At 44.3% G+C, this 122,852-nt stretch overlaps 3 protein-coding genes across 3 annotated transcripts; 1 reads left to right on the forward strand and 2 right to left on the reverse strand.

Annotated features, from left to right (window-relative positions):
• Positions 1–18,034: 18,034 nt before the first annotated feature.
• On the forward strand, positions 18,035–26,537 carry LOC146062751 (galactose-3-O-sulfotransferase 2-like). The gene is made up of 3 exons (XM_083174786.1): positions 18,035–18,729; positions 21,639–22,080; positions 25,010–26,537. Exons 1-3 carry the CDS (start codon positions 18,656–18,658, stop codon positions 25,820–25,822), a joined length of 1,329 nt encoding a protein of 442 aa, XP_083030912.1. The 5' UTR covers positions 18,035–18,655; the 3' UTR covers positions 25,823–26,537.
• A 6,980-nt stretch (positions 26,538–33,517) lies between these two features.
• AQP12B (aquaporin 12B) lies at positions 33,518–54,470 on the reverse strand. Its single transcript, XM_083178376.1, has 3 exons — positions 53,810–54,470; positions 45,745–45,861; positions 33,518–33,951 (listed from the first exon to the last, which is right to left on the reverse strand). The coding sequence occupies exons 1-3, from the start codon at positions 54,414–54,416 to the stop codon at positions 33,731–33,733; spliced, it is 945 nt and encodes a 314-aa protein (XP_083034502.1). The 5' UTR covers positions 54,417–54,470; the 3' UTR covers positions 33,518–33,730.
• A 13,485-nt stretch (positions 54,471–67,955) lies between these two features.
• Positions 67,956–120,288, reverse strand: PAK2 (p21 (RAC1) activated kinase 2). Its single transcript, XM_083178377.1, has 15 exons — positions 120,110–120,288; positions 91,233–91,444; positions 87,305–87,399; positions 85,067–85,217; positions 84,280–84,314; positions 84,085–84,186; positions 83,249–83,375; positions 82,450–82,513; positions 80,907–80,955; positions 77,110–77,222; positions 74,590–74,707; positions 73,781–73,880; positions 72,634–72,830; positions 72,219–72,356; positions 67,956–71,616 (listed from the first exon to the last, which is right to left on the reverse strand). The coding sequence occupies exons 2-15, from the start codon at positions 91,420–91,422 to the stop codon at positions 71,530–71,532; spliced, it is 1,566 nt and encodes a 521-aa protein (XP_083034503.1). The 5' UTR covers positions 91,423–91,444; positions 120,110–120,288; the 3' UTR covers positions 67,956–71,529.
• Positions 120,289–122,852: the final 2,564 nt, after the last annotated feature.

Genomic DNA, 122,852 nt, shown 5'->3' on the forward strand with positions numbered 1-122,852 from the left:
GCTGCAGGAGGAGGGAGATGTAGTTTCCCCCATGAAGAGACAGGCAGGGCTTGTCCAGACTCCAGCCCCAGCGCGTATCGCTGGGCGCGCACTGTGTTTATCACAGACACTAGAGGTCAAGCGCACCTCTAGTGTCTGTCTGTTGTTTCATGGCGGCGGCCATCTTTGATGTGGCAGCGGCGCCGCAGACATACATCTATGTCTGCGGCGCTAGCTCCCCGCTGCTGCCGCTGCTCACACCAGCGACACCCTGCCTCCAGCGCCCCCCAGCCTCCAGCGCCCGGTGCGCGTGCCCCCCCCAGCCCCCCCCTAGTTACGGCCCTGCTATACACAGTGAAAGCAGCTAGCTTATGGGACCAGTCTGACAACAATTCAATCATCAGGAAACTGTTATATCACCAAGGCCGGATTAAGGGCCATACGGGGCAGAAAATCACTGGAGCCCTGTTAGGCTTCAAAAGTAAGTAGTGCTTCAGCGTGTGTCCCCGCTGTCACTCTCCCCATGTCTCCCGTTGTCACTGTCCCTGCATTGCCTGCTGTCACTGTTCCTACGTCCCCTGCTGTCACTCTCCCTGCGTCCCCCTCTATCACTCTCCCCATGTCCGTCACTGTCCTCTCATCGCTCACTGTCACTGTCCCGCGTTGTCCGCTGTCACTGCTCCTATGTCCCGCACTGTCACTGTTCCTGCATCCCCCACTGTTTCTCTCCCTGTGTCCCCCTCTGTCATTGTTCCCAAATGTGCCTGACTAACCTCACCGCATGTGTCTCTGTGGGACCATCAGTTGGGATTGGGAAGTACTACACACTGTCCCGGCTTTGCAATACAATGCCTGGCCTATGTATGAGCATGTGTTTCTCTCTCATGTGCATTACAAGTGTAGGATAAAATCTGATCTCCACCAGATAAGAACATTTTGCAAAGTGGAAACTGGTCGCAGGGCAAAGCACTTACATATAGGGGATATATCACCTCTGCAGATATAGCTCAAACTGGAGCATTGGTGCTCACGTTTACACAGAACACTGAGGCAGGGTGACATTTACTAGGATACGATTTGTGTTTTTTTTTGCGATTTTTAGGCAACAAAATGGCGTTAACGCATTTTTTGCTGAAATTACTTACTTAAAAGGATGCGCTAAATCCCGTAATTCGCACATTGTCGGTTTTAATACACATTGTTATCGCATCCAGGTGTTTTCCCATACAAAAGTATACAAATCGCTTATTTAATGGAATGCGCAAACGGAATTCACATTTTTAAAGTGTCTAAAAATCGGCAATGATGCAGACCAGGGCCCTTATTCTGGTTGGTGCGGTCAGAGCCGCACACGGGGCTCCGACCGCACAAACCAAGGGCCGCCCACCCGACGGATCGCCACGGCCGTCCGTACACGGACGGCTGGCGATCCGCACAAAAATGGTGGAGGCTACGCCTCCACCATGGTGGGAGCTGCCCCCTGCCTTCGATGGTCGACGACCATCGAAGGCAGGCCCGCACGCCGCGGCAGCTCCCGCAAGCTCAGACCACACGGACAATCGTCCGTGTGGGAGCTTGAAAGGGGGCTGAAAGCTGACATCCGGCGACGTCAGCTTTCCGCCCCCATGTCATGGTAATGAGGGCGTCATGCCCTCATTACCATGCATACGCCCCGCGTTTGCATGGGAACGCCCATGAAACGCGGGGCGTACACATAGGGTAATGAGGGGCTGAAGCCCCTCACGCCCCTATACGCCCCCTTTGCGGCGGACGAAATCCGTCTGCGGCGAAGGGGGCTGCACATGCGCAGAATGACCTCTGCGCATGTGCAGAACAAAAACATCGGCGGTACGGCCGCACGCGGGCCGTACCGAGCCGAGTAGAATAAGGGCCCAGGTCCTGATGGGCGAATTGACCCAGAAGCAACTTTGGTCAAGTGCAGAAATGGTTAATTTTCACACAGGTATCCTCATTTTTACTCATAAACTCCCCTACATATACCCCAACATCATTAAGGACACCTATGAGGGTTTTAGAGATGGAGATTGTGCAGAGTGGTTTGGAGTTGGCGGTGTGTGATTTTGACCCTTTGGAGGAGCTGCACAGGAGGAGGGAGGAAGCTGCGCGGCAGATCCAGGTACCCAGAGTACTGCGTGCTTCAATTAGGCATCATGCTAGGCTGTACCTGGACTCCCTCTCTGATCAACAGGTTGTGGGGATGTTTAGGATGAACCACAATAACCTCTTGAACTTATATGAGCAGGTGAGAGATGATTTGGACCCTTATGGGGGTGCCAACTATGCAGTGTCTAGGCTGCAGAAATTGGTACTTGTTTCCTAGCACGGCGCCCACTACGCAAAGCTTAGTGTGCTATTCTGCGTAGTGTAATCGCATTGCATCGCATACCATCTATAGTGCTGTGCGATGCGATGTCCATGTTAACTGCACAGGAATGCTTATACAATGAAATATAGCATAGGATTGCATGGCACGAAATGCGATGCAATGCAATATTTCATTGCACAAGCACCCATGCCATGAAATGTGATGGGTGCTTACAATGAGATGTCATGTTATGTGATGTGTGCATAGTATGTGATGTGATGGGCACCTACGGCCTTGTTTAGCACCAACCCCAGTATCCAAGCCACCCCGAAGTGTGGCGAGTGGCAGCGGAACGCGTCCTCCGACCTTTTCATACCCCCACTATACACGTCGGCGTGGAGTTGATTTTATATAGTGTGGTGAGCGCAGCGAGCCACCGTGCCTGAAGCGTGGTGAGTGCAGCGAGCCTCGCGAGGATGCGGGATACATGTAAAGTAATCTGCTGCGCTCGCCTCACTTCGGGCTCGGTGGCTCGCCACACTATCTAAAATCAACTCAACGCTGACGTGGATAGTGGGGGTATGAAAATGTTGGAGGACGCGTTACGCCAGGGCCGGCGCTACCCACTCAGCAGCTCCTGCAAAGCAGGGAGGCGCCATGCTGAAAAGGCGCTGTCTCCCTCCCTGCTCTGCTAAAGCCACCTCAGCCCTCACTGTCACTGCCTCCTGCACGCCACCCACAGTGCCTGTTTGACAGTGGGTGGGCGGCAGTATAAAGAGCTGCTCCCTGCACTGCGTACATGCTGTCCTCCTCCTGCGACCTGCCCCCTCTTCCTCACGGACACTTGCGCTGAGGCATGTAGCGCTGTCTGTGAATGCCTGGATGACATGTCATGTCCGGATCCGCCCCCTACCCATTGCTCCCTGCGCCTGTCAGCTGTCAATCAAATGACGAACAGGCAGCAGCGCCGCCTCCCCTTCCTTCCCTCTTCTCAGTGTGCTGTGCCAGTGCCACTGCCAGTCCTCAACACTCCACCCCCTCTATCTCCTCCCTTCTTCTTCCATCTCCTCCTTCTCTCCCCTCCTTTCCCACTCAGTCACGAGAGGGGTGTAATAGCGTCCTCAGCATCCTGCCTACGCAGATCGAAGAGGAGGGACTGCACAAGAGTTAAACAGCAAAAGAACAGTGAGTCTTTTATTATACATGTTTATAATACATTTTTTTATATTAATTTAGACACTTTTTAAATAATGGGCTGGTTTATGTGCCTAAAGGTGGCCATACACGCTGCAATAGCAGCGTACGATGCGATGTGCGCTCCTGCGGGCATCACACAGTACAAAAAGTATGTGCTGCACATACTTTTTGTACTGCTTTCGGATCGCATCGCACACACATTGCATGTATGCCGTGTGATGCGATCTAACCCATAACATGTGAGATTCTCGCAGTGTGTATGGGCACCTTTAGTGCCTGCAACATTTTGCGGACACAGCACTGAGATGGTGTATGCATACATGTACATGCACCCGAGATCCTCCATAGGATCACATGTTGCATACGCTCCCACAATCGGGCTGAAGCTTGTTGCAATAGCAATGTTTTATACAAAGAAGAAGAAAAGAGACTGTTTTATGGGACGCACACTAATACAATTAAAGTAAAACTTAGCTTTTAATAGATTTATTTTCAAATTCACTTTTAATAGTTTGAGGGAAATAGTAGTGAAATAAAGAAATTAAAATCACGGACATACACAAAACCACATAAAACATATACACATATATAGTGCTCGAAAAATAAGAGGGTGTATTTAAAACCACCACGATATGTTTACTGAAAAATATTGTATCTATTATAGCACACCCTTGTAGGGATACAATTTATCACTTATGGCCTTAATTGGCTTAATTATCTAGTGATATTCAGAATGGGGAGATTTCAAAACCTAAACATATAGTAATTGTTAATGTGAATTTATTAGGATCAAGTATGATTCAACAGTGCTCAACTGCCACCTAGTGGTGGTTTAGCTAATTGGAAAAATTCACAACGCTATAATAAATCATGTTCAGGTCACTGTAACAATCACTTGTTTAGCAGGCTGTTATAAACAAATAATCTGACTTTATAGGTGCAGCTTGTTTTCTATAATGCTGCTACCTATCCGTCTCCCCAAATCTGTCTGCACCCTTAATAGGTATGCAGTACTAACATTTTCAGCTGATCACTACAATGGGTTAAAGTAATGCTAATACATATTTCCAGTAAACAATCTTCCTTCCTACACGTGTTTCACTAAACAGCTTTCTCAAGGCCAACCTGAGTGTACCTATTGAGAGACCTTTATTCATTTATGGTCCACCAATGAAAATTGCGTTTTAATGTCATATGGTATTATTGGACCAATCAGTATGCTTCCACGCTGGTCCTGGGGAATCTTATTTAATTACAATCATGACATCAGACGCCTAGGCCACCTGATTATATCACGTGACCGGCGCTTTCTGAATGGCGTTATATTTCCTGCACAAGGAGCCTATTATTGGGCTGTTCCTTCTCCCACCAATGCGCTTAATAGCGCTTGTTTATTATCGTTCTGTTGCCATGTGAACAGCCTTCACCCGGCGTCACTATGGCCGCATTATCTTCAGCGTCATCCGCCCTCGTCATGTGGTCCGTCTGGCCGGCCAATCGTCAGTCAGATCGGACTAATGTCCCGCCTCCTGTCTGTTTTCTTCCCACTCTCTCAATGAGACGTCTCCCGTCCGATCACGTGTTCCGCAATAGCCTATCCTCAGTCTATCTCTGATTCAGGAAGTATTTACTATTATGTTTGTGTCAATGCCCCAGCCCTGCCTCCGGCATAGAGCATAATCAGATATATAATACAGAGTAATAGGTATGTTTTCCATCAATAGAGATGCCGAATTAGGTTATATGGTGTCAGATATCACATGACATATTTTTTTTTTTTTTTTAAATATATTTTTATTGGGTTTTACAATTTCAAATACAACATATAACATTGCATATAACATTGCATGATGTAGTGCATTTTTACAGCATCTTTGTTAATTTGGACAATTTCAGCACTATAAACAATTTGTAGCTGATTTTTTACATATCTTGGGTTGACAGCATTAACTTGGGTATTTCAATGGTAATGGTGTTACGAGCCCTTTTTCCAAACTTTAGAGATGACTCTCATCTTTTGATGTGAATATTAGAGTTCCATGAGTGTTTGGAAATGGCTCTGGTGGTTTTCCACCTTTATCTTGCTGTCACTTGTCATTTTTGCTTTCCTATGTCACTTACATCATTTGAAACTTTGTAATTGAAATTTTTGATAAGAGGGGAGTGAGGGTAGATGAGGGATAGTTGCGGGCGGGTGGGGGGGGGGGGGGGGTATGGGAGGTCTTCTGTTCATTTAGCGTTTATTGCGGGTCTTCCGAATCTTAAATTATAAACACAGAACATACAATATACATTCCAAACATCACATTTCTTTTCATTTCACAAGAATAGGTTTTAAGTTATTATACGTCTTTCAGTAGTGGACCCCATCTTTCGTGTAGCTTTGTCGTTTGTACGGACTGTATTTGTGAGTTATATAATTCATAGTTCATCATTCTGGTTAGAAATTGAATTAATGAGTCAATTGAAGGAGTCGCTTTACTGAGCCAGTGTTTCATTATAAGTTTTTTCCCTGCCGTAACTATCAATGTCATGAGGGGGATATATTTGCTGCTTTGTTGGTTAAGATCCCAAATGTCAAAGTTAGCAAATAGGATGGGGTATGGGTGTAACGTTACATTCGCATCTAATATTGCAGAGATGTAATTTATCACTTTATGCCAGAATTTCTTTATTTTTCCACAGGACCAAATATTATGATAGAAGGTCGCCGGTATCAAGCCACATTTCATGCAGGCTCCAGACTCTTCAGGAACAAAATGTTTCCTTTGGGCTGGGGATATGTATGCTCTCTGCAATATTTTTATGTGTGTTTCTTGCAGTAGGGCAGACCTTAGAATACGCATTGTTGATTCATAATATTTAAAGATTATATCGCATGTATCCAATAAAGGCATATCTCCAAGCCATTGTCTCCTTGTTTGTTCTGTTGCTTTTGGTGCGCTTAGTGCCATTAGTTCTGTGTATAATGTTTTAATTTTATAATTTGATTTTTCGAATCTGGTTATATGTTTTTGTAGTGTGTTTGTTTGTGAGTTTGTCTGCAGTGAATCTGATAATGTTGCTGCGTAGTGTGATAATTGAATGAGAGGAAAAGTGCTATGTATGCTAAGGCTATATTTGGATCTCAGCTGCGTTGAATCAAGTTGTTTGCCCCCAGGGTCAAAGACTTGGGTCATCATTCTCAGACCTTTGTTGAGGATGTGTTTAAAAGCTGGGTTTTCTATCCCTGGGGTGAATCTGGGGTTTCCCCAAATGGGTAGCCACCTGGATACGTGTGTGGGTATTTGTAGAGAATTGCATATGGCATGCCATGCCCTGTAGGTCTCCTTGAATAGTAGATGGTTGATTATGTGTTTCGGTATTTGGGGTCCTGGTGTGTGCAGAAGGGCTCCCGGGGAGAAGGGGTGGAAAAGGGCACAGTCTAGTTGATATACAGTAAATTTATTGGATTCCAGGAGCCAGTCCATAGCGTATCTGGAATGCAGTGCCCTGGAATATTGTAGAAGGTTGAGAATGCCCAATCCTCCTAATGCCTTAGGCATTTGTAGTTTGGTCATGGCTATCCTTGGTTTTCCTGATTTCCATATAAACTTAGTGCACATTTTTAACAGTCGTTGGGTATCTTGGGAAGTTAATTTGAGGGGTAGTAGTTGTAATATGTATTGTATTCTTGGCAGGATGATTGTTTTAACTATCTCTATTCTACCCATCATTGACAGCGGGAGATCATGCCATACCTCTAGGGTTCGCTGTGCTTTTTGAATGGCTGGGGATATGTTAAGTTTATATAGTGTGTCTGGTATATGGGGGATCTGAATTCCCAGATATTTGATTTGGGTTTGTTGCATCTTAATCATATTTAGGTCTGGATTTTGTGAAAAGTTGGGCTTGGTTCCTCTTAGTAACAGAAGCTCTGATTTTGATACATTTATTTTGTATCCCGAGAAACTCCCGAATTGTTTTATTATCTGCATGGCAACTGGTATCGAATGCTCTGGGTGTGATATAAAAAGTAGCATGTCATCTGCGAATAATGCTACTCGCAGATCTATTCCTCTTATATTAATTCCTTGATAGAGAGGTGAATCACGTAGAGTCACTGCAAGCGGTTCCAATGCCAATGCAAATAATAATGGGGACATAGGGCACCCCTGTCTCGTTCCTCTCATAATTGGGAATGGGTCTGATATACTGCCATTACATAATATCCTTGATGAGGAATCCTTGTATAGTGTCCCGAGCCAATCCACAAAGATTTTTGGGAAGCCAAACTCCCCCAGTGTGTGAAATAAGTGGTCCCAGTGCACCATGTCAAATGCCTTTTCGGCGTCTAATGATAATATTGCTTTAGTTGAGTTTGACACGGTGCACTGGGAGTCGCAAACTGCCGCCAGGACACGTCTGATATTAGTCACTGGTTGTCTCTCCATCACAAAGCCTGTTTGATCCTCGTGGACTAGCTCCGGAACCACCATTTTAAGTCTCCCTGCTAGGATCTTAGTGAGTAGTTTATAGTCTATGTTTAGGAGTGATATCGGCCTATATGAGGCTGGGTCTGACAATTCTCTGCCTGGTTTTGGGAGGACTCTGATATTGGCCAGGTTGAAGTATGCTGGTGGTGATGTGGCTTTCAGTATGGAGTTAAATACTCTTGTTAAACAGGGGGTGATTTTGTTTTGTATTAATTTGTAATATTCTGAGGTAAGACCGTCTGGTCCTGGTGCTTTGTTTGGTTTAAGTGAGGCAATTGCCTCCTGTACTTCTTCTTGAGTAATATCTGCTATTAGGGCATTTGCTCGTTCTTCGGATAATTTGGGTAGATGTAAATTATCCCAAAATTGTTTCTTTTGGGGCGCATCTGTGTTGGGGTTAGAGTATAGTGTTTGATAAAATTTGTGCAATTCCTGGGCTATTTCGTTATTTGACTTTGTCAATATTCCGTTTGCTTTCTTTAAGGGGTGAATTACAGCAGGGGCTCTTTGGCCTTGTAGCAGATTAGTAAGTAATTTGCTTGATTTATTACCAAACTGATTAAATCGTGCCTCTCTTTTAAAGGAGTACCAAGATTCTAGTTGTGCTATTAGGTTTTCGTGTTTGGTACGTGCTTTGTTATATTGGGCTTTTATTGTGGGTGTGGGTGTTACTTTAAATTGTTGGTAGGCTTCAGTGAGTTGGCGTTGGGATTCTACATAGTCCCGTGTAAGGCCCCGCTTTTGTGAGGATGAGTAAGAGATGATTTCCCCTCTTATTGTGGCCTTTGATGCCTGCCAAAACAGGACTGGGTCTGTTTCTAATGTCTCTTTATTATCATTATAATAATGCTCCCATGCATTTTTAACTTTTTCTTTTAGTTTTGGGGAGGTGGACAATGAGGATGGGCATCTCCAGGCTATGTATGTGGACTGCTCCTTGGACAATTTTATTGTGGTTCTCACTACTGCGTGATCTGAAATAGTGATGGGTTCTATTTCTGCTTCCTCTACTTGTGGGAGAAAAGTGTGTGAGACTAGTAGGTAGTCTATCCTTGATAGTTGGCCCGTGGAGGCAGATAGACAGGTGTAATCTTTTTCTGTGGGGTGTAATACCCTCCATAGGTCTATTAATTGTAATTGTAGGGCTAGTGCCTGTACTCCAAATTTTGGTAATTTACTCCTGTTTTTATTTTCTATTTGCCTGTCCATGGCTAGAGATGACACTAGATTCAAATCTCCGCCAAGTATCATTGGTGTGTTTAGCTGTGGTGTGAGTAGGGATATTATTTTTTGAAAGAATGGCTTGGAGTACGCATTGGGTGCGTATATCGTCATACATATAAATGATTGGGAACCTTGTTCCATGCGACATTTCAGGTAACGACCCATTGGGTCTGCCACTACCTCGGAAACTGTGATGGCTAAGTTGGATTTAACCAATATTGCTAGGCCTCTTGCTTTAGATGAGTAAGGGGCTGCTGCTGCCAACTTCCAGCCCATCATGGCTAGTTTACGTGTTTCAGGTTCTGTGAGGTGGGTTTCCTGTAACAGGGCTATGTCAAGTTTTAGTTTGTTTAAGTACACCAGAACGTTTTTACGTTTTTTGGGGGAGTTGATTCCCCCAATATTCCAGCTACCTATTCTCAGTGTCATTTTTTATTTGTATGTGTTCTATGGATATCTCTGTGATGTTGGTATCTTGAAGTTTTTAGTTTCTTATTTCCTTTTGGGTGTGCTTTATGTTTCAGTACCCATTTTCTATTTAACCCATGAGTTTTGGGGGGAGAAGGAGTAGGAAAGTCCGAGGGAAAGGTGAGGAGGGGGGGGAGTAGCAAATAACACATAATAAACTTCCGACATATAGTATATCGGCAATCAAACATTGCGTTTAGTTTCCATAGGAGGAGATCAGCTCCTAGAGCCAACCGCCCCACTTTTCTGCATAAATTAACCTTTAAAGACAGTATACTTAAACATAAACACTGAAAACTTATAGGGGTTCAGCCTCTTGTTTACATCACAACAATCCCTGACAAGAGAAATATACTGCATATTAACATAATAACTTATCAACTTTGTATTAGGGTATACGATACTTGTATTCCTTTTGCTCTCGTCTGCTTCTGATGACCGGTCTTTTGTCCTGACGGACGGATGGTCATGTGCTCACTTTTTGTCAGTTCTCCCTTTGGCATCAAAGGGTCTGTCTCTCATAAGCTGGAGTTCTGTGAGTGAGCGTTAAAAGGGCAGAGAAAACACATAGAAAAACAAAAAGAAAACAGAAAGATAAGGAGAAATGTACAACGAGTGTCTGTGTTAATCTCCCTGTATTCCTTGGCTTGTGGTTTGTGAGGCAAGGGGTCCCTCTTGTGGTGGAAATAAAAGACTTTTCTTGGCAAGTTTCTTAAGAGATTTTCTCTCACTCATATTTTCCTTTAATCACAGTCTGACATGCGGTTTGGGTTCTGTTGTGCATAATTGGATTCCTTCAGGTATTCCTCAGCATCCTTGACATTTAAAAAATCTTTGTGTGTGGCTCCTTCAAAAATTCTGAGTCTAGCTGGGTATAATAAAGCGAATTTGCGATTGTCTCGTATTAGTGCAGAGCACACTGGGGAGAAATCCTTTCTCGCCTTGCTTAATTCTGCCGAGTAATCTTGAAACAACAGGATTTTATTCCCCTCCCAATTTATATCTTTTAATTTTCGAGAAGCTGACCAGAACAGTTCTTTATGTAAGTAATTCAGCGTTTTGAATATCACTGCGCGCGGCCGTGTCCCTTCTTGCTGCCTCTGGGGTCCCAATCTGTGCGCCCTTTCAATCACTAAGTCCTCGCACCTGTCACTGATTTTGAGCATGGAGGGTAGTGTTATTTTGATGAAATCATATAACTCCTGACCTTTAACCCCTTCAGGCAGTCCTACTATTCGCAGATTATTCCGTCTGGACCTATTTTCAAGATCCTGGACTTTGTTTTGCAGGTATTGTATGGTTTTAGTATGCTCTGCTGTAATTTGTTTGGTCTCACAAAGATCCCCAAATATCTCCCCCACTTTTTGTTCAGTGTGCAGGATTTTTGTCTGCATTTTTGCCAGCTGCCTATTGATATCTGCAGTCTGGGCTTGTAATAGGGGTTTCACTGCCACTCTCATTGCTTCCACTAGCCCTCCGTATAGTACTGGGGCTTGGGGGTCAGGGGTGTCAGCTATGATGTGTGCTGGTGAGGACTCTGGACTGGGGCGTACCTGTTGTTCGTCAGCTGTATCTTCATCTGAGGCATACGTGCTGTGTGCTGGGGACGCTGGCTGTGATGCGCTGGGAGCGGGCGCCATTTTGGGCGCGCGGTCTCCTCTGCTTCTGTCCCGTCTTGAGCGTGATTTGGAGCCCGGCATCTCCGTTACTCTGCGGCTGGTCAGCGGTGTCGTCTGTTGTGTTTGCGGGGGTATGCTGCTGTCTTTTGGAGGCTCTAAGCCTTGATGTAGGTGAGCTGGGGCGGTTGTTTGAGCGGAGCGAGCTCTCCTAGCTGCTGCTCATTCAGCCGCCGGAACCGGAAGTCGTCATCACATGACATATTTAATCCTTAATCATTTTTCATTTCTGTGTAATATTTGGTTCTAATCTCATATTATTACAAATGACAAGAATAATAAATTCATTCAAATAATTCCAGGGAATGTGGATTGGGTCAAAAAATAAAAAGATTTTTTATATAATAATATAATAATTTTTTTTTTTTATATTATATCAGTTATATACAGTAGCAATCATGCTTAATTGATCCAATCAATAAAACAAGTGATAATATTGTCTTAATAGTAGTTTAATACCCGGATATTCCTATTTTGTTTATTTCATAGTATTAACCCTTATATGGATTTATTTACTCATTTATTAGTATAATTTCCATTGTTTTGTAAGAAGTGTAAGAGAAAAAAACTTATTGAAAAATATATATATAAAAAAAGGAACATAAAAAACAGTGATAACCTAAGTGAAAAAAAGATTTCTAAAAACCAAAAAAATGTGAAAAGTGACAAAAAAAATATTTGATATGTTACCCTCTAGTATTTCTTAATAGTGTTAAAGTTATTGATGTATTATGAGTGATAAATTAATTTATGTGAAACAGAGTGATCTTAGATTACTCCTTTTTGTGAAAGCTAAATAAAATATATAAGCAAAATATACTGTTTATGTGCTTAAAAATAGTGATTTGTTTGTAGCCGAAAAAATCCATGTGATTTATCATAGTAAACAAAAATCCTTAAATTGTATGTGAATTGGTGAAAGAAGAAAAATAAATTCTTAAACATGTATGTGAAAAAAGAAATTTTAATATGTAATTTCAGTTTTTGTGTATAAGTGGAACAAGATATATTGAGTATTCCTATATGTAAGGTGATACATCCCACCATTCCCTGGAAAATAAAGAGAGATGAAAAGAGGAGTATATTGTCATATACTGATGTAATCCAAATGTCCATTTCAAAAGAAAAATATATGAATGGACAATCTTTATAGTTCACAGTTGTCGGAAATTATATATTACAAACAGGTCGAAAACCTTCCTCGAGAAACTCTCCTGAGACCCAAACAGAAGACAGTAAGAGACGAGATGATCCGTTTTGTAGGTACGTTCAACATCTACTGGAAAGAGATCAATTCCATACTCCAGAGACATTGGAAAGTCTTAAAAACAGATCAAGATCTAAAAGAAACCCTGCCGGACAGAGTCCAGACAAGTTGGAGGAGGTCGCGAAGTATTAAAGATACACTAGTCCACAGCCATTTATCGAACAAAGTCGAATTAAGAACAATTAACAAGGGCTCAAAAAGCTGTGGACATTGTAAGGCATGTCAATACATGACTCCGAAAATGACATTTCAGGATAAATACAACAAGGAGTGGAGAATTGAGGGCCTGATAACATGCACCACAATAGGCACCATCTATCATCTCCAGTGCCCCTGTGGTTTAAGCTATGTGGGGAAGACTTCAAGACCCCTGAAGGTTCGAATCTTAGAACATGCAGGGACGATTCGAAACGCACAGAGAGACTCCCTAAAGTTTAAAACACTAACCTCGGTTGCAAGACATTTTTTGCAACATCATGGGGGAGATCCAAAAGGTCTGAAAGTCTATGGCCTCAAACACATTAAATTAGGGATAAGAGGAGGGAACTTGGATAAGTTACTCCTACAGCATGAGACCAGAATGATTTTCCTGCTAGACAGCCTGTCCCCAAAAGGCCTCAATGAAGCCAATAGCTATAGCCCGTTCCTTTGAAATATACCATCAATAATATATAATTTCCGACAACTGTGAACTATAAAGATTGTCCATTCATATATTTTTCTTTTGAAATGGACATTTGGATTACATCAGTATATGACAATATACTCCTCTTTTCATCTCTCTTTATTTTCCAGGGAATGGTGGGATGTATCACCTTACATATAGGAATACTCAATATATCTTGTTCCACTTATACACAAAAACTGAAATTACATATTAAAATTTCTTTTTTCACATACATGTTTAAGAATTTATTTTTCTTCTTTCACCAATTCACATACAATTTAAGGATTTTTGTTTACTATGATAAATCACATGGATTTTTTCGGCTACAAACAAATCACTATTTTTAAGCACATAAACAGTATATTTTGCTTATATATTTTATTTAGCTTTCACAAAAAGGAGTAATCTAAGATCACTCTGTTTCACATAAATTAATTTATCACTCATAATACATCAATAACTTTAACACTATTAAGAAATACTAGAGGGTAACATATCAAATATTTTTTTTGTCACTTTTCACATTTTTTTGGTTTTTAGAAATCTTTTTTTCACTTAGGTTATCACTGTTTTTTTATGTTCCTTTTTATATATATATATATTTTTTTCAATAAGTTTTTTTCTCTTACACTTCTTACAAAACAATGGAAATTATACTAATAAATGAGTAAATAAATCCATATAAGGGTTAATACTATGAAATAAACAAAATAGGAATATCCGGGTATTAAACTACTATTAAGACAATATTATCACTTGTTTTATTGATTGGATCAATTAAGCATGATTGCTACTGTATATAACTGATATAATATCAAAAAAAATTTTTATTATATTATTATATAAAAAATCTTTTTATTTTTTGACCCAATCCACATTCCCTGGAATTATTTGAATGAATTTATTATTCTTGTCATTTGTAATAATATGAGATTAGAACCAATTATTACACAGAAATGAAAAATGATTAAGGATTAAATATGTCATGTGATATCTGACACCATATAACCTAATTCGGCATCTCTATTGATGGAAAACATACCTATTACTCTGTATTATATATCTGATTATGCTCTATGCCGGAGGCAGGGCTGGGGCATTGACACAAACATAATAGTAAATACTTCCTGAATCAGAGATAGACTGAGGATAGGCTATTGCGGAACACGTGATCGGACGGGAGACGTCTCATTGAGAGAGTGGGAAGAAAACAGACAGGAGGCGGGACATTAGTCCGATCTGACTGACGATTGGCCGGCCAGACGGACCACATGACGAGGGCGGATGACGCTGAAGATAATGCGGCCATAGTGACGCCGGGTGAAGGCTGTTCACATGGCAACAGAACGATAATAAACAAGCGCTATTAAGCGCATTGGTGGGAGAAGGAACAGCCCAATAATAGGCTCCTTGTGCAGGAAATGTAACGCCATTCAGAAAGCGCCGGTCACGTGATATAATCAGGTGGCCTAGGCGTCTGATGTCATGATTGTAATTAAATAAGATTCCCCAGGACCAGCGTGGAAGCATACTGATTGGTCCAATAATACCATATGACATTAAAACGCAATTTTCATTGGTGGACCATAAATGAATAAAGGTCTCTCAATAGGTACACTCAGGTTGGCCTTGAGAAAGCTGTTTAGTGAAACACGTGTAGGAAGGAAGATTGTTTACTGGAAATATGTATTAGCATTACTTTAACCCATTGTAGTGATCAGCTGAAAATGTTAGTACTGCATACCTATTAAGGGTGCAGACAGATTTGGGGAGACGGATAGGTAGCAGCATTATAGAAAACAAGCTGCACCTATAAAGTCAGATTATTTGTTTATAACAGCCTGCTAAACAAGTGATTGTTACAGTGACCTGAACATGATTTATTATAGCGTTGTGAATTTTTCCAATTAGCTAAACCACCACTAGGTGGCAGTTGAGCACTGTTGAATCATACTTGATCCTAATAAATTCACATTAACAATTACTATATGTTCAGGTTTTGAAATCTCCCCATTCTGAATATCACTAGATAATTAAGCCAATTAAGGCCATAAGTGATAAATTGTATCCCTACAAGGGTGTGCTATAATAGATACAATATTTTTCAGTAAACATATCGTGGTGGTTTTAAATACACCCTCTTATTTTTCGAGCACTATATATGTGTGTATGTTTTATGTGGTTTTGTGTATGTCCGTGATTTTAATTTCTTTATTTCACTACTATTTCCCTCAAACTATTAAAAGGGAATTTGAAAATAAATCTATTAAAAGCTAAGTTTTACTTTAATTGTATTAGTGTGCGTCCCATAAAACAGTCTCTTTTCTTCTTCTTTGTATAAAATGTTCAACCTATGACTGTTGGGTACAGCACCCCCCAGATCTCAAATGAAATATAGGGGTTCTCTCTAAAAATTATCAATTTTCTCTCAGAAAGCATATGAGAAAATTAATTTAAACAGTGTGCAGGCCTGCTACTAGCCACTTAAATGTGGCAACTTGACATGCAATGGCAATGTGAAAGGGCGCAAAATGCATGGTTTGCAGGAGGGCGCCGGACACCCTAGCACTGGCCCTGTGTTCTGCCGCCGCTCGCCACACTTCGGGGTGGCATGGATAGTGGGGGTCCTGGCTGTCGGTCTTTGCGCCTCTGGAGTTTTTACTGACAGGAGGGCATGAAATTGCATCGCATCCATTGCACGGTAAAAACATACCATGTGATGTGATGCGATTTCACTATGTGTTACTTACTTTCAAGAAGTTGTGGCGCACATATATCAGATTCCCACATTGTGAGTCCCAGTGGCAGGACCTTAAGGTGGCTTTCTATCTGCTCTCAGCATTCCCAAACGTGCTGGTTGCCATAGATTGCATCTACATTGGGCTTCGGGCACCGCACATGAGGGGACACGTCTAGATTTATCAAGTTTCAAAAAGTGATAAAATGGAGAGTGAAAAACAGCCAGCCAATCAGCTCCTACCTGTCATGTTACAGGCTGGGTTTCAAAAATGAAAGGTAGGAACTGATTGGCTGGTTGTTTCTCACTCTCCACTTTATCACTTTTTGAAGCTTGATACATCTGGCCCTAAATATGATGTATCCTGCCTGCTCTTCCCACCTTAAACATGGTGGCAGCACAGAGGAGATCCAGGAGCGGGGAAGACTCTCCTGCTCCACCACGCAGAGACAACATAGCGCAGACGGGAGAGGGTGATTGGCAGTCATCCAATGCGTCCATCAGCGACTGTACAAAAGGCACGCGTGTCAGCTCTTTCGTTCCAGTGCCCCTCGCCTCGCTAACACAACTCTGATATCTACTGATGGGCCGGCTTAGATGGTGGAAGAACTTCACTGACAGCTGTTCTCATCAGAGGAGAAGTGCGGCATGTCAGCACGGCAGGGTACACACACAGGACCAGCTAACAGCCGCTAAGCTGCAGAGGGGATCAGTGGCCACTCCCCTACTTGAGCCAGGGAGATGTTACGGTTTCGGGAGTGAACCCGCAGCCGTGACTGCTGTTTAGGACAGCCACGGCAATGTCCTACACTGACTCTGTTGAACCCCAAGGTGAGGTGACTGACTCCTGCGGATGCTAGTACTCACGAGACCAGGAACCAGCTGAAGAGACAGGGAACCACCACAGGGAAGAATTCCCTGGCGCTGACAGGCACTGGTGCTGAGAAGGAATATGGCAGCTTGCCAGGACTTTATAAATAAACAAGGAACAAAACCAGGCTCCACTGTAGTACTTACAGGAACTAGCCTCAGAGATGTGGGACTCCTGCAGCTCCTCCTCGGACTGTGTGCTGAACAGATCCTGTGTGAGTGGATGTGATGGGGATGCAAGATGGTCTTCCACCTCCTCCTGTTGTGCCTGCTCCTCCGGGGTCCGGGCTGGGCCTGGCCTTGCTGTGGCCATGCTGCCTGGCACACTGCTGCCTCTCCCTCTCATTGTGCTGCCTCTCAGCATGCCTCTGCTGGCTCCTCTGGCGCTGCTGCTGTCTGTCAGTGGGCCACTGCTCCCTTTGCCACCTGCACTTACTGCCACTCCTCTCCTAGACATCGCTCCTCTTCTCTCCATGCTCCTTACTACCTTTCAAAGGTCAAAATGGCGCCTGTGCCCCTTTATATAGGGGGTGTGATGCATAATGTAGGGGACTTAGGTGGGCCAATAGGTTAGGGGGTTATTTGGCATGCAGAGGCAGTGTTGTAATTCGCATTTCGGTTGGTCCTAAACTCGCAAATGACCGGTGGGGAAAATCACACATTTATGTGTCTTAAATTCGCATCACATTGCATCTTCTCACACTTTATCGCACTTTTATGGTGCATTTTCGCATCCCATTAAATAATCGGTTTTAAAGGAAAAAATGCGAATTCGAAAAGTGTGATACGGTGTGATAAGATGCAAATTCAAAATGTTACTAAAAATCGCATCCTATTAATTCCCACAATTCAGATTCCTACCCTCTAAACCTACTGCACAGGGCCATCATGATCAGTGGCAGATGGGATGTGTGGAGCAGAGTTCTCAGACATCATTACCAAACCACACAGTCACATACTTGTCACTAGTTTCAGGGAGATTATAGTTGGTAATATAATTTTGCACAGCTCCCCATTGAAGGAGTGTGTCATGTCCCACCCAAAGGGCGTGTCTAGTTCCATATATGGAGAGACTGTGAAAAGAGATTGTGAACGCGGCACCTAGAAGCGTGGGTGTGTACTGCTACATCTGGGAGGAATCTTGTAAAATGACTTATATCCAAATGTAGATGAGCCCCAGAGCAGTTTGTAAGAGATACTATACTTGGTAAAGTGCTGGGAAACGGCGCTGATGATTCAATGTAACTGTATCTATCTCTCATTGCTTTTTTCCTAAGAAATGTAACAGTGTAATGTAGGCTAGGTGAAATGAGGGAGATTGCTAGACTAATGAGGGAGAGAGGGAGATTGCTGCTATTTCAGGGAGTCTCCTGCAGAATGCAGGAGGTAGGCAAGTATGCACAGTCAGCATAATAGACATGAAGCTGTTGCATAGAGCAGAAGCCGTATTCTCCCTCTCCCCCTGTGGGGGTGCTTCACTGGACAATGAAAGTAAAGATAAGAACAGATAGGCATGTTTGTTCGAGCTTTATAAAGAATTGGAGAGCGAGAAAGTACAAGCCAATCAGCTTCTAGCTGCTATGTTACAAGCTGTGTTAGAAAATGACAATTGGGGGCTGATTGGTTGGTAGATTATCACTCCACTATGTCCCGCTTCAGGCTTTGATGAATCTTAAATAATGTATTAAATAGCTGCATATACCATCCACAGTGACGAGCCTGGAATAACTGTTAATCTGATCTGCAGGCACCTTGGATTCCTGAGGCTGATGTACGCTATGTCAATATTTACTGGGATCATATTCTTCTTGTCCCATTTTCCAAATCTGGGAAAATTCACAAGGTGAGTGGTCTGTAAGCCAATGATTTTTCCCCTGTCCACCAACTCATGGAGACACCTTTCTGTAGCAATGATTCCTGTGTATGTGTATGTCTCAGTCGTCCATCGCCGTGTCGCTTTTCTTTTTTTTTTAAACTCTTTATTTTTACAGTGGCAAACAGTACATTTAAATGAGACTGATATCTGAACAATGCATTTACAGACAATTCGGTGTAAACAAACAACATGGTATAATGCATATAAATAAAATATACCGTTAAGAGTACCACTGTCTTTTTTTTTTTTTTTGTTAATACAGCGAACAAACAGCAAAATAATTGCATTGGGGAAACACAAATAAAAATAAAAATAGAAAAGGGCAATGGGGGGGGGGGGGGGGGACGGAAAAAAATAAAATAAAGAAAGAAATAAAAGAGAGGGGGGTGTCATCTAACCTTGCACATGAGAGTGTATCAACTGTTCAAGAGTTAAATCTTTCAGAGCATCAGGCAAGAGATAATGATCGCATTTACCCGGGGAGTTGCCTCTGGTAATATACATACCAGGGAGACCAAATTGATCTGTATTTCCCCGCTGAGTCATGTAGCAGCGCAGTGATATACTCCATGGAGGCTGCAAACCAGACCTTGTTGATAACGGCCTGAATGGAAGGGGCAGTAGGCTGTTTCCAGTTTGCCGCGATCAGCAATCTGGCGGAGTTGAGTACATGGCCACATAGCTTGCTTTTAGGGTTTGAGGTCCCTGCAACTGGTCTGCAAAGTAGAGCCGACAAGGGATTTTTTGGGGTCGGGGAAACCAATATCTTTCCTAGAAGAGAAAAAATGTCATCCCAGTAGGAGCTAATCTGGGGGCAATCCCACCATATGTGGATGAACGTACCCTGAGATCCACAGTTCCGCCAGCACTGGCTGGAGCCGTGTCGCTTTTCTGATGACACCATCTGGAGAGCCCACTCAAAGAGCCCAAACTCCCATCCGTGTTACCAAGGCTGTAAAGGTCTTTTGGGAAGGCACCAGGTACTTAAAGCTACATTCAGCGGTGAGTGCCGGACACACAGTGCACTATATATAAATATATATATATATTTAATACTAGCTGAACCGCCCGGCGTTGCCCAGGAATGTGTTTGCAATGATACTCAATGACAGCAATGAAATCGGTGTGGTGTTGTTGTTTGAAACACACGACTCCTGACTTGATAGCTTGTGTGTGTTGATGAATTCTGCATCCACTCCTGAGATTTAGCACTTATGACCTACCCTCTAACACCCGAGGGTCAGAAATCGGTACAAAATCAGAAAGGGGAATGGCCACGGGAAAGGGGGTGTGGCCACATCTCTATTTCTATACTTTCAATGGTACAGTTTCTAGGGTGTGGAATTACAGGCACAGAGTGTGAGGAGACCGGGGTGGGCGGTACTTACTGCACCATCATTAATTAAAAATTCACTGCTCACTGCCACAGCCACTCCCCTCACCGCTCCCATCACAGAGTTGCTGTAGCAGTCTCTGACGTCCGGAGATCTGTAAAGCGCATGCACCGGGCATCTCTACCAAACAGTGGGGCAGCCCTTGAGTGTAGTAGTAGGTCCGCGGGCCTGTCCACTTGATGTCATGACTAAGTGAACACTAACCAGACCACAATGCACAACTGGGAATGGATGCCATGGGCATCTACTGAATCCTAGCCATTAGTTCATTAAGACACTGTGGGCAGGATGTTGTAACATCCGCTGCCCATTTTCGCCGGGCATCACATTATTGATAACCACATATGCTCTAACATATGGGGTTATTAACGCAAGGGACAGCTCTTGTGATAAGAGCTGTCCCTTGCAAAACTGGGAGGGATCCATGACGGATCCCTCACACAGCGCTGCGGTAAGAAGCCCATAGGCTTCTGCAGGGAATTGCCAGCTTTTGCTGGCGATTCCCTCCGCAGCGTTGACACTGTGGAGGGGGGGTTAGAGCATACAGAAATGCGGTAAAAACCCTGATAACAGGGTTTTTACTGCATTTCTGTGTTAGAGAATCGCCCCCTGTATCATATATATATATATAGGTCTAGTGTCTGTTTTATGTCTCTGAAACACTGCCATCTGTTGGCAGCGAGTAAAACTACATCTCTTTCTCTCTAACCCATGCATAAGCACAGAGGCAATCAGCATTAGCTTCGAGCGGGCTTATTAAATTGTCATGATGGCCCAACACCTGATTGAGTAACTTTGGGGGAAATTGACTAAAGGAAATTTGTAAACAATAGGTGTATTTGTATCCAGAAATACACTTATTTTTGACATTTACTATCCCGAAAATACGGCAATTCGTAGTCGTATTAATGTGCTATCAATACGAATACGAATTACCGTATTTTCGGGATAGTAAATGTCAAAAATAAGTGTATTTCTGGATACAAATACACCTATTGTTTACAAATTTCCTTTAGTAAATTTCCCCCTTTATGTTGGCGATTTCCTTTTTCCATATTTGTACTGTTACAAAGAAATGTTAAAGTAAACTTCTCTGTCTGCAAATTATACCAACGTTTACACTATACTATCCACCTCACCTGAGAACCAGACTGATTGGGATGCATTAACACAAAAATGCATAAAAAATCCCATTATCTGGGTTTTTACCTCATTATTAATATGCTCTAAGGCCCGCACACTGGGGTACCGCTGCTGCATGGGGGGGGTATTTTATTCTCTGGCATCACGCATCACAGCTTGAGCACTACACAGCTACCAGCATACGTCCAATTTGACACTGATTTTATTATATTATGTATGGTCTTTGGAGTTGGAGGGTGGTTTAAAAATAAGCCTGGCTCTAAGTAACATGAACATAAATGATGCGCTGCAGGCCAACCATGAGTACATGACTGAACGTACTGTAACCTCTCTCTACAGGTGCCCTGTTCCCCTGAATCTTGAACTGCCAAGCAATACAGCTAAAGCCATGGAGGTTACCATTAGTAAGAGAATCAGGAGCCAAACTGATGACTCTGCAAACATTCTACTGCAAAATGATGATTCCTTAGAGGAACCGCTTGAGCTCAGTGTGGGCCGTCAGGAAGATTCTTCTAACACAAAGGTTTCGGAGGAGAGTTCTTGTCAGCCACACACCCACATCTTCTTCCTGAAGACCCACAAGACAGCCAGCAGCACCATCATGAACATTTTATTCCGGTTTGGAGAATCACACGGACTAACGTTTGCCCTACCTGCTTACAACCTCTCACAGTTCCTTTATCCCAGCTATTTCAATGCTTATTATGTAGAAGGATTCTTCAGGAATAACAATCATCATTATGACATCATGTGTCATCACATGCGGTTCCTGCAGCCAGAGGTACCTTTCAATTGAACATTTTGGGGGAAGTACAGTTACTGTATGTGCGGGAGATTTAAATACACACACAGTGGAGCAGGCCTGCAGTCGCTGGCTTTCTGTAGAAACCACTGTGCCTTTTTTAATGCACTCTAAGTCCTAAAATTAACTTTTGTAATTGGATACCATTGGATATTGGGGAGTTTTAATCCAAAACTAGATGTGAGGTCCCCCCCTCTGGCAATTCATTATTTTTTGTCACTGTTTAACTTGTCTAAACCTGGTGGATTTGGAGCCCATCTCATCTATCTTCCTTAGGCCATGGCTCAGCATGGCTAGCCATGGCTATCCTATTGTTCTCAGCTGCAATACAATACATAGAACAATACAGTAGGGGATTAGCAGAGTAATCCAATTACTCACTTAATCCTATTATAGAGATAGATGGCAGTAGCTCCATTTGTAGTACTTATAGTAGGAAAGGTACTATCAGGGAAGGGAGATTGCAATGATCAGGACCTCTTGCATACTGTATGGTAACACACCCCAAGTAGCCAGGCCCATTTATGGCCCTGCATCTGATTCTGACTGATCCAAGAGGCATCTTGTGGCCCAGGGGTCTTAGAAATTGAATAACTTTGCTAGAGAACTGGATATATTTTATTATTCAAATGCGTTCTGTATTTGGGGCTTTTAATTAGGGTTTGTTAATTATGGAGTGCAAATGTCTACGGATCAGTGGCATAGCCAGCTTTTGCTAAGAAGGGGAGCAAACATGAATAAATATGCTCCCGAAGCCCAGGTTTTTCCTATCTGCCTCTTATACAGCAATCGGACCTTCCATATGCCCCTTACATGCCATTAGGCTCATCAGACCCCAACATGCCCCTTTTTGCACAATAAGACTACTCCATATGCACATTTGTATGTTCTGTACCTCCCCTGTTTGCATGTTTTTTATTGTTCCCTCACCCATACCCCAGTCTTTATGTAATGTGTTCTCAACAGATACAAGAGTGGAAGGTCCCAATCAGATATTGGAATAGCTGGGAATAGGCTGCTGGCAATACATAAAGAAGATACAATAGGGTACATACATAATGTACTAAGACAGCAACCTCCCACCTCCCACAAACATACTAACATACCGTATGCATGTCAGAATCATTACCAGAGTCATGCCCTGCCAGCCCTATCTGCCTTACCAGAGTCATGCCCCACCAGTCCTTTCTGCCTTGCCAGAGTCATGCCGCACTAGTCCTATCTGCCTTACCAGAGTCATGCCCCACCAGTCATCTCTGCCTTACCAGAGTCATGCCCTGCCAGCCCTATCTGCCTTGCCAGAGTCATGCCCTACCAGTCCTATCTGCCTTGCCAGAGTCATGCCCGCCCAGTCCTATCTGCCTTGCCAGAGTCATGCCCTACCAGTCCTATCTGCCTTGCCAGAGTCATGCCCTACCAGTCCTATCTGCCTTGCCAGAGTCATGCCCCACCAGTCCTATCTGCCTTGCCAGAGTCATGCCCCACCAGTCCTATCTGCCTTGCCAGAGTCATGCCGCACCAATCCTATCTGCCTTGCCAGAGTCATGCCCCACCAGTCCTCTCTGCCTTGCCAGAGTCTTGCCCCACCAGTCCTCTCTGCCTTGCAAGAGTCATGCCCCACCAGTCCTCTCTGCCTTGCCAGAGTCATGCCCCACCAGTCCTCTCTGCCTTGCCAGATTCATGCCCCACCAGTTCTATCTGCCTCCCTCTCCCCACCTGAGTCTGATGTACAGCGACGTAATATCATTACCTCATGTCCTCAATGCTGCAAGGAACTAGTGATGCCAGTGCAAAGGGCCTGGAACAGCTATTGAACCCCTCAAACCTAGTAGCAAACTTGTGGGGGTTTCAGCTGGGGGTGTCCTCCCTGCTGCTCCTTCTGACACTTAAACTGCTATAGTAGTGCTCCATTACTCCATTGTGATCCAAACTGTGGAGTATATAAGTTGTCTGTTCTTATGTCACATAGAGTAAAGGCCCATACACACTGGGGGATTTTGAGCTGACTGACAGTGTGTACGGGCCAGCCATGAGATTTGATGAGTAATCCCACGTCATCGCTGAAGTCCACCGCTCACCAGCAGATGAGAGATGGGGTGGACAGCCTTCCATAGCACCCTGCTATGGAAAGTTGTCCACCCCCGGGAAAATCGTTAAAACTGGCAAAAATATACACACTGAGCGATTTTCATACCAGCGATTTTCCCCATCATTGCTGTCCAGACTGGCTGGGCAAAATCACCCAGTGTGTATGGACCTTAAGGCACTTTGGCTCGTATTCAATACTGGACTAAATTCTGGCCAGACGGAAAATCGCCTGTTTATCACAAAAATTTCAGCATTACCAAAAAACAGCATGTATCAGCGAAATTGCCGCAAATTCACTTGGTTTTGGAGAATTCACTCCCGTTTTTGCCCCAGCAAGATTTGCCCCCACCCTTCCAAAATAAAGTGAAATGTCATGGGCTAAAATGTACTAAAAAACAGGCAAAAATGCCCATGATTGAATACTGATAGGCGAATCTTTGCCACTTTTTTCTCCTGGTGAAAAACTCAGCCATGATTGTATACACGGATTCAGTACTGAATCCTGGCGGTCGGGATCCCGGCGTTCAGAATCCCGACGCCGGAATCCCGACAGCCGAAATGCTGACAAGGGGGGGACGTGGATCGCCCCCCTTGCGGGCTCGCTACGCTCGGCACACCGTGGACACCCACGGAGGGAGAATGTGTCGGGATTTCGGCGGTCGGGATTCCGGCGTCGGGATTCTGAACGCCGGGATTTTAACTGCATCCCGTATACACCCCTTTGTCGCATTTATAAACGATGTGGAAAAAATAGGTAAAGATAAGTTTGCAAATGAAATGATGAAAATTAAGAGTATAACTTGATATTAAATTTCTACAGGTGAAAAAGGTGATGCCGGATGACACATTTTATTTCACCATACTGCGAAATCCAGTGTCACTGATGGAATCCTCATTCTCATATTATAAGACCGTAGACATCTTTGAAAAGGCCAATAGCTTGGAAGAGTTCTTGAGAAACCCCTACAAATACTACAACAAATCAAGTAAACTCCGAAATTATGGCAGGAATCTCATGACATTTGATCTTGGATTTCACCAAGATGGTGCGGTAACACCAAAGTACTACCACCTGACCCGACAAGCTGTAGAAACTACATTTAACTTGGTCCTGATTACAGAGTACTTTGATGAGTCTTTAGTGCTTTTAAAAGATGCTCTTTGCTGGAGTTTTGATGATGTTCTATCTTTTCCACTAAATAGTAGGAACAGCTCCAGCCGAAAAGTCCTTTCCCTTGAAACTCAAGACATGATCAAATCCTGGAATCAGTTAGACTGGCAGCTGTATACCTACTTTAACAGTTCCTTTTGGGCACGGGTAGACAAATTTGGACAAGATAGGATGCAACGAGAGGTGCAAGAATTACAGAAGAGGCGGGCTGTGCAATCAGAGATCTGTCTTCAAGGTCAAGTGGACCCAAATAGAATAAAAGACAAATCTCTGCAACCGTACCAGGCTGGATTGGCCAGAATTCTTGGTTACAACATAAAACCCGGACTTGGAGAGACTGAGAGGTCATTGTGTCAAAGACTTGTAACCCCAGAACTTCAGTTTACGCAAATGTTATACAAGTCCACAATACAGAACTTTAGTAAATTTGGGCATGGTTTAAAAAACAGAACCGTCAATTAAGCCATATATTTTTTAAAGTGCCCCTATAAACCCCCCTCCCTTTTTTTTTATTAAGTTGGGTTTGCAGTGGAAAAACGGCTGTGCCTCTCCCCCAGCTCCCCCTCTGAAGCTCAGGATGCGCACAGGACCCGGCCGCAGGCGTACATCTCGGCCCACGGCATGTCCTCCAGAGGCGGTGACCCCCCCACCGGTCAGCCCCAGGCCTCACTGACTCTCCCCAGGCCTCACTGACTCACTCTCCCCCTGCCCCCCCCCCCTGGTTCTCCCACAGGAAGATGGCACCGCAAATGGCTGCCAAGGACAATGTGCACTCAGCCTACGTAACCCTATGTCTCCCTTGTGATAACCATACTGTCTCTGCTATACTGTGCTGTCTTGCTCTATTGTTACATACCTGGCTGCTGCAATGACCAGTGGCGCCGCTGATGGCTGCCTAGGTGCTGTGCAGTCGGCAGGTATGTGTTCCCCATGTGATAAATATACTGTCCCTGTTTATATTGCTACCTACCGGGCTGCTGCAACGACCAGTGGCGCCATGGACGGCTGCCTAGGCGTTGTGCAGCTTTGACGAGTATGTGCTCCCTGTGTGATAAACTGTACTGTCCCTGCTTATGTTGTTACCCACCTGGCTGCTGCAACGACCAGTGGCGCCGTTGATGGCTGCCTAGGCGCTGTGCAGCCCGGCGGGCATGTGGTTCCTGCATGTAATGTCTTAATGTAATGTATGCAATGCCCCCCCCCCCCCCCCATCCCTGCCTGATGCTGCACTGTAATCCACAAAAAATTCCTAGTGTGCGCAAGCATACATGGCCAATAAAGTTGATTCTATTCTATTTTATTTAGAAATAAATGAATGACACACAATGTGGTTAATTTACTAAGATGAGGGTTCTAGTGAAGATGGGACTTATTTATTTAGCACTTTCTAGAATATAATGGATATAATCTGATTGGTTGCTATGGGCAACATCCCATCTTAGTAAATTTACCCCAATATGTGCAGAGCAGGAATGTGAAAGTGACCGTTAGCAGGGCCGGTGCAAGGTTAAAACTTGAGCTTACTGTTCCCACCCCCACCCCACATAACGATACAGACTTTTCAGAAGCTCTGGTGAAAGTGTGGTGGTGGCGTCTTTATTCTGCTCAATGGTAGACCGGGCCCTGACTGTTAGGCTATACAAAGGCTCAGTTGTGGATTGGGAACTAGAAGTGGCCTTTGGAAAAATTTCTAGAGTGGCCTATGTGGGCAGCGACAAATCAAATATAGGCGGAGCCAACATCTAAAATAGTAGGGATTAATACATTACTACACCTGTGTGGAAGCCATTGATTTTAATATGCTAGTGGCCCCCAGACCTAAATCTGTTGTGACAACTATGTGTAGCATGGGTACTGTAAATAAGGACTCGCAGACAGGTTTTCCGGCTACAACTACAGTGTTTTTACTGGAGTCAGGAGACTGTAGCACAGCATACATATGCTTGGGCCAGGTCACACATGTACACACAGAAAACTAAACATAAACATAAAAGGTCCTAGCACTTCCCATGCTCAATCGTCTTTCTGCTGCATTGGCTCGAAGTTACACATGCTATGCCCTCCTGACACGGCCAATGTACACAGTCCTTGAGGCTATTAACTGAGTCCTGCTCACTGGCCTCTAACAGACAGTGAGTGCATTGTGGGTAAATAGGATTTTAAACCCCCCCCTCTCCATCACCTGACTTCCTGCTGTCTCTGGGTGAGCTGAACAACCTGGACTTCTGTTTCTCCAGCTACAGCTGTGTAATTTAGAAAGCCTGGAATTATAAACTTCCACTAAAGGTGGAAGGCCTTTTTTTCCTCTTCCTAAAGGCCCCCACATGCAAATCCAATTTGACCTGTTTTCATCCGATTTCATTGGCTTGGGATACAGATGGAGAAGCTCTCAATGGAGCTGCTCCTGATGATGGAATCGCCAATCATGACTCCACGCCATCCCTGCCGTCCCTCTCTGTCGGAGCCCTCCGTCAAGTCCCAGCGGCTCCAACACAGCCCCCCAGTCTGCCCCCAAACCCTGCCCGTCTCCATGAAGCAGAGATGGGCAGGGAAGCCATTTCGCACTTTTAAAGAACTTTGCTTTATAGTGGCCAATATCTGCTGTTTGTATTTTTACATTTTGTTTTTTTTATGTTTTTAATACTGTTGTATATCAATTTCCCATGATCTCTGGAGAACTATAGTATTATGTACCATCTTACTTATGAACTCCCTGATTGGAATATTACCATGTCTCTTAAAATTTTTTTTTACCATTCCACAATATGGTGGCACAAAGCAAAATTATTTGGGGAATATATTTACGATAAAAGACAAGACACCTAAAAGAAACCGCTATAGGGGTGGAACCCCCCTTTTTCTAGTCAGTGTGGTACAGTGTGGGATTTCACCTGGTAATTCATCTATATAAAGAAACCCTTACAGGCACGTCCTTCACTTTATTGGGGGGTGAGTCAGGTACACTGTTCTTTGCTGCGTTCCTTCTGGTATCCAGCCTTAAAAGAAACCTTTATGTACTGAATGCTACATGTCCTTATGTAAGTGACACACTGGGTGTTTTCATCTACATTTACTAAATTAAACATACATTAAGATACACATTGGATTTAAAAAAAAATCCACATTTTGAATATCACATCCCCACAAGCAACCACAGTGGAAGATATTGATAGAACCTCAAAAAGGATCCCAAAATAAACTGCTATATATATATTTGACGTGCTTCCTATTACACCTTATTTGGTGAGTGAGGTTTGCTGTGGATTGCAGTATTCACATACCTACCTCAAAATCACGTTTTACTACACGTTGTCTAATATTGATCGTACTTACACACTTCTTTCTGCATTTCTCCGAGACCAGAACACTGTATCTCCTGGTTGAACCACACACTTGAAGATTGGGCGGCAAAAAGGACTCCAAAAGAAACAATTATATGAATATACCATTCACATAACGTGTGAGCCGGGGTACGCCCACTTCTGCTTCACTTATTATATAAAAATACCTTTGATGTGTTTATATCTATACCTAAATTTGTAAGTGAGGTACGCCGTGGATTGCAGTATTCACTCACCTACCTCAAATCACAACGCTACATTTAGCACTGAATACGGATTATACTTAATTCTATTTTTCACGTCTTCACGTTGAGAGCACCATTTCAGCTTTTGAGGACTGGAGAATCACCCCTGATCAAAGAAACATTTACAAGCTTGAAAATATCCCAACTAACCGTGAGTAGTGGTACACCTATTATCTTCCCCTCTTTATATACCATTTTTATGCCTATACATTTATAAGAATATATTAATACAACTCTACCATTGTTTTCTTATATCTTTATCTTTGAGAAACCTGCGGTCTGGAGGTTGAGCTCCCCCATTGCTGCAAACGGGAGCCGAGTCGGATGACCCGGTGTACCCATTTACACTGCCCTCTACCCAGGTCCTGCCTGTTTTCTACCCTGGCTAGGCAGTACGGATGGTGTAATGGTTAGCATTACTACCTCACAGCGCTGAGGTCATGGGTTCGATTCCCACCTAACTGTGCAGAGTTGTTATATTCTCCCCGTACTTGTGTGGGTTTACTCCGGGTACTCCGGTTTCCTCCCACAATCCAAAAATATACTGATAGGCTAATTGGCTCCTAACAAATTAACCCTAGAATGTCTGTGTGTGCGTGTACGTGTACATGTGGTAGGGAATATAGATTGTAAGCTCCACTGGAGAAGGTTCTGAATGTTCAAATATTCTCTGTAAAGTGCTGTGGAATCTATATAAGAAACTGTTAATAAATAAATAAATAAATACCCCATTTGCATCAAAGTCCCTAGTGTGACTCTGGTCTTTGAACAATTCCCAGGGTTGGACCCAGCTTCATACCCTGTTTATACCCCTTTTACACCCAAACTCGACCTAGTATTTGGAAGACTGTTCAAAGCCAGGTCGGATCCAGGATTTGCACCATTTACACTGCGGTGCTGACCCGCAGTGTAAAAGGGGGCGGTGCTTGGAGATGTTATCATCTCCAAATGCCGGGACCACTGATTGTCGTGCTGGGGGCAAGCCCAGCATCAAGGTAAGCTGCTGTGCTGCCTCCAACCCCCGTCAGCTGCGGTCTGGAGGTTGAGCTTCCCCATTGCTGCAAACGGGAGAAGAGTCGGATGACCCAGTGTACCCATTTACACTGCTCTCTACCCAGGTCCTGCCTGTTTTCTACCCAGGCTAGGACCTTGGTAGAAGTCCTTTGTAAAGGGACACGGGTTAACCCCTTTTATATCGCCTCTGACCCGGGCCATGAGGGAAAAGCCCGTTTTTTTTGCGGCGGTGTAAAATGGGTATTAGTAAACTGTGTTTACAGTTCACCCTTAAGCCCCGTACACACGGGGGAGATATATTGCTCAGCCATATATGGCTGAGCAATATATTGCTCAGTTTATCCTGTTCATCAGCGACCAGAGATGGTCGCTGATGAAAAAGAAACTGCCAGGGGAGCCCGGCAGTGGAAATCAGCTGGTCGCAGGAGCATGTTCCTGCGACCAGCGATCACTACAGGGGTAAAAACGTGAGCGTGCAGCCGGCGATATATCGCCGGTGCACACTCCCATCGCGGGCAATATGGTCGCTCAGCGACCATATTTCCTGCGATATTACACAAAATCGCCCCCGTGTGTACGCACCTTTAAGGTTAGTTATGTGTGTTGGTGTCCAATAGTGCTTCTGATTGTCTATATGTTTTATGATTGGCAGCCACCAGCACTGGTTTTGCCTGTCCTTTTGACCCTGAGGTGCCTTAACACACTTTGGGCACCACTGTACTATACGGTTCCATATGCCATCTTGCATGGAGTGTAAACAGATACACATACACATACTGCCCCTGTAAGCTACTTAAAAAAAAAAAAAAAAAAACAGTTAATGACACTTCGCCTCAGAACCCTCACTCGCGTTTGCCACAGGCGACACTATCAGGCACTCTGGGGAAGAGCTCTCGCTGCTATTTATGACAGACAGGACACCCCAGTAGCTGATTTCTGTCACATACAGCTTTGTGGCCTTTGTGCTATAAGATACAGATAGCACCAGTCAATTTACTGTCAGAGACGACACACGTGTGTATATTAATTTAATTTATGCCATAAGAGTGGAGTTATTAGAGGTCAGGTGACCCAGCTCCCCTGGCAGCCCAAGACCACTGTTCGCTGTGGACACCATAGACCCACGGCTCGAACTGAGGCATCCACACACCGTGAATCACTACACGTTATTCATTACAAATGTACAGCCACACCTGCCTGCCACCTTTGTTTTAATAAAAGTGTGTTATCCCACCCCTGTACGTTATATATGTCTTTTAACTAATTTTCGCAGCCTTTTAGAGGTATAATAATAAAAGTTAAATTTTATTGTATGATTTACTTTCTGTGGTGCACCCACACAAGGACACTCTTCTTTCTTCTTTTTCTATGCTCTTAAACAGTGTCCATTTCAGACTTCAGGGGGACTATTTGGGCTCTGTGGCCCATTTAACATTGTTTCCTATGGAAAAATCGCGGGCATTGAGGCATTGAACAGTAAAATCGCGTCCAATCACACTTTTAACATTGTTCCCTATGGGAAATCGCGGGCATCGCGGCCATCGCGTCGCACCCGTTTTTTAGTGCATTTGATGGCCGCGATGCCCACCGTGCTAGGTAAAGAGTACCGAAACTCCTTCTTTAATGGACAAAACCATGTGCACTGCAGGTGGGGCAGATGCAACATGTGCAGAGAGAGTTATATTTGGGTGGGGTGTGTTTAAAATGAAATCTAAATTGCAGTGTAAGAATAAAGCTGCAAGTATTTAATCTGTACAGAAACACAATAACTCACCCAAATCTAACTCTCTCTGCACATGTTACATCTGCCCCCCCTGCAGTGCACATGGTTTTGTCCATTAAAGGAGTTTATTTTGCAAAAAGTTCCTGATACGCCATTGTGTGACATGCACTACTAGATATATAGGTTATTGACATGTCCCTGCGGCTTGAGCTATGTATGGAAAACCGGCAGAATGCTCCGAGAACCCAAAGCTCTCCACCAATCAGGCATTAAATAGGCAAAAGAAAAGGGATGCAGTGATCAACTGATCAAGGCATTTCCTTGAAGCGGGTTATAATGGTTGCGCTATATCATTATAAATCACATTCCTCCCTCCTTGAGAAGGGGTGACAAATCACTGAAACTGCTCTGCTGTGAAGCCCAGTGGACTTACATTTTGGGCACTTTGGCCCCTAAGGGCTTGAATTAAAAAAATTTGCGGCTCCATTGTTTGTTGTAGCATTTTTATAGAGCATGGTACTGTCATAACCTTATAGACTGACCGATGTTTCTGAGATTACGGTTTGCATATTGCTGATAGGTTGCGGCTAACACATAAGTAAGGAAAAGCATACAATGTATTTGTGTAATATTTGTTTTTAAATTGTATGTTTATCAATTATTCAGCTGCAAGTTTTTGTTTATGGTTGCCACAGTGATGGCGTCTCCTGGCAGGAGCGGCAATGATTGGACCCTGTGATGTGAGCCAGGGTGGGTGGGCATGCTTGGTTCGCAGCAGACAGAGGTCTGGAGCGTTGCCGGCGTCTTCAGTTGCCGGGCTGCCAGTCTCAGCTTCCTGATGTCATTGATGTGAGCCGCTGAGGAGTCTCCTCCCGTTTGGTGCCAATTTTTGGCTATATATATTTATATATATATACACACACATACAGTCTGCATTTACATTATATAAGTGTCAGTAAAGTGGGACTGGAGTGGAGCCACTGTTAGTGCCGCCACGCCCATGCAGTACCCAAGGGAGGCAGGAAGCATGTGGAGTGTAGAGGCGGAGCTGGTGAGAGACCACTTATAGCTCTGCCTCCCTTCTCCCATGGCCCACAGGAGGCTCTGCGGTGCCGGCGCATGTGCAGCAGCGCTGGCGCTGCAATTTTAAGTCCTTGAGATTTCTTCCCACAAGCTGCCATTGCCCACTGCAACTGTAGTCGAGGCGTGCGGGACTAGTAAGCATCAGTGGCTACTGGCATGTGGGGCCCAGGGATGGCCGCCCATATCACCCCAGTGTTAATCCGACCCTGGTGACCTGTGTGGGGTCCTTAGGACAGAGTTTGAGAACCTCTGAACTAGGGAATGGATGTGCTTAGGACCTTGCATTGGCTGGTACCTTGTTATAAAATATAAGAACAGAATGAGCAATGCATATAGCTATAGCCCTCAATGACACTCTACAAATGGAATCCTGGGGCCAAATGAAATAGGGTGAGTTTTAGAAAGTGAGAGATTTTAGGAGAGTTTTCCCATGTTTTTTAAAGCAGCAATCAATTACATGGCAAAATCAACCTGGTTTTGCAGTGTAAGTGATTGCTGCTTTAAAAAACATGGGAAAACTCTCCTAAAATCTCTCACTTTCTGAAAGTCTCACCCTATTACATTTGGCCCCTGCTGTAGAATTTCTGAAAAAGATTTTGTATAAAAAACTTTTGTTGTAAAAATAAATAGTAAATATATGGTTGGATTCATGTTTTCATGAAATCAGAACAGTAGGTCATCAATTGAGACTTCTTTCTAAAGAAATTGCCCACTTACACCACTCATGGTGGAAGCACATTCTAAATATCTATTAGATATATTTATTTATTTACAGTTTCTTATACAACGCAGCAAATTCCGTTGCGGTTTACAATTGGAAACAACAGTGATTAAACAAACTGGGTAGAAACAAACCGACAGAGGTAGGAGGGCCCTGCTCGCAAGCTTACAATCTATAGGAATATGTTCCTATACACCTGTAGGTTAAATACTGTGTATTCAGTGATGCGTTTCTATGTCATGATCAGCTACTCTTGTCTTTGGATGGCACATTTGCTGTTTTCCTCTGTCTAGTTTCAGATTTTTTCTCTGTGCCCTTTGGCGATGATGGAGAATTACTTGGAGCTTTCGGCTGGACAGTCTTTGATTTTGGGGTTTTAAATTTGCTCTTCTGGCTATATAGTAGGTTCCTCTGGAAGAGTAGTGGTATATTTCCCTGATAAATAAAAAGAGCCAGCACCATACCTAGGAGAGAAACAAACAGTGTCAATACAAGACAGTCCTCTTCTGTAGTGTCATGGAGGTTGGTATAGCTTGAAAATAATTAAAATTAATCCATAGCTCAGTTATACATACTTACCTACATTTTCTGTCTCCTCTCTAGGAGATGCCCGGAGTGCAGACAGTCAGCAGCACTTCAGGGGGCGGGGACTAAGCTGACATCATCCATCCCCGCCCCCAGTACACCAAATAAGGCCTCTACGAGGAGGCGGGGCTAAAATGATGTGATTTAGAACATTTTAGCCCACCCCTCCCCAAAGAGCTGCAAATTGTAGTATTTGTCCAGCGGAGCAGGGGGTTACGGGTAGACCAGGTGTATGCAGGAGGCTTGCCCATCTTTCTGGGGTGCAGGGAGGAGGGGGGGGGGGACCTAATTTTCGGAAGCTTTCCGGCCATTCCCAGAGGTAAGGCAAGTAAGCTGTTAAGTGAATTCCCAGAAAAAGGGTCATTTAAATTTCCCTAGAAGTCCCGGTACTTGTGTAATATCTGGACGCCCGATTATTTGATTGTATGCCTTAACTTAAGGCATACAATCAGATGCAATGCAACGCGATTTTGCGGTAAAATCGCGTCGATCGCATCGCGACCAAATCGCATGCGATGCGATCAACGCGATTTTCCATAGGATTCAATGTTAAAATGGTCCTGTTCATTTCCCCACTATCCAAGTGGGCATAGAGTTGATTTTATATAGCGTGGCGAGCGGACGCGGATTACTTAAAATGTATTCCGCGTCTGCTCGCCACGCTTTGGGTTCGGTGGCTCACTGCGCTCGCCACGCTATATGTAATCAACTCTATGCCCACTTGGATAGTGGGGAAATGAACAGGACCATTTTAACATTGAATCCTATGGAAAATCGCGTCGATCGCATTGCATCGCATGCGATTTGGTTGCATGTGATGCGATGCGATTTTTTCCGACCCGATCTCAAAATCGGGCGCCCAGTTATTACACAAGTACCGAAGTCCCTAGTCCAGGCCTAACCAATGTGCGGCTCTCCAGCTGTTATGGAACTACATGTTCCAGCATGCCTACCCCAGCTTTAGCACTCCCTAGTAGCCAAACTGTTGTATTACTGTGACAAACTGTTAAACAATGGGATCTATTTATTATTGTACGCCATTTTCCCCCAGTGTATTTCATCTGTTATCGCTACTATTTGCGCTATAGACCTAGTTTTGCTACAATTTATCTTTATCCTCTTGTCGGAAAAATGATTCAAATAAGAACCTGGCCTGGTGAACAGTCACAAGTGAAAATGGTTTTGCTTTTGCTTTGCTGGCAGATTTGGGTCTAGATTACAAAACTACGCAAGCACATCCATGAGACTGACCATGTGCAAGTGTAGGCTGCAAGGGGGTGTTCCAAGTTCCCTTTCTGGCTAAACATAGCCAACAGCCTTACACTATCTATGTCTACCCTAAATATGTAAAAGTAGAACAATGGTATAATCATAAAAGTAGTGTGATAGGACTAATAATTTAGCAGGGTTTCTCAAACTCCGCCATTACAGTACTGGTTTAAAGGACGTACATGCTTGAGCACAGGTAACTTAATTAGTACCTCAGTCAGTTTGCTATAACCATCTGGACTCAAGCATATGCTTAAAATATGGACTGTAATAGCAGAGTTTGGGGAAACTCTAATAAAGGACACGGCTTCTCATTTTCAGATTTTAATAATGAATATTAACCAAGGATCTACCTTCCCCATTAAAAAGCAATGAAGGCTAGAATGATGGATAAAGAGGAACAAATCACTAGCGTAGGATGGATTCACACTAATGATTCAGTTCCCATGGTATCATAATCATCGTCGCCCTGGTCTGCAGCAGCGCAGAGGATAATGGATTATTCACATGGTTAATTCACATTGTTCTGCTTGGATACATGGATTGCAGACAAGCTCCAGAGAATAGAATGAAAGATGGAGAAATCTAAAGCAAGTATTAAATCTACACCCTGTTTGTGTGCTCTGTGCACATGCTGAGATTACATTATGGGTACATGCAGAGGCGTAGCTCAGAGAGGCAAGGGAGTCATCTGTCCCCGGGCTCCTGCTCCCACAGGGGGCACCTCTCCATCCCTGTGTGAAATCAACCAGGATTTCCCAGGTAAGTAGATAGTTTACTCCTTCTTCTTCAAAGATTACACTTGAGCTTCCAAAGACTTTTTATTATGCATTAAACAATGAACCAAATCGTAAGAATTAGACTGTCACTTTTTCTCTCACAGGAGCAGATACATGCAATACATCTCAATTTAAGTACAAGTTTTATTTTACCGGAACATGTCTGTAATCCACCGGTTATCTCCGTTCACCAGGTCCTCACAATAAACAGAACATATTTTCCTACCTTTGATGCTAAAAACAACAATTGTGAATCAAACAATGCATATGTACTATTAACTGTAGGGAATTAAGTTATAAAATCACCGGCAAAAATAGTATAGTATGTGTGACTTATTGCGCAATAAGATATATGTCTATTTAACTTACAATACTAACTGTGCCTGAACTTTTAAGTTACAGGCAACCTCCTGCATACAATGCTCTAACACAGAAACACAGGTGTTAATTAAAAGTCTTAGTTACACCACTGCATATAACAGATGTAACCCTGTTATTATTACTTAACAGCTATTCTACTAGTTTTCTAGCTTTCTTCCTACCAGAACTCAGTTGGATGTAAAGTTAATTCTTGTTACTTGGTTGGTTAGCTAACCTTCACTGTGCACAGCCTGATTCCTCTTCAGCGTGGAGTTGCTAGGCAACCATCGAAATATGCCTAAAAGCGAGATTCTGCCTAGGATTTGCCTGCACTGACTTTTGTAGCTGTCACACAATATATAACACTATGCTCCTCTTGTTGGGGGCGTCCCCTGGCTTCTTGTTAGCCGGGTTTAGCCCTTGAGTCGTTTTTTTTATATACTTTCTCTCTTGTGTGCTATGCAGCGCTCCCTGAAGCTCTCATGGATCGGATGTAGTTCCCTTGCGTCAACTAATGGATGTCGTTATGTCCCTTTAGGCGTCCCCTGGCTTCTTGTTAGCCGGGTTTAGCCCTAGGTATATATATATGTCTAAGTAAGCGACACACGGGGTCAGTATTTAGACTGTCCAAACTTCACAAACCGCACAGTCTTGTTATGACTGACTAAGTATGTCCCTGTATCACTTATGCGGTATGGATAGACAGGGAGAACACACGATTGACACTATGTCACTCTGCCATTCTTGACCATAGCTACTTCCAAGGTGTCAATTATCCCCCTTCCTTTGGTAAATCAGGATACACAGACTCTGTAATGGATGGGACTATAGAGTTGACATATGCGGTGAATAAGGGTTTAGGAAGTCTCTTACAATTACACTTGGACTGCGACTAGAAACAGTGCAACTAACATTGCTCACTCATTAATGTCACTAGTAAACCTGACAGCAGGGTGCTTGTCCAAGAATAAGCTGCTGTACTGTTTCTCTCCTTCTATAGCAAAACTGCACTGATGCTCACTGTATTTGATTTGCTGGCAGTGTAAGTCACTAGTTAGCTGTGGACAGTCACTGGAAAAGTAACTGTGTGAAACTAGCAAGCTGTCCCTCAGACTGGACTAAGTTACTCTGTGCAGACTGTGTTTGGCTGCACTGGGAATGGACTAGACTGCCTGAGGGGCCGTAATATAGGCTGTCTCTGCCTCTGCTCTGGGCTGTGTGATGTTCCAGCAGTATAGCACTAGGTATATCACGCATAGGAAACTGTGCTGGCTCCCTGAATATCAATTCCTGCAGCTTGATACTATTAGATAGTTAGCCATTCCCCTCCTTTGCTATATATATGGGTGTCAGGGCGGGACTCACCACACCTCTCTTATGACTGCGGATTAGTATTCTCCTTTGCCTCTGGCCGGGACTGCCCTCCAGATGCTGCGTCACTGCTGATTCTCCACCTCAGAGACCACCTGTCAGCACCGCTATCCGCCCTGCCTGCTGTGTATCTCTGCCTTTTACAAATCTCCTCAGGGATTCTCCATCTTCCCCTCACAGACTGCACAGCACAACTGTTCCTCACTCCCAACTGTCTCCCCTGACCCTGGTCATGTGACCAACTCCTGACCTCTTCAACAGTTGCAGAGACTGCTGGGAATTGTTCATTTCTCAGACAATGTCCCCTGTGGGGATAGCATATGTTTATAGCACAATATATCTTATATTAATAATAACTAGTATGGCATTGTATGCCTATAAATCACTACATATATATGAATTTATCACATTTTTCCCCGGTAAAACGTTGCATGTCCTCAGGCAATGGACTTTATACATTTTTACATCAGTATACTACATATCTACATATCAAACATTGTAAATCATTACATGTTTTTTAAGTCAAGAAAGTTTAAATTTTTATCATAAATCATTCTTTACTTTAAACATATATGTTCAATCTCTGAATCAGAGGGGTTTTACCCCTCTGGTACTTCTAATGAGTCTGCTGGACATCTCCTCTACACCATCTTTGTGGAGGAATGGGCCACGTTCCTCGGCCTCTCTTCTTTTCTCTGCGAGGAGTATTTCCCTAAGGCGCTGAAGATATACTGGGTCTTGCATAGGATGGTAGGGGACTTGTGGTATTGCGTCTTCTTCTGTACAGTCCTGGCATGGCTCAAGTTGGTTTATGTGTACCATCTTAAGATCTTGGTGGTCATCTCCATCTCTTCTTATTCCATACACCCCAGTGTCTGTAGCCGAAAGGTGAACAATTACGTAGGGTTCAGATTCCCAGAAGGGATCTAAGTCGTTACTCCGTTGGTCATCCAGCTTCCAAACTAGGTCTCCCACTCGGAATGAAGTGGCATTCGCGTTCTGGCCATAACTTGTCCCTTGTGGGTGGTGGGCTGTCTCCATCCTTTCTTCCACTACTTTCTCGGCCAGTTCATGCCGATGCTCGTGTTTGTTCAACCCATCGGTCTGAATCACTTCTGTCCCCTCGGGGAGGGTGTCAAGCTCCTGATCCGCTGCACTGTTTCCCCTACCAAAAGGTTGCCTGTGGGAGAATGGCAGTGGACTTCTGCACCGGATGAGTCTCTGCGGAGGGAACACTTCTTCCACTCTCTCCCCTTCACTTGCTTGGTCTGTACTTATGCCTTCTCCACCAGATTCGGCATCATCCTCTACTTTTGGCTGGTAAGACCATCTGCGGAACTGACGTCTGTTGGGAGCAAAACGGCTTCCTTTAACTGGTACACCACCAGGACCCGTCACGTTGGCTGCCTCAGCACCCTTCTCTCCTTCTACCACATCAAATTCAACTGTCTCGCATTCTCCAACACTGCGCAGAAATTTCTGGGGGTTGTTTCTCTTTATGGCCGTCTCATGGACAAAGACATCATCTTTTGTGTCATTCCTGTTGATGAAGCCATACCTCTTCCGGACATTAAACCACTTGACCGTTCCTTGTACTTGCGTAGCCAGCACCCTCTTCCCTGCCTGGCTTCTGCGGTCATAGACCGTGTATTGCATGACTCGTCTCACAGTCTGAGGTCGGTTGAACAGTTCTGGTGTCAGTGTCGAGATTAGTTCTTCCGGGCAATTTCTTAGGACATTCATTCCAACAATTATGGGTGGTAACCATTGGTCCTTAACGGCCGTAATTAAACATCCTTGATTGATTAGATGAGCTTGCCCTATCTTGATCTCAGCTTCAAAGTATCCGCAACAGTCAATACGTTGTCCATTACTGGCTAACAAATTCAACCCGGCCGGTGGTGTGGCTACGATACTTTCTTTCCTCCAATGCTTAATGAACTCATCCCATCGAATCGTAGTCACTTGTGACCCGGTATCCAACAATGCTGGTATGCTGACTCCATTCACTTTGATTTCAATGGTAGGGCAACACCCAATGAATTTTGGTACCCATTCTTGCGATGTGGGACCTTCTACTGAAGATTCTCCCGACGGTTGGTCACGGAACTCGGGAGTTCTGTTTAAATGTTCCGTACTGTGGCAATTTCGCTCAAAATGCCCGCTCTTTTGGCAAAGCCTGCAGATGGGTCTTCCTTGTTCATCGAATGTATCTGTAGGAAGTCGGCGGGAGCTCCATGAAGCGTTTCTCCCCTCATTTCCGTAATGGGGTTCTCTCTCCATCTGCCAGGGTCTCTGTAAGGTCTGCGTCTCTTTTAAGGTTCTCAATTCTCGACAAAGATCAGTCATGCCTTGTGTCAATTCAGCAATTTGCTCTTTCATTTCTTCGATGGGGTCTTTAAAGGCAGCAGATTGAACTTGCTGAAAAACGGTTTCAACAGGTGCTTTCATGGTTCCCTTTTTGGGTTTATCGCCTAAAACCTTTACCATCAACTCCTTGAAGTCTGCAAAGCTTATAGGTGATTCTTGACGATGCAACATTTTTACTTGTCCTTTCGTATTTGCGTCGTAGATTCCATCGAGGAATTGATTAGTTAAGGTTTCATCTTCCTCAATTGATTCCCTAGGAGCACATGTCTTAATGTCCTGTAAGGCCTCTTGTAACTCCACTGCGTATTCCCGCAATGTTTCATTTGGTTGCTGCTTTCGGGAATAAAACTGTGCTTTTAATTCAGAGAGAGTCTTTGCATCAAACACTTTTGCCAACTTATTCAAGATGTCTGTTGCCGATGTTTTCTGACTTTTTGGCCATGACTTTACTTCCCTTTTTGCAAATCCTCTCAGTTGAGCCAATAGTATCTCTTTTTGTTGATTTTCATCTAATCTATATACTTGGAACATGGTTTCAATTTGTTCCCTAAAGTCGCGGAATGCATTGGTTTCAGTCATTCCACTATCTCCGGTATAAGTGGGAAGCCATGGCGCCCCCAAGTAATAGGGCATAGTTATCACTGCCGGTTTACGTGCCGTTGAACTTATTCTAGCCACTGCATCTCCTTGGTCCTCGTTGCCAAGCATATCTTCTTGTCTTTCCTGACTATCGTCTTGAGACATTTTGAGTGACGCTGGGTTGGGTTTTCTCCGCTTTTGATGAAAGTATCCTGTTCGTCAGACGCCAATTGTGAAATCAACCAGGATTTCCCAGGTAAGTAGATAGTTTACTCCTTCTTCTTCAAAGATTACACTTGAGCTTCCAAAGACTTTTTATTATGCATTAAACAATGAACCAAATCGTAAGAATTACACTGTCACTTTTTCTCTCACAGGAGCAGATACATGCAATACATCTCAATTTAAGTACAAGTTTTATTTTACCGGAACATGTCTGTAATCCACCGGTTATCTCCGTTCACCAGGTCCTCACAATAAACAGAACATATTTTCCTACCTTTGATGCTAAAAACAACAATTGTGAATCAAACAATGCATATGTACTATTAACTGTAGGGAATTAAGTTATAAAATCACCGGCAAAAATCTCCTATATATTTGGCTACATCTGTCACTCAAAGTGGGTGTCTGTGTCTATAACGCTCTGTTCCTGGACTTTCCTCTTAATGTGTGATTGCCTACAGCTGTGCTGAACACCTTTCTGAGAAATTAACCTGTTTAAAACAGGTGATGGCAATCATACATTAAGGGGAAGTCTAGAAACAGAGCATTGTGTCCCTCCTGGAGAGGGTCATGTTGGGAGGTATGTGACAGAGAACCAGCCCAGTGAGCCCACAGACAGTGCCAGATACCCACTGCCTTCCCATGTTGCCCAGCACTGCTACTCCACAGCCACCAGGTGAGCGCCCCCTTCCCGCGATTTGCGGCAAAACCTCCCCCCCCGCGCGCCCCCCCCCTCCCGCGATTCGCGGCAAAAACACCCGCTCCCCCGCGACCCCCCCTACCGCGATTCGCAGCAAAAACACCCCCGCGACCCCCCCTCCCGCGATTCGCTGCAAAAAGAACCCCCCCACGACCCCTCCCGCAATTCGCGGCATAACCACCACCCCGCGACCCCCCCCTCCCGCGAATCGCGGCAAACCCTCCCCCGTGACCCCCCCCCCCCGATTCGTGGAAAAAACACCCCCCCCGCGACCTCCCTCCCGCGATTCGCGGCAAAAAGAACCCCCCCACGACCCCCCCTTGCACGATTGGCGGCACCCCCCCTGCGACCCCCCTCCCGCGATTCGCGGCACCCCCCCCCCCCCGCAATTCGCAGCAGCCCCAGGATTAAATGGCACATGCAAAACACTGACATGGCTATGGTCGACAATGAAAAAGGTTGACATGAGTTTTTGAAGATTTATTTTTAATTTTTTTAATTTTTTCATATTCATTGTCATGTGTCGACATGGACACCAATGAAGTGGCACACTTATGTCAACATTTACATGTGTTGACCTTTCTGTGTTGATTTTTTCTTGTGGCGATTCACGTCACACCCCCCCGCAACCCCCCCTCCCGCGATTCGCGGCACCCCCCGTGACCTCCCGCAATTCGCGGCAACCCCCCACTGGAACCCCTGTGAACCCCGCCCTCCCGCGATTCGCGGCACCCACCCCCGCGACCCTCCCTCCCGCAATTCGCGGCACCCCCCCGTGATTCGCGGCAGCTCCAGAATTAAATTGCACATGGAAAACACTGACATGGCTAAGGTCGACAATGAAAAAGGTTGACATGAGTTTTTGAAGTTTTTTTGTCATTTTTTGAATATTTTCATATTCATTCTCATGTGTCGACATGGACACCAATGAAGTGCCACACTTATGTCAACATTTACATGTGTTGACCTTTCTGTGTTGATTTTTTTCTTGTGGCGATTTGCATCACACCCCCCCACCCCCCCCCAACCCCCACTCCCGCGATTCACGGCACACACACACACACCTCCCCCGCGATTCTCGGCACCCCACCCCGTGACCCCCCCTCCCATGATTCGCCGCAACCCCCGCCCCGTAACCCCCCCTCCCGCGATTCGCGGCACCCACCCCCGCGACCCCCCCTCCCGCAATTCGCGGCACCCCCCCGCGATTCGCAGCAGCTCCAGAATTAAATTGCACATGGAAAACACTGACATGGCTATGGTCGACAATGAAAAAGGTTGACATGAGTTTTTGAAGTTTTTTTTTTCATTTTTTGAATGTTTTCATATTCATTCTCATGTGTCGACATGGAAACCAATGAAGTGCCACACTTATGTCAACATTTACATGTGTTGACCTTTCTGTGTTGATTTTTTCTTGTGGCGATTCGCGTCACACCCCCCCACCCCCCCCCCCCGCAACCCCCACTCCCGCGATTCACGACACACACACACCCCCCCGCGATTCTCGGCACCCCACCCCGTGACCCCCCCTCCCGTGATTCACGGCACACCCCCCGCGACCCCCCCTACCATGATTCGCCGCAACCCCCGCCCCCGTAACCCACCTCCCGCGATTTGCGGCAACCCACCCCGCGACCCCCCTCCCGCGATTCTCTGCAATCCCTCCCCTCCCGCGATTCGCAGCATCCACCCCCCCACAACCCCCCCTCCTGCAATTCGCGGCACCCCCCGCGACCCCCCTCCTGCAATTCGCGGCACCCTCCGCGACCCCCCCTCCCGCGATTCGCGGACACCTAAGTTGCAATACAGGGCATCTTTCATACAATTCTAACCATATTTCTCATATACAAACGTTCACAAATTAAGGGGGCGCAGCCCCTTACGACGGTGTGAAGAGCGCCCGTAGGGCGCGATGAATCACCTAGTAGTATAGTATGTGTGACTTATTGCGCAATAAGATATATGTCTATTTAACTTACAATACTAACTGTGCCTGAACTTTTAAGTTACAGGCAACCTCCTGCATACAATGCTCTAACACAGAAACACAGGTGTTAATTAAAAGTCTTAGTTACACCACTGCATATAACAGATGTAACCCTGTTATTATTACTTAACAGCTATTCTACTAGTTTTCTAGCTTTCTTCCTACCAGAACTCAGTTGGATGTAAAGTTAATTCTTGTTACTTGGTTGGTTAGCTAACCTTCACTGTGCACAGCCTGATTCCTCTTCAGCGTGGAGTTGCTAGGCAACCATCGAAATATGCCTAAAAGCGAGATTCTGCCTAGGATTTGCCTGCACTGACTTTTGTAGCTGTCACACAATATATAACACTATGCTCCTCTTGTTGGGGGCGTCCCCTGGCTTCTTGTTAGCCGGGTTTAGCCCTTGAGTCGTTTTTTTTATATACTTTCTCTCTTGTGTGCTATGCAGCGCTCCCTGAAGCTCTCATGGATCGGATGTAGTTCCCTTGCGTCAACTAATGGATGTCGTTATGTCCCTTTAGGCGTCCCCTGGCTTCTTGTTAGCCGGGTTTAGCCCTAGGTATATATATATGTCTAAGTAAGCGACACACGGGGTCAGTATTTAGACTGTCCAAACTTCACAAACCGCACAGTCTTGTTATGACTGACTAAGTATGTCCCTGTATCACTTATGCGGTATGGATAGACAGGGAGAACACACGATTGACACTATGTCACTCTGCCATTCTTGACCATAGCTACTTCCAAGGTGTCAATTATCCCCCTTCCTTTGGTAAATCAGGATACACAGACTCTGTAATGGATGGGACTATAGAGTTGACATATGCGGTGAATAAGGGTTTAGGAAGTCTCTTACAATTACACTTGGACTGCGACTAGAAACGGTGCAACTAACATTGCTCACTCATTAATGTCACTAGTAAACCTGACAGCAGGGTGCTTGTCCAAGAATAAGCTGCTGTACTGTTTCTCTCCTTCTATAGCAAAACTGCACTGATGCTCACTGTATTTGATTTGCTGGCAGTGTAAGTCACTAGTTAGCTGTGGACAGTCACTGGAAAAGTAACTGTGTGAAACTAGCAAGCTGTCCCTCAGACTGGACTAAGTTACTCTGTGCAGACTGTGTTTGGCTGCACTGGGAATGGACTAGACTGCCTGAGGGGCCGTAATATAGGCTGTCTCTGCCTCTGCTCTGGGCTGTGTGATGTTCCAGCAGTATAGCACTAGGTATATCACGCATAGGAAACTGTGCTGGCTCCCTGAATATCAATTCCTGCAGCTTGATACTATTAGATAGTTAGCCATTCCCCTCCTTTGCTATATATATGGGTGTCAGGGCGGGACTCACCACACCTCTCTTATGACTGCGGATTAGTATTCTCCTTTGCCTCTGGCCGGGACTGCCCTCCAGATGCTGCGTCACTGCTGATTCTCCACCTCAGAGACCACCTGTCAGCACCGCTATCCGCCCTGCCTGCTGTGTAGCTCTGCCTTTTACAAATCTCCTCAGGGATTCTCCATCTTCCCCTCACAGACTGCACAGCACAACTGTTCCTCACTCCCAACTGTCTCCCCTGACCCTGGTCATGTGACCAACTCCTGACCTCTTCAACAGTTGCAGAGACTGCTGGGAATTGTTCATTTCTCAGACAATGTCCCCTGTGGGGATAGCATATGTTTATAGCACAATATATCTTATATTAATAATAACTAGTATGGCATTGTATGCCTATAAATCACTACATATATATGAATTTATCACACCTGCAAGTCTAAATTAGTTAATTGAAAGCCGTCAATATCTCTTCTGTGGCTGACTCCCCCTCCTAACAGGACCATAGACGTCCCACTCTATTTTAAATATAATACACATTACATACATATATTTATATAAGGTGCTGTGCGTGTGGGCACCAATAGTTATCTTGCCTCCGGGCAACTGGGACAAACTTACACCACTGAGTACACAAGAGCTTCCCGGGACTTGTTTGTCTACATATCATCATGTACTGTAGCTGCACCTACTCACCAGCTAATGAGCCACCAAAATAAACACTAGTGTATTCTCGCAGTGTGCTCCCGGAGCAGTCGAACGTCAGTGTGTATGCCAGGACTGGGTTGAAGTAAGCTGCTGTGTATGAACTCCCTGGGAAGAGGAACAACATAGTTAGTGCTTACAAAGGATATAATAAAGGTAACATAATAATGCCGTCACCTACATACGCTGTGGGCATGAAATCTGGGCATAATATGGAGCCGAATGGAGAATTGCAAACTCTGTGTGAAAGCAAACACGCACCCATACAATTAGTGTTCCATGGGTGTAATGCTCTGCCTAGCTTATAACACACACTTAACAAAAGGTGTAAAGGCTGAGTACAGATACATGGAAGGTGCTACACGAGTTGCGTCTATGTGGGGTCATTCAGGTGCAGTCGCTGTAGCGCTACCATGCACAAAATACTGATAGTACTTTATGTATACACAGGACCTGTTCTGCACATACACAAATCGGTCCAACATCGTTGGAAGCAGAATTACAGGGTGATTGTCAGTCTACTGCTGTCTGGGGGACAGCGATGGTCTTTGGTGGGGGGGGGGGGGGGACGGACAAGGATCTTCATCCTATGGCAGAGATTTCCCGTCCTCTGCGACAGGCGTGTATGGGTAAAATCCGGACCAGGACAAAACCCCCGGACCAGATATCAAACTCTGCATTTTGGAGCTTGTAGCGTCCTGTCCGGGGATGTCCTGTCCGGGGGGCTGCCTGTGACACCTGTCACCAGGGAGTGGAGGAGGGGGAGAATAAAGTCTCCCTGTATGGTCCGGGCATGTAGCAAAAACCGGACGGTCCGGACCACACGGGGAGGCTGTAATCTCCCCTCCCCATGTCCCTGGTGATAGCTATCACAGGGACCCCCCCTGGACAAGACACCGCCCCGAACAGGACACCCCCCGGACCGGACCCTACAAGCTCCGGACTGCAGATTTTGATGTCCTGTCCGGCGGTCCGGAGTCTAGTCCGGGTCCGGTTTTTACATAGTCCCGCGACAGGCAGCTTGCACTACACAATGGATAACATAACCTTCCCGATGGTGGTAGAGAGATCCAATGCAGGATGGGATCACTACTGCAGCTGCACGTCTGTTACTGCTGCGTTACCAGCAGTGGATAGCAAGTCCTGAATTAGGCCCTGTGTGCAGTGCTAAATCCACAGGTCGCCTACTGTGCTGTACTAGTGGATTTATCTGCTGCCCTAAATGTGACTCTCTCTGAGAAGAAATATTAATGCCACTACAAACATCTACTGGAGCATTTCACTAATGATTAACTTACTGATTTAAATCTATTTTTATTCTCATTTGACTTTCATTTGGTCCTGGCTTCTAGGAGAACGTCAGCAAATTGCAAGTAAGACAGATACTCGGTGCACTCTAATAAAACCTTAAGGGGGGATTCAATCTGCTGATATTTCCCCTGCCGGAAAATATCTCCACTCACCTATTCAATGCTGCCATGAATGACAGCATTGATGGGTGTCAGATCCTTTCTTTTTTTAAATTCACATTTTTTTTTTTTTTAAACGGCCCCAGATTGTCGAATTCACGTTTGCTTTTCATCAATCCGTGGCCATTTTCGCTGATCCATGGACTTTCCGACAATGGACAGCCGGAATATTGAATTCCAACTGATTCTGACTGTCAGATTGAATCCCCAGCCGCTATTTCCAAAGGGGGAAATAGCGGCGGGCGCCTATTCAATACGGTCTTTCCCGACAGCATTGAAGAGGCATCCTGTCCAAACGAACCAGACTTTGAAAGCAGTCGGGCCCGTTTTGCCGATTGTGGATTGTCGAGATCACAGCTGTATCTCAAAATCTACGACCGTTTCTAGCGGCCACGCCCCCTTTTCGTTATTCGGCAGGCAGGACATTAAATAACGCCTGCCGAATATCGAGCGGGCCAGGGTCATGACTGTAGGACAACTCCCGGGACTGAATGTGCCCCTAAATCTGTAACTATAATCTATATATATGTCTAGTGTCCGTGGGTCTCCAAAACACTGCCATCTGCTGGCAGAGAGTGAAACTACATCCCTTTCTCACACATGCACAACCACAGAAGGTAGCAGACTAGCTTTAAAAGCTTTTGCTTCGAGCGTGCTTACTAGTAGTAATCATCTGCATAATATAAAACTAAACAAATGTGAAAAAATAATCATGCAAGTTACATGATAAAAGAAATTCAGTATGGTAAATATAGTATGGTCTAATGTAGGATTAATGTAGGAGGAGTCCAAATCTACAAGAACATACTATTTCATTTTGTCTGAAATAATATATTTTCATACATTATTACACATGACCATTATAAGAAAGAACAACATTTTGTTTTAATATTAATAACATATGAGTGTTCCATTATGGAATATTTTCCCTGGCTGTATGTGCAATGACTATTACAGCACTGAGATATGGACAATTAAAGGACATTATGCTACTATGAAACATGGAACTACAAGGGGCTGTTTAGAGCGGGTTAACTCTTTGAGTGACAACATCTGTTACATTTGTTAAATTAATTAAAATAAAAAAAATTATGTGTAAAAAAAGATTATTCTTCCTATATATAAGGTAAACATTACAGGTCATTCTGATGAATAAAAATATTTTCTTGGGGATTTTCAAACCAATTTTGACAAATTCACTTGGCACTCAAAGGGTTAAGAGTCAGGCACACAACTTGGCAGGCTGTTTTATTTATTCCATGTGTCCTTCCCATTTGGGTGACCCAGGTGTTAAAAATACTAACCCAGGGAACAGAAATAAAGAAACCTGATCATGACATACCAGCACAGTGGTTAGTATTGCTGGCTCAGAGCACTAGGGGGTCATGAGTTTGATTTCTAAACAAGACAATGGCCTTTATTCAGATCTGATCGCAGTACAAATTTGTTTGGAAAATGGGCAAAACCATGTGCACTGCAGGTGGGGCAGATGTAACATGTGCAGAGAGTTAGTTTTGGGTGAGTTATTTTGTTTCTGTGCAGGGTAACTACTGGCTGCATTATTTTTACACTGCAATTTAGAATTCAGTTTCAACACACCCCACTCAAATTTAACTCTCTCTGCACATGTTACATCTGCCCCACCTGCAGTGCACATGGTTTTGCCCATTTTCCATACAAATTTGTACTGCGATCAGATCTGAATAAGGGCATATGTGTGGAGTGTTACAGAAATACATAGAGGCAGACGCTCAATCAGTTTAAGGATATCACTCTGGGGTGTGAAAGGGAGGGGTAATACTGAGTAAGAAAACACAAATTGTTTCCCTAGTACACTTATATCAGTAACCAGATTTAAAACCCACATGGTAGTTGGATTCATAGATTGTGTGTGTGTGTGTACACTTCTCTGAGTATTGGGGTCACTATTGCTAGGGCTAGGATTGAGCAGCGAACCAGTGAGAAACCTAGTGTTAATAAGAAGTCAGAGTGGTATACAAAAAGAGATACAAAAGTGATGAATAGAATTAAAATAGTAAAGGAATATTGTTAGTGATAAGATTAGTAAGAGAAAAGTGTTAAATAAAATGTGATAGATTGCCACATCAATCCAGGGCGGGTTCAGTATGATTTGCCAGAAGTCGAGATCCCTGCAGCCAGAATGCCGGCAGGGGGGAGCACAACGATGGCCCCTACGGGCTCGTCATGCTGCAGGCATGGTGGCTTGCCACATGGTTGTATTCCCCCTTTATGGAGGTCATGGACCCCCAAAAAAGGCTAAATAGAACCTGTGCACTGGGATTCTGGCTGGCGGATATGTTGGGGTTTTTGCGTCAGCATCCTGACCACTGGGAACCCAATTGTTGGCATATTAACTACATCACCCTAGAGCAGACCTTGCCATAACATTGATCGTAAGCTACCCATCAATCATGAAACTCTCTCACCGGTAGATCGTGATTGACCTCTGAAGTTGAAGACTTTAAATACCTTTTGCAGCTAGCAGCGGTTGGTGCATGGGTGACTCCACCGCGCACCGCTAGTGAGAAGCTCAGTAAGCAAGAGATGAGGCTGCCTCAGCACTGGCGGAAAGTTTTGCAGTGGCAGGAAGGCTTAGCTGCAGCTGGAAGGCTCAGGGGGAGCAGTGGCAGCAGAACAGTTAGGACAGTGACAGTCAACTCCCTGTAAGACAGGCATGTCCAAACTATGGCTCTCCAGCTGTTGTGAAACAAAAAGTTCCATCATGCCTTTCCACAATATTTCTGTTAGGGAATGCTAAAACTATGACAAGGCATGCTGGGATATGTAGTTTCACAACAGTTGGAGGGCCACAGTTTGGATATGCCTGCTGTAAGATTTAATATATGATGGGAGTATTGCTTTCTACGAAGGCACAAATCTCCATCGCAGGCAACTGGGATAAACTGAAACTTGTAAAGATACCCCCCTCCCATCTAATGTATAACAGCACATTAATAATATTATATATGATATTATAATCACTCTCACTGTCCCTACTGTCACACTCTATACCTATTTCCCTGCTGTTCCTCTCTCTTTCTCTGAATTTTGGCTCATACCATGTGGCATAATGTGAAATTTGGCTCATACCGTGTGGCATAATAGGAATTTTGGCTCATACCGTGTGGCATAATGCGAGTTTTGGCTCATACCGTGTGGCATAATGCGAATTTTGGCTCATACCGTGTGGCATAATAGGAATTTTGGCTCATACCGTGTGGCATAATGCGAATTTTGGTATGTGAACTGCTAAATATGGTAAATATGTGTAAGGGGCATATTGCACTGGGAAGGGAATATTTTGCACATGGGGGAGATGTCCTTAGAGCACCAGTAAGCAAGTGTACAAAAAGTAGATCCTGGGCTACAATCGTCTGGCCAGCTCTGCCCTAAAGCAACCCCATACCTCCCAACATGACCCTCTCCAGGAGGGACACAATGCTCTATTCCTGGACTTCCCTGGTTATGTATGATTGCCATCACCTGTGGTGAAACACCTTTCTTATCAATCAACCTGTTTAACAGAGGTGATGGCAATCATACATTAAGATGGAAGTCCAGAAACAGAGCATGGTGTCCGTCCTGGAATGGGTCATGTTCGAGAGGTATGCAACCCCATAGTGCTCCCCATGTCAGGACCAGCACCTCCTCTTAACACTGGCTCCATTATGCCTCTTTCAACAGAAATTCTTACTGGCAAACACTCAAATAAGTTTAGTGATAGTGAAAGGGAGGTGTAATACTGAGTAAGAAAAAGTAATTGTTTCCCCAGCACACTGCATTATACTAGTAACCAGATTTAAAAACCACATGGTAGTAGGATTCAGAGATCTTGTTTACATATATTTGCAAATGTGTGGAGTGTGTATGTATACAGTATTTCCCAACAGGGGTCAGGTGAATATACTTACCCTAACTCTGATGGTTAGTGCCTAAACATACTCCCCCTTCCTTCTAATTGCCTTACTCAAAGCGTTCTCCTCCAAACACCCACTGGCATGAGCTAATGCTGCCCATAAACTTATGGGATCGGATTCGAGGCGACATCGAAGTGCAACGACCATCGAACCCGATCGCATCTTGTGGTGCAAAAAGTGCCCCCTTAAAGCACCCAATGTTGCATGCCATCTTGAGATGTCACATCAGAGTGCTGGAAGAGGGCGTCATTGTAGCGTAGCGCTAGAGGGTGGCGGGGGTCAGCAGTGGTGGCAGAAGTGTTTAAAACACTCAGCAGCCCTCTGATTGGTTGAGAGTGCTAAGCCAATCAGAGGGGTGTCCAGTGCAGTGTTTTAAACACTTCTGCCGCCACCGCTGACCCCCGCCGCCCGATAGCGCTACGCTACAATGCCGCCCTCTCCCACGCCGCAAGCGGTCCCTCCGGCCCCCTCTCCCCAAACCCCATGCCGTTGAAAGCGTTCCCTCTGACTCCCACCTGCGGATTGCATTGGAGCGATTGCATGTGGTTAAAAACCCGAAGCGTGGCGAGCGGCGGCGGTGCGCGTCCTCCGACCTTTTCATACCCCTACTATCCACGTCGGCGTGGAGTTGAGAATATAAAGTGTGGCGAGTGTAGCGAGCCACCGAGCCCGAAGCGTGGCGAGCGCACGCATATAACTTCACAGGTATACGCGTCCGCTCGCCACACTTTATATTCTCAACTCCACGCCGACGTGGATAGTAGGGGTATGAAAAGGTCGGAGGACACGCACAGCCGCCCTTCGCGGGCTCGCTGCGCTTGTCACGCTTTGGGTTGGCGTCAATCGTGGGGTGACGATGGGGCCATATACAATGTGAAATGGGTCATATTGGCCCATTTCACATTGTTTCCTATGTGAGATGGACTTAATCAAGTCCATCTCATCTTGTGCCATTATAATGGCACAAGACCGACGCGATGCTCCCGCTTTCAATGTTAAAAATCATTTTAACATTGAAGCCTATGGCAAAATCGCGGGCATCGCGTCGAGGACCATGTTAATGCACGCGACCGACGCGATGCCCGCGATTTTGCCTTTGCCGGTAAAATGTACCTGATTTCAAAGGAAATCGGGTCCTTCGCGGGCATCGTGTACCTTAACTTTAAGGTACACGATGCCCGCGATTGTGGCCGTGCTAGGAAACAAGTACCGAATTTTGGACTGTGCTGGAGTCTAACCTCTGTAACTGCCATTCAACAAACAAGTCAGGACACATCCGGTTCCTAAGATGCCCAGGGAGCTAATGAGCAAACATTACCCATTTATCTCCATGTTAGATGCAGTCTCTCTAGGAAATATCAGCTCATGCAAAACAAATACAGAATTCAGATAATAGGGTGCCCGTGAACACCACGCCTCAAACTAAGGGGTACGTTTACTAAAGCTTTTAAAACAGGGTTGCCGACCCTCCCGGAATTTCCGGGAGTCTCCCGAAAATCGGGGCTCCCTCCCGGCCCCCCGGAAGGGTGGGCAACCCTCCCGGATTCAGGGGGGACCCCCGCTGTCCCCCGGATCGCGGCATTAAAATGCCACAATCCTCGGGTCTCAGAGGAGGGGGCGGAGCTAAAATGACACAATTGCGTCATTTTTGCCCCGCCCCCTCCACGGAGATCACCAAATTTGCTGGTTTGACAGCATGGGGGCGGGGCTTAGTGATGCCATGCTTAAGCCCCGCCCCCTGAGCGGCTACGGAATCTCTCCTCTCCGGGCTTCTCCCGGAGAGGAGAATAAGAAAGTTGGCAACCCTGTTTTAAAAATAAAAAGAGGTGATGTTGCCTATGGCAACCAAATTCTTTCATTGCTCTAATGCATCCTAGAAAATGATTAATAGAATTGGATTGCCTGATTCAGACCTGCTCACTGGGCTGCGAGTGTTCGGAACCCAGAGAGTAGGTAAACGCACTTCCCCCGCCCCTGTGCACAGCTGCAAATACATACATACACAGCCTTGCACACCTGAGGAAAATCATTCAGCATCAAATGATTTTCCCCTTGCTCGCAGTGCCGGGTAGGTCTAGACGTACTCGGCGCTGTGGAGGCCGTGGGGAGAAGGAGGCTGCTGATGACGTCAGCAGTAACGGCCGTGGAACGCCTGCATGTTGTAGGGGATGCACAGAAAACTCCAGCAGCATGTCACCAAACGCTCACAGGGTGTCAATCTGCCTAGCCTTTGGTTGGACGCGTCGCACAATTGCACTGCGTACCGTGCGCATGCGCAGTTTTTAATCACAAATTTGCAGCCCGGTGAGCGGGTTTGAATAAGGCTCTATGTGACTATATTCAGCAGACATTCCCAAATTGTTAGGTAGATATTCTCTGGACATCTGGGACCCAGTGCACAGTCAGTTAGGGGTCTGATCACATCAGCATACTACTACCAACATCTATCGTACACAATACTACTGCACACAGCGCACTGACCTAGTCTAGACATTTCCCCTCCAATGGCTGCAGTAGAGTCTGAGCCTCTGATACCATGTGTCCACAATTGAGTATTCTGGTGTATGTCATATATATACACAATGCGATACACACACATACAAGGTTTAATACTAATAATAATGATGCGGAGCGATAGCAGCTACTTACCTGCATATGTCAGTAAAGTGACAGTAAGTGCAATTGTAGGCACCTTGTAGACCAATCTGGTGCTTTGGAAGCGGAGTAGCACTAGATGATAGCAGAAGGCACACAACGCTTCCACAAAGATGCCTTGAGCAGGGGTGGTTTGCAGGGAAGAACTGCAGTCTTGTGACATCATGGATTGGATTAAGTGGAACTCTGTCAGCTCCAACATCCAATATTGTTTGGTCAGGAACTTGGCAGCTGCCATGCCGGCATACTGAGATGCTAATTTCAATACCGTATCCATCAAAGTGCAATCTTTGAGCAGGAACTCCTGTAGAGAGACTGCGGAGTTGGCAGATGCCCCACCAAAGGTGAAACCGTGGGCTGCATAGAGCAAGAAGAGCAGAGTGGAGACCACGTCAGGACCATAACCTCCACCCCACATGCCAATCTCCGAAAGCATACGGAGCTCCATGCAGCAGGCACACAGCTGCAAAGAGCTGACCAGTTCACTGACAGTGCATCTGTAAATCCTGGCAGGGAGCAATTTCCTAAATAGCCAGCGGATTAGCTGAGACAGGGCAACCACTACGACAAAGAAAGCCACCACTACGTTCAGGCTAGTCATGGTGGTTAGACTCTGCAGAAGGAAGGGAACGCTGACTGCAGGCCTTCGCTTATACACTGTTATTCTAGGTAAACGTGGCCCAATCTTCAAACAGCAATGTCAAGGACACATCTGGGAATCCCTCCAGCTGTGTGAGACAGTAGCATTCTATTTGCCTTAATGACTACACTGCAAACATTTAAAAAATGTCATTTAAGGGTTATGTTGTTCTTATTCAACATGTACCGGGTCGGTTATTAAAGGCATGTTGTCCTGGGCCCACCAATGTAGGGTGCCTAACATTATACTTGTGGTAATAGAGTCTGGATTTGAGATGAACTCAGTCCATTGGCGTTCTAGGAAATCTTACCTGCACATAAAATATAGAGTTAAAACATACAAGCTCAAAATACACCAGCCTCAAGTTAGTACTTTTAGGTTTTATTTGGGTGTGAACGTGTAAATATAAAATAAGTTCAGAAATATATGCAAAACATAAGGCCCATAGAAAACTATTCCAGGATTATTACCTTATTTGAAAACACCTAGTTGGTGAAGATTACTAGAACCCCTTTGCAATGTATAAAATGTGTCTGTGTCACATATAACGGGTGAACACACAATGCGATTGCCTTGCTATTCAATTGGGATCGAATTGCACTGCAAGACAAATGCACTTAATTTGGACTATATAGTACAGATCTGTATATATAGTCTTGTGTATTTTCTAATCGATTTCAATTCGACCTACAGATGCGCGTTCCCAAGGCATCAAAATTAAATAGAATATAGACTGTGCAGGCAAGACTATATAGTACAGATATGTACTATATAGTCCAAATCAAATGTGTTTGCCTTGCCGTGCAATTCGATTCCGATTGAATAGCAATGCAATCGTATTGTGTATACACCCGTTATATGTTACGCAGAAAATTTTTATACATTGCCTTGCATTCGATTTGGCTTATATAAGCAAAATTGTATAGAAAAATAAACCACGTCGAACCGTGTGAAAGGGAAAATAGACCAGGTTCTCTAGATCTATAAATGGTCCTCATTTTCCATATCACCTAGCTGGTGCACAGCTGTAGTCATTAGTAACTGTCACATGACCCAGATCACCTAGCTGGTGCACAGCTGTAGTCATTAGTAACTGCCACATGACCCAGATCACCTAGCTGGTGCACAGCTGTAGTCATTAGTAACTGACACATTATCAAACCTGCTGCATTCATTCCTACTATAGATCCACAGGCTGCCTGAGACACATGTAGTAAGAGTTTGGATTAAAACCAATCTACCGTGCGCTTATAAGCAGCTCTGGGTGCTGTAATGATTATATGAAGAACCACTTCAAAACATACAATACCAAATACAAGAGTAATCAATCAGCTCCCTGGGCGCTGGGTGTAAACTTTCCTCTCTCCTTTTTCCAGGGGATTTGACCCAAAAAAAGAGGGAGAAACACAATGGTATAATATTGCAACATAAAAGAAGTCAATTATCCAAAAAATATATGCCTCGTACCAATCAGATGTGTCTACTCAAATTAGCAGACATGTGAGCTCAAATGGAGGGACTTAATTCGTCACTGAATGATCCTTCTCTTCCCTTCTCCTTTAAGTATGGTCACTCAAAAAAGGGGGATAGGAAAACACAATAGTGCAATACCTTTTTTTTTTTTTTTTAAAGCATAAAATTGAACAATCAGATTTCGAATCAAAAGACTCTCATGTGGTTTTGTCCACAAGAAATGCAGACAAAATTGCGCAAGTGTGTTAACCCAAACAGGCGTCCCTGGGTGCTGGTCCACAATGGGGGTCCTTAGAAAACGTCCTCTGCCTTCCCAAACAGACCGGTTTCGATACTGGATGTATCTTTTTCAAGGTGTGGAAGATTAATGTGCAGTTCCCAATATTTATACCCACAATGCTTAGGTGGGTGGCTAAGCCTATTACCAGACATAGATTACCTAGCGATCTGGATCCTATATACAACTTATACAAGAGTATATAAAAGAAAGTCCGTTCTGTGTGTTGCCATGATGGCATGGTACAAGATTTTCCCGCCGTTTTTCCCGAAGCTCATCCCGGACTTTGACTTCCGGCCGCGTCTCCAGACCGGAAGTGATGTTTGCGTGTCACCGCACATACTTCCAGTTGCGATCCACGCAGTTGTTGTTCCTGGAAGTGCGTTTTATCTTCTAACAGATTTGAGTCCCTTCTCTTTTTTTAAGGTAAGGTTATGTGGGATTTTTTTTTCTGTTAGAAGATAAAAACCTTATCATTAAACCATAGGATAAAGGGGGGGAGGGGGTCATTCTGCTTAATAAGAAAGATTATGAAGCAGAAATAATAAAACAATTATCAGAGAAACTTATAAAATGATAAGAAGCAACCCCACAAAAAAAGTAAATAAATCCCTAAAAAACTTAATAGATAAATACGAGAAAAAAGGGACCATAACTGAAAAGGAATCAAAATTTATTTTCATTGAAGACCCAATTACCCCCACTATTTACGTCTTACCAAAAACTCATAAAAATCCATTGAATCCCCCCGGAAGACCAATCATCTCCGGGGTGGATTCAACGACATCAAACCTCTCTATGTTCATTGACTACCATCTACAATCTCTTGTGGTAAAAAATCTGTCACATTTAAAGGATACATTAGACGTATTAAACTTCCTAGAAGAAATAGAATGGCATGAAGATTGCCACCTGGTTTCGGCAGATGTCTCTACATTATACACCATCATTGAACATCGGCAAGGATTGGATGCAGCTAAAATAGCACTGCAAAAATCTAACATGGAAACCACCCTGCAGGAGTTCCTCTTGGAGGGAATGGAATTTATTCTATTTAATAATTACTTTTTGTTTAAGGAAGATTTCTACATCCAAAAGAAGGGTACCGCCATGGGCACCAGGTTTGCCCCCAGTTTTGCCAACTTATTTATGGGTGCGTGGGAGACCGATTACATCTGGTTCCACCACCCATACGGGGCAGGCCTGGTGTCATGGCGACGCTATATTGATGACATTTTCTTTTGTGGAGAGGGGATGCAGAGTCCTTAAATTCCTTCTGCACATACCTCAACACTAATGACAGGGGTATAAAACTCACCTTCGAAATTAGCAAAAATACTGTTAACTTCTTAGACCTAGCCATCTATATAGAGGAAGGAAAAATCAAAACCCGTAACTTTGTGAAACCTACTGATTCACGATCTTATATCAGTAAAGACAGCTGTCACCACCAAAAATGTCTGGACACCATCCCCATGAGTCAATTTCAAAGACTCCGAAGAAATTGTACTGATTCATCTGTCTATCAAAATCAGGCTGATGAAATGAAAGATAGCTTTATAGCCAGTGGATATAATGATAAAATGTTGGAAGAGACAGTAACAAAGGTAAAAAATTTGGAAAGAAAAGAGATACTAACATCTAAGGATAGGTCAACAGAAGAATCTGACCGTTTCAAATGGTCCTTTACAACCAACTTTTGCGCACAACATCATGAGGTTAAAAAAATTCTAAAAAAGCATTGGAATATTCTTAAGAAGGATCCAATAATTGGTGACGAAATACCTGACACACCCAACCTAATTTTTAGAAGGGCACCCAACCTTAAAACAAAACTTGTACAAAGTATTTGTCCAATCTCCCCCCCAAAATCGGCAATTGCTTCAAAAGGCTTTTATCGCTGCGGATATTTCATAGGTTGTAGAAACATTCCTAATACATTTGGAATGAAAATTGAGGAAATTTGCATAAATGACAAAAAATTTAAAATACGAGATTTTGTAACCTGCCATTCCTCTAACATCATTTATACTATTGAATGTACATGCTCTAACCATTTAAGGTCAGGCTGAGAGAACATTTACGTAATATCCGTAAGGGGTTGGAGGTACATGCGCTCTCAGCACATTTTAAGGAAAGCCATCAGTGCAATACTAATGGAATAAAATTTTTTTATGTTTTAAAAATACCTGATAATGTGTTTTCTTCTACTCCACCATGGCAGCCATTACATCATGGGTTCCTCCCCCGTGGGTAGTGACAGGAAAGGAAAAAAAAGACACCATCCCCTATATTAGGGCACCTCCTCCTTGTCTCAGTGTCTTTTGACTTTTCCAGCTTAAATAAAACACAGTTAGTACATACCAACACAACGGGTCGGAAACATAGGCGAATCTAGGGGGTGGTCCGGGGGTGAACAGGACCACCCATTAGTCCGTTTTGTAGCTGAGGGATGGGGCTTTCCAACAAGCCCAGCCCCGTGTCTCTAGCCCCCTGGGAACCGGAGATACTGCCAGGCAAAGCTGGAACGTTTTCCCTATAAGATAACATTGGACCCGCTAATTCCGACCCCCACCCAGTTCAACGGCTGCCAGTTCCCCATTCGGCATCACTGAAGCTCGAGGTTGATCTCAGTCGAACCCAACTCGCTGGGCCTTCAATCTGATATCAGGCTGGATCCATATGGGTTAATTGGTTCCAGGGATATATATATATAATATATATATATATATATATATAATATATATATATATATAATATATATATATATAATATATATATATATATATATATATATATATATATATATATATATATATATATATATATATATATATATATATATATATATATATATATATATATATATATATATATATATATATATATATATATATATATATATATATATATAGCCAGGCAGCCCCCTGCTCTCTGCCCAGCTGTCAATGACTGTCACCCCTGAGCTTCCGCTCCAATTCTTCTCCCCGCTTTCACCTCAGCCCGCCCCCCCTTTACTCATGTGATGCCGGCGCCCGGCGTGTTCCCCCAACGTCACGCACAACAACAGCGCGCACAATATTTAAAATGTCCACTCGGCTAGAGGGGACACCAGGAGGGGAGTGGGAGCGTGCTCTGCGCTGCGCTCTGCTCCTCTCCCCATAGAAGCAGCTGCATCGCTCTCCATCTCTCCCTGCAGCAGCAGCGAAGGCTCATATAAAAATTTACAGTAAGTGGCACTTTTGGGGGCATTGCTTAAGGGACCCTACAAGTGGCGGTATGTGGGGGCATTACGCATAATGTGTGGCTTAATGTGTAAGGGGCATTACGGTGTGCAGCATCATGTGTAAGGGGCATTATGTGTGCAGCATCATGTATAAGGGGCATTATGTGTAATGGGTACTATGGTGTGCGGCATCATGTGTAATGGGTACTATGGTGTGCGGCATCATGTGTAATGGGTACTATGGTGTGCGGCATCATGTGTAATGGGTACTATGGTGTGCGGCATCATGTGTAATGGGTACTATGGTGTGCGGCATCATGTGTAATGGGTACTATGGTGCCATCAAGCAAGAACCCCCTAGCAATGAGCACGTAGGTAAGCAGCACTTATGTGGCAAATATGTAATGGATATTACGGTTTGTTATATAGTATGTAATGGGCATCATGATGTGTGGCACAATGTGTAATGGGCATTATGGTGTGTGGCCTTATGTGTAATTGGCATTACGGTGTGTGGCTTTATGTGTAATGGGTATTACGGAGTTTGCTAAAATGTGTAATAGGCATTACTGTGTATGGTCTAAAGCAGGGGTCTTCAACCCATGGCCCGCGGGCCACGAGTGGCCCGCTGACTTGTTTTTCCTGGCCCGCCAGTGAATAGCATTATTAAAATGATTGGCGTGCTGAATGAAAAAAAAAATCCTTCCGCGCTGTCTTCTTAGCAGTGGGATGTGACGGAGGATGCTGCTGGGTGAGGTTGAGGCTGGGGCGGGCGGGACTGTGCACGGACATGCGCATTGTCTACTTCCTGATGCCGCACACACGTCCCGCCCGCGCCCTTTCAGACAGCCGGGAGACTGGAGTGACAACCGCCACCATCCGCGCACTGCACCTGTCCCTGCCTGCTCCATAGCTGTTAAGACAGCAAAGACAGACGCCGCCAGCAGCAGCAGCCCTCTGCAAGGGACACTAATGTAGCTTTCACATCACATAAAACATTTTGAAAAACTGTAATTTTAAATGGTATTTTAAACGGGTCTAGTGTTCATATTGCAGCAGATTACCATTTAAAAATACCGTTTAAGTACCATTCACATCACCAGTCAAGCCGTTTAACCTCTGAACACGTTTCTACCCACAGCTTATTTCCTGGTTCAGGGAAGGGACACAAGACAAGGTACAGCCTATCACAGTGCTCTAACCTTTATTTTTTACTAAATACCATTTCAGTGCCATAGACAGCACAAAAAACGGCTCTGAATTGGCTTTAAAACGGGTAGGACTCTGCTTTTTAAACGTGTTGAAATACCAGTTAACTTTAAATGGTATTTCAACTATGACACTTTCACACTGCAGCCTTAAACGTTTTAAAAGGCAAAAAAACGGCAATATACCGTTTTAAAAGTGTGATGTGAAAGCTACATAAGGCAGGTGCCTCAGGAGAGGGTGAGCTGGCTGTATTTAGAAATGGTTTGTTGAACGTTGGGGTGGGGGTGAGGTGAGCTGGATGACTGCATTTAGAAATGTTTTGGTGGGGGGTGTGAGGTGAGCTGGCTGCATTTAGAAATGTTTTGGTGGGGGGGGGGTGTGAGGTGAGCTGGCTGCATTTAGAAATATTTTGCTGAACATGGAGTTGGGAGTGAGGTAAGCTGGCTGCATTTTTAAATGGTTTGCTGATCATGGGGTGGGGGGTGAGGTGAGCTGGCTGCATTTTTAAATAGTTTTAATAGTTAAAACACCTCAGTATAACTTAGTGGCCCTCGGACTTCGTTGAATTTTTTTATGTGGCCCACTCGGTCTTAAAGGTTAAAGACCCCTGGTCTAAAGTGTAATACCACACCACTTTTTGTGATGCCACGCCCCCTTCCCATGAGACCACGCCCCCTTTTGGCTACACCGCACAAAGTTCCCCCTGCTTTTATGTCTAGATCTGGGACCACCCATTACCATAATTCTAGATTCGCCTATGGTCGGGAATATATGCTGCCATGGTGGAGTAGAAGAAAACACATTATCAGGTAAGAATCTGATATTTCTTCTACCTCCCCATGGCAGCCATTACATCATGGGTTCTATCCCAGCAGTTACATCACTTGGGTGGGAATGACCAAGTAAATAATATATATATATATATATATTTTTTTTTTTACATATACACACACACACACATTATACATTTATATATATATATATATATTTTTATATTACCGCACTGAGGACTCTTCTACCAAACTTCGCATCTGCTGAAGATAAGACATCAATACGATAGTGCTTGGTAAATGTATGGATCGAAGACCATCCTGCTGCCTTACACAGCTCTACTGCCGAGGCTGATTCTTTCTCTGCCCACGACGCGGCCACTGCCCACGTAGAGTGTGCTTTGAGCCCCTTTGGCGGCTCTTTCTCTTTGACCTCATAAGCTTTAATTATGCATAAATTGATCCATCTTGCAATTGTGGCCTTTGAAGCCATATAACCTTTGTTCTTTCCACTTGTAAGCACAAATAAATTCTTTGCCTTACGAAACTTTTTAACTCTTTCTGTATATACACTTAATGCCCTTACTAAGTCCAACTTATTCAAACGTTCTTCTTTCTCGTTTCCTGGATTCGTACATAACGACGGCAACACTATTTCCTGATTAAGGTGGAATTCCGACACCACCTTTGGTAAAAACTGAGGATTCGTGCGTAACACCACTTTATCACTAAAAAAATTCAAAAAGGGCTCTTCCGCCCACAATGCCTGCAGCTCGGATACCCTCCTTGCTGAGGTAATCGCCACTAGGAAAACGACCTTCCGTGTAAGTAGGCTCAAATTGATTTCTTCTAATGGCTCAAAAGGTTCTGCGGCTAACACGCCCAACACTAAATTTAAGTCCCATGGCGCCATTGACGCCTTGACTCTTGGTCTTATTCTTTTTGCTGCTTGAAAAAACCGACGTACATACTTATTGTCAGCAACCCTCCGGTCTAGCATCGCTCCCAGGGCTGACACTTGCACCTTTAATGTATTAACTGCTAGTCTCATTTGTAACCCTTTCTGTAGAAACTCTAGAATAGAAGAAATCTTCTTTGGAATCATTCGATTTTCATGACACCAATATATGTACCTTCTCCAAATTTTATAGTAAGACTTTGAAGTCGACACCTTTCTTGCCTTCAGAAGAGTGCTTATGACATTTTTTGAAAAACTTTCGCCCTTTAGGCAGTTGATCTCAACCGCCAGGCCGTCAGTCTCCAGGTCTGTGGCTGTGCTTGACGTACTCGGCCTTGTATCAGCAGATCCGGTGTTGACGGAAGCGTCCATGGCTCGTCCACCACCATCTGGAGGACCTTGTTGAACCATGCCCTCCTCGGCCAGAATGGTAGTATTGCTAAGACCTCTGTCCTTTCTCTTTGGATTTTCCTTAATAATTTTGCGATCACTGGGAACGGTGGGAACACGTACGCCCTCGTCATGTCCCAAGTTGCTGTCAATGCATATATTTGTGATGCTTGGGGATCCTGGAATCTTGAAAAAAAGATTGGTACTTTCCTGTTGGCTGCTGTCGCCATTAGGTCTACTTGGGGTATCCACCATTTGTTTGTCAGTGCAGAAAACACCTCGTCGTTTAGTTCCCATTCGCCCGGCCAACACTTCTTTCTGCTCAGCTCGTCCGCAACTTGATTCTCCTTCCCTGCCAGGAAGACTGCTATAATTGCGGGAACTCTGACTTCTGCCCACTCGAATAATTCTGTCACGCCTCGCATAAGCTGACGGCTCCTTGTGCCTCCTTGCCGATTGACGTACTACACTACTGACCGATTGTCGGACCTTATCACCACTTCTTTTCCGATCAGCTCTTTCTGAAAATAATGACAGGCTAGTACCACTGCCTTCATCTCCCTTAGGTTTGAATGCGCTCTTTGCCATTCCCAAGACCACTCTCCTTGAGCCATCTTTTGCCCGCAGGTTGCTCCCCAGCCTGATTGACTGGCATCTGTGGTAACGATGACTTGTTCTTTTGTCGCAAAAGATTTTCCTCTTTTTAGGCGATTCTCGTCTGCCCACCAGTCTAGGTCTGACCTTGCGGCTCTTGTCAACACAATTTTTTGTGACAGATCTTCGCTCTTTCCATCCCACTGAGCCAAGAACGAATTTTGCAGTTTCCTCGTGTGCCACCTGGCCCACTGCACTGTATCCAGTGCTGCTGCCATGAGGCCTAATACTGTCATACAGTCCTTTGACGAAACCACTGTTCGCCTCGACATCTCCTTTACCTGGCGCACTATTTTCTTCCTTCTGTCCTCCGTCAGTTTCACTGTCATATTTTGGGTGTTTATCACCACCCCTAGGTATTTTATTTGCAGAGTTGGGACCAAATGACTTTTTTCTACATTGATCAACCATCCATGCTCTTTTAGACACTGAATGACCCTTTCTGTGTCCCTGTTTGCTGCCTCCTCTGATTTTGCCACTTCCAAAATGTCGTCCAGATATGGCCAAAGGGTAATCCCTTCTTTTCTCAGTTTTGCTATAATGACGATCAGAACTTTGGAGAACGTTCTCGGGGATGTTGCCAGGCCAAATGGTAGTGCTGTGAACTGGTAACAAATGCCCTGCAGACAAAACCTTAGGAACTTTTGATGCTTCCAGTAAATGGGAACGTGCAAATAGGCATCTTTCAGGTCTATGGATGTCATATAATCGCCTTGTCTCAGAACCGGTAAGATTGACCTGATTGACTCCATCTTGAAAGGTTTGATCACTACAAACTTGTTTAGTCTTCTTAAATCAAGTATGGTCCGAAAACCCCCGTGGCCTTCCTCACTATGAAGAACCTGGAGAACCAGCCGATCTGTCTTTGATCTTTCGGTACAATTTTGATTACCTTTTGCTGTAACATGAGTTTTAAGCTTGATAACAGCGCCTCCCGCTCTTCTTTTTCTCTGGGTACTGGAGACTCCAGAAAACACCTTCCTGGATACCTTGCAAATTCTATCTTGTACCCGGCGTGTGTAATTTCTAACACCCACCGGTCTGTGGTAGTTTGCTGCCAAACTTGATGAAATTGCAATAGTCTGGCTCCTACCACTGGAGTCCTGGCGTCATTGGTTGTCCTTCTGGAAAGAGGACTTAATGTCCTTTCCTCTTTGGGCACGAAAATTTGCTCTCGCATTCCAAGTCCCTCTCCTGAATGCTCTTCCCGGCCTATAGGCCCTTGCATTTCTATATTCTTGCGGCTGAAACCTGCCGAATCTGCCGGTGGTATTCTTTTTTGCCACTTTGTCTTGGGGTAGCCATACCGACTTACCTCCAGAAATCCTAGTAATCAACTCGTCCAGTTGCTTTCCAAAGAGTAGTTCCCCTGAAAAGGCAATGATAATAATAATTTGTTTTTTTGACTGGACATTGGCCGCCCATGGCTTCATCCATAACGCCCGTCTGACCACGGCTGTAGTCGCTGCTGCTCGGGCTGCCAGCCGTATCGAATCCATGGATGCTTCGCACATGAATTCAATCGCCAGTTGAATGTCTTGAACACTTTTTAATAAATCAGACCTTCTGATTCCGTCCAACAGGTCGGCCTCTAACTGATGGCACCACCATCCTCTTGTTACTCGAGACGTAACCGCCATAGCAGCCACTGGTTTTAGTGATGCACCCATCATTAAATGCTGCTTTCTTAGCCCCAGTTCTATCTTTCTGTCCATGGGGTCCTTAAATATATTTGCGTCTTCCAGTGGAAGCGTGGTTTTTTTTAGATAAGCGTGCTACTGCTGCATCTACCTTTGGAGTTTCATCCCATGATTGAATTTGATCCTTTTGGAAAGGGTACATCTTTCCAACCTTTATAGGAACCGTAACTCTTTTGTCCGGCACCTTCCATTCTTCCGCTATTACTTCCTTCAATGACTGGGACAAGGGAAATGTTTTCCCTTTTTTCTTTTTATCCTTGAACAATAATTCCTGAGGATTCAAATCTTCTTGCGGGTCTTCTATATTAAGGGCCGTATGAATCAGGGTCAGCAAATTATCCACCATATCTGGATTAAAATTTGCCTCAGATTTATCCTGCCCTGGATCATCATCACCATCAATACTTTTACTTAGTGTAAGCCCTTTATCTGACCCTTCCTTGGAGTCATCTGAGTCCTCACTCAGTACTGCATGTTTTCTTTTGGCAGTCATTTTAATCAAATCTTCCTTAGTTACAAAGGAATCCGAGTGCACTTCTGAGCATCTCCACCAGACTTGCCATCTGTGCTGGAGGTAGAATCTGAGGAGATTTACATCCGTCACACACACTGCCAACATGCTTCTCCGGCAGTTGCTTATCACACAAACTGCATTTAGGTAAATTCACTTTTTTAGGCTTAGCTTTAGCCTCCTTGTCCTTGCTTGACTCTGATCTATAACACAACAGAGATATGTCTTATCATCAGAGCATTTACCCCTGTTCAGAAAAAAAAACCCCACAGGAATACGGCTTACCCTGACTTTTTTTACAGACTGCCGCTTTTCTTCCTCCATGGTATCAGCGGTGCAGCACTAACAATAATAAAAACCAGAGTGAATTTTCACAGAAAAAAATCTCACTCTCCTACTGCATAAGAGTGACCCTACCTGCACCACCTTGTACCAGACTATTCAGCGATCCACTGCTCAAACCAGCTCTGCAGTAAGGAAACAACAGCCCTGTTAGCACAGCGCCAACAATAACCAAAACCAGAAGCCTACAAAAGCACCTAAGAAACTAACACATTGGTGGTACAGTAGAAGGGATTAAAAAAAAGAGTGCCTATACCCGTTGGTGGTATAGTGCTTACCGGTCAGTCGCGTCTCCACGTCGGTCCCCGACTTCCGCCACTCTCCGGCGGAAGTCGTCACTTTATGCGCCGCAACCGCCTGCTCTCCCTCTGGATGAACGCAGGCCCGGTGTGACGCGCCCACGCTGCCTCCTGCGCCACGCAGCGGACGCCGCTGCTTGTAGCTCGCCACAGAGGGTCGCATGCAGCACCTACAGCCGATGCTCACAGAGGCCGGCTCCACCTCCTATCTCCCTGCCAGAATGCCGCAGCGGTGGCCCGGGACTGCCTGTACCTTCACAGGGTAAGCCAAAAACCCTTCACTACCCCGGAAAGGGAAAAAAAAGACACAGACAAGGAGGAGGTGCCCTAATATAGGGGATGGTGTCTTTTTTTTCCCTTTCCTGTCACTACCCACGGGGGAGGAACCCATGATGTAATGGCTGCCATGGGGAGGTAGAAGAAAAAGTAACTCCTAATATTAGAGGAGGAGACTTAGCTAAAAAATTAGCCCAACAAGAGAGGACTATGATTTTTAATTATAACACTCTTAATCCAAAAGGTCTTAATAAAGATTTTGAAACAAAATGGTTTTTATAGGAACTTTTAAACACAATAAATTGTATGCAAATTTTGTTTTATTTACATGTTATTTACGTGATGTTTTTATTTTATCGAGGATTTGAGCCATATAAAGATGATATTTCATCAAAAGAAACAGACATCCGTTCAGTGGAACATTACTATAGGGAACTCTCAAGATATTTATTTGCGAGGGGACGCACTTCCAGGAACAACAACTGCGTGGACCGCAACCGGAAGTACGTGCGGTGACACGCAAACATCACTTCCGGTCCGGAGACGCGGCCGGAAGTCAAAGTCCTGGATGAGCTCCGGGAAAAACGGCGGGAAAATCTAGTACCATGCCATCATGGCAACACACGGAACGGACTTTCTTTTATATACTCTTGTAGAAGTTGTATATAGGATCCAGATCGCTAGGTAATCTATGTCTGGTAATAGGCTTAGCCACCCCCCTAAGCATTGTGGGTATAAATATTGGGAACTGCACATTAACCTTCCACACCTTGAAAAAGATACATCCAGTATCGAAACCGGTCGGTTTGGGAAGGCAGAGGACGTTTTCTAAGGACCCCCATTGTGGACCAGCACCCAGGGACGCCTGTTTGGGTTAACACACTTGCGCAATTTTGTCTGCATTTCTTGTGGACAAAACCACATGGTGAGAGTCTTTTGATTCGAAATCTGATTGTTCATTTTTAAAAATGAACAAAGGTATTGCACTATTGTGTTTTCCTATCCCCCTTTTTTTGAGTGACCATACTTAAAGGAGAAGGGAAGAGAAGGATCATTCAGTGACGAATTAAGTCCCTCCATTTGAGCTCACATGTCTGCTAATTTGAGTAGACACATATGATTGATACGAGGCATATATGTTTTGGATAATTGACTTATTTTATGTTGCAATATTATACCATTGTGTTTCTCCCTCTTTTTTTGGGTCAAATCCCTGGAAATAGGAGAGAGGAAAGTTTACACCCAGCGCCCAGGGAGCTGTTTGATTACTCTTGTATTTGCCTGAGACACATGACCTGTTGGTAGATCTTGAGGACAGGTTTGGCCACCCCTGCTCTAGAACGTTCTGAAGTGGAAGACTATTAAACTATATTCTGAGACAGTGACCGCATCAATGAAATGAAACAGAAAATATATTATTAAAATAAAACAAAAAGTTTATTCCAAGCAAAGTTGACGTACACAAATGATTCAGTAGTTATTGCCGTAAAAATTAACAATTAAATAAAAAGATGGGATAAATTAAACAAGACAGGTAAGGAAGAACTGCAGAAAATGGATCCACAAAATAACGAATATGAAACATCTGCATGCAAAAGCTACAAGGAGGCAGAGAGACCGTAAAATCTAGAAAAGGTGAGAGCTTGGTGGGTTCATACTGATCAGAGAACACTTTTAACGAACAGAAATAAAATGTCCCATAAAGGGATTCCAAGCAACCTCACCATTCTAATTGGGATATTAACATTAACAAGGTGAGTAGCCTGTAGAAATGGCAGCCCAACCTATTTCTAAACAATACAATGTACAGTGTTTCAGGTGTTTTGACTGGAAAAAGCCAAATATAGGCACTATCTGGCTGCAACTAACCGTTGTGTAGTCTCACATATCTCTCAGACCAAGCAGGATGGGGTGGAAATGTTGGGACTAAGATGACCGCCAAAATGCTGCTTGCTTCATCAGACGAGCAGCACAACTAGTTTTTCTCCAAGCCGCACTATTCGTGCTCTCACGAATGTTACTGTACTCTTTAGAACCTTTGTTTCAATGGAATGGCAACCCAACATTTCTAAACCCTATATATAAAATCTTTATATACTCATTTTGATAACCGGATCTCCCTTCAAGTCTCAAATATTAATGAGGAGTCAGGGTGTTGTCAATACAAAGAAATCTTATATTAGAAATGCCCTATGTTTGTGTTAATGCGATGTCCTACAAAAACTCACAAAGGACACATAACCATTCACCTATTCAACCACTAAATCCTAGCTATTTACAAGCATTTCAAAGCATTACATTTTTTTTTTCTTTTTTAATGTTGAAATAATTACAGCCATCTTCACACTTTATTCAGCTGCTGGCTGGCGTTCTGTCAATTCTAAGAGGTGTATAGAAAATCCTGATATAGAAAATGACTTACATTACAGACCGCAAAGCCCTTCAGAGTATTGAAACAATCTACATTTTCATGTTACAGTTCAACAAGACTCCTTGGGTATACATGAGGAGGAGGAGATTTTGGCAATATGTAAAAATTCCAAACCTAAAAAATGGCCGACTATGTTCAGCAAATGCGTCGCTGATATTTTTCTATGTAACACTGAGTGTTCAGAACCTTGTGGCAAAAACCACATTTGAACTAATATACATATTTTCTTGACCGGAGTATTAGTTCTGAAGTTCTCATTAAGGAAAGCCCTTGATCTCCGCTCATCAGCACCGAGCTGACTGTTCTGTGAAGAGAGTCCCGTTATAGTATGTGTATCCGCCGTCTACCATTACATACGGACCCATTCTATGGGCTGAGAATTCCACAAGAATGCATTCATGGTGCTCAGAGCACTATGGAAACACAGTCTAAGGGGAAGGAAAGATCAGAAGGGTATGGTGAATGTGCACAAGCCAAAAGTGGTAATTTTAGGAACACAGCCCAATAATGATCACATTGTTAGCAGGTAATGGGTTTATATACTGTACTGTAATTTGGCAGTAATGCCTTGTAACCGGCCAGTTTTAATGATGTTTCTAGCAAAATGCTTCTTCCGATATGAATTCAGCTCACATAAAGGCTTTAGTTCTTACTGAGTGGGTGTGTAAGTATCTATTCACTAACTCAATGAAAGTAATGAGTGCATGATTTTACGGAAAGGTCTTTAAAATGTAACAGTTGATTGCAATGGACAATCCCATCACAGTACTCTGAATGGAAAGGACATGGGCACAGAGAGGAGACAATAGAAAGGACACCAACAAGACAGGGAGCAAATAACGTAGTAGGAGCTGAGAGTAGTAGCTTAGACAGTGCAAACAAATCATTGCATTTAGAGGAACCGGTAAATGTTCCCTTGGTGGTAACAATAAAGGACCTAGAACACGAATCTACCGATACAAAGAAATGAATGACTGTACCATCTGATATGTTATAATGACATAACCACCATATTTACCAGAAACACAGGACTGCATTCTCTATGAAATTAAAGGCACAATAGAGGACATATGGTCTTCCATAAGAGGGTAATATGGTGTTTAGCTTTCAGTCCTGACTATACTTAAAAAGGTTCATTTTCAATGAAATGTCCACAGACCTACACATAAGCTTCTCTGCTTACATACTGTATTTGAACAGGGTGGAACGGGAAGTTATTCAAAGCCAAGAAAATATAAGCAAGGGCCAGGAACATCAAACGATGTAATTCAGCATACTATAATTCCCTTTTGTCCAATTAGGCAAGAACAATTATTAAAAAACTAACAAAAAAGACACAACAGCTATTGGCCATGTAGAATTTCCTATATACACAAGATTGGTTGGCAGCTTGTTATTTAGCTGGAGACTTGGTTCTTCTTCTGCATGAAAGACATAATTGCTCGGTTAGCAATGCAATGTTTTAGTAAGAAAACAGAAGAGATTCTAGGACATAACATACTGTATTGCAAAATACAATCGAATAACTCCAGGAATCATCCCTTCAATCAGGAGCAGGAGATCAATAACTATGTTGCACCTAACTGTTCTAGAATACTGGCGGCTCAGGTTCTCCATCCGAACAACTGACTTGACCCAGGCACTTAAGTTTGTGAAACCATACAGAATATGCAAAGTCAACCCACAAAGTTGCAAAATGACCAAGTAGTAATAAAAGAAGGGAAAAAAAAAACCCTAGCATAGAAAACGCAATGAACTATCAGGACTTTGGCACTATTTCCTGCTGATATAAAAGTCACAAGGAAGGTTACGGAAAAAGAAATAAAATGAAACGATTCTCTAGGTTTTCCATAGGTGTAATTGTTAAGAGCACTTTCAGATGACAGGAAACAGTCCGTATTACCATGAATAATTGTTTAACATGGCACACACTGAATGTACGGTTCTTGCTTTCCCACCGTTTTTAGCACGCTACTTACTGTAAAACGGACCAAAAAAAAAAAGTTTAGAAAAGAGTTAAGACAAGTTCTAAGATTTTTTTTTTAAGGAGTACAAACACCTTCCCTGCCAGAGGCGCATTTCCCCTCACCTAAGACGTAATGGTAAATCCAGGCACAGAGACAGTGAGTGGAATAAAAGGAGGCAGCAAAGAGAGAGAGACAGGAAACTCTGACACTGGCATGAGAGTTATTCAAGTATCAAGCGAAGGCCAGAGAACAGAAGTGGTGTCCTCAGAGGGTATAGAACAGGTGTACAAAATAAGGTCATTCCCATAATGCAGTCGAAACCCCAAAATAGAGGGCTGTTGAAAAGGCCACAAACAGAACGCAGTTTTATTTTTCTACCAGGAGGAAAGAAGCCGCATGGGGGAGCCGTATCCTTCCCAGTACGGTCACTGCCACGGCAAGGAGAGGGCACTGTACATTCTCCGCCTCTTCACAGAATGCTGCTGGATTTCCCTCTCGGGTGCCTGTGAGCAGAGCGAGAGTGGCACTTATAGAACATTAAGATGGTTAAGAGGACAAAGGGAGAATTACATAAAAGGTCTTGACAGGCTGTTAGCGGTTGCCTTTCATGGCTTCTTTAGCAGCCAGGATTAGAGGCGTCAGGCTGGACAGTGGCTTAGCAAGTTTCAAGAACGGGTGCTGCAAGAAAAAGGAGAAATATATTAGACAGTCACTTTCTAATTCTCAGTATTGCCAAGAAGCCAAAAACATTAACAATCACTTTCTACAATATCTGCCCAAACTAACCCTTCTCCTACCTATATATCTAACACAGAGGATCCCATGCCAAGAGAAATAGGTCAGTTTTTGGCAGGGTGGGACCAACCATAAGTTACAGTACAGTAGTCAGAGGAGCGCAGCAAGGAACTTCAACCAGCACAGGCTGAACCACCTCTCAGATATAATTGGGAACTTCAAAAAAAGCTTACAGGGGGAAATGGAAATCCCCTCCTCTTCATTTGTACAGTGCATTCAGGTAAATGAAGACCAGCAACCACCATAAGGATGTGGATATACCAAAGTGCTCTGCTTAGTATACAGATGCTGTAAGTGTATAGAAAGAACAGACGTCCTATTAGGAAACTAAGCGAGCGCCGTAGAAGGTACTAAGAATTCTGGGCTCTCACTGTATATTAATCATTTCCTCTTCATACAAGTTACAGCTGGAGAGCCCAGGTCTACTGCCTCGAGATAGAGACACTCCAGATACTCCCATTTACTTATGCCATACGTCTACCCACCTGTAGGAGCTGCCTGGCCGACCCTCGCTTTTCTACATCCATCTCCAAGGAACGATTGAGGAAGTCTCGGAAGATTGGAGACAGCTTCTCAGGATTCTGCAGCTCTGGGGTGCCATTAGTAGCAATCAGATACAAAGCCTACAGATAGAGGAACCCGATGTGAGCCAAGGTGCTTGTACTGGGAAACATTGTAGCCTGTCCCGGAACCGTAAAGGCCGGGTGTACCATATAATGTGTTCTGTACATGCACTGTTGGGCTGTTCATTACAATGTTATTTCTTAATTACTAGGGGATGAATAGTTACTGTACTATACAAGTGTTACAGGCTCCTTACCAAACGCAGAAATGTAACACAACAAGAGAACAATGTATTGGTTAGTCACAAAAATCATCTTACTCAGATATACCACTTACCCTTAGAGGGTTCTCGTTGAGGTAAGGTGGTTCGCCTTCCACCATTTCAATAGCCATGATACCAAGTGACCAGATGTCTACCTTAGGACCATAAGCTTTTCTGGTCACCACCTCTGGTGCCATCCAGTATGGGGTGCCCACCATGGTGCTACGTTTGCTCTGCTCAGGGGTGATCTGAGCACAGAAGCCAAAGTCAGCTACATAAGGAGACAGGAGACACAATGAGGAATGACATCAGATGCGATATGAAGCACAGGACAGACAGAGCTATTGAACAAATCTAGAAACCCCATCATGCCAGACCCAAGGGCCAAACACTAGTGGTTCGGCAACAAGGCAGAGAATGCATTTTACACAAGACACAAATTACAAACCCCCTAAAAATAAGTCCAATTAAGGACTAAGCTAAAGGATTTCTCTCTGACACGAATACACCATTATTTTTATTGTCTGGATATTACCATACAGTAATTGGTTTTGGAATAATTGGGTAAATCTGGAACGTTATTGGCAAATCCATGATATACTTTGGAACACCGATCCATCAATCTGCACTGTTATGATTTGGTACAAATGAGCTAATGTATATCCTTATTCTTGGAAATCTATAACAAGCTCTGGAACGTAGCAATAAAAGCACGTTATTACCAGTGCTGTATGTTCCCAGCAATCTGATGGGAGGTTCCAGATCTTCACTTGATTAGAAAATGTGTTTGTGTGGTATGGGATACAACTGCTTGCCCAGGACAAGTGGAATCCTGAAGCTGAATGAAATGCTACCTAGCTAGTCAATGTTTTATCAGAATGCAGTCCCAACCGCCGAAATCCCAGCATTCTGTCCCTCTGCGGGTGTCCACGACACCCATAGAGGGAGAATGAATTAGTGTGTCGAGCGTTGCGAGGCACCTGGCCCGCTGCGTGGCAAGCCCGCAGGGGGGGGGGGATCCACGTCCCCCACCTTGTCGGGATTTTGACCGCCGGGATTCCATACCAATGCCATTTTATCACAAGGTGAATTTACTATTCCTGAGCTGTGAATGGAGGCAAAATTACATGCAGCTGAGCTGAAGCACAATTTGGATATACTGTATAACAATCAGCCAGTGTTACAAATGCCTTTAGGGTAAAAGGAATCCAAAGTACTCACTGAGTTTGACAGACCCATCCATTCCTAGGAGCACATTGTCGCTTTTAATGTCTCTGTGAATGACTTGATTGGCGTGTAAAAATTCCAATGCTTGCAAACACTAAAATCAAACAAAAACATCCTTTATATCTGGTCTGCGGATCACATGACAACTGTATTACTATTGCACGGGGATGAAGAGCGGTATTGTGCTGCTGTCTATGGGGAACTCTACTCAATAACCGGAATCTCGGGCTCTTTATTTTTGTAAGTAGTGACATCTACCAGTCCGGTTTACAAACAGAACAAAAAAATGACAGATTCTCATTTACCCCCACTGACCTTCAGTCATCAAACATATATGGTCAATAATAATATAATATACAGTAATTCATGTGGTTATACTCTTTAACAACCTTGACTCTATTCATATCTACAATATCAGAATCATACTTGCCTACTTTTGAAAACTAGTTTCAGGGAGATTATTGTTGGTAATAGAATTTTGCAAAGCGCCCCATTGAGGGGCGTGTCATGCTCCACCAAAAGGGCATGTCTGGTGCCATATATGGAGAGATTGTGAACGTGGCACCTAGAAGCTTGGATGTGTATTTTAAAATGACTTATATCCAAATGTAACAGTGTAATGTGGGCTAGGTGAAGGGAGCTTGCTAGACTAATGAGGGAGAGAGGGAGATTGCTGTTATTTCAGGGAGTCTCCTGCAGAATGCAGGAGGGTAGGCAACTATGATCAAATGACTCTTTCAAACTCAAACTCAACTGGTCCTAGGTAGATGTTCAGCAATAAACCAGCAGATGTCAGCACTCACCTCTCTACAGACAGCAGCTATCTGGGCCTCATCCATGCAGGTTTCTGTGACCACATCAGTGAGCGACCCTCCAGCTAGGTATTCCATCACCACAAACAGCTCATCTCCAACCAGGAAGCTGCACATAACACACTGTATGAGTGGCCAATGGCATACAAGGGTGTATAGGAAAAAAACAAGGCTTTTACATGTAATGAAACTCACTGGCTATCACCAGGCCATAGGATATATGTGCATAACAATATGTGACAAATAAAGGGTGCTACCTAGACACATGAATACTCCTCATATTTAGCCCACTCAGCCCAACCTCACATTTATCATACTCTCACCTGTATACTTCTCACATCTACTCTACTCTCACCTGTACTACCCACACTAACACTGCTCACATACTCTACTCTCACCTGTACTACCCACACTAACACAGCTCGCATACTCTACTCTCACCTGTACTACCCACACGAACACAGCTCGCATACTCTACTCTCACCTGTACTACCCACACTAATACTGTTCACATCTAGCCTACTCCCAATACTACACTAATACTTACCACACATACTCTACTCCCACATACTCTACTCCCACCTGTACTACCCACACACTACTCCCACCTGCACTTCTCACACATACTCTACTCCCACCTGTACTACCCACACTAATACCGCTCACACATACTCTACTCCCACCTGCGCTTCTCACACATACTCTACTCCCACCTGCACTACTCACACATACTCGACTCCCACCTGTACTACCCACACTAATAACGCTCACACATACTCTACTCTCACCTGTACTACCCACACTAACACAGCTCGCATACTCTACTCTCACCTGTACTACCCACACTAATACTGTTCACATCTAGCCTACTCCCAATACTACACTAATACTTACCACACATACTCTACTCCCACCTGCACTACTCACACATACTCTACTCCCACCTGTACTACCCACACACTCTACTCCCACCTGCACTTCTCACACATACTCTACTCCCACCTGCACTTCTCACACATACTCTACTCCCACCTGCACTTCTCACACATACTCTACTCCCACCTGTACTACCCACACTAATACCGCTCACACATACTCTACTCCCACCTGCGCTTCTCACACATACTCTACTCCCACCTGCACTACTCACACATATTCTACTCCCACCTGTACTACCCACACTAATAACGCTCACACATACTCTACTCCCACCTGCACTACCCACACTACCACTGCTCACATACTCTACTCTCACCTGTACTACCCACACTAATACTGTTCACATCTAGCCTACTCCCAATAGTACACTAATACTTACCACACATACTCTACTCCCCCCTGTACTACCCACACTAACACTGCTCACACACTCTACTCCCACCTGCACTACTCACACATACTCTACTCCCACCTGTACTACTCACACATACTCTACTCCCACCTGTACTACCCACACTAACATTGTTCACATCTACCCTACTCCCAATAGTACACTAATACTTACCACACATACTCTACTCCCACCTGTACTACCCACACTAATACGCCTCACATTTAACTCCACTCTCACATGTACTCCACCCACTAATATTCCTCACTCCTACGCAACTCCCACCTGTACTACCCAAACTAATATCTCACACCAACCCTTCTCTCACCTGTAATACCCACACTAATACCGCGCACACCTACCCTACTCTGTACTACCCAAACTAATACATCTCACACCTACCCTACTCTACTCTACTCCCCTCACTTATACACCTCACGCGTACACAATCCAAACCAATATTCTTCACATTTAACCTACTCCCATCTGTATTGGCAACACTAATACTCCCCATTTGATCCACTGTCACCTGTACTACCCACACCGACCCTACTCCCCCCAATACTACACGGACATTTTTAAGTCTCTATTTTATATGTATGCTTTATGTACTGCAGTGATAATATAATGACAATATCACTCATGTTCCTGTCCAATGCTTCTCACATGCATACCACCATATTAACAAGTCAAGTGGTGAAAAAAAATATTTATGCAAAAGACAAAACACCTAATCTGACCAAGGCAACCATATACTATAGGCCACTACAGTTTCCACAGTATAACAAACTTCACTCACAGCAAACACAGACAGAGATAGCAATCATCCTCACTCCTACGTCTTAGCAACTATAGTCAGAAGTGACTCTGCTGACAATACAACCAAGCAAGGATTTAGTTCTATCCCTATACAATAAAGGGATATTAGATGCCACCTTTATTCCACAACCTGCGTAACATTCTTCTGGCTGTGTTGCCAATGGCTCAGTCAGTGATTTCCACACCTGTGGGAAAGTACCATTATCCCATCACCAATCCTCTCCCCACACACATTGCTGCGTCACCACGGAACTCCTACTCTTCCAGCAAAGGTACATAACCCATAATCCTTTCCCAGCATTATGTCACTATTGCCCTGCATATCCCACCACCCATGTTAGCAATAGGAATTTCTGTGCTACCTGTCTACGAAGTTCACAATATTGGGGTTCTTCAGCTCTTTCATCACCAGGATCTCATTTATTATCAGCTCTTTCTTGGGCTGCTTCTGTAGATTAATTTGTTTAATTGCAACCTGTAGAAAAGGAAACACATGGATGAGGTTACTAGTATATCTTTACCTTGAGTGATGCAACAGGACTAGGACCTATTTCTATATACAAACATCACACTCAATGAGGTCACACTCTTGGACAATTATTCCACATTGTTACTTGAAATAAAACAAAGTCTGTATAAAATTGTCATTGTCATGTATGCTGCGGTAAGTCCTAAACCAGTGGCAGGAAACCAGTAAAGGTGCCCCCATACACTGCTGCGATGTCTCACAGTAGTGTACGAACACCTGATACGCTGCGAGACTCCCGGGACCTAAAATTTGTTGTGACGGATCGCATGCGTCCCTGCTCCCTGCCCTTCTCGCCGCCATGAGGGAGGTCCAAAGTCGGGTGGTCGGTCGCCAGCAGGTCTGACCACCCGACACAGTTCCGATACGCACAGGACCATCATTGGACCTGAGGGGACATCAAACTGACCTGATTTGGGCCGATTTGATGGCCCGATTTGTCAGAATCATCCCAAATCGGGTCAGTGTATGGGGGCCTTAACTGATACACTCCAGGGGCCACATTGGGAGATCTTTCAAAAGGGCTGCGCATTAATGGTAACCTCAGTAAGATGGTAAAACAAATGACTGAAGTAAATCCACACCTAACTGTAATATCAGCAAGGGATCTGGGCAGGGCAAACAAATCTAATAATGATGCAGCAATGACCTGGAGGCTGCAGGCAACGGCTCGGAGGGTAGAATGTAACCATAGGGCTGACTGTTGGCCATCACTCATCAAAGTGTTCAGAGGAATATGGGCAAAGCATTTTACAGACACGCTTCTGTACGTAGGCACTGGCAGGTTACTCTTCTCCTATATTATGGAACATCAAGTTACTAATGATACAATTGGCCGAGGCACAGGGTGAACAGGCATACTAGGCTTCCCCTGTAACCCTGCTAAAGCTGTATCAGCTACATTTAGTATTATTTGCTGAATAGACCGTATAAGTCCAAGATACATAAAATGACACATGGGCACAAAAGGTAGGCATTTCATTCACACACGTTCTAAACACAACAACTGTATATTACAGGGCACTGGGGAGAGATAACTGCTATACAAGCTACAGGGCAGGGAGGCTACTGTGAGACCGGGTGTAGTCAAAGGGTTATTCCTCAACTGGGTATGTGCTCATTAGGTCAACAGGTCTTCACATAAAAAAGCTCGACACGGAAAAAGGTTGACGTGAGTTGTCGTGATAGTTTTTTGTTTTTTTAAATCAACTTGTTCATACCATCCCTGTGGGCACAGAGGGAGAATAAAACCTCGTGCCGAGCGCAGCGAGCCATGCCAAGGGGACACGGTAACACTTATATGTGTCCATGTCCACCTATGAGACCATAGACACTAAAAATCCTAAAATCGCATGCCAACAATTTGACCCTGTTGACCTTAGACAGGTCGACATTTTTTGTGTGTCGTCCTACCGGCGATCAACCAAAAGCACTCGACCTAATGACGGTCAACCTAGACGCTGCCGAGCTAATGACCCAAAGCCCCTCAACTGTGCTCGCTAATGAATCCTAATAATGTAACACTGTTACTGAAGACATCAATCATTCAGAAGCCCCATAACGCACTATTCTGCAACACGCAAGCATGTTATTATTAACACAGCAATATAAGAACTGCAAAGTGCGTATAAAGTAACTAATGTAACCCTAACAAAAGGAGGTTTGGTCGGTGCGGGACACTGTAGATGACTGGCAGTGCCAGAGCGTATAACAAATGCTTTATGTATAGAGACTGAGTAACAACAGTTCACAGGATCTACTTTGGGGAATTGGCTTTGGGTGTACGGTAGTTTTTGAGGAGCCTAGGTCAGCTAACCAAAGCACCACCTACCTTTACAAACCACTGTAATTAAAAAGTGGAATCTAATATCCAGTGCCCAGTTGATAATTTGCCTGTATCACATAATTCAATAACATTCTTCATATTACAAATGAATGGTTTAATCACAAAGACAAAAGGGGACTATGTGGTGAGTGCAGTTCAGTATGGGATTATTCACTCAGTGCATCCGGAAAGTATTCATAGCACTTAACTTTTTCCACATTTTGTTAGGTTGCAGCCTTATTCCAAAATGGAATAAATTCATTTTTTTTCTCTCAGATTCCACACACCATACTCCATAATTACAATGTGAAAAAGTTTTTGGGAGATTTTTGCTAATTTATTAAAAATAAAAACTAAGAAATCACATGTACATACCTATTCACAGGCCACACTTGGCACACTTATCTTTGGGCAGTTTTGCCCATTCATCTTTGCAGCACCTCCCAAGCTCCATCAGATTGGATGGGAAGAGTCGGTGCACAGCCATTTTCAAATCACTCCAGAGATGTTCAATCGGATTCAAGTCAGGGCTCTGGCTGGGCCACACAAGGACATTCACAGAGTTCTCCTGAAGCCATTTCTTTGACATCTTAGCTGTGTGCTTACGGTCGTCATCCTGCTGAAAGATGAACCCCAGTCTGAGGTCAAGAGCGCTCTGGATCAGGTTTTCATCCAGGATGTCTTCCCTCTATCCAGAATAGTATCCCAGGTCCTGCTGCTGAAAAACATCCCCACAGCATAATACTGCCACCACCATGCTTCACTGTAGGGATGGTATTGGCCTGGTGATGAGTGGTGTCTGGTTTCCTCCAAACAGGACGCCTGGCATTTATGCCAGAGTTCAATCTTTGACTCATCAGGCCACAGAATTTTGTTTCTCATGGTCTGAGTGTCCCTCAGGTGCATTTTGGCAATCTCCATATGGGGCTGCCATGTGCTTTTTACTAAGGAGTGGCTTCCGTCTGGCCACTCGACCATACAGGTGATTGGAGGATTGCCACAGAGATACTTGTCCTGCTGGAAGGTTCTCCTCTCTCCACAGAGGAATGCTGTAGCTCTGGCAGAGTGACCATCGGGTTCTTGGTCACCTCCCTAACTAGGATCCTTCTCCCCGATCCCTAAGATCGCCGAGCAGCGATTCCATTTACGGATGATGGAGGCCACTGTGCTCATTGAGACCGTCAAAGCAGCAGATATTTTTCTGTATCCTTCCCCAGATTTGTGCCGAGACAATCCTGTCTTGGAATTCTACAGACAATTCCTTTGCATTCATAGTTGGTTTGTGCTGTGACATGCACTGTCAAGTGAGGGACCTTATATAGACAGGTGTGTGCCGTTCCAAATCATGTCCAATCAACTGAACTTACCACAGATGGACTCCAATTAAGCTGTAGGAACATCTCAGGGATGATCAGTGGAAACAGGATGCACCTGAGCTCAATTTTGAGCTTCATGGCAAAGGCTGTATGCACATGTGATTTTTTTTATTCTTTTTACGTTTAATAAATTAGCAAAAATCTCCCAAATTTTTTTTTTCACATGGTCATTATGGGGTATTGTGTGTAGAAGTTTGAGGGAAAATTAATGTATTCCATTTTGGAAAAAGGCTGTAACATAAAAAAAAATCTGAAAAAGTGAAGCGCTGTGAATACTTTCCAAATGCACTGTAACCTACAGTAAGAAGTTTAAATGTAACAGAAGAATCAGAATGTAATGTATAAATGTAAAGACTAGAATCAGGCAGCAAAGGTTACACAAACATATTCTGCATTTATTAGAACAATAATGTTATTAATCATAAATCTTACCTCTTGACCAGTGGCTACATCAATAGCAGTGAAGACGGTCCCAGAGGCACTGAAAATAATACAGTGCATTAGTTACATTTCATTCATAATGAAACAATAAACATATTCGTAAAAGATGACACTGGAAAGATAACTTCCACCAGAGCTCATGAGGAAAACATTTACCAGTGTCTAATATTTCAAAATGCGATGTATAAGATTATTGCCATCCAATAAGGACAAAGCATATCTACGGGTACCATCCTCTCTGGGTATACATGTTCTAGCCAACTCAACCTTCAGCTTGCAGAACTCATCTGCGGCAGACAAGCCGCTGTATACAGGCTTCTATGTAGGCAACCTAAATGGGGAGGTCACTATTTGGGTAACGGGATTTTCTGAACTATATACTTACAGCACTGTTTTCTCACAGTAATCATACGCAGTGGCCAATCGGGTAGTGCATAGACTGTGTGTACCCAGAATTTTAAATTAAAATGTATATTTCTGTTCCTGGGAAAAATCTATAATTTCTATTTTAGAATATAATATCCAAAGTCCTGTATAATGAATACTCTATAATAAAAGGATAGAGGTGAGGAGCAGTGCTAAGTGTTTTGGGCACCAATGGGCATGGCCACTAGATGGCACCTGAAAGAGCAATTCAAGTGTTGCTCCTTTCAGGCACACACAGCCGCTGACATTACGGTTATAATGTTTGATCATTTTACAAGACTGGTAACTGGTTACATAATAAAAAAAAAAATCACAACAAAAAAGTTAGGTAAAGTCTGATTGGTTGTTCAGGGTTACAGCACTCTTTTCATAGTGTTACCAGTGTGCAAATTTGTACAACCATTCCCCATTTTTTTTTTTTTGACAGACTGGTCAATAGGGCGGAGTGAAAAAGTTGAAATTGAGATATTCAAAATCAGCTAGTGTGGAAAAGTTGTGACTTGAACCTGAATAAGAAAAGTGCAAAAGCGTTTTGCTCTAAGTCAATATCTTCTGTTCCGGCAAGACACCTAAAGTTTTGATTTTTAGATGAAAATGACAAAACGTAAGAGGCTCTGATCTTGTTAAAATTATGTCAGGACATCTTTGAGTGGTTCATTAAAGTAGCATAGTAAAGAAAAAAAAACGAGCTTGTCCTAGTGCAAAGTTACTGACTTTGGCGGGAGAAAAAAAAAATCTCTGATAACTGACCCATTTTCATGGTCACAATTGTGAATATTGTGGGGTTTCACCCGAAAGGCATATTCTGACAAAACAGATCTGACTTTAAAACAAGTGCAAATTGTTGAATCCATGGTCGTTTTTCGTCAATCCGCGGCCGTTTTCACCAACACACCCATTTTACAACAGCCGGAACACTGAATTCCACCTGTCGAGGTACAGTTGACCCGAGTGAAAAAGGCCCAGGATTCCGAATGTCCGATGTTCCAACAGTCGGAATTCTGGATTGAATACCCCCAAAGGATTTCAGGATCATAAACCATGGCTGCCTTGACTCTACTTCATGGAAGACATAGAACGCTATTAGAAATAATAAATGAATACTCACCCTTGTCCAATCTTTTCATACCGGGTGTATTTCTTCTTGGGATCACCTATGCTTACTATAGTTCCTGTAGAGAAATGCAGCCAACCAGTGAGAAACGCGTTGCTTACACTCCACGTTCCCATTCATATTAATGGAATGCAGTTACAAAAGACCCAAAGCTTTCAGACGACAAGAAAACTCCTCAGGGAGAGAGAGTGCAACATTCGCTACAATCTGAACTCTAATTATATTCATATTAACGCACCTGCTCTCTGTCATCTGGAAAGGCAGAGCGCTAGACATGTCTGACTGGTGCTAAATTCCACCTCAGATGCACAAGATTAACTGAGTTTATGGCTGATAGAAATTAACATGTGGAATCGCTAAAGATTATATACACCAGTGTTTTTCAACCACTTTGCCATGGTACACTAGTGTGCCTTGAGCTGTTCTCAAATGTGCCCCCAGATCTAGAGATGCCCAAACCAGTTTACAGCCACCACCAGTTAAACTGTTATTTACTGGTCTCTTCTTTTCATGTAAAGGGCCAATGTATTTTATTTTTACATGTTGGGACCAGTGTGATTGTTTTTAATGTGTTTTGCCCTGCGGTGATCTCATGGTGTACCTTGGGAATTTTGAAATATTATTTAGTGTGCCGCAAGGTAAAAAGGTTGAAAATCACTGATATACACAGTTAAAGGACAATATCCAAATACCAATTGGGAGGTAACAAGGTCAAAAATAATTAAGATGGAACACAATCTGGGCGAATACAAGATTTCTCGTAGCAGACAAAGACGTGATTGACATAACTTACGAAGTTTATCCATGATCTCTTCATCACTCATCTTGGTCTTCTTCTTCTGCCTGTCTCCACCCTTTCCTGCACTATCCGCATCACTAGCGGGTGGAGGTATTGGGTCAATCACGGATCGTGTGTACATCTGTGAAGAGAAGACGGGACACACACAGGATTATAAAGGACTCCTCTCTAATTAGAAGTATACAGTATTTTACCAGAACCTGCGCTGCTCTGGTGAATGCTGTTGACATGTGTCAGACACCGGCATCGAAAAAAGACTATACTCAAGACACAAGCAACACCCCCATACCCCCCCCCCAATCCTCCATACACCCCTTGTACACAGCCTTAAGATCCCGCAAACAGTCGTAAAGTCTGTGAAAGTGCGGCATATAACCCAACACATGACCCATATGATTCTCACCATGGCCCTAACTGTGCAGAGTTTGTATATTCTCCCCGTGCTTGTGTGGGTTTCCTCCGGGTACTCCAGTTTCCCTCCCACACTCCCAAAAATATACACGTAGGTTAAATCGGCTCCCAACAAAATTAACCCTAGCATGAATGTGTGTGTATATGGTTGGGAATATGGTAGGGAATATAGATTGTAAGCTCTACTGGGACAGGAACAGATGCAAATGTTCAAATATTTTCTGTTAAGTGCTGCAGAATATGCGCGCTCTATATAATATATAAATGACTGGTAATAAATATGAGGGAGTTATGCCAAATAGAATCAACACCATACAGATGGGGCTGGCGATAGAATCGCAAAGACTAGACTGGCTACATCTGTATCTTTAGGAGCATTTACATGAACACAAAAATGATCTGGTCAGATAGTTTCTTACCGATTTTGTATGTTCAGGTCGCGGAGCAATAATTGGAGGAGTCGGATCATCTTCATCATCATCTGCTGCTGTCCTTGTAGGTTCAGAACCTTTTGAATTTGCCTATAAAAAGCAGCATATACATGGTTACGTCTACGTTCACTGAGGGACGGGAAAGCTTCAACTGAAAGACAATGAGGGCAGAACGCTACTTACAGCCTGCGATGCACCAGAAGAGAGGCCATCTTTATCTAAATAGGAGACAGGAAAAATAATTGCATGGAAGACAGTGTGAATGCCAATTGCAAACTTCTAACGCTGAGAACAGGTCTGGAGTTGTCATTTACAGCAGGAAATCTGCCCTAACCTCTCTTATGTGCGTACTATGAGACAAACTGCTACGGGTAGCAGAACAGGCACATATACAATCTGTCATGTCCCATATGTAGCACATAAGAGAGATGTATATTGTCAGTCGTTACATTCCAGTCAGTTGGACACAGAGCTTGTGCTAGAGGCACAAGTAGGGGTGTGAGCAAATGGAATGCCATTTAATTAGCTGACAGGAGAGAACATTTAAATTACAAACATTATAAGCCACCAGATAAAAGTGATACACTAGTATAGGGGGAACATACTAGGGTTATGGTGTGTACACACGGCAGGATATGCCGTGAGATGCGAGTCCCGATACGATCAGATCGTATCGGAACTCGCATAGCACGGCATGCATGCAGAGGGACAATTTGGACTATATAGTGCAGATCTGCACTATATAGTCTTGCCTGCCCTCTCTATTTCACTGCCGATTTGTGCTCACACGCATCGGCAGCGCATCGGGCTCGCAAACCCTAAAAAAGCATGCGATATCGCTTCCGATGTTCACTATATCAGCAACATCGGAAGCCATATCGCCCCATGTGTACACACTATAAGCTAGGAGTGCCTTGGTCAGATCTCACTAGACGACTGCATGGATTCTGCATAGGGTTATAAGACTTACCAGGTGCAGAGAAACTAAGGTACTTCTGTCTGGCGGTGTCCGTTGAGTCATAGAACTTCAGCACATCCAGCACAGCCTGTGGGTTCTTCTTCTGCTCAAGTTTGGTGATATTTGAAGTCTGTAGTAACCGTGCCCACTGTTCCGGCATACCCTATAAATACACAGCCGGAACATGTACTTACTACATCCTCTAGTCCAGGTTACAATAACATGTTGACATCATTGTTATCTGCTTAGCAGAAGGACTATATTCAGAGCATTTCATAAGCTGCTGAGGTCATCCTCTAAAGCAATACACATTATAAGAATACACTGTATGTCCAATCTTTCTGGTTGGAACAAAAACCAGGTAATATATGGGCGCAAATGACAATTAACTATTTGCTTCCAAACACTGGAAAACAGAAATTAAAAAAAAAAAAGTCGTTCAGATAAAATAATAATTTTATTTATATAGCACAATTTCTCAAAGAGGAAGCAAGGCCCATAACAGATAGATGGAGCATAATATGGTACAGAAACAAGTTCAAAAAAACGTTTCATAAAATACAGACGGCATGGAGATACTTAAGGAACAACTAATGAAACGCTGAGGAAACCGTAAAGAATTTATTGAAATTTTGAGGGATTCGAGTTGGGGTCTCTGGAACTGTGTGGGGCAGTAAGTTCCATAGGGTCGGAGCTGCATGGCTATAAGCTCAACAAGCAGAGGAGTTGGGAGAGTTTCTAGTTATGTAGGGTACACACCACGACGACCCGCTCACGATGCACATCGTGAGCGGGTCGTCAGTGTCTCATCCGACCCGCTCACGGTGACGCGGGGGGGCACGACCCGCTCACGATGTGCACCGTGAGCGGGTCCGATCCGATGGCGACCCGCACCCGGCTGTATGGTCGTTCTTTAGATCCTACCTGCAGCAGGTAGGATCTGAATAACGACCGACCCGCGGGGCCGCGCATCGGATCGGGATCGGACCAGAACAGGGAAAAAAGGGCCCAATCTACATCCAATTGGTCGGAATTGGATCTAGATTGAGGGGATCGGGCCCTAGTCGTCCTGGTGTGTACCCAGCCTTACTGCTTAGAGACCTCCATGTACATATCGCAGTGATCGGGAGGGACAGTATGGAATCAGAAGATGCTTCGGGTACCTTGGGCCCTGGTCATGTGGGGCTGTACCAGCTGTAATTGCATTTCTTTGGCTAATCGAGAAGATACAAATGCATGTATGACATGGCAGATCTTCTGATGGAATGAAGTTTTTGATTCTGGATATGTTCCTCAGATGATAGAATGAGGATTTATTTGTGACTGATATCTGATGTTTGATTTAACCAAATTATCCAAATGACCACTCTGCCCATTTTCTGGATTTTGGGAGCAAATGCTTGATGTCATTTGCTCCCATACATTACCAGATTTTGGTTCCATCCAAAAAGGATTAGACAGATAAAACTATAGTGTGTATCCAGCATTAGACTCCTTATGTGGGAAACTACCACACTGATTATAATGCAAACCAATGCAAAGCAAACATTTTTGCTTCACACATAATATTGCAGCAATGTTATTACTCAGGATTCTAGGTATGACATAGAATAAAGCAATTTAAGAGAACTTGGCCTCAAGCAAAGAAATCATCAAGGTAGATTTATTGTCAGTAGGGACACCCAGGCTTTTTCCTGCTCAGTTTAAAAAGATAAACCGCAGGATAACAGTTCACTGTCAGCAACACTCAGTGGTTTGGCATTAACCCCTGCCAGCGCCAGTGGGTCCTGCTAGAGAGGGTACACACAGATAAATAGAAGCAATCTTCTCATAACAAGACACAGATCCTATGAACTGCAATATTACTATTATCTGTGTTGTGGCATTCTGGGGCAACGCACATGGTTGCATGTGATGCTTTTGGCAAACACTAGGTATCACAACCAATCCCCTTTGTATATACAGGTACTTCAGTGCATAGGCCGGCGTTTAAGGTGTTGATTTTTCTTATGACGCTGAATACAGCCCTTGGGAAGGATAATAAAAGCACTGGCACAATTACAATAATAATATACACATATTAGATGATGTGATCAATGGAAGTGTTTTAGAATAGCATCCATTAGGTAATATTAATATTAGCCATGAAATATGTCTGAAATCCATTGTAATGTTGGTAATAAAGTGCATTACATGATTGGTGTGAAGGATACCTGGTTCTTCCACGTGGTTGTCACATGTCACACTTACCGTGAACTCTCCAGTCACTGCATCGAAGCCCACGTGTATAGTGTGTTCAAAGTCAGAGGGAGGAGAGATCTCAGGGCGCTCTTTCTTCTTACCCACTGTCCAAAGACAAAAGTTCATGAAACTAATTCAATTATTTCCTTATGTTAAACAGGTCTCCCAATTCACTTAGACACTGCCAATAATGTAACATATTAAATGCAAGAATTCTTAAACAATAAAGCTATATAGTCTAACTTGGGTGATTTAACTTTGGTTAGGTTAGACCAAACTCACAGGCACCCTCCACAGTGGCACCTCACTTAACAGAGGACAATAACAACAACAAAGGGGCCCAGATTCCTATACCCATACATTTCTTGTACCTTTATATTGCCCTCACACACATCTGTTAGTAGCTATCATGACAAAGCGCTACTTCTTTCCCATATGTAGGAATCTCATGCTGCCAGTTTGAATCAAGACATTGGGATTAATAATGTGTAGGTTAAATGGTGCACAGTGCACTTGATAGATTACATGTCCCAAAATGTAAGCAGCTCCTTTGCCAAGGAGAGCCATTATTAGTCTGTGTTCTATTGGCACATAAGTAACTGTTACGTTTTAAGGTTTACTTTGTAAAGAGGCCAGAAGTATTCTGCTGCCTAAAGCAGAGAACACTTGTCTGTCCCAGAGGGGTGGCCTTATAGAGAGGGCTTAACTTCAGTTGAGTGAGGTACCAATAAAACAATGTACAAAAGTATATAAGCCAGGTATTAACCCGAAAGTCTCTGTAACAAGAAAGGACAGGTTTCCAGTTATACATGTTTAACTGCAGCTAACAAGAGGATTGTTGTTTTCTATATGGCACACAAAGGGGTATCCAATTACCCGCCCAAAATTACTGCAGGTAATGGTCTCACCGGGGGCTATCCAATTAGCCCCAATTACAGGGGCAGGGGCCGTGGCTTATCGGGGATTTTGTTTCAACAGCCTCAGGTAGGGAAAATTAAATCCCCAAAGCAGCCCCCGCTGTGGCCGGTGAAAACGCTTAGGTTTCAATTGACCTGTGTGTTTTCCTGATTTTGTGGGATTCCCACCATGTTATCACAGTGTATTTATTCATGCCACTTGCCAAATTCATAAAAGCTGCAGGGAAAATAGTGTTAGGGATCTGGAGGCGTGCTATGACAGTATGAAGCATGAAGTGGCGTGTTGCTAGAGCTGCCATCCTGATTTGTTTGAATGCAGTGTGTATGTTGCATCTCCTGCGTTCATCATAGCGTACTCTTAAAACGATGGTGATGACAGCTGAGTTTGCAGACAGAGCTGCTTTGGCTGCATCCACAAAAGGTGCGACTTTGTCTCCATGTCCGCAGTGAGTTGGTGATGGAGCACCACAGCTCTTCCCTGTGAGCCTCCCATACCAGAGGTCGCATATGAACTGTGCTAATGGCTCCAGAAGTATATCAGCTGTCTGCATCTACAAGAGGACAGGCAGTGAGATACTGCCGACAAACCGACCTTCCAGGCCCCATCTTCATACCATGTTTGTTTTATGTATTAAGTTCATGAATAATAGGAGAACTGAGAAATGTATTCGGAGAGGATATTACCATTAATAAGAGGACTTTGTTATCGAACTATAATCTATTACAGGGGTTCCCAAAATGTTTCAGTTCAAGGCACCCTTTGGATCTCTAAGATTCTTTCAAGGCACCCTTAAGCCAAAACAATAACCGATCTGTCCCTTTTATAAAGTAGTTGGGTCAAAATAATGAGATCAGTATTTAGATCAGGAAAAAAAATACTTATTATAAGTTAACTTGTTTGCAAAAAAGGATGGTTGGGAGGGTTACAGCAACTAGCACTCCAAACACTGCCAAACATTGCCGGCCGTGCATTACTGGCGGTATTTGGAGTGGCAGTTGGCGAAAGTCTATCTGAATTTTGGACTGCACTACAGCCACCCTTCTGGCGTTGCCACTGATGAAGCATGGAGGTAGAGAGAGTGGATATATAGATAGATGGAGAACAGAGAGGGAGAATGGGGAACAGAGGGAGAGAGAGACAGAAAATGAGAGAGAGATGGAGAGCAGAAAGAGAGATGGGGAACAGAGAGAGAAAGAGAGATGGGGAACAGAGAGAGAGAGAAATGGAGAACAGAGGGAGAAAGAAGGTGAGACTGTGAGGGTACTGTCTGGCACAGATGGACAGCTCCCTGTTTATTATGGCTTGCTGGGGGCACAGTCCCAGGTGCTCTCCCCCTAAATACGCCCCTGACAGGTTCCCGAGAAAGTCGTCCCGGGTAGGTTACCCCCACCCTGTTACCAGCTGATTTTGCACATCCTGTCTGCATTCCCCCTGCCGTCGACTATCTCCACTCACTGCCCGACTTGCTCACACCGCAGGGGAAAAAGACAGGAGGCTGAAAGGCATCGAGGTAGGCACCCCTGTGACAGCACTGCGGCGCCCAGTTTGGGAGCCAATGGTCTATTACAAAGATAATGCGATTGTTGCAATTTATGAGGTTGGATGAATAAAATTACTTTTGATTAATGATTTGGTGATGAGCTCCTGCTCAAGTGATGATACAATAGAGGGCAAGTTAATACTTTAACACAGGCTTTAAATAGGTCACATAACTGTCTAATACTAAAGACCAGCATATTTCTGAAGGGTACATAATACACAAACTACTTAGTCGTAGTGCTTTATGCAGAAAAGCAGCTAAGGTTCCACAGCAGCAATGCTACTCCTGTGCTATTGCACGTCAAACCTGAATAATTTCTACCACCTAATATATCTTATATGGCACCTTCTCTAAACAAAGGTGACCGCTGGCCTGCCAAACACTGGGCCTCATTTACTATGCCTAGGTGTTCAGCTACGGAGCAATTATGGGTACAACGCATATGCGTCACTGCTGCAATATGCCTGTGTGACAACCAATAGTGGGAGGTGATTGGGAGTATCAGAACCATTTTTACTGTATTAAATGCTGACTGTAATCCTGTTTGCAGGAATCACATTTCCAGCATCTCAGCTGCGGTACTCATTCTGATTGATCATAAGCCCCGTACACACAGGGCCCCTCATAAGCCCCGTACACACTACTCCTGTAGTGCTTAGGACAGTGGTAGCCAACCCTAGCCCTCGAGAGCTATCAACAATGCACATTTTCCAGACAACCTAGCTGCTGCACAGCTGCAATCATTAATCACTGACACATTTTAAAAGATACACAGATGGAGCTAATTAGCTCACTTGTGATTCTGTGAGGAGACCTGCAAAACATGCACTGTTGGTAGCTCTCGAGGACTAGGGTTGGCTACCCCAGGCTTAGGATATATGGTGACTTGCCCTCAGCACTGAAGGTGTTAAAGAAGTGGGGTGGGTTACCTGTTCTATGCAGTCAGCATTAATGGGACAACGTGAAAAACATTGCTGCTCATAAAAGCTGCCTGTGCAGCTGGCTAGTGGCCATAATCGGCAGGGATATGGTCACTGAGTGACCATATCTCCGTGTATACGGGGCGACTGTCGCCGGGACCATGCTCCTGTGACCAGCCCTGGGGTGTAAGCTGGTTGGAGGAGCATGCTCCTGCGACCAACGGCTTCCCCCGGCTGAGAGTCTCATTTTAATCAGCTCTGGTTGCTGATGAAAATGGGCCACAGAGCAATATATTGCTCAGAGATCATATTGCTCCATGTGTACGGAGCTATAGACTCACTCAGGGAGTTGACGTTTGCCAGATCTGCGTTGATGCTTTGAATGTGCTGCTGGGTCTCTGGTGGGCATCGCTACACAGATACCCGGTGGCATATTTTCATACATCCTCCGAGTCAAAACTACAGTTGTTGGCAGCATGAGCGTATAACTATGAATCAGACCCACTGCCCAACAAAGTGAGCTTTATTTATATAGCACACGTTCTCCAACAGGACTCACCTTTCTCATTGCTGGAGAAGATGGATATGATCTTGTTTCTGGATGATTTTCTCTCTTCAGGGATCAGAGGAAGCGGCTTTAGACTGTGATTGCTAGACAGTGGATCTTTTGTTCCGGAGCTGAAAACTGCGCTGCTCATCCGCACCGGAGGGGCTGGTGGTTTATCTTCGAGCTCTCCATTGTCAGACATGGCTGCTGCAGCTGAGTCAGACCTAGAGAACCAGATAGAAACACAATCCATCAATTCACAGCCCAAAATGGTCACACCTAATATTTACTTTTGCAAAAATCAAACAGCAGCTGGTGACTTGGTGGAAAAATTTACGAAGATGGGTGTTTTATTGAAGATGGGATGTAACCCATAGCAACCAGTCTGACGCTATTACTTATATATTTAGCACCTTCTAGAAAATAATAGATAGGATCTGATTGGTTGCTAAGGGCAACATCTCATCTTCAATAGAACTCATATCTTAGTAAATAGAGAAATACCCCATGTCGACCTTTTGACTGCTGACCTAGAACAGGTCGACCTAATGTCCCTGTTGACCTAACCCCATGTCAATCCAGTGACCGCATCACTCCCATATGTGTTACAATACTGTGTGTGGTGTATTGGTCGCAAGCAGCTGGATGTGACTTTCAGGCAAGTCTACCTTTTGAGCTCCTGTAGTGCTTAGGATATATGGTGACTTGCCCTCAGCACTGAAGGTGTTAAAGAAGTGGGGTGGATTACCTGTTCTATGCAGTCAGCATTAATGGGACAACGTGAAAAACATTGCTGCTCATAAAAGCTGCCTGTGCAGCTGGCTAATGGGCAGGATTCACACAAGTGTCCAGTAACAGTGATTGCTGTGCCAGTAACAGGGATTGCTTAGCCAGGTACTGGGGGTAGTAGAACAATGAAACAATAGCATAGAGAGAAGGACAGAGGGAAACGCATTCTGACCAGTCACACGATATTATGCTTCTTTCCTGCACTGTGCACACAATGATTGCCATCATTTTCATTCCACAGGCCTCAATCATGTTACATATATTACTAGGCTGCTTTCAGTAAACCTCCCCCAACACTAGGGATTAAAATTAGCCTCCTCCACATATCGCCCAACCAGTAACCCAAATCTCAGAGAAGCGCCCTCTTAGCGGGAAAGTCAAAACTGGCACCGTATCGCCAGAACTGGGACAGTCAGAAGGTATACTTCAGCCCATACAGTGGATGATTCCACAAGTACATAAACCTAAATGATTTAGCAGGTTGGATATGTCGGCGGTCAGAATACAGACACCGGCATCTCCACTGTCATAATACCGGCAGAAACAAACAACTAAACTAACGCAACCGATCCCCTACCGCAGCCTAACCCTTACACTTGCCACCTGTATCCTAACCTTTATATTCTTACAGGTGTTGGAATTCTGGGGCAGTCATCTGACCATGAGCATCCCATCTGTCAGGATACCAACTACATCCCAAATTAGCAGCTGTTCTAAAGATACAGTGGAGCAGATGTATTAAGCCTGGTAAAGGGATAAAGTGGTAATAAAGTGGAAGGTGATAACCAACAGCCAATCAACCAACTGTAATTTTTCAAACACAGTTGATTGGTTGGTGTGTTATCATCTTTCACTTTATCATTACTTTTCAAGACTAAAGGTGGCCATACACAGGCAGATTTATCTTCAGATCTGGCTGGTTGGACCAGAATCCTGGTTATGGATGAGAGCAAATGACAGTTGACCATTTGCTCTGAAATGCTGGAAAACTGACAAACTGTCACTCATCCATAACCATGTTTTTGTTCCAACCTGCCAGATCTGAAGACTAGTAAGATAAATCTTACTAGTGTATGGGCACCATAAAGGTGCCCATACAAGGTGCCGTGTGATGCAATACACGCTCCCACGGGCATCCCATCACACAGTACATAAAGTCTGTGCAGCCCGTGCTTTTTGAACTAGGTCCCGATGGCATCGCATGCAAATCACATGCGATGCGATCTAGTTCAAAACGCACAGGAATATTGTACTGTGTATGGCATCTTTACTACATCTGCCCCTGTGAGCAGGTAACACTGTAATAAACACAAAGAGGAATAAAAACACAAATATAGTACAGCAAATGTCACTATTCACCCACATACTATAATATCATCAATAAATATTTTTCCACATTGAAGTATTCACTAATACCCCTTTTACACCAAAACGCCGCGTCGCACCCGGGTTCTTGCACCCAGCTTCAACCTGGGTGCAACCTAGGGGTTGTGTGCGCCCCCTGCCCAACCTCCATTGGTTGGGCTCCCCCATTGGTGTAAATACCAGTTTACACTGCCAGCCACTTGGGTCCTCCCCGTGTTCCACCCTGGTCAGGACCAGAGTAGGATTCACGGGGAAATGGACCTGTGTTTTTTTCCAGTACCTTTTACACCGACACCCAGGTCCACGAGGCAAAACCCCGGGTTTGGTGTAAAAGGGTTATACATCTCTTCTATCTCCAGATGAGCATGGGTGCTGTTCTCTTCCTGAATGTTCCTACTGCTCAGAGGAACTACGTTATAGAAGGTGTACAATAAAGCAGCAATATGCCAGATTCACCAATGACTATCTCGTCAGAGTCTGTTTAATTAAACAGGTCAAATCAGAACTGAGAAACACAAGGGGACAGTAGGAGTCTTTAGAAGATCATGGATCATGTAACCCCCCTATCTCTTGTGTATCTGCCATATTAATAACATTGGCAATGAGCTCTATGTTAGAAGTTAGTCTTAAGGCATAAGTGTATGTGTTATACAGGCAATGTGGGAGATGTATCAAGCAGTGTAAACGGTGCAGAAGTTGCACATAGCAATGAATCATCTTTGAGGTAGTATTTATGAAATACATTGCTATCAATGAACAGGTAGAAGCTGATTTATGGCTTTGTACTTCTGTGCAGTATTTCCTTAGCAGCAATACCATTAACTTCACAGGGCAGGATGTAATGTAAATCGCCAGACATGTGGGGTGCCGGGCCCATCTCCGCACAATTATTTACTAGGCATGGTTTTGTCTTGTAAAGGATAGTCCCTTAAAACAAAAGCCAGAGATTAGACTGCATTCCTCACGCCAGGCGATTTCAGACTTAATTACATTCCGCATTTAGATGTCCAAGGTCCCTTTCATTGTGCAATGCGGTTATACTGTACTGCAGTATTTGCTTTCCCATCGTACCATTGCCCAATGCAAGCGCTTCTACCCTTCTGTAAAATTATATATCTGTAAAGCACTTTCTGTGAAGATTTACTGCTACTAATCCCTGCGGCCTATTGTGGTCTGTGTGAGGAGGAAGTGCACAGAGGTTTGTACTATGACCGCCAAAGAAAAAGAACAATTAACAAAATGGAGGGGGATTCAATTGTCAGTGCGCCGGCAGCCAGCTCAATAAAGCTATTTAATTGTTGCTCCATTGGAGCAGGAACAGCTGCACTTTAACTGGCACTCCTCTAGGGTGGCAGGCTGAAGTGAGCAATAAGTAACCCATTTGAGGACTTTTTGCAGCACGCCGTTCATTTAGTTATATTTAGTCACTCTGCACAGCCAAACCCAACCATAAATAATGCAATCCGCGCAATAAAAAGCAACAATTAAATATCAGCCTAACCCGCCCCAGCGTACTTACGTTCAGCATTCAGACAGTCAGGGTATGCCTCTGGCATACTAATTGATGTTGGGATTCCGGAGTCTGACTGCTAAACACATCCCTCCGAAACATGGTCCTCAAGGTATCCAGGTTTTAAAGATACACGTCTTAGCATAGATGGTTAAATAAAATTGACTGAGGCACTAATTAAGTCACTTGAGGCCAAGCATGGATATACTGTACTTCAAACCTGGACTGTTAGGGTGCCTTGAGGACCACATTTGGGACCCTCTGGTCAAGCTTCTTTGATCACTCTCTCTATGCATTGCAGACGTGTGCAGCTTGTGCTTCACCTGTCATATAAAGAATGGTATGTGATCTTTGGCGAGAATACAATAAACACTAATCCAGGGTAAGGGAAAGAGGGTGATGGTGGTGGTGTGTTACAGGTATTAAAATCTCCAGTATGTGGTTCCCAATTGGTGTCAGTGAAAGCGGAGAGCAAAGGATGTGTGCCTCCCTCTAGCATCTTAAGGTGCGTACACACGTACAGATTTTTCTGTCTGATCTATCTGGTGGGAACAAACACCTGGAAATGTATGGTAGCAAAGGACAATCAAAAAAGTTCTTCCCAAACGCTTGAAAACAGACAGGGATCAGTCAGACAAATTGTTTAAATCAGGCATGTCCAAACTGTGGCCCTCCAGCTGTTGTGAAACTACACATCCCAGCATGCCTTGCCATAGTTTTAACAATCCCTACTAGCAAAGCATGATGAGACTTGTAGTTTCACAGCAGCTGGAGGGACATAGTTTGGACATGCCTGGTTTAAATCATTCGGATATAACAAATTTAACAAACCATGTTTTTTTTTTCCCCTGCATTTCGGTGGAAATTTTTAATTGTCATATGCTCCCATACATTTCCAGGTTTTTGTTCCCACCAGATAGGTCAGGCAGAAGAATCTGTACGTGTGTACGCACCTTTAGACATCTTAGAATAGACTAGCTGATGTGCCCGGTTTCAAAAGGTTTGCTGATTATAGCATTTTACCCCCAAATTCCTACTTATTGGGTGGCTGCAAATATCTGTCGCAGTTTCCAGACCACCGAGCAGGGCACATGTTCTAGGTCACTCAGCAGGTGCACAGGGAGAGTTCCCAAAAAAGAAAACAATTTCAAGTGCACAATGGGGACGTATTGTAAATGTCAGACGGATGTTTTGCCAAATAAATGTAGCAATCAATTACACTACATAGAATTTTCAGCAAATCTGTTATGCACCAAGACTATTAATTTGGTATATGATGTGCCCTGCTCAGGCAACGGCATCACAGAAATATGTCACCAATAAAAGTCTACACTTACACATCCGGTAGCACGGAGGAGAAACCATTGCTCACCATCAAATTACTTCTCCAGCATGTGATGTCAGTCACCTGCCTCGAGGATGCGTGGGCACGCCCAACAGTTCCATGGGTGGGCTCAGCTGGTTTTTTGTGGGCACACCCACCCATGTGTCCGCCCCCTACCCGTCCACTCTAGAGTGAACACCACAGCGAGTGTGAAACTCACTGGATACGTTGGCGTGTGTGTCTGAATCGCCCACAAAGCACCAGTATGTGCAGGGAATGAGCTACGGATCATGCACATATGAAGCAATTCCTCTATGCTTCCTATACACTGTGGGCAGACAATGTGAAATCACAAAAAGGCCAAGTTTCAGAACGTAACAAGAAAGCCAACAACATGGCATTATCTACTTCAATACCAAAGATTTTTTTACAACATTAGCAAAAATTGTGCAATGATTATAATTTTCATTCAATTAAGTAAAAATATGCTGAAGTTACAGTTACACAAGGAACACAAAATAGGAAAACCGCTGATAGCTGCTCTGGTCCCAATCATTAAACCCGCTTCTGTCAGCTCTAACCACTGTAACGGTGTTCTGTGCCTCTGGGTAATTTGAACTTTCACATTACATCATGTGAGTGTATGGTAGCTTTAGAGCGGTCTCATTCCTTGGCCAGACGCTATACTACACAACGTGTATGTGTGGGCTTGCTATTAATACCTTCAAAGGGAGACAATCGCTTAACATCCATGCTATAACCTTAGAGGCTGCATTTAATATTATAAAAAAAATAATGATTGTTTTGCAAATATGTAGCTTTTATGTAAAAATAAAGCACTTCACTATCACTATTTAGGCATGTTCTCCTGCTTATGTCAATTCTGTGTCACTCCTGTCTGTCCGCCCATAACCTTTAGAATGGAATACAGAACTGCTGCAGTGTGAATGGGTAACCCGGGCCCCGTTCATACTACATGCAGGAGAAATGATGATGCGCTCTGCCACTTTTCTGATGTCAGCAACTTAGTTTATTGCTGGGTCACTGTGGCGGACTATCATTGCAAATGCCTGGTTGCTCCCAGGATGGACCAGTGTCCAAATCCCATGTGTGACCCGGCATGTGAGAGGGGTAGTTGTTTACCATGTAGTTGTCCTAAATTGCCTTGTTCTGTAATTATTTGTTTTTTGCTCATTTATGCTTATTGTTAGGTGCTGCAAACCCTTAAGGTGTGTACACACGGGTGCAATTTCATGTAAAATCGCTGGCAATATGGTCGCTGAGCGACCATATTGCCAGTGATTTGGAGCGCAGATAAATCGCCAGCTGCACGCTCCCGTGTGCACTGCCTAATGGTCGCTGGAGCATGCTCCTACGACCAGCGGCTTTCCCCGGCGATCGCTGTGCCGGGAGGTCAGCGCCGGGGAGATCAGCGTTGATCTCCTCAGCCCCGTGCCGCTGCTCCCCCCCTCCTGCTATCAAAGTGACAGCAGCAGCGTCTGCTGCTGCTGCGCTCCCCCTCCGCCCCGTAGCAGTGTCTCCTTTTCATCGCTGATAAAAAGGAGACACTGAGCAATATGATTGCTGGGGATATATTGCTAGCAATATATCGCTAGCAATCATATTCCACCGTGTGTACACAGCATTATGGTGCCATATAAATAAATACTGATAATAATAACAACAACAACAAAAGAATTAAGCAACCTCACCCCAAAACAAAACCAGAAAGTGTCCGATAGCACAGAATCTGAGATTGTGCACATTTGGAGGCAGGAAAGCCAAGTTAGGAGCTGGCACTTAGCCACCACCTTGCTCCAGACCGCATACAGGCTGTACAACATTCCCTGCAATGTATTTCAGGTAAATAAAACATATGGCATGTGAGGCAGCAACAAAGAAGTTTGGGGTCAGAAGACTTTTTGCCATTGTAAAGCCGCTAGCTAGAAGAATATAAACAAGCTTTCCACGGCATGTAAACCATTTCACAATTAGGTTGTAGCACACAAGCCAAACATTTCACCCTCTGAGAAAACAGGCATTGTTCTCTGGCTGGAGCTGGTTATTTGTGCAGTGGAGCCAGGCACCTGCAGCACTGGCAGATTCTACTAATGCCGTCTCTGTCCTGTGCAGGAAAGGGAACAAACAGCAGTTACTTCATAGGAGGAAACAAGTCAGAAAGCAAGCACTTGTAAACACCCTCGCCACTAATGGGAAACCAGCAGCCACTTCAAAGAACAGTCCGGGGACTGTGCAACTCTGGCATATTATAAACAGTGACTCACAGCTGTATTTTAGGGGGTTACCCACTCCAGTTGCATCACATAGACCAAGTCTGGACAGCATGACAGCTGGTCAGATTGCTATTGATTGTACTTGTAGTATCACAGGTTGTCCAGACATGATATAGACAGAAGCATGAAACAAGCTCACTAATGGACGTATTCAATATCAGGAGCAGTTGGTTTGAATCCCTCTTTGTCACAACCCAGCTAACGGGGATCCTTGAACCAATGCTAAATACCCAGTAGAAAACCCCAACTGTTTGCAGAATGTTACACAAAACCAGTGTTGGTTTAAACCAAAAAATCCACAATAGTTTAAACCAAATGTATTAATTTTTTTTTTAACCACTGGATTTTTTTTAATAGGCTGCAACTACAGGCACGGTGCCGGGACTTCTTCAAAAAAGCCTATTAGAAGAGAATCCCCTTGGTATGATTCCACAGAATGTAATCTCTAACGAGCAGGGCCCTCTCTCTTGTGGTCCTCAGTGGGGAATACGGTCATTAGGTCTACAGCAATTAGGTCGACAAGCATTGTGTCGACACCACTAGGTCGACAAAACATTAAGTCGACATGGGGTTTTTCACAGTTTTTTGAGTCAACATGTGCCAACAGGCGGTATTTCATGCCCTACCATCCACTAGGGCATGGTGGGAGAATAAAATAGTGTGCTGTGTTAATTTTGTTGGAAGCCAATGTACCTACCTGTATATTTTTGGATTGTGGGAGGAAACCGGAGTACCAGGAGGAAACCCACGGGGAGAATATACAAACTCTGCGCAGTTAGAGCCACAGCGGGAATTGAACCCATGACCTCAGTGCTGTGAGGCAGTTAAGCTAACCATTACACCATCCGTACTGCCCTAGTACTTTAATATAACGGAGATGCGTTCAAACTGAGGATCTCCAGCTACTGTGGTACGGTAAGCATAAGCATGCCCTGCCCGCTAGATTCTAGAATTGGCAGTTCTCAACCATCTGTTGTATAAACATCTTCTACAGTACACCAAACATTTAAAAAATGCAGCAAATAGACAACACTGGAATGGATACAGACTTTATTCCCTGCTGCATCACGCTGGACACCAGATCCCACCTGTACTACATGAGAAAACATGTGAACAACGTGGGCTGACTGGAGACTGATCATATCCAACAGCTCGGAGCTCATCTGTGCCAGAGAATCTCGCAACAGGATAGTTTCTCAACATCACATCCATATCCCCTCAAGGGCTGAGAGATTATATCAGATTTGCTGTATTGCTACACCTTACACGGCGGGCAAGGCCTATTTCATATTCCTGTTCCGATGCCGAGGGATGTCTACACAAAATTGCGCACCAGAGACATTCGTCTGAACAAAAACAGCAGATTTTGTTTTCGAAGGTTAAAAGAATAGGATGAATTGATTATATACCAATAATAACAGTGCAATTCATCCAAATGAAGTAGTTTAGAATACTGAATATAACATAACCTCAGCTTGACAGGAAAAAGGATACGCCGTTCCACGGGCTAAGAATGTGTATATAAAAGGCAGTTCCGTCCAGGATTTCCTATTGGAAAACCACTTATTCTCCCAGTATAACTCGCTCATAATTAGACTTACAGATGAGGGGAGGTTTGCTCCTCCCATTTCACCCACTAGCTGACAGCTACGAGGTTTAGATGTGTAAATCTGCTATTCCTGTCTAAAGAGAGACTTGGTTTGGGCACCCAAACTACGCACTTCAGCAAATGTTTTACTTGCACCTCAAGAAGGGCCTACATGTTGTTCAATCTAGCACCCTGCTCCTTGTAAAATCCTTGTAGTTCCTCCTTCCTGCCTGGGGTGTCGCTGTCTGCTGTGGTACTTCAAGAACAGTCTGGTTTTGTATCTCAATGGTGAGATACAAAAGAGACTGTTGTAGAAGCACCACAGCAGACAGCGACACCCCATGCAGAAGGAGGAACTGCAAGTAATGAAAACTACTACAGTAATTGGTGTCTGAACAAAGAAACAATGGCATAGCTCTAATAGAATAAATAGGGTAGCCTCACTTCATACAAAACTATTCCCCTTTTACATGCTTTTTTTGGAGATTCTCCTTCTTTGCAGGTAATGGAGGGAAGGGTGCTATGGAATAGAAAGGTATCTACTGCAATGGATGTCAGGGTAGTGATGGAATAGGAGGACATGACTGCCTTGTTATTCACCTCTGTAAGCATAGAGTGCACAGGCACTTTCATCGGGATGCGGCGGTCGGGATCCCGGCGTTCAGAATCCCGACACTGGCATCCCGACCGCCGAAATCCCGAAACTTTCTCCCTCCGTGGGTGTTCACGACACCCATAGAGGGAGAATAAAATAGCGTGCCGAGCGTAGCGAGGCACCGGGCCCGCTGCGTCGCGAGTGCAGCGAGCCCGCAAGGGGGGCGATCCACGCCCCCCCCATGTCGGGATTTCGACCGCCGGGATCCCGACCGCTGGGATTACGTATCGGATCCCTTTCATCCGCTCTAGAACACAGACTGATGGTGACCGCACCAACTGACTATATACTCAGACATACTTATAGCATCAAACGCTGGAACACAGATCGCACAGACTGATCTGCAGCTCCTAGCAGCAAGTCACATGGAGATAGGAAACATCCCTCCACAGGACTAATTACCTTATGTTCCCCAATGCCGGGATCAGTACTGCCAGGTGTTACTGGATTACAAGGGTCGACACCAAAATGTTGACACGCACAAGGATGACCATGACAAACAAACAAAAGGTTGACATGTTTTTTTCCCGCTTTTTAGTGAATGTCAATAAGTGAGCGTGGGGACCCCCAATAAGTGTATCGCGTACCCTTGCATGGCTCGCTCGGCACCATTGGAGTCAATGTGGATGATAAAGCTTGAAATTACCCAAAAAAATGAAGAAAAGAAAATGATGAAAAAATGCATGTCGACTTTTTTTGTGTGTCAACCTTTTGACTGTCTATCTAGACACTGTTGAACAGTCCTCTAGATACCGAGCAGGTAAGGTGGTGGTTCCCAATCCATGTGGCTGGGCACAATGGGGTGTTGTGCAAGGCTCTTGCAGGGGTGCCTCGGATTGGTGATCCAGGACCAATGAAACATTTTTAGGGTTAAAGTGACAGGCAAAACCAGTGCTAGTGGCTGCCAGTCATAAAACATCCATCTGCCACCCTGCTGGTCAATAGTCTGCAGTTAGTGGATTTGCTGCATTCTCGCGGACCTTGGCTCAACTCACCAAATAGCTGTTTTATCCACACGTAGGTGACAAATGCACTTTTATACATAGTGCAGAATAGTGAACAAACTAATCAGAAAGAGCAAATTGTTTAGCAAAGCTGAAAGGACTCGGTGATAAATATAAACTAGTGCTCAGATGACGGCTGTATCAGATAACCCAAACCCAGCAGCAGCAATGCAAGAGACGCCTCAGCATTTCCCACCTCTCCATAAGAACCTGTATGCAGCAGGAACACGCTGTACAATCACAGTGCACATGATCACACATCTGGATTGTGCACATCTTGGCGGGCTTACACATAAATTTGTGCAAATATCTGTAACCAATATCTCTGAATTCTATTATCATGTAGTGTTCCATTCAGTTAGCTGGGGGAAACAATATATTTTTTACTTTCCCAGTATTAAACCCTCCCTTGCATGCACCAGAGTGGTATTACTAAACTAATTGAGCATCTACCAGTATGTATATAACAGTCACTGGTGTGTCAGGCAAACAATGTGTGTCACAAATTTGATATATGTCAATATGAGACACCATCAGAGGGGGCGAGTCAATTGTTAAACGGGCATCCATAATTGCATATCGCCCGTCACTTCAGGCTGGGCTGTAAGCAAACATTTGGGTGCCCATTGTTTGTGTTTTTTGCACGCTGATCTCGCCAAGAAGTAACTAATTTAGCTGCACAAAATGGCAAAACCCAATCTACTGTAAGCACTGGGCGCAATGAGAAAAGTGGGCTTTGTGCCGTACCTGGGTGTGGAGGATGGCGGTAACTGAATTCCCACATAATGTCGACCGGTGTACCGGCCTCTGGGTGTCCTGCCAGAGCCCTGTGGCCGATGTGCCTCCTGTCTCGGCCGGGGGCAGGGGTCGAGAGTGCTGGGTCCCTTCTGTGCCAGGGTGATCTACCTTCTACCATGGCAGTGATAAAAAAAAATACAAATATCTTTTTTTTACCAGTAAAACTCCAATCGCCAAGATTTTCAATGGTCCCATGCAGCAGCTCACCATATTCTTAATTGGTTATATACATGATCACCGCAGTGGGGACGCCACCAGTAAAATGACCGACACACCGATATGAAGGATGCTGACAAGGGCTCTGTATGTGCCCAAACACTCTCCCCCCCCCCCCCTACACTGCTAACGCTCCCCACTTCCAGCCACCCCCCACCCCCCCCCGTCCATCCCCTCCACAACCAAACTCCAACAATTCCTGGTAATGCTTAACTGCGGTAACCTGCTGCCTAAAACAGCCCACCCTGGCATAACTGCATTTGGGATGCTGGCTTTTGAGATTCCAGTGCCGGAATTCTGTCAGCTGGCACCCAGGCCGTCGGGATTATGACATTCTATCTTGGGCCAGATGTATCAAGCTTCACATAGTGATAAAGTGGAGAGTGATAAACAATCAGCTCTTACCTGACATTTTTCAAAACCAGCCTGTAACATGACAGGTAGGAGCTGATTGGCTGACTATCACTCTCCATGTTATCACTTTTTGAAGCTTGATACATCTGGCCCTTAATGAGTAGCCTATCTGAAATGAGACAAATGGTTGTCAATGTCCCAACTCCAATGAATTTCTCATTTAAGTAAAAAGGAAGTTCCCATTTAGGGATTAAACCACCATTTAGCTTATTTCAAACAAGCAGGGCATAAAAAAGGGCAGACAGGTGCGGTGTGAAAGTCTTTAGAAGGGGCCTGGCCAACCTGTTGTTCCCAAGGTGTGGTAGAACTACTAGAAAGTCCCTGCATTCCCTCCTACTGATAAGCTGGCAAAGCATGCTGGGTTTTATAGTTTCACAACAGCTGGAGAGCCATAGGATGGACAGGCCTGTTATCAGCAGCTTCTGCAAATCTATCTCTTACAGAATACCAAATACGTAGCAGACTGTTCAGTTATATTTTCTATCCCATATAATCTACATTTGCAAGGCAGAGGAGTTCATTATTAACCATGAAAAAAAAATGGTTTTCCAGAATACATAAGAAGAACCTTATTGTGTAAATACTCCATTTCAGCCTCACAATTTCAATCCTTGGTAGAGGAGGTACAGTATGTATTGTAATATTTGTGAGTAGATTTATCCTATGTCTTCCAACACAGGTATAGTTAATTTTCTCTGGCTGGGTGTCACACGCTGCTGTGGTACATCTAGCACAGCATGGTCTGTATTACAGCACTGATATGCAAGACCAGACCTGTGCTAGAAGCACCTCCGCAGAAACACCCCAGGCAAGGAAAGGAACTGCAGAGGTTTTGAAAAATGCTGAGCTCTAGATTTCAAATGTCTAATTCTATACATGACGCATCAGCATCAGACAAGAAAAAAAAGTATACAAATTGGTTCATCTATCATCATTTCAACCCACCCCAGTTCGAACAATATTGCAGCTATATCTCTATATATACCTGTCGCAGGATTGGGAGACATGTCCTAGCAGCAAGTGTTTTGCTTTATCCCGGTCTCCACACCAAGTAGCATCTTGTATGTGGTCATTAGGTCAGCAGTGTCTAGGTCAACAGTCAAAAGGTCAACCACTATTAATAGACAGTCAAAAGGTTGACACATGAAAAAGGTTGATATGGTTTAGGGTGACTTTCATGCGATTTAAGAAATATTATTTTTTTCACCATTTATGGAGGATGGGTTTTGCTGTGCAAGACGAAATATGCGACAATAGATGTGACCTCATACACCAGACAGCGGCAGACTGCAATGTGCCCTATTAGCATCCCAGATGCAGAGAAACACTCGCAGGGCGCTAGAGTGGCTGGGCAGGATATGATCATTAGGTCGACCACTAAAGGTCGACACATAAAATAGGTCGACATGGCCAAGGTTGGCGATGTTGGAAGGTTGACATGTGTTTCGACACGTGGAAAACTAATGTCGACTATTTGACTGTTGATCTTCCGACCTATTTTGTGTCAACCTAAGCCCTGTCGACCTTTAGTGGTAGAGCTAATGTATGTCGACCTTTATAGTGTCGACCCCATGACCCATACCCGGCTGGGCTGTGACAGCAACCTCACAGGAATTACAGGAAGTCACAGATGAAATAACGGAACTTGGTTCGAGAAAGAGCCGCGGTCGCCCCATTGTCATACTCTGTATACTAAGTGCAAGCTGGCATTGTCGTTTTCTCACTCAGGATTGCTTTATTCAGAAGAATGTGGGCAAGAACGATGCTTGCAATAGCCAATTACACATGCAGACACGGTATATTTGGCGAACAACTGCATTGTTAGGTAATTCAGCTCAACCCCCCCACCCCCCTTCCCTCAGCTGCAGCTAGATGTTGCCTAAGAGGTTAATTCAATTGTTGCTCCATTCGGACATGCATGGAGCGGTGGTGGGGTGCTAACAAGTTTCCTAAAGCACGAGCTGAAATATCTAAACACTCTGTGGTTTGGGGTCTGCAAATGGGAGTTTAAGCACCCTGACCTGGACTTCAGACAGGTTTAGCCACTTTGCACAGATTAACCCAGTACAATTGCATTTCTCCAGTGGGTGCAGAAAAAAAAAAAAAAATTAATTCCCCTTAATTATGTGTTGCCTAAATCATTACAAATATTGATGTTGGAATGCGACTGGCACAAACAGTGCCTAAAGACGTTCAGCAGCAAAGTGGTTAATAGGACAATGTTCCCAATAAACCGAAACTGAGAACAGTTACAACCCCTCGCATAACTCCCCTGTCTGACACATTATCGCTGCCCTGCTTTCAAAGAGAATATGTTCTTATCTTTATCTGTCCAACTGAAGATTGTAAATACATAAGTCAAACATGCTTCCAATCTTTTGGCAAAACCAGTGGAATTGAATGACTAATCAGATAGGCACGCAAGGGCCTTAAAGTAAAACATTCACGCTTGTGGCCGAAAAAATGCAGCACACACCTGTTTGGACAGAACTAAGAATATTTATTAGTCAAATTAATTCTTTACCTGAACACACCTGCCACCGTTCCAAACTCTTAAGCCTCGTACACACTGGGCGATAAAATGAGTGATATCGCTGAGTAGATCGCCCAGTGTGTATGCACTTGCTGGCGTGCGCCCCCGCGGGTCATTAATGACCCGTTTCGTCATCTGTGCATGTACAGCTGAGGGAGCGGATTGTTAACAAGGGCCATGCTGCAGAATTGCCCCTGTTCCCACCATCGACAAGCGTGTTGCCAATATCACATGCGAGCCGTGACACATGGATTGCTTAAAATTGGGGCCTATTTGTTTCAAATCCACACACCGTGGCTACAACTAGGGGGTGCAAAACAGAGAAACATCACCCACGGGCCTACCTATTGCTTCTTGTAACCAAAGGTGCAAGAAGAAATTTGTACAGTCCGTAGTTTAGGCTCCCAAATGGGAATTTGTTGGCCATCCCAAACTGTAGCTGGGATTAGCTGATATTCGCAGCTAAACCCTGTCTATTTAGGCACAATCAGTGCCATAAAAAAACAATTTGAATCGCAACTCCCGATTTCCTGTCACTTCAGACAGAAGATCGGGCATAAAAACAATTGCAACGCCCCCTAAACCACAGAATAAATCCCAAACCAAGCACGTGATGTGCTAAACAAAGCTTTAGGACCGTTTCCAGAAGGTATCAGATTTATATTAAATAGAGGAGAATTCAGTGCATTCCAGCAAAGCAATACTGAAAGGCTGTCGGACACTATCTGCCTGACTTGTTAGAGAAAAAAAACATTACATACATAACCTTGTAATAACCAAGGATTACCGAACAGGTCCCATACACACTGGAAGGACTTGGGACAGTTTGACATATTTCTACTTCTATGCAGATGAGTGCAATCTACTATAATGTGGCTAAATCTGACCAAACTACAAGTCCCATTTAAGTACTTAAACCAGTGATTTTTTTTGCACATCTCAGGTCACCGCCGGGGTGAGAGGAGTGGTGGACACAATTGAATGCCACACAAAAAAAGTTGAAAAATTGCCTAATCTGAAAAAAATCAAATAAAAAAAAAAACAGAAACAATTTTACTAATGCACAACTGTGTGACTACAGTAGTTGTATGGCTGGACATCACTATGCGCTCATGATGAGGAGTCTATTTTTATGCAAGGGCCTGGTGCAGTAGGCCCATCAGAACCATTAATCTGATCTAGGAGTGTACATCCAGACTGCATTGATCTATATCACTTTACAGTAACCTGACAGTGTGGCATGTTATGAAGCTCAATGTTACCTATGTGAGACTGCCAGAACAAATCTGTGCTCTAAAAATAAAAAAGGCCTGCAGGCATGGACTTTGTAAAGGCAGGTGGAATTCACTGGAGAATGTACGAGACACGCAGTAACAAGCCAAACAAGTGGAATCAAAGTTTTAGAAGAAAAAAAAACAAGCCCACAAGTCATCGCTGTATCACTGAGAATGTATGTACGGATTTCCACCTAACTCACATCTCCAATAAGGGCCCCAGGTGCTATGAAACCACACTCAGGGACAGTGCAAAAATACTTCTAGATCATGGCGCATAGCAAGAATTATAATACAGGCATGTTGAACAAGTCTGACTACAGTACAGTGTTTTTTGTCTTGCATAGCAAGGCTTAAGATAAAGCTGCGGACGAATGTATATCTTACAGCACTAATGAAGAGAATCCAAGGGTCTTTATTAAGCTGCAAAGGGCTATTTCAGGAATAAAATATCTGCATTCAAAAAGTGTACGTACCAGCAGTGAATGTTTTAGTACCACACACTTTGGAATTTCTGTAATGTCGCTTTATACAAGACACAACGGGGGTTATACTGGTTGACACGCTCAGATGCAAATTCGCACCACTTGCGAGTCAACCAAACCCCACCTTGCGAACGGTGGCTGGCCGCCACCCATTCGCAAGGTGGATTTGCATGCAGGGCTTATGAATGGATGTTACACAGTAACATCCATTCGAATCCTTGTGGTATCTGCCCCATCATTCAATGGTCAGTGAATGTAAAAGTGAATCCAAAGTCATTTATTATATGCGTGGGCGCTCGGGAAAGAAGTAAACGGCAAGCTGACATCTGGTGATGTCATCTGCCAGCCCCCCCCCCCCCCCCCCCCCATCGGCTATTAGCATAAGAACGGCCAGTGTTCTCATGGGAACGCCCATGAAATGCAGGGCGTTCCCAAATGCCACCGGACCCAGCGATCGCAAAGTTGTGCACGTGCACCCGACGAACAGAATGTTCGCCCTGGACGCACACACCCATCGCATGCAAACATTGGTCCCTGTACAAATGAGTGGACACAGCGAACAGACCTGAATAAGGTCCAAGTAGTAGTAGGTTCTCTAAACAGTTTTCCCACTAGGGGTCTGATTCAATTCAGAGCGACGTGCTGCGAATTTGGCCATGCATAATAAAATCTCCACGTTTTTGCTGCAATTGAATTCCAAACAATTGTCTGAGCAAAGTAAAATCATGTTTTATTTCTTGCACCAACCTCATCAGGTCAGAAGGTGGGGAAAGTTTTTATTTTTTAGGTTAAAATTGTTGAGCAAATCCCCCAGTACACCCCTCCCAATTATGCATTTGGCCGGTTGAATAGTATTATTTGGCAAAAAAAAAGGGACAAAAGTTTTTAGGAAATTTCTTAAAATAGCTTACAAATGGTTTGGATGATTCGGTCCATAAAGGTTGAGGTGTTGTTTTTGAAAGATCTGGCAGATGTACAGGTGTTTTTTCACCATCATTTTATAAACATTTAAAAAACTCGGGTGGAAAAAAAAAAATCACAGTATAGACATTTTTCTTTAACCTCAAATGTTGGAAACATGTAAATTTGCTAAAAAAAAACACTAGAACATTTGCTGGCTATACATTTTCTACTATTTGACTGCCAGAACCAGAAAGGAGCGATGGAGTCTCTGCAGCCGTCAAGAGCAGGTTAGTGACTGCTGGCGCACCAAGGATGATATCTCGACATTTCAGAACTGTCTAATGGATCAATGTTGACATGGTTTAATTGGACAAATCCAAAATCTCCATGAGTATCACTCGAGTATATCCCATTAGTGTAGTGGAAGCATCATTCCTTTCAGTGTTTGAAACACATTACAGCAGATTGAAGCTAGGAAGCCAGTCTGGGCAAGTCTGAATGCTAGATAACGGGTAAGGCATGCATTGCTTAAGGGCTTTCTTAAAACCTCTCGTGAGCACTTCTACAAGCGGGAAAGCTGCAGATTATACAGTCTGGTAATTTTACCTGTCACCAAATGTAACCATAGAAACATAGAATTTGATGGCAGATAAGAACCACTTGGCCCATCTAGTCTGCCCCTTTTTTTTTTAAACATGTTACCTCAAACCATATTTGATCCTTATTTTTTGTAAGGATATCAATATGCTTATCCCAAGCATGTTTAAATTGTACTACTGTATTTGCGTCTACCACCTCTGATGGGAGGCTATTCCACTTATCTACTACTCTTTCTGTGAAAAAATTCTTCCTCACATTTCCCCTGAATCTTCCTCCCTCTAGTTTCAGTGCATGTCCTCATGTTCTGTTGCTCCTCTTCCTGTGAAGAATGTCTCCCAACTGTACCTTGTTAAAACCCTTGATATACTTGAAAGTTTCTATCATGTCCCCCCTTTCCCTTCTCTGCTCTAAAGTATACATATTAAGATCTTTTAGTCTTTCCTGGTACGTTTTGTGATGTAGGCCATGCACCATTTTAGTTGCTCTTCTTTGTACAGTCTCTAATGTATTTATATCCTTCTGGAGATATGGCCTCCAGAACTGAACACAATACTCTAGGTGAGGTTGTACCAATGACCTATACAGTGGCATTATTACTTCTTTCTTTCTACTGCTGATACCTCTCCCTATGCAACCAAGCATCTGACTTGCCTTCTTCATTGCTTTGTTACATTGCCTACTTGCTTTTAAGTCCCCTGAAATAGTGACACCTAGATCCCTCTCTTCCTCAGTAGTTTCCATTATAGTGCCATTTATACTATATTGAGTCTTTGGATTTCTGAGACCCAAGTGCATGATTTTGCATTTTTTGGCATTAAACTGTAGTTGCCATTCTCTTGACCATTTCTCTAATCTACCTAGATCCTCAATCATTTCTTTTGCCCCTCCTGGTGTGTCTACCCTGTTGCATACCTTTGTGTCATCTGCAAAAAGGCACATTTTACCCTCAATTCCATTTGCAATATCACCAATAAAGATATTAAAAAGCACCGGTCCAAGTACAGATCCCTGGGGTACTCTACTTGTAACCTTTCCCTCCTTTGACTGTACTCCGTTTACTACAACTCTCTGTTTTCTGTCCAGCAACCACGCTCTTATCCATTCAACTATCTTAGAATCCAATCCCAAGCTTTCAAGTTTATTTTACAGTCTGCGATGTGGGACAGTGTCAAAAGCTTTTCTAAAGTCTAGATAAGCTACATCCACAGCCCCACCTTGATCTATTACTTTAGTCACCCAGTCAAAAAAGTCAATAAGATTTGTTTGACATGATCTTCCCCCAGTCAACCCATGCTGTTTTGGATCCTGTAAATTGCTGGTTTTGAGATATTCTACAACTCTTTGTTTTAAGAGTGTTTCCATCAATTTCCCTACTACTGATGTAAGGCTCACTGGTCGATAGTTGCTTACCTCTTCCTTGCTTCAACTTTTGTGCAATGGGATTACATTCGCTGTTTTCCAGTCCTCTGGGTTTACTCCAGTAGCTAGTGACTGGTTGAATAATTCTGTTATTGGTTTTACCAGCTCCCCTTTAAGCTCTTTTAGTATCCTTGGATGTATCCCATCTGGCCCCATTGATTTATCCACTTTCAGTTTTGAGAGTTCTGTGAGGACCTTCTCCTCTGTAAATGTACTTGTCTCTCCCTCAGTTTTCTGACTATACTTGCAACTTAACTGTGGCCCCTTCCCCTCTCTTTCAGCAGTGAATACTGAGCAGAAATAATTATTAATATTATCTGCTATTACATTGTCCCCCTCAAGAAAACTTCCACTCTCTGTCTTCAGTCTAATTATTCCACTTTTTGTTTTTCTCCTTTCACTTATATACCTAAAAAAAGTTTTCCCCCCTTTACCCACTGACTGGGCCATTTTCTCTTCAGCCTGTGCTTTTGCACATCTGATTACCTTCTTAGCCTCCTTCTGTCTAAAGGTGCCCATACACGTTACAATTATTGTATACAATATCGCATCTCATCGCATATCGGTTTTGCGATGAGATCAGATGAGATGAGATCTAGTACAAAAAGTATGTGCTGCACATCTCATCTGATCTCATCGCAAAACCGATATGCGATGAGATGCGATATTGTATACAATATTGTATACAATAATTGTAACGTGTATGGGCACCTTTACAAGATACACCTCTTTGTCCTAATTCTTCTGCGTCTGCTTAAAATTTCTTAAAGGCCAACTTTTTTGCTTTCACAATACTTGCTACTTCTTTTGCAAACCACAATGGCTTTCTTTTTCTTGTGTTTTTCCTAACTCTTTTGACACAAAGTTCTGTTGCTTTTAGAATTGCACTTTTTAAATTGTCCCACTTATCCTGCACTCCTTCCAAGTTCTTCCACTCTGCCAAAGAGTGGAAGAACTTGGAACCAATTACATATAGATTTCAAACAGCTTGTCTAGGTAACCAGGGCTGACACAATATTAAAACCAGTTACTCAGCATAAGTGCAGGAAGCTAAAGGTTGCAGCAGTGTATGGCCATTCGATCCCCCTTGAGCCGCCCGGGCAAAACTGCATGCAGTCCTCCTGCGTGTGATGTAGCATGCGACCCCATTCCACGCCGCCGGGAATGGGGTCCGAGTTGGAGGTCGGATATGCAGGCAAGTCCAACCTCCAGCGCCGTTCAATTGGATTGGACGTCTAACACGTGCGATTTTGACTGTTTTCACCGGATTCCCATTGGAATCGGATGAATGTGGCCCAAAACGCCTAAGTATATGGGAGCCTTAAGTAATGCAATTTCAACCTCTTGAAACCACCTGTATTACAAAATTTGGTACTTATGTAATATCTGGGCTCCCGTTTTTCTTATGAGACCGTGTCCCCTTGCGGGGCTCGCTGCGCTCGCCACGCTTCGGGCACGGTGGCTCGCTGCGCTCGCCACACTATATAAAATCAACTCCATGCGTAGTTGGATAGTAGGGGTATGAAAAAATGGGGTGCATTTAACATGGGAGCCCAGATAATACATAAGTACCCAAAAGTTGTATATACAGCATACATGAGAACATAATATTCACAAAGTGATAATTCTGTTAAAAGTGATGGATGTGATGCGCCGCAAACGCCGGCAGTGTAAGTATTTATATCACACAGATGGGCAAGGTAAAACCTGCAATGTCGGCACTACCAGAACTGGGTGATACATTATGTGTGCAGCACCAGCTCATAGCCTTGAACAGCATTCTGTCCAAACAGGCTCACTTAAGGCCCCCATACACTAGTGCGATTTACATGCAATTTGGGCACGTTACATGAGATAAAACGCATGTAATTGCCCAGATTGCATGTACATGACAAGAGGTGCAATACGCGTTTCCTTGCACATTGCATCGCACTTGCTAGGTCGTACCTGCTGCCGGAGAAATCCGTTGCTGGGTCGCCAGTCATTAGACCGGTCATGCGAGACATCGCCGCTCCAAGGTCTCCAGCCACTTCCGCCTCCACTCCTTCCTCCCTGCTCCAAAGGTGGAAGCAGCAGCCTCAGTCAGGAGAAAATCCTGACGAGGCTGCTGCTTCCACTGTCCACCAATGCTTTATTACATTAACATCAGCCCGTGACCCACGTCTGGATAGCCCCAGGGTTCAGCCTGGCCACGGTTCCCCTGGAGGGCCCCTACTCCTTTTGTCACGCGTGCTGGTTATAGAAATACAAGAGACTCCCCCCCCTGTATTTCTGTAACCAGGACCGGCTCAATGAGTCTGGGGCTTGTTACAGTGGGGTGGGGGGACCCCACCCCATTTTTATTATTTATTTTCCTCATTTCTTACACAGAGAAGCCTGCACGGATCTGACTGATTTTGCTTCTATAAGAAAATTGAATAGAAAAATAGTGCACATCTCACGGTGTGTAACCTCTATTAAAGTACTGTGCTCGATGCGAAAAGTAGTGCTTTTTGGTGGACTATTCTCACACATTTCTGCTTGCCACCTTAGGGTGCCAAATTGGAGTAACAATTGAATTACGCTGCCAGGATCTCGTTAGCTAGCGCTGCCAAGGAAACAATTCAATGGCTGACCTATAACATCTAAATCTTCAAAATTATTCTGAACAACAAATAAAGCCATTTGGACACACAAAAACGTATTCTTCGACCCTTTCAGCTAACCAGGATGGCATGACCAAAAATAATGGTTACCTGATTGAAGCAACAATTTAATTTGCTCTGTTGGGCGCTTCCCCGACACTGTAGAGCCTTCGGGGTGGTCGGACCCGCCCCCTTCAGTGACGCCGGCGGCCGGGCCTGCCCCTTTTCTTAATGGTGGCAGCCGGGCCTGCCCCTTTTCGTCACGGCCCGGGCACGCCCCTTCTGTGCCGCTGGTGGCCCGGGACCCCCACAAAACAGTGATGTCGGCAGGCCCGGTCCGCCCCCCTTACTCTTCCCCCCTGCAGCAGTGCGCCCTGCCCGTCCTAGTTCCTAGAAGGACTATATATATTGGTTATGACGTACTCCCCTTTTAATGTAAGTTGACACCCCTAAGTTTTTCTGCAAAAGTTTCTGTAATACTGAATGTGCTGTATTATACATCCCCTTGCAGTATTGTAACATGTTTGTGTCTATAGAGTGTAAAAGCTGCATCTCCCATTGCTATTGCTGGCATACCTCATTCCCCTGACACATCAGCCAAGGCCTGCAGGCAGCTCAGCGCAGGTTGCACTTATCCTGGTCAGCACTTTCTCTGGGAAATGCAGAGGAGGCGTTCTGTTCAGAACGGTGTCCTTTTAATTAGGAATGAACCACAGCTGTCTGCCTTTTAAGGCTTATTTACATTTGTGGTGTTATATGCATTCAGTTTTTAAGGTGGACTGTGATGAGTTATACCCCTTTTATACCAAAGCAATAACCCAGGTCAGTACTTGGTGTAAATGGGGTAAAAAATAAATAACCTGGGTCTAGTTACCCAGGTTCAAGGGCAGCGTAAACATGTAAACCAGCCCATCTGACGTGGAACCCGTTTACACCAATAAATGTTATGGGGGGGGGGGGGGGGGGGGGGCTGGCTGAAATTGTTCTATTTAAAGCCATGTAGAAGAGGCTAGTAGCTACCCTACCTATAGGGCCGATTCAGATTTCTTCGTCGATCTGAAAATTCACAGTCCGTCCGATTATCGGTCAGCCGCGCAGGTGCTGTCTGTGCGTGCAGAGCCAGCCAAAACACAGGCATTGGGAGGGAGGGTAGCTGACACCAGGGCCATCACAGCGCCATAAATACAAACCTGAAGAATATGTCATCTTAGTAAATGTGCTGTAATCTCTATTCCTATTTTCGCCGGTCATAACTGTTCACACATGGGATCAGCCGTAATCGTCCATTTTAATAATTCTCCACTGTACTGCTGAATTCAGGCAGTAATTCAGCAGAAAATAATACCCCTTTCAGACAGAAAAAAAGACCCGGGAATTTCCCTGCTCTTGCCGTGTCGACCCGGGTTTTTCTTCTGTCTGAAAGGGTCAACACGGGTCTAAAGTTCCGGGACTTCGACCCAGGTATTTACCTGGGTTTTTCCCGGGTCTGTATTCCAAAAACCCGGGTCGCCGGCTGTCTGAACGGAAACGACTCGGGTTTTTGGGATTATTAAACATTGTTAGGCACTGATTGGCTCTCCTGGTGGGGTGCTGGCTGATTGGTTGTGAGGATAGGCTTCTCTGATTGGCTGGGAAGGCATGGCAATGGAGCTGGCCTCTGAGGTCATTAGGGAGCTGAAAAAAGGATAGCATGGCCCACTGGTAGAAGCAAGAGGTGAGAGCTGCTGGCAGTGAGAGGGGAGGAGGATATCGGCAAACAGATGACTGGGACAGTGAAAGATGCCACAGTGTACTCAAACATTGCAAATATACTGACAGCCATGTGAGGTAACATGTACCTTCCAGTATATAAAAACAATAAAACTTGTTTACAACATATCCTTGTGTCATGCCATGGTTAATGCAATGAAGTGAGCAGTCAACACCCACTTTTGATGACCTCATCTCTGTGTGCCTTTAAAACTGTCCTATTCTTAGGACACACAGAGTTTTGCAGGAAAAATCCAGCTTCTGTGTGAAAGGGGTCCACACGGGAAATACCCGGGTTTTTGCTCCTGTGTGAAAGGGGGTCAGCCCCTTGCTGCCTAGTTGTACCCGGGTTTTTGTATCCGGGAAATACCTGGGTTTTTGGGATTTTTCTGTCTGAAAGGGGTATAAGACTGGATAATACTCCTCATTTTCCAGGTATATTTGGCTGAATCGGGATTGAATAGCAAGCAAAATCGCACCGTGCATACCCACTATTAGTCATGGTAAGCCCTTTTGCCCACCTAAATTTAGTGCCGATGGGCGCGAAAAACAACTGGTGCCCGGCTTCAGAACATTTGCGAATGTTAAGTGACAGGCAAAGACTTTTCATCCGATACCAAGCCTTCAGAACAAGGGATTGGATGAAATGCATGTCGCTTTCCTCCGACTCTGAACCGAGGTACGTTCCCATGCTCCTTGGATTGGAGACGCAGATAGTCATGGCTGACATAAATATTTATCAGATCCCACAGCCATGACTGGGATTGCATAGGATACATTGTATGCAAAATGTATCGCATGCGGTCCAGCCGCCCAGGAGCTGCATAGATTGAATGAATGTTTGAACTACTTATGATGACCAAACAGCCCCAGTGATGAACACTATCTACCAGATTGTCATGTTGTGAATGTCTAACCATTTTAGATCAGACTAGATATACAATGGAGAACTTTGTCCTAAGCCATAGAGGAAGTCCAGGTTAATGATCTTTGCAAACGGACAATAACAAAACAGCCAAAACACAGTGCACAAGTTAATGTACAGACCATTTTAAACAAGTGGTAGCTCTTCTATTAGATTAAATGGACATATCTTGCTCATATCAATATCATAAAATCAGAGTATAACTCTATGTTTAGGAGTCAACCAAATTAATTAGTACAGCAATTTAGTTCCAAACTCACAGTACATTAACCCACCACCCACAGGAGCAGGTGAAAAGGTGGAAAAATCTCTATTATAGAATAAAAACATTGAATACAACATGTTCTATATATGATGCTACTGTCGCTTATATACTTTTAACAGGGGTGTAACTAAATATTCATAGGCCCCATAGCATAAGTTTGTAAGGGCCCCCTATTTAGCACTATGTAAAACATATTACTTAAACAGCAAATATGGGCCCCCTGCAGCTCTGGGCCCCATAGCAGCTGCACCCCTTGCACCTATGGCAGTTACGCCCTTGACTTTTATGTTTATCTCCATGTGATTTTGTTGTTATTTATTTCATTTCCTTATATGTGTCATAACTATTTTGTGTTCCATATACAATGATACAATACTAATGGAACCCAGCATACTGCTTATGTGACTGTGTTTACTTTATGCAATTATTATAATTATTATTCCTTGTATTTCCTCTTACATGTCATAAATAGTAATTGTTCGCTTTTTATTGAGTAGCGATACTTGAATAATTTTTTTTTTTTTAAAGTAATAAAAACATTGGGACATAGGGCCTGATTCAGACATGATCACTGGGCTGCTAATTTTCAAACACAGCAAACAGATATAGGCCGCCCTGCCAGAGTAAATTCCCATCCCGTGCAAGCCTTAATGATTTCCCAGTGTGTGCAGTCTGTGCATAGCCCTGGACATACGTGGTGGCTGCAATAGCATCAGGCTGATCATGGCCGAAGCAGACGTCACACTTCCTCCCTCCAAAAGCCTGGGAATGCCTGTATTTTACCTGACACTCCTTGAAAATGGGCGGTTAACACACCCAAACGCCGGCTTCATGTCAATCACTTTGAGAATGGCCAGCAGTAAAAAAAGAGAAGCAGGCTTTCATCGCAGGACGGCCTTGCACATGCGTACTATGGGCCGTACACATGTGTAGTCTAACGAAAATCGTCCGTGCCCCTTCTAAACCCCCATGAACAATAACACACTTGGGCACCCTTATACATTGCTTCTTGGGAGCGACCCAGCATTTGCGATGCAAGGTCCCCCACAGCGACGCTGACATCATCGGGGGGGGGGGGGGGGCAAGGGAGAAGGCAGCGTTTGGAAATGACACTGCCTCCTCCTCCTTATAGTGTGAACAGGATCCTGGTCGCAGAACCCGAGTTACCCATTCACAATGCACAGCAACCTGGGTCAGACCCAGAATTAAGCCTTCTTTTAACCCGGTTTGGAATGCCGGGTTGCTGGACCAAGGTATTTTCAGAAGGCCCCTTAACACCACAGGTCGGCCCGGCATCAACCCAGGTCGGACCCTAGTTATTTTTTGTCATGTGAAAGGGTATTGTAGAGATACAAATATTGTAATCTGGCAAATATCAGTTTTCAAGTGAATTTCTAAAAAATAAAAGAAATGGGTTAAATGATGTGGGACATGTATGTAGAGGTATTGTAACAACGTAAGCTTCTTTTTGAACTTGCACATGGGAGTTACAAGCGAATTTGGCTTTATGCTAATTTTTTTAATCGTTTGTAAAAACACTGAGTCCATTTTTTCATGCAATTTCCCAGGTTGCCTATTGTAGAACAGTAAACACAACCTCAGCCCAAGTCGTCAATGATAATGGAATGTCACATTTGTATGGCGCACGCATTGCCACAATATATGCAACTTTCGGAAATTTACTTTTGCAAACGCTTATCTAAAGCTGGATACAGACTAGACTATAGGCCATCCAATCCAGGACATCATCCAGTATGTACCAGCTATGTACAACTAGGGGTGAGCGAGTTCAGTTTTACTCAGATCTCAAAGCGGGATCTTATTGGCTATCCAAAACACTTGACAGCCAGAAATCCGAGATTGCGATAATTTGTCAAAAAGAACCGAGTAAATCCTAATCCGCTCACCCTTACCTATATTGCATGCTCCTGTGCATCATCAGCGACATCGCATGCGAAGACAATGGAAGGCACCGCTACCGAGGGCAATGCTATTGGCATCACCTGTATGCAGTTGCCGATGCAGAATGCACTGCATGCAATGTTGCTTTACACACACATTATATAGAGCACGGGAGTCAAACACAAGGCCCGCGGGCCAAATCCGGCCCGCCAGACCTCATCATGTGGCCCGCGCGAGGAGATAGCACGCAGGGCAGTGTGTCCCAGCTCCTGCCTAGGCCACCTCCTCTCACCCACCCCACCGCGGCCGCCTTCCCTGTTCCTCCACTGTCGGCGGCCATGTTCCTGTAGGCACATATGTATGCGGCTACAGAAACATGGCCGCCGGCCTCCACAGCTACGTGGAGGAGGGCCCGGCCGCCTGTTCCCTCTGATGCCCGGCAGTGACAGACACTGGGTGGGGACGTCATGACGATGACGCCGCCCGCCCATGCGTCTGTAGAGAAGTAGGAGCAGGCAGGGAAGCTGGACCGGGAGTCGGGGACAGTGTGGCCGCAGCAAGCAGTGAAGAAAAGCTGGAAGCCGCAGCAGCTGCAGGACAGACGGAGAAACAGTAAGTGAGGATGAGGATCACACTCACAATAAAAAATATATATATAATCGGTACTTGTGTACTTTCACGGCTCCCACGATGTGCATCAGACAGAGAAAAATTGCATCAGATCGCATGCGATCTGATGCAATGCGATGTCATTTTTCACAGAAATTATGGACATGAGTTGACATCATGTAAAATGCACCCCAAATGTCATTTTCACACTGTACCACCCCAACTATCAACGCCAACCCGAAGCGTGGCGGTACGCGTCCTACGACCTTTTCATACCCCCACTATCCACGTCGGCGTGGAGTTGAGAATAGAAAGTGTGGCGAGCGCAGCGAGCCACCGAACCCGAAGCGTGGCGAGCGGACACGGATACCTGTGAAGCCCGCGAGGGGACACGGATACCTGTGAAGGTATCCGCGTCCGCTCGCCACGCTTCGGGCTCGTTGCGCTTGCCACACTTTCTATTCTCAACTCCACACTGACTTGGATAGTGGGGGTATGAAAAGGTCGTAGGACGTGTACCGCTGCGCTCGCCACGCTTCGGGTTGGCGTTGATAGTGGGGGTGGTACAGTGTGAAAATAACATTTGGGGTGCATTTTACATGATGTCAACTCATGTCCATAATTTCTGTGAAAAATGACATCGCATCAGATCGCATGCGATCTCATGCGATATTATAAAAAAAATGCATAAAAATACGGGAAAATCGCATCGCATGCCACTACATATGGCATGCGATGGGAGCCGTTAAAGTACACAAGTACCTTTATATCTGCTGTTTCCTGAGGTGTCCCGGTGTATAATAATAATAATGCCATGACACCACAGGCTGCTCCTCCTGTATAATCATTTATGTGTCATGGCATTACTTTTATTATATTATACAGGGGGAGCAGCCTGTGGTGTCATGGCATTATTATTATTATTATTATTATTATACAGGGGGAGCAGCCTGTGGTGTCATGGCATTCATTTTATATTATACAGGGGGAGCAGCCTGTGGTGTCATGGCATTATAATTATACAGGGGGACCTACAGATACAACCGGCCCTTTGAGGGTGACCAAACTGCTGATGCAGCCCCCGATGAATTTGAGTTTGACACCCCTGATATAGAGTGTGTACCAGGCTAATACTAAATGGGCTCCATCATGCCAGAGAGTATATTCACTGGAAACAGACTAGTAGCACAGGCTCCAGTGCAAAGCTCATATAACATGGTGTGATACAGATGCAAAAATTACTTGCCATCTCCAGAACTCTGCACAGTATGAATTACAGTGATAGATACATAGTAATATGTGTGCTCCCTTACACACATGTCACTAACAGCTATTCATAAACTTTCAGCCAGCAGCACCCTCATATACAGGACGCGGTTGCTGCAATATCCTGGTACCGGGTGTTACACTGAGCACCGGGTGATAGGGGGCTAAATAGTGATTTGTGTGACCCCATTTAATATTATACATGTGTGTGTATATAATAGGTGTGATGATACACGTGCTATGCAGTCTCCTGCACACCGCGGCCCCACTCCGACTGCACCCTGCCATACACACACCATACATACACTGCGCGGCGGGTCACACACGCGCATACACACCCCCCCTCTCGTCCTACGCTTGGCGTGCCGCTGCGTTTACCGTTAGTTCCGGTGTATGGCTGCGGCCTGGACTCCCCGCCGGTGCCGGCTCCCTCCTAAGTACGTTCTCCTCCTTACAGGCTGCTCCTGTCGCTGCACACACAGACCCTCCTAACCCTCACCCTTTCCGGTTCCGGGTGCTCTGGCCAGCACGCCGCCGCCTCCAGGCCTCCTCCTCCCCTTCCCCTCCTCCGGGCGGTGACAGCCCGGATACTCACCCGGGCCTCATCCTCTCTCTCATTCTCAGGGAATCCGCTGTTTGTCCTCACCCTCCAGGCTGCTGTGACCCGCTATCTCTCTCCTCACCCTCCCAGCACCTAGGGCACACTGTGACCCGATATCTCTCTCCTCACCCTCCCAGGGCACACTGTGACCCGCTATCTCTCTCCTCACCCTCCCAGGACACATTGACCCACAACATCTTTTCTCATCCTTCCAGATCCTAGGGCACACTGTGACCCGCTATCTCTCCTCATCCTCCTAGCTTCTAGGGCACACTGTGACCCGTCATATCTCTCCTTACCCTCCCAGCACCTATGGCACACTGTGACCCACCATATCTCTTCTCAACCTCCTACCTTTTAGGGCACACTGTGACCCGCTATCTCTCTCCTCACCTTCCCAGCTCCTAGAGCACACTGACCTGCTATTTCCCTCCTCACCCTCCCAGCTCATATGGCACACTGTGACCCACCATATCTCTTCTCACCCTCCTATCTTCTAGGGCACACTGTGACCCACCAGATCTCTCTCCTGACCCTCCCAGGGCACATTGACCCACAACATCTCTTCTCATCCTCCCAGATCCTAGGGCACACTGTGACCCACTGTCTCTCTCCTCACCCTCCCAGCTTCTAGGGCACTCTGTGACCTGCCCTATCTTTCTCCTTTCCAACCCAGCTCCTAGGGCACACTGACACACCACATCTCTTATCACCCTAGTAGGGCAAACTGTGACCCCCTGTCTTCCTCCTCACACTTCCAGCTCCTAGGGCACTCTCACCCGCCAAATCTTTCTCCTCACCCTCCCAGCGCCTATGGCACACTCTCTCTCCTTACCCTCCCAGCTTTTATGGCACAGTGTGTACCACAGTCTCCCTCACCCTTCCCAACCTGTTGACTCTCTCTTCACCCTCCCAGCTTTTATGGTTCAGTGTGACCCTCCATCTCTCTCCTCACCGTTCCAGCTCATAGGGCACAATGGGGCAGATGTATTAAGCCTGGTGAAGAGATAAACTGGAGATAAAGTGGAAGGAGATAACGCACCAGCCAATAAACTCTCAACTGTCATATTTCAAACACAGCTGATTGGCTGGTGCGTTATCTCCTTTCACTTTATCTCTAGTTTATGTCTTCGTCAGGCTTAATACATCTGGCCCAATGTGACCTGATGTCTCTCTCCTCACCCTCCTAGCTCCTAGGGCACACTGAACTACCATCTGTCTCTTCACCCTCCCAGCTTTTATGGCACAGTGTGACCCACTGTAGCTCTTCTGCCCCTCCCAGCTTTTATGGCACAGTGTGACCTGCTGTAGCTCTTCTTACCCCGCCGTGTCCCTCTCGCCCTGCCCTCCCTATGGCACACTGTAGCCCACGGTCTCTCTTCACCTCAGCTCTTGTGGCACACTGTAAACCACCATCTTTAGCTTCTCACATGCCTATTTGGCACACTGTAACATGAACTCCCTCTCTCACAACTCCCTACCAGCTGTAATGGCACCCCCCCCCTTACTGTAAACCCCCCCTTACCCTACCAGCCCCTATGACACACTGTAGTTGCCCCAACTCATTTTGCTCACCATACCAACTTCTATGGCACTCTGTAACCTGCCATGTCTCTCCCTTCTCACCCAGCTCCTATGGCAGTGGTTCCCAAACTGTGCGCCGTGGCTCCCTGGGGTGCCTCGGGACACATGCAGGGGTGCCCTGGGTTGGTGGTCCAGGACCAAGTAAAATTATTAATGGTTTATTATTTGCCAGCCACCAGCACTGGTTTTGCTTATAATCATAAAATGTGTACAAACAGAAGCAAATCCTGCCCTTTACCACATAACTGACCCTAAGAATCGCATATAAACCCAATCTAATTAAAACATTTTTGGCTTAGGGGTGCCGTGAAAAAATTATTATACTCTAGGGTGCCGTGATTCAAAAAAGATTAGGAACCCCTGTCCTATGGTATGGTATAACCTGCTGTGTCTCTCTCTCCTCAGCCTTCCAGGTCCTATGGACCAGCCCTGGTATAGAAACAATTCCAGATGAAGATTTGAAACTTTCACCTGGCTGATTCCATATAACTACCTTGTGTCTTGTTATTGTGCCCAGTCTTGCCATGATATATGTATGACCTGTGACATGAAATTGTCCAGAACCTTGACTTTATAGCAGAGTTTGGCTGTTCCTCACCCAGTTTTAAGCTTCCTACACAGCCATTTCTATTTCCGTTAATGACTGTTTCAACCTAGAAAATGATGATCATTTGGTTAATCATACACCGGTCTACAGTTTATTCAGTTCAATTTTTCAGCAGGAACTTTATTAAATATGACATCATCAGGAACTGGGTTCCTGAACCTGTTCTGGGCCAAAATGTACTTTCCATAAGATAAGTTTTATTTCAAAGTCCGCTGTGAGTGCCTTCTTTTCTAAATACAATATATACACATCTCTCTCTATATATTTTTTTCGATCCACCCCCATCGACCTGGACCTATTTTTCCAGACAAATAGTACTGAGTATATTC

The sequence above is a fragment of the Crinia signifera genome, chromosome 3, assembly GCF_055691185.1.
Source record: "Crinia signifera chromosome 3, ASM5569118v1, whole genome shotgun sequence".
In the NCBI taxonomy this organism is placed as follows: domain Eukaryota; kingdom Metazoa; phylum Chordata; class Amphibia; order Anura; family Myobatrachidae; genus Crinia; species Crinia signifera.

What these genes read in the sequence shown, in the direction of transcription:
- LOC146062751 (XM_083174786.1), top strand. Translation starts at nt 18,656, where the DNA reads ATGTACGCTATGTCAATATTTACTGGGATCATATTCTTCTTGTCCCAT. An exon ending in AATCTGGGAAAATTCACAAG is followed by an intron (nt 18,730 to 21,638) that starts GTGAGTGGTCTG and finishes CTCTCTCTACAG; the next exon opens with GTGCCCTGTTCCCCTGAATC. An exon ending in TGCGGTTCCTGCAGCCAGAG is followed by an intron (nt 22,081 to 25,009) that starts GTACCTTTCAAT and finishes AAATTTCTACAG; the next exon opens with GTGAAAAAGGTGATGCCGGA.
- AQP12B (XM_083178376.1), bottom strand. Translation starts at nt 54,416, where the DNA reads ATGACTAGCCTGAACGTAGTGGTGGCTTTCTTTGTCGTAGTGGTTGCC. An exon ending in CACTTTACTGACATATGCAG is followed by an intron (nt 45,862 to 53,809) that starts GTAAGTAGCTGC and finishes TCCTCTTCCCAG; the next exon opens with GGAGTTCATACACAGCAGCT. An exon ending in TTTTGGTGGCTCATTAGCTG is followed by an intron (nt 33,952 to 45,744) that starts GTGAGTAGGTGC and finishes TTTCTCTCCTAG; the next exon opens with GTATGGTGCTGGCTCTTTTT.
- PAK2 (XM_083178377.1), bottom strand. Translation starts at nt 91,422, where the DNA reads ATGTCTGACAATGGAGAGCTCGAAGATAAACCACCAGCCCCTCCGGTG. An exon ending in GACCTGAACATACAAAATCG is followed by an intron (nt 83,376 to 84,084) that starts GTAAGAAACTAT and finishes TTCTCTTCACAG; the next exon opens with ATGTACACACGATCCGTGAT. An exon ending in CGGCCAGGCAGCTCCTACAG is followed by an intron (nt 71,617 to 72,218) that starts GTGGGTAGACGT and finishes TTTTTCTTGCAG; the next exon opens with CACCCGTTCTTGAAACTTGC.